The following is a 127744-nucleotide window of genomic DNA, read 5'->3' as shown; positions in this document are numbered from 1 at the left end:
ATTTCACACTCCCAGTGTACTTCAATACCATCCGGGTTGGACTTCCAGTAACTGCATACTAGAGAGCTGCACGGGAACGGGGTTCGCAGGAATCCCGCGGAACCTGCGGGATTCCCGCAGGGACGGAGGCAGTACCTGCGGGGTTCCTGCAGGGATGGAAGCAGGTCAGCGGGATTCCCGTGAAAGTATAAGCTGCACCAGCCTTTCAGCTACCGAATACCAAGTTCTTTGAGTGCTGTCTCCTCCTCTTCCTTGCTTTAACAGCACAAATGTGGAAAGTCTTCCATTAAGGAGGTGGTAGTCACAAACGATGACTGAATTCAAAAAGGCATGGGATGAACACAAAGGATCTCTAATTAGAAAATGGAAGTTATATAAAACCTAACCTTAAATGGCTACATGTGTGTGGATGTGTCAAGTGACGCTTAGATGGCGACTCTGGCTGTGATGAACTAGGGCTGATACCTGGCAGACTTGTATGATCTGTGTCTCATATATGGCAATCTGGTTTAGGATGGGCTGGAAAGGGCTTAGACAGCAACTTCAGTGGCTGGAATATGAGGACAGTGCTGGACAGACTTTTACGGTCTGTGTCCCACAAATGACAAGACGAATAGACTGGAGTGGGCTTCAACGGCAATTCCAGTAGTTGTAACATAAGGATAGGGCCAGATAGACTTCTGTGGTCTTTGTTCCAGAAACACGAAAGAAAGATCATAATCAAGTACATAATATCACACTCATTGATTTAATGATGAATTGATAATGAGTGTGACTATTGATTGGGCAGAGTGGATGGACTGACCGTTCAGGTCTATTTGCTGTCACTTACTATGTTACTATTAATCCTCTTTGCTCCCAGGCTGGTGCACAGACCTCAGCTCTGACACAGGCACGAGAATCAGATGTCACCTGACCTACTGGCGCGTGCATGTGGCGACCTCTCAGCACATAATGCCAGTGAATCAGAGACAAGGCTTACATGTGCGCACCAGTGTTCCAACTTCCGGTCCTTCCTTGCCTACAGTGCTGTGGCTCAAATCCAGAGACAGACTGAGGGAGCTGACTGGAATTTTCTTTTATGTACCATTAAATTTTACAGGGATGGATGGGTTAAATTCTTGCGGGGATGGGTTAACTTTTTGCAGGGATGGGTAAAATTCCAGTGGGGACGGGTAAGATTCCAGCAGGGACGGGCGGGGATGGGTAAGATTTCTGTCCCCGTGCAACTCTCTACTGCATACTCCCTTTGGGCTGACACCCTGAAGGTCTCGCTATTGGCCAGGGGTAATCTGCAATTTCATTCCCTTTGGGCTGTCACCCTGAAGGTCTCGCTATTGGCCAGGGGTAGACTGCAATTTCACCTGAGCCCCGGTTATGGCTAGACTCCCCAATCCGACAAGCTTCTGGCTCCTCTGATGGCTGATGCAATATAACAGCTTATTGTCCAGATAATCAAGCCACTGGTTACAATGCTATAGGACTTCCCCAATGGGTCATCTGGAAGGGGAACTAACAGTAACACATAACTCCCACACCCAGAGCTGATTACTTTATCAAGAAGCAGAACCAGAGACAAAGCCCCATGGGCTTTCCCTTTTATATAATCTGAGCTCCTGTGTCTTCCAGTCACTCCCCTAATGACCTGCTACCTGGGGGCCCACTCTTTTGTTCTTAAACCACGGGTTACACCTGCACCAGTAGCTTCTAGGCAGCCAGCTTATTTCCTCTTAATATAACAGCTGTTCTGAGGGTAAAGTGTTTCAGCTCCACCCTCCTTTCTACAGCTGGGGAAGGCTACTACTCAAGTACCTTGTTTTCTTCCATATGGGAAAACTTTCAACTTTACCCCTTCTGCAGTATGGAGGGGTTGCTAATGGGTTGCACTATCTTCCTGCACAGAAAGTGTCTGCCTACTAGAGAATGGGATGGGGACAAACTTTGTCTGTGTCATTTTCTACTTTGAAGCCTGTTAATGAACTGGACTGTTATGTTTGAGTGATGCAGACAACATCTTCTAAGACATCTATTGCAGGAAGACTGGAGAGCTAGACTAAATCCTAAGTGTTGATGTCTTCTTATTCATCTACAGATTAAAAAAAATCATAACAGTGCTACATTGGTCATATTTCTCCCCTCTAGGGCATACAGAATGGGTTGTATTTTCTCCGAGGACAAGCAGGCTGCTTGTTCTCACGACTGGGTTGACATCCACGGCAGCCCCCACCAACCGGAACAAAACTTTGCGGGCGGTCCCGCACGCAGGGCACGCCCACCGCGCATGCGCGGCCGTCCTCCCGTCCGTGCGCGACCGTTCCTGCTCAGTCTTTTCTTTTCCGCGCTGGAGAGAGCTGCGTTCGTCTCTCTCTCTCTCTCTCTCTCTCTGTCAGCCCCGGAAACCGGATCGCGCGTTCGCCGCGAGATTTTTCTTCGGTCTGTTGTATTCACTTTTCTGTTTTATTTTGTTAATTTTACCGCCACCAGCGACGACTTTGACTTTGCCGACGCGATTTTTCCGTCGATGTCCTCGAAGGTCCCGAGTGGATTTAAGAAGTGTGGTCGGTGTGGCCGGCATATCTCGCAGACCGACACGCTTGGTGCCTCCAGTGCCTCGGGCCGGAGCACGATACCAAGACGTGCACCTTGTGTCTCGGTTTACGGAAACGGACACAGGTGGCGAGGCAAGTTCTACGGGACCGTCTTTTTGGAACTTGCGCCGGCCCCTCGACGTCGACTTCGACGGCATCGGTGTCGACGGCCGCATCTTCGGTACCGGTACCGATGTCCACGAAATCGGCACCGACTGCACCGACCCCAGGAGCACAGGTCCTGTCGGCCCGCCGGTCTTCCGGAGACGGCAGGGGTGAGCGGCCGCGTGGGCAATCGGCTCCGGGCACTCCCTCTACCCAGGGCCCTCGGGACCGAACCCTGTCGGACCCGATCCCTCGAGGCCGAGGGGAATCTACTTCCTCCTCTTCAATACCACCGAGCGCTGATGACGGGCACCGGAAAAAGACAAAAAAGCACCGTCATCGGTCGCCCACGGCGCATATGGCTCCCGGCGCCAGAGATGATTCGACGCCGAGGAAGCGGCAGCGCCGAGAGGAGTGGTCCCCCTCTGTAGTAGAGGTATCGTCACGCCAGGGTGCCAGCACTTCGGTGCCGTCTCCTGGACCCGAACAGCTTCCTGCACCGACACCTCTACCGGCCCCCTCGCCTTTCCCGACAGCGGGCCTAGACGAGTGCCTCCGAGCCATCCTTCCGGGGATCCTGGAAGGGCTGATGCGCCAGACTGTGCCGGCACCGGGGGTGCTTGCGCCCTTGGCGCCGTTGATGGAGGCGCCGGCATGCTCTAGCCCGGTGCCGAGGCCTTCAACGCCGACGCCCCGACCGCCACGCAGGTGGAGTCCCTGTCGGTGGAGGGAGCTTCATCCCCGCCGGCGCGGGAGTCCACCGCTCGACGACGCCACCGAGGCCTCGGTGCCTCGAAGTCGAGCGGGGCCCGGTTGAGGACTGAGCTACAGAAGCTCATGTCCGACACCGAGGAAGAGGCCTCATGGGGGGAGGAGGAGGACCCCAGATATTTCTCCTCAGAGGAGTCTGTGGGCCTTCCCTCCGACCCCTCTCCTTCACCAGAGATATGTCGAGTTGCATTCCCTTCCCCGTGGTCTCTGTGGATGAGCCGAGGGCTGAGATACTCGAGGTCCTCGACTATCCATCACCACCTAGAGAGTCCTCCACGGTGCCGTTGCACAATGTCCTCAGAGACACTGCTTCGGAACTGGTTGAGACCATTATCTAATCCCACCATCCCCAAGAAAGCGGAGTCCCAATACAGGATCCACTCGGACCCAGAGTTAATGCGGCCTCAATTGCCTCATGACTCGGCGGTCGTGGACTCTGCTCTCAAGAGGGCACGGAGTTCGAGGGATACCGCCTCGGCGCCCCCGGGGCGGGAGTCTCGCACTCTGGACTTGTTTGGGAGGAAGGCCTACCAATCTTCAATGCTCGTGACCCGCATCCAGTCCTACCAGCTCTACACGAGCATACACATGCGGAATAATGTGAAGCAACTGGCGGACCTGGTTGACAAGCTCCCCCCCCCCCCCCCCCCCCGGAGCAGTCCAGGCCTTTGCAGGAGGTGGTCAGGCAGCTGAAGGCGTGCAGAAAGTTCCTGTCCAGGGGTATATATGACACCTGTGATGTGGCATCTCGTGCTGCGGCCCAAGGTATAGTGATGCGCAGGCTCTCATGGCTGCGTGCCTCTGACCTGGACAACCGCACCCAGCAGAGGCTGGCTGATGTCCCTTGCCGGGGGGATAATATTTTTGGTGAGAAACTCGAGCAGTTGGTGGACCAACTACATCGACAAACTCTCCCACCGGGCGCCTTCAGCATCCACCTCAGCAGGTGGACGTTTTTCCCGGGCCAGGCAGGCTGCGCCCTACGCCTACAACAAGCGTAGGTACACCCAGCCGGCCCGAAGGCCTCATCAGGCCCAGGGACAACCCCAGCGCGCTCGTTCCTGTCAACAGCGTGCGCCTAAGCAGCCCCCTGCGCCTCCACAGCAAAAGCCGGGGACGGGCTTTTGACTGGATCCATGGGAACATAGCCGCCATCAAAGTGTCCGTACCGGACGATCTGCCAGTCGGGGGGAGGTTAAAATTTTTTCACCAAAGGTGGCCTCTTATAACCTCCGACCAGTGGGTTCTCCAAATAGTGCGGTGCGGATACGCCCTAAATTTGGCCTCCCCTCCACCAAATTGTCCTCAAGGAGCCCAATCCTTCAGCTCCCATCACAAGCAGGTACTTGCAGAGGAACTCTCTGCCCTTCTCAGCGCCAATGCGGTCGAGCTCGTGCCACCTGGGCAGCAAGGGCAGGGATTCTATTCCAGGTACTTCCTTGTGGAAAAGAAAACAGGGGGGATGCGCCCCATCCTAGACCTGAGAGGCCTGAACAAATACCTGATCAAAGAGAAGTTCAGGATGCTTTCCTTGGGTACCCTTCTGCCAATGATTCAGAAAAACGATTGGCTATGTTCCCTGGATTTAAAGGACGCATACACTCACATCCCCATACTGCCAGCTCACAGACAGTATCTCAGATTCCGCCTGGGCACACGGCACTTTCAGTATTGTGTGCTGCCCTTTGGGCTCGCCTCTGCCCCACGGGTGTTCACGAAGTGCCTCGTGGTGGTCGCGGCGTATCTACGCAAGCTGGGAGTGCACGTGTTCCCATATCTCGACGATTGGCTGGTCAAGAACACCTCGGAGGCAGGAGCTCTCCGGTCCATGCAGTGCACTATTCACCTCCTGGAGCTGCTGGGGTTTGTGATAAATTACCCAAAGTCCCATCTCCAGCCAGTCCAATCTCTGGAATTCATAGGAGCTCTGCTGAATACTCAGATGGCTCAGGCCTTCCTTCCCGAAGCGAGGGCCAACAACCTCCTGTCCCTCGCTTCCCAGACCAGAGCGTCTCAGCAGGTCACAGCTCGGCAGATGTTGAGACTCCTAGGTCATATGGCCTCTACAGTTCATGTGACTCCCATGGCTCGTCTTCACATGAGATCTGCTCAATGGACCCTAGCTTCCCAGTGGTACCAAGCCACCGGGAATCTAGAAGATGTCATCCGCCTCTCCACCAGTTGCCGCACTTCACTGCACTGGTGGACCATTCGGACCAATTTGACCCTGGGACGCCCATTCCAAATTCCACAGCCCACGAAAGTGCTAACGACGGATGCATCTCGCCTGGGGTGGGGAGCTCATGTCGATGGGCTTCACACCCAGGGACTGTGGTCCCTCCAGGAACAAGATCTTCAGATCAACCTCCTGGAGCTCCGAGCGGTCTGGAACGCACTGAAGGCCTTCAGAGATCGGCTGTCCTGTCAAATTATCCAAATTCGGACAGACAATCATGCAATGTATTACATCAACAAGCAGGGAGGGCACCGGATCTCGCCCCCTGTGTCAGGAAGCCGTCGGGATGTGGCGTTGGGCTTGCCAGTTCGGCATGCTTCTCCAAGCCACATACCTGGCAGGTGTAAACAACAGTCTGGCCGACAGACTGAGCAGAGTCATGCAACCGCACGAGTGGTCGCTCCATTCCAGAGTGGTACGCAAGATCTTCTGAGAGTGGGGCACCCCCTCGATGGACCTTTTCGCCTCTCAGACCAACCACAAGCTGCCTCTGTTCTGTTCCAGACTGCAGGCGCACGGCAGCCTGGCGTCGGATGCCTTTCTCCTCCATTGGGGGAACGGCCTCCTGTATGCTTATCCTCCCATAACTTTGGTGGGGAAGACCTTGCTGAAGCTCAAGCAAGACCATGGCACCATGATTCTGATAGTGCCTTTTTGGCCCCGTCAGATCTGGTTCCCTCTACTTCTGGAGTTGTCCTTCGAAGAACTATGGAGATTGGAGTGTTTTCCGACTCTCATTTCGCAGAACGATGGAGCGCTTCTGCACCCCAACCTTCAGTCTCTGGCTCTCATGGCCTGGATGTTGAGGGCGTAGACTTTGCTTTGTTGGGTCTGTCTGAGGGTGTCTCCCGTGTCTTGCTTGCCTCTAGAAAGGATTCCACTAAAAAGAGTTACTTTTTCAAGTGGAGGAGGTTTGTCGTTTGGTGTGAGAGCAAGGCCCTAGAACCTCGTTCTTGTCCTGCACAGAACCTGCTTGAATATCCTCTGCACTTATCAGAGTCTGGTCTCAAGACCAACTCAGTAAGGAATCACCTTAGTGCGATCAGTGCTTACCATTATCGTGTAGAGGGAAAAGCCATCTCTGGAGAGCCTTTAGTCGTTCGATTTATGAGAGGCTTGCTTTTGTCAAGGCCCCCTGTCAAGCCTCCTGCAGTGTCATGGGATCTCAACGTCGTCCTCACCCAGCTGATGAAACCTCCTTTTGAGCCACTGAATTCATGCCATCTGAAGTACTTGACCTGGAAGGTCATTTTCTTGGTGGCAGTTACTTCAGCTCATAGAGTCAGTGAGCTGCAGGCCCTAGTAGCTCATGCTCCTTATACCAAATTTCATCACAACAGAGTAGTACTCCGCACTCACCCTAAGTTCCTGCCAAAGGTGGTGTCGGAGTTCCATCTTAACCAGTCAATTATCTTGCCAACATTCGTTCCCAGACCGCATACCCGCCCTGCTGAACGTCAGTTGCACACATTGGACTGTGAGCGTTGGCCTTCTATCTGGAGCGGACACAGCCCCACAGACAGTCCGCCCAATTGTTTATTTCTTTCGACCCCAATAGAAAGGGGGTCGCTGTCGGGAAATGCACCATCTCCAATTGACTAGCAGATTGCATTTCCTTCACTTATGCCCAGGCTGGGCTGGCTCTTGAGGGTCATGTCACGGCTCATAGTGTTAGAGCCATGGCAGCGTCAGTGGCCCACTTGAAGTCCGCCACTATTGAAGAGATTTGCAAGGCTGCGACGTGGTCATCTGTCCACACATTCACATCACATTACTGCCTCCAGCAGGATACCTGACGCGACAGTCGGTGCTGCAGAATCTGTTTGGGGTTTGAATCCAACTCCACCCTCCAGGACCCGATTTTATTCTGTTCAGGCTGCACTCTCAGTTAGTTGTTCTTCGTAGGTGAATTTCTGTTATGCCCTCGCCGTTGCGAGGTTCAATTGACCTGGGTTCTTGTTTTGAGTGAGCCTGAGAGCTAGGGATACCCCAGTCATGAGAACAAGCAGCCTGCTTGTCCTCGGAGAAAGCGAATGATACATACCTGTAGCAGGTGTTCTCCGAGGACAGCAGGCTGATTGTTCTCACCTACCCTCCCTCCTCCCCTTTGGAGTTGCGTTTTACTCATTCTTCTGCTTGTCATTCAACTGAGCGGGAATGGTCGCGCACACGGGCGGGAAGACGGCCGCGCATGCGTGGTGGGCGTGCCCTGCTTGCGGGACCGCCCGCAAAGTTTTTTTCCGGTTGGTGGGGGCTGCTGTGGACGTCAACCCAGTCGTGAGAACAATCAGCCTGCTGTCCTCGGAGAACACCTGCTACAGGTATGTTTCATTTGCTATACCTGGAGGAAAGCAGAGATAAAGGTGTACTTAGGTGTAACTTATAAAATGGATCTCCAAAATTCAATTGATTCAACGTTCAGCTGCCAGATTGATTTTCTGTAAGCCTCAAAGTGATCATGTGACTCCTTTGTTGAAGGAGTTAAATTGGCTACCAATATGGGCCCAGATCTATTTTAAGATGTTATGTCTAGTTTTTAAGGATCTTATAAGGTATTTGCCTGGAAGGTTTGTCTCAATTGGTGAAAATGCTAAATTTCAACACAACTTCTAGGAGTGGTAATCATTTATTTAGATTTGCTCACACCTTTTTCAGCAGTAGCGCAAGGTGAGTTACATTCAGGTACACTGGATATTTCCCTGTCTCTGGAGGGCTCACAATCTAATTTTGTACGTGAGGCAATGGAGGGTTAAGTGACTTGCCCAAGGTCACAAGGAGCAGCAGTGGGATTTGAACTGGCCACCTCTGGATGCCACTTCCCTTGCAATTATGTCAGATTTATGGCTTTTTCTCGTTCTTTTTTTATTCTCAGCTATTCAACTATGGAATAACCTTCCTGTGACATTATGTTTAATTAGGTGATGTCATTATTTGCATAAAGCTTTGAAAACATATTTAAGTTTGGTAAGCAATGATGTTACTGTTTAATTATTTTCCTTCATATTTTTGTTGTAATTCCTGATGGTTGTATTGCTATTCTTTTGTTTTATTGTATCTTGCCTTGAATCAATTTGAGGGAGTTGGCGAGTAACAAGTCTTCTCTAACATAAGATAAACCTTTTCCAAATATTTGAATGTCTGTTTATTAATAGTCACTTAGCCCTCCATTGCCCCAGGTACAATTTATAACTTACTTTCTCCGAGGACAAGCAGGCTGCTTGTTCTCACTGATGGGGTGACGTCCACGGCAGCCCCTCCAATCGGAAACTTCACTAGCAAAGTCCTTTGCTAGCCCTCGCGCGCCCGCGCGCACCGCGCATGCGCGGCCGTCTTCCCGCCCGAAACCGGCTCGAGCCGGCCAGTCTTCTTTTGTCCGCACTCGGTACGGTCGTGTTTTCGCCGTGTCGAGCCCCGGAAAGTCGACCTCGCGCGTCCAATTTGTTTGAACGTGTTTTTTTCCTTCGGGAAAGCTTTGTCCTAGTCGGGAAGTGCTCCGGAAACCCCCGCCGGGTTTCGTGTAAATCCTCCCCGTACTTCCAGCTTTTTTGCCCCGGTAAGTTTTCTTTCGTCGTCGGGGTAGGCCTTTTTTCGGCCTCGGTCGAGATTTTTTCTCCCTCTAAATTTGGTGCTTCAAATTTCGCCATTTCGGCTTTTGATTTCGCCGGCGTGATTTTTCCGCCCATGACATCGAAGCCTTCCAGCGGCTTCAAGAAGTGCACCCAGTGCGCCCGGGTTATCTCGCTCACTGATCGACACTCGTCGTGTCTTCAGTGTCTGGGGGCCGAGCACCGCCCTCAGAACTGCAGTCTGTGTTCCCTGCTTCAAAGGCGGACTCAGGTAGCGAGACTAGCCCAGTGGAACGTGTTGTTCTCGGGCTCTTCGTCGGCATCGGCACCGGGATCTTCGAGTGCATCGACGTCGTCAGCGTCCAGACCATCTTCCTCGGCCGCCCCTGCATCGAGTGCATCGAGGCATCGGGCCTCTGCATCGGCGCCGAGACATCGGATAGCTGCATCGACGTCGGTGGTACCAGGACCTCGTCTGCTGATGTCGTCGGACGGTGGTGCATCGGGTGGAGTGCAGGTGAGGGCTGTCCATTCCCCTGCTGGTGGCGGTGAGCCCTCGGGTGGGTCTCCGCCTACCCTGAGGGCTCCTGCGGTACAGCCCCCCCGAGATCGACCTTCTTCAGTCTCGGCCCCGAGGAAGCGACGGGTGGATTCGACGTCCTCCTCGTCGGTGCCGGGGAGCTCCGGTGACATGCTTCGGAAGAAATCGAAGAAGCATCGACACCGGTCTCCTCCCCGTGTCGGCACCGAGAGCTCTGGGTCGCCGAGGGATTCGGCACCCAGCAGGCATCGGCACCGAGAGGACCGCTCACCCTCTGTTCAGGAGGTGTCGATGCGCTCCGCTCTGGACAGCCCGGAACAGCCTCCACGCCCGGAACAGGTACTGACGTCGACGCCTGCATCGACCTCTCAGCCTTTCTCTGCAGCCGCTCTAAACGAGAGCCTCCGGGCCGTTCTCCCAGAGATTCTGGGAGAGCTGTTGCGCCCTACCCCTCCGGTACCGGCGGTGCTTGCGCCACCGGTACCGTCGAGCGTGGCGCCGGCTGGCCCATCGCCCAGGTTGAGGTCCCCGACGTCGGTACCGCGTGCGGTACCGACCGCGGCCACCTCCCAGGAAGGCTCCCCGACTACGTCGGCGGAGGGAGCTTCGCCGATGCGGGCGAGGGAGTCTACCTCTCGACGCCCCCATCGTGGACGGGGTTCCACGGAGTCGAGCAGGGCGAGGTTGCAGACACAGGTCCGTGAACTTGTGTCTGACACCGAGGGTGAGGCCTCGTGGGAGGAAGAGGAAGATCCCAGATATTTCTCTGACGAGGAGTCTGGGGGTCTTCCGTCTGATCCCACTCCCTCTCCTGAGAGACAGCTTTCTCCTCCCGAGAGTCTGTCTTTTGCCTCCTTTGTCCGGGAGATGTCTACGGCCATCCCCTTCCCGGTGGTTGTGGAGGACGAGCCCAGGGCTGAAATGTTTGAGCTCCTGGACTATCCTTCTCCACCTAAGGAAGCGTCCACTGTTCCCTTGCACCATGTCCTGAAGAAGACATTGCTTGCGAACTGGACCAAACCATTAACTAATCCCCACATTCCCAAGAAGATCGAGTCCCAGTACCGGATCCATGGGGACCCAGAGCGGATGCGCACTCAGTTGCCTCATGACTCTGGAGTTGTGGATTTGGCCCTAAAGAAGGCTAAGAGTTCTAGGGAACATGCTTCGGCGCCCCCGGGCAAGGACGCTAGAACCTTAGACTCCTTTGGGAGGAAGGCCTACCATTCCTCTATGCTCGTGTCCAAGATCCAGTCTTACCAGCTCTACACGAGCATACACATGCGGAATAATGTGCGGCAGTTGGCGGGCTTGGTTGATGCTCTTCCCCCTGAGCAAGCCAAGCCTTTTCAGGAGGTGGTCAGGCAGCTGAAGGCGTGCAGAAAATTCCTGGCCAGAGGAGTTTATGACACTTTTGATGTTGCGTCCAGGGCCGCTGCTCAAGGTGTGGTGATGCGCAGGCTCTCATGGCTGCGTGCCGCCGACCTGGAGAATAGAGTCCAGCAGCGGATTACGGACTTGCCTTGCCGTGCGGATAACATTTTTGGCGAAAAAGTCGAGCAGGTGGTAGAGTCTCTCCACCAGCGGGACACCGCATTCGACAAGTTCGCCCGCCGGCAGCCTTCAGCTTCTACCTCTACAGGTAGACGATTTTTCGGGGGAAGGAAGACTGTTCCCTATACTTCTGGCAAGCGTAGGTACAATCCTCCTTCCCGACAGCCTGCGGCCCAGGCTAAGCGCCAGCGCGCTCGCTCTCGTCAGCAGCGTGCGAATCAGCAAGGCCCCGCGGCTCCCCAGCAAAAGCAAGGGGCGAGCTTTTGACTGGCTCCAGCAGAGCATAGCCGACATCCAAGTGTCAGTGCCGGGCGACCTGCCTGTCGGAGGGAGGTTGAAAGCTTTTCACCAAAGGTGGCCTCTTATAACCTCCGATCAGTGGGTTCTCCAAATAGTCCGGCAAGGATACACCCTCAATTTGGCCTCTCAACCTCCAAATTGTCCACCGGGAGCTCAGTCCTACAGCTTCCAGCACAAGCAGGTACTTGCAGAGGAACTCTCCGCCCTTCTCAGCGCCAATGCGGTCGAGCCGTGCCATCCGGGCAAGAAGGGCTGGGGTTCTATTCCAGGTACTTCCTTGTGGAAAAGAAAACAGGGGGGATGCGTCCCATCCTAGACCTAAGGGCCCTGAACAAATATCTCGTAAAAGAAAAGTTCAGGATGCTTTCCCTGGGCACCCTTCTCCCCATGATTCAGCAAAACGATTGGCTATGCTCTCTGGACTTGAAGGATGCCTACACACACATCCCGATACTGCCAGCTCACAGACAGTATCTGCGATTTCAGCTGGGCGCACGCCACTTCCAGTACTGTGTGCTACCCTTTGGGCTCGCCTCTGCGCCCAGGGTGTTCACAAAGTGCCTAGCTGTGGTAGCAGCGGCGCTTCGCAGGCTGGGGGTGCACGTGTTCCCATATCTCGACGATTGGCTGGTGAAGAACACATCCGAGGCAGGAGCCCTGCAGTCCATGCAGATGACTATTCGCCTCCTGGAGCTACTGGGGTTTGTGATAAATTACCCAAAGTCCCATCTTCTCCCAGTGCAGAAACTCGAATTCATCGGAGCCCTGCTGGATTCTCGGACGGCTCGCGCCTATCTCCCAGAGGCGAGGGCCAACAACTTGTTGTCCCTCGTCTCGCGGGTGCGAGCGTCCCAGCAGATCACAGCTCGGCAGATGTTGAGATTGCTGGGCCACATGGCTTCCACAGTTCATGTGACTCCCATGGCCCGCCTTCACATGAGATCTGCTCAATGGACCCTAGCCTCCCAGTGGTATCAGGCCGCCGGGGGTCTAGAGGACGTGATCCACCTGTCCACGAGTTTTCTCGAATCCCTGTATTGGTGGACGATTTGCTCCAATTTGACTCTGGGACGTCCCTTCCAAATTCCTCAGCCTTAAAAAGTGCTGACCACGGATGCGTCTCTCCTGGGATGGGGAGCTCATGTCGATGGGCTTCACACCCAAGGAAGGTGGTCCCTCCAAGAAAGCGATCTACAGATCAATCTTCTGGAGTTGCGAGCGATCTGGAACGCTCTGAAGGCTTTCAGAGATCGGCTGTCCCACCAAATTATCCAAATTCAGACAGACAATCAGGTTGCCATGTACTATGTCAACAAGCAGGGGGGCACCGGATCTCGCCCCCTGTGTCAGGAAGCCGTCAGCATGTGGCTCTGGGCTCGCCGTCAAGGCATGGTGCTCCAAGCCACATATCTGGCAGGCGTAAACAACAGTCTGGCCGACAGGTTGAGCAGGATTATGCAACCTCACGAGTGGTCGCTCAATTCCCGTGTGGTGCGACAGATCTTCCGGGCGTGGGGCACCCCCCTGGTGGATCTCTTCGCATCTCAAGTGAACCACAAGGTCCCTCAGTTCTGTTCCAGACTTCAGGCCCACGGCAGACTGGCGTCGGATGCCTTCCTCCTGGATTGGGGGGAAGGTCTGCTGTATGCTTATCCTCCCATTCCTCTGGTGGGGAAGACTTTGTTGAAACTCAAGCAAGACCGAGGCACCATGATTCTGATTGCTCCCTTTTGGCCGCGTCAGATCTGGTTCCCTCTTCTTCTGGAGTTATCCTCCGAAGAACCGTGGAGATTGGAGTGTTTTCCGACCCTCATCACGCAGGACGAAGGGGCTCTGCTGCATCCCAACCTCCAGTCCCTGGCTCTCACGGCCTGGATGTTGAGGGCGTAGACTTTGCCTCTTTGGGTCTGCCAGAGGGTGTCTCCCGCATCTTGCTTGCTTCCAGGAAAGACTCCACTAAGAGAAGTTACTTCTTTCATTGGAGGAGGTTTGCCGTCTGGTGTGACAGCAAGGCCCTAGATCCTCGCTCTTGTCCTACACAGACCCTGCTTGAATACCTTCTCCACTTGTCGGAGTCTGGTCTGAAGACCAACTCCGTAAGGGTTCACCTTAGTGCAATCAGTGCATACCATTACCAAGTGGAAGGTAAGCCGATCTCAGGACAGCCTTTAGTTGTTCGCTTCATGAGAGGTTTGCTTTTGTCAAAGCCCCCTGTCAAGCCTCCTACAGTGTCATGGGATCTCAATGTCGTTCTCACCCAGCTGATGAAACCTCCTTTCGAGCCACTGAATTCCTGCCATCCGAAGTACTTGACCTGGAAGGTCATTTTCTTGGTGGCAGTTACCTCGGCTCGTAGAGTCAGTGAGCTTCAGGCCCTGGTAGCCCAGGCCCCTTACACCAAATTTCATCACAACAGAGTAGTCCTCCGCACTCACCCTAAGTTTCTGCCAAAGGTTGTGTCGGAGTTCCATCTGAACCAGTCAATTGTCTTGCCAACATTCTTTCCCCGTCCTCATTCCTGCCCTGCTGAACGTCAGCTGCACACATTGGACTGCAAGAGAGCATTGGCCTTCTATCTGGAGCGGACACAGCCCCACAGACAGTCCGCCCAATTGTTTGTTTCTTTTGATCCCAACAAGAGGGGAGTGGCTGTAGGGAAACGCACCATATCCAATTGGCTAGCAGATTGCATTTCCTTCACTTACGCCCAGGCTGGGCTGGCTCTTGAGGGTCATGTCACGGCTCATAATGTTAGAGCCATGGCAGCGTCGGTAGCCCACTTGAAGTCAGCCACCATGGAGGAAATTTGCAAAGCTGCGACGTGGTCATCTGTCCACACATTCACATCTCATTACTGCCTGCAGCAGGATACCCGACGCGACAGTCGGTTCGGGCAGTCAGTTCTTCAGAACCTGTTTGGGCTTTAGGATCCAACTCCACCCCCCGAGGGCCCTGTTTGTTCTGTTCCAGGCTACACTCTCAGTTAGTTGGTAAATTTTTTAGGTCAATCTCAGTTATGTCCTCGCCGTTGCGAGGCCCAATTGACCATGGTTGTTGTTTTGAGTGAGCCTGGGGGCTAGGGATACCCCATCAGTGAGAACAAGCAGCCTGCTTGTCCTCGGAGAAAGCGAATGCTACATACCTGTAGAAGGTATTCTCCGAGGACAGCAGGCTGATTGTTCTCACAAACCCGCCCGCCTCCCCTTTGGAGTTGTGTCTTCCCTTGAAGTGTATTGTCTTGCTACATACTGGACTGGCCGGCTCGAGCCGGTTTCGGGCGGGAAGACGGCCGCGCATGCGCGGTGCGCGCGGGCGCGCGAGGGCTAGCAAAGGACTTTGCTAGTGAAGTTTCCGATTGGAGGGGCTGCCGTGGACGTCACCCCATCAGTGAGAACAATCAGCCTGCTGTCCTCGGAGAATACCTTCTACAGGTATGTAGCATTCGCTTTGTGAGCCCATTAGGGACAGTACGAAGTATGTGTTATAGAAATTGAAGACCGCAGTCGCCTCAGGGATCATTTGCAGTTTATCAAGTGCTGAAAATAAATACATACCTTTCAGAGACAGGAAGGTGATAGAACTAGAAGACATGGTTTGAGGTTGTGAGGAGCTGACTGGGGCATAATGGCAGGAAAGACCTATATGGTCCATGTAGGAGCAAAGCTACTGCAGCACTACTCTAGCACTATGCACAGCCACCCATGTGACTATATGGACCTATATGATATACATGGTCCTATGTACATGGCACTATCCAACATTCAGAACCTAATTACAATGTGTGACTTCAGACATTTCCTCCATAAAGATTCTTAAGACATTGTGAAGACATAAAGGCTGACAGAAGAATAACAACCTTTGTTTACTGTACTGGGCAACTGCTGATAAGGTCACAATGTTCCAGAATAAGCAAGCTGTTATCGGCATTGATGCAGGTTGTTACCAGAATGGACATCACTGTAGCAAATTGTTATCAGAAGTGACGTCAATGCAGGACACTTGGAGCTACTTGACTATATTCTTCAAAGACAACATACATCAGCAAAGAAGATGAGGCTCCTGATTTCTCCATAAAAGAAAGTTCTTGCCAGGGTTAGCTGCCTTGTGCCAACATCACATCCGAGGGGCAAGATCTGCATTGGACCAGGCTGACATCTGAAGGACTACAGTATGTGTGGCAAGTGTCCTTGCATAGTGCCCTGGGAATAGAGTGAAGGGAAAGCAGTTGCTAATTTAGCTGAACCCAGAAAATTAGAGGCTGTAACAGACCTTACAGCAGCAAGTTAGCTGGCACAGGCACCGAAATAGATTCAGAGAAAGCGCATTTTGTTGATACACTGTATGTTTTGATAAACACTAATTGCTCTCCCTCTGTGTTAATTCTATTTCTGGGAGAAATTCTTGCACGGTCCCTTCAGGTAGGGAGGAAACCTTGTCTGTTATATATAACCATGGTTTTCTAAGATGGAAAGCACTGCATAATTCTGTATCTCTTCTAAGATAAAAGTACAACATTCAGAATAAAACCCCTAGTTACACAGATCAGGGCAGGAAATGCAGCCAAAGACAAAAAAAATAAATAAATAAACCCCCACATACTAAAGGTACTGGTGAAAGGGTACAAATATGCAAAAGTCCAGAACCCATTCATAACATCAAGGACGACAGGCTATATGCTATAGATAGGAAACATAGTAACATAACATAGTAGGTGACTGCAGAAAAAGACCTGTACGGTCTATCCAGTCTGCCCAACAAGATAAACTCTCGTCTGCTACTTTATATGTATACTTGACCTTGATTTGTATCTGCCATTTTCAGGGCACAAACTGAAGAAGTCTGCCCAGCACTAGCCCCGCCTCCTAACCACCAGTGCTGCCACCCAATCTCTTAAGCTTCTGAGGATCCATTTCCTCTGAACAGGATTCCTTTATGTTTATCCAACACATTTTTTTATTCTGTTACCGTTTTCATCTCCACCACCTCCCTCAGGAGGGCATTCCAAGTATCCACCACTCTCTCCTTGAAAAAATACTTCCTGACATTTTTCTTTAGTCTGCCCCCTTCAACCTCATTTCATGTCCTCTACTTGTACCGCCTTCCTGTCTCCGGAAAAGGTTCATTTGTAGATTAATAGCTTTCAAATATTTGAACGTCTGTATCATATCACCCCCGTTTCTTCTTTCCTCCAGGGTATACGTGTTCAGGTCAGCAAGTCTCTCCTCATATGTCTTGTAATGCAAATCCCATATCATTTTTGTAGCTTTTCTTTGCACCGCTTCAATTCTTTTTCCATCCTTAGCAAAATATGGCCTCCAAAACTGAACACAATACTCCAGGTGGGGCCTCACCAATGACTTGTACAGGGGCATCAACACCTCCTTTCTTCTTCTGGTCACACCTCTCTCTATACAGCCTAGCAACCTGGCTACTGCAACCACTTTGTCACACTGTTTCGTCGCCCATAGATCCCTCTCCCTGCCTGTACATAACAGACTCTCACTGCCTAACACATACGTCTCCCGTGGATTTCTACTACCTAAGTGCATCATTTTGCATTTCTTCACATTGAATTTTAATTGCCAAACATTAGACCATTCTTCTAGCTTCTGCAGATCCTTTTTCATGTTTTCCACTCCCTTCGGGGTGTCCAACCTGTTAAAAATCTTGGTATCATCCGCAAAAAGGCAAACTTTACCTTCTAACCCTTCGGCAATGTCACTCACAAATATATTGAACAGAATCGGCCCCAGCACCAATCCCTGAGGCACTCCACTACTCACCTTTCCCTCAGCCGAATGAATTCCATTAACCACCACCCTCTGGTATCTGTCCGTCAACCAGTTCCTAATCCAGTTCACCATGTTGGGTCCTATCTTCAGCCTGTCAAGTTTATTCAAGAGCCTCCTTTGGGGATCCATGTCAAAAGCTTTGCTGAAGTCCAAGTAGATTACATCTATAGCACGTCCTTGATTCAATTCTCTGGTCACCCAGTCAAAGAATTCAATGAAATTCGTTTGGCATGATTTACCTTTGGTAAAACCATGTTGTCTCGGATCTTGCAACTTATTGGCTTCCATGAAATTCACTATCCTTTTCTTCAGCATCACTTCCATTACTTCTACAATAACCGAAGTGAGGCTTACTGGCCTGTAGTTTCCAGCTTCTTCCCTATCACCACTTTTGTGAAGAGGGTCCAGATCCACTCTTCACAAATCCCTGTCTCCAAGGATTTATTAAATCTTTAAGAGGACCTGCCAGAACCTCTCTGAGCTCTCTCAATATCCTAGGGTGGATCTGGTCTGGTCCCATGGCTTTGTCCACCTTTAGATTTTCAAGTTGTTCATATACACTCTCTTCTATGAATGGTGCTATATCCACTCCACGTACTTTTGCCAGTCAATCGTGGTCCTTCTCCAGGATTTTCTTCAGTGAAAACAGAACAAAAGTATTTGTTTAGCAAATTTGCTTTTTCTTCATCATTATCCACATAGCAGTTCACAGCATCTTTCAGTCTTCCTCCTTTCACTATTATACCTAAAGAAAATTTTGTTGCCCCTCTTTAAATTTCTAGCCATTTGTTCTTCCGCTTTCGCCAGACGTCTCTCTCTCTTGGCTTCTTTCAGTTTCATCCGGTATTCCTCTCCGTGTTCCTCTTCTTGAGTTTTTCTGTATTTCATGAATGCCAACTCTAGCCTTTATTTTCTCAGCCACTTGCTTGGAGAACCATAGGACGTAGGATTATAAGATGTAGGATTATGAGACCTGCAACCCAGAGACAAACAGGTATATAGGAAAGCTAAAAGCTGTATTTATCATACTATTGCTGTCATATGTGTACCTAAAGTAATAAAGCCTGAGCTAGTGAGATCAGATCCTAAGTCAGATGTGGTAATGCAGGAGACCCCATGATTTATGAGTGCACAGTCCCTTACAGTTACATAAAATATGTACAAGGCATTAGATCCCCAGCATGTGATTAGAAACATTTTCCTGTCATTGACAGACTGTCCTCTAACATGCATGCTCATAATACTCTCAGCCAGCTGAAACAGGTCTTAATGCAGCTTGTTTTTCATTTGAAAATGGCAAGCACCTCACACATTAATGCAGAACGATTGGAATTTGTGTTTGTGTTCAAGTTGCCTATTGTTCTACCTGATAAGGTTGATCAACTGAAGCAGATGTTTGGGATATTGGGATAATATTTATACTAAGGTTAACAAACCTGAGTGTGTTGCAGTCCACCACAATGACACACAGCAACATCTGGTACCTTGTTCAAAGGATGCCACAAACTTTTTGTGGTAAATCTTGAATTGAGACCATTGAGAAATGCAAGGCTATTGCAATAGAATGTGCAGGTGCCATAAGCAGGCATGACCGTGGTAATCAGGTATTATTACTAAATAACAGGTGTTATGTCTCTCAGCCAAAACATTCGGTTACCAATACAGGGCAGTGTTAATGTCCTACTGGGACTCTAAGTCAGTCCATGCTGAAGTGGAAGTGCAGGAAGCATCCTGTAGCTACTCCTTGAACCCTATTATTAAAGAGCTAGCTGATCTCTTGAATCATAAAGGTGACTATATTTCAGGAGTGCCTGTTAATCCAGAGAAGGCACAAGTGGTAGATTATCACTGCAATGTGTAATCATGTTTTCTTAAGTGACAACATGCTAATAACTGCTGTGTTTCCTTTCTGTACCAGCCGCAGGAACTTGTTGTTCATGATTGGGGCTTATCAGAGACATCAGATTTGTCACGTCTGTGGCCGTGACCACCCTCATTCTTACCCTGTTTCTGGGAGTCAGTGGCTGTGCTGGCTTCTGCTTGTCTCTGTGTCTGTCTTAGTTTCTCTCTGGCTCTGTGTGCTGATTGCCTTACTGGATCTCACCTGGGTGGGCTATGCCTCTTCCAAGATGGCTGCCGACTCCTCTATGCCAGTATCCAAGATGGCTCCCGCTGTTCCTTCCTGTGGGCTGACTTCTCTGTGTGTCAAGCCTCTGTTTGGAGGCAAGGAGATTGCTGCAGCTGTGCCTCTGGTGTTGAAAGGCTTTATTAATCACTTAAGAGCCTGCAGCCCTTGCCTTTCGTCTAAGGGCCCTTGTATGTAGAGTGCTCTGTACACTGCTACATTGTTTGCTCTGTGTGAGTTTCTATGTTTGACTTGTTAGCTTGGGCACAGCTTTGCTTGTTAGCCTGTGTACAGCTTACTAGTTCTCCTGAGATTGCTCTGTGTATGTTTCTAGTGTACGACTTGTTAGCTTGGGCACAGCTTTGCTTGTTAGCCTGTGTACAGCTTTACTAGTTCTTCTGAGATTGCTCTGTGTATGTTTCTAGTGTATGACTTGTTAGCTTGGGCACAGCTTTGCTTGATCTCCTGTGTTTGCTGAGTGTATGTTCCTAGTGTATGACTTGTTAGCTTGGGCACAGCTTTGCTTGTTAGCCTGTGTACAGCTTTACCAGATCTCCTGGGTTTGCTTAGTGTATGTTTCTAGTGTATGACTGGTTAGCTTGGGCATAGCTTTCTTGTTAGCTTGTGTTCAGTTTCCTAGTCTTCTTGTGTTTAGCCTGCTGGTTTTCCCGTGTGTGTTTTCTTTTGCTTCTAGAGCTCCAGCCCTTGTTCAGTCTGTTGCCAACACTCCTTGATACTGAAGCTCCAGCCTCAGCCTTGTTCCTTGACTTGACCATTGCTTTAAACCTGCCTACTGCCAGAACCCGGACATTCCCTGCCTGTCTGCCTTGCTTTAGTCTAGGTACCTGGGAGCACTGCTGGATCCTGACTCCGGTTGTTCCTGTTGCTGGTTTCAGTTCTGGTTTTCCTGTAAGCCCTACCGGCTGCTCGAACCTGAGGGCTCAACCCTCGGGGAAAGGCAGCTAAGCGTAGGTGAAGCCTACTCTAGTGTGTTCCGGTCCAGTGCGTTCCAGTCCCGAGTGTTCCAGTGCAGGACTCCAGTCCGGGGTTCCAGTCTAGCCTGGTCTCTTCTCTGCTCCGAAGGTGATCTTGCCTGCCACTGCCGCTCCTTGGCAGTGGTCCAAGGCCTCACGTACCCAGGGTTCCCGGGGAAGAAGCCTGACAGAATGCCAAGGTCCTCGAGAACACGACAAGATTTCTAGGTTGTCTCAGACCTTACAGACAGTGGGTGGAATCCCACTGACCCAGCAAGCATCAACAGTATAATCGTGGGATCAGGCTGCTAATTTGCTGCCTGTCCACATTCACATAAATACCTTAAGTAAGGTACTTAGTGGTAAAGTCTCATATGTTAACCAGGTAGTAATGGTCTACATGCGTACAATGCCAATTACTGCCCGATTAGCGCCACGTGCCGTAAATTTTCCAATGCAAGTAAAAAATGAAATTACCGCCCAGGCCTTGCGGTAGCCGGGTGGTGTAGTTCAAAATTGATGCGGCTTAGTAAAAGGGCCCCTTGGTTTGATATCTGCCTGATTAAAAAGTAGCCAAAGTCCCAGTCTCGGTTCTCTCACAAGAACAGCTAAACTTGCAATTAACATTAAAATTAAACGGTTATGGAGAATTGACTACTTTAGATAACTTCTGAATGCATGCTTTTTGTGAGAAATAAGAGGATATTGAAAATATAAAAACTTGGTCTGTGTTTTCTTTTTTAATCCAGTAGTTTTCTCCTGGTTTCCTGCGCAGTCACAACCAAGCACAGGCTCTGGCACCAAGAGCAATTGTAAGCAGTTTTTTTTTTTATTGCTTTATATCCTTTCCCAGTCCCTTTAGGTCTAATCATTACAGCAAATTGTTGCCTAGGTAGCACAAACTGGGACTCCTTCCTGAACCTTGCAATGTCAGATGATAAAAATCCACTGTACACTGCCTCTATTGTACCTGTATGTGAAGTTGCCCCCTTTGAGATTACCTTGAATATGCATATGTTAGGTAGCTGTGTAAAAAAAAGTAAAACAATTTTTTGATTTTAAAATGATGTTAATTTATAAATTGTTTAGTTACCTAGAATACATACATAAATCAGAAAGTCAAAATTTTTCAGTTCTTCAATTCTTGGTTCTCATTTGCAAGAACAATGGTTATCAAAATATGTATTATGAGACAGTTAAGGAGAACACACTGTTTTAGATTACTCTGATTGAAAACATGCTCCATAAGAGAGGATACCAAGAAAATATTACAATGTTAAACCTTCAGCTTGTGCTTATATGGTATCAAGGTGGTGGTATCTCTTCAGTGTTGTTCTGAAAGAGAGATGGTTAGTTGTAGCCCTCAAGAATTGTATGGAACATTTTGGCACTTGGGCTGCTAAACACAGACCATTTCTGTTAAACAACAAAATAAATTCTCAATGTAAGTCTTAAAACTGCATGTGACTGAGACAATAAGCACAGAACAAGAGCTCACATTTGAATATAAATGCACATGAATATGCCTTAAGAAGATACTTATTGGAGCATATGGGAAAGACCCCATTCTGGCTCTATTTTCAGAAGCTGTTACTCAGTAGCATACCGTGGCACACTTATTTGGATTTTTCTATAAATTAGGCTCAATACAGCAGAATACTGTGTCCACAGAAGAATGTGCAAGAACTTCATGAGTTTTTCCACCAAGGTATTAGGAATGATGCGAGACCAACATTTTAACAGCTCACTACTGGAAGATGACAACCTGCCCATGCCTGGTTTTTAGGTGTTTTTTTTTTCTGGTCTGACAACTTCTCACTCTACTTTTGGGTTTCCAGTGAGCCTGTATAAGCAATTACCTGGGAGTTTCCCCTATTTTAAATCCCTCTCCCCCTCTAGTCAGTCCAGCCATTACTAAAATTCTTGGCTAGGGACACAAACTGCAGCTCCTCTCAGAACACAGCATATGTCTACAACCGTGTCATTGTTTTGAGAGTACCCTAAGTTTTTTTGTACACCATCAAACAATGTGGGATATTTAAATACTGCCTGCTGGTTTGATTTTGGAAAGACTTTTCATGAAGAATTGTTATGGAATAGCCCAAACTCCTCTGGATGAGTTTTTATCACTGGCTTCTGGAGTTTCCCCAATTGGTTTGGGAATTTGGGCTTGGGAAATACACCTGCTCTCCTGCATGGCAATGAACAGTACCAGCAATTCATGTTTACATTAGTCTTGGCAATTAATACTGAATATTATTAATTCACAAGGCAATAGTAAGATTGATGTTTCCATTACAGAACTTTCCACTGAGGACAGACTGGAATTGCACCAAAAGATACTAGGCACAATATACTCAACTACCCAGCAACATTAGAAACTTATATACAATCCATTAAAATGTAAAAAGGGCTTCTCAATTCAGTTAGTCCATAAAACGTTAGGCTCAGTTAGAACACTGACAATCCTTTCCTTTACCATAGCTTCTCAATAACTTCAGTGAAATGAAGCAGTCATTTAATAGCTTCTGAAAAAATAGTCCAAAATCCTTCAGTGTAAATGTCTCTTTCCCTCTCTCTCTCTCACTTGCTAGATATAAACTAATTACAAACTCTAGAGCAGATGTTGACAATCCCCAGCACACATGAACAAGTGGTATGCTGCAAAATAAAAGCACTACAATCATGTTCAAATCTTTGGGGCTGGCTCTGCTGATATCAGCATGGATGAGGATCACTACTCTCCCACAGCAACTACTGGCATTTGTTTTGGCAGTAGGTCGCAGAAAGATTACTGATTCCTGCTCTACAGACCAAATTGGAATTCTTTAGCATCCCAGTGGGAACACAGATGGTCAACTCTGTTTGCCTCCAAGGCTCCTTATAGCCACCTTTAACAATCTTTTTACAAAATTCCAGCTGGTATCAAGTCTTCATGATGGATGATCTGAAGTTCGCCCAGGCTTTGAGGATTATTCTTCAGCATAGCAAGCACTAGTGCTGTATTCCATTTAATGAATCAATATAGTGAAAAGTAGCTCCTAATGCCCAGCTTGTTTCAACGTTGTTAATTTTTCGAGCAAGCTACAACAAATAAATAAAATAAATTACAATATATAATATCTCAGTACAAAAGGGCTCACTGTTTGCAACTAACAACCAGTTATATTTATTACCTTCAAAACTTTGCTTTTTGGAAAACCCAGCTCTTGCAGCAATGTACTGATATACGTGAGATCCATGCAGAGAAAGGGATTCTCGCTTGGGACATTTTCCATAGTTTTACATGCTATAGAGGAAAGAGAAATCTTAGGCATACCTATAAAACATCAAACATTAATGACTCACACTTATCTAAATCAGCAATGATATCTACTCAGGCTAAAATTTATGGGACCCTTTTACAAAGGCACGCTGAAAAAATGGCCTGCAGTAGTGTAGATGCGTGTTCTGAATGCGCAAAGAATCATTTTTCAGTGCACCTGTAAAAAAACGCCTTTTTAAAAATTTTTCCTGAAAATGGACATGTGGCAAAATGAAAATTGAAGCGTCTATTTTGGGTCTGAGAGCTTACTGCCAGCCATTGACCCAGCGGTAAGGTCTCGGGCAGTAATGGTCTACACACGTAAAATGCCGATTATCACTCGCGTGCCAGAAAATAAAAATATTTTTCAGCGTGTGTAGTGGACGACAATCAACAATGAAATTACCGCAAGGGCCATGCGGTAGCCGGGTGGTAACTGAAAACTGACACGCATTGGGTGCACGTATGCACATACGTGGCTTAGTAAAAGGGCCTCTCTATTTGTCAGAGAAAATGATGGCAGATAAAGATCATATAGCCTATCCAGTCTGCTCATCCATACCAACTACTAAACTCAACAATCCCATCCTGTCCTTTAGAGATCCTCTGTGCTTGTCAAATGGGATACAATAAGAAGCATTATTTAAGGAAGAGAGAATACATGTTCCATTATTCTGCTTTAAAAACATATAAAAATTACTTAACTGTAACAGGAGCTCTTTGTAGACAGCAGTAGACACACAAATTTGTGACATATGAGAGTAGCAACATTTAAAGCTCTTAGAGCTCTTAAAATTTAAAATAGTTTTTCTGAGCATGCACAAATGTTCTTACACAATTCTCATGAGTAGTCCTCCATTTAAAGCAAAGCTTAGGAGTCAATATCCTGTTACAGCAGATAGGTATGTGTGTGTCTGATCTACACTGCTTACTACAGAGATCCTACATTACAGGTAAGCAATTTTGCTTTTTCAAGTAACAATTTGCCCTATTTTAATTTAGCTTTGATTTCTAAAAGCAATCTGGATACAAATATAGTTGGGGAAAGATGACTATGAACTGAAAAAGACTGTCTAAAACTGCTTTACCAAGGAGAAAGACCACATGATGAAAGGTGGAAAAGACTGATGCAGGCTCTATAGAGAGCAGGGAAGATGGTGAACAGGTCAAGCTTTCTTTTAACATGCCACATAGAGAACCTTTTCACTTGAAATGGTAAAACGTCTGAGTGGATCGCTTTCTAGAAGCTACTAAGGTTATCTTCTAGTTCCTGAGAAAATGCACGGGAGGCTACTAATGTACATTCAATATACATACTCTGTTAGTGCTAAGGAACTCATCAGCTGGAGATCTTTCTGTGATCCTGCGCTATTAAAAGGAGTCTGTTCTAAATGAATCGGTGTTTTGTGGACACATATATATTGAAGGTAGTGTCCTGGTCCTGTAAAATGTTGACCAACAGGTGTGGGAACCCTACTGGCACCAGCATTGTTCATGTGATGTCTATGTAAATTGAATCTTGTCTTAAGCATCTGGCCTGTTTCTCCAATATAGCATCCTTCGTTACATTTTTTACACTGAATGATATATACAGGACCAGGACACTGTACCAGTGACTTCACAGTGAGAATCCTGAAAGGTAACTTTAAAAACATACAAGAACGTAAGGCCTTTGAAGTCAGAATGATTGAATATTTTAACACCCAACAGAAAGGACTTAACAAGGATCTGGGGTTCTTAGCCCATTATAAACCATAAAGCTGTATGTCTCTGTTGATCACCCCACCCCTCACCTATCCACACCCATCCTGTTAGAATATCAATGATATGCTTTGATGTCCCCATGCATACCTCCTACCCACCCCCATCCTCCCACCCTGTCAGACTGTTATAGTAATGCTTGAATGTTTTCACTTATATACACTGTCAGCTAGCACATTTGCTTATTTCCGATCTGAGGAAGAAGGGCAACCTTCGAAAGCTAATCAAGAAATGTATTAAGTTATGTCCAATAAAAAAGGTATCATCTTATTTTCTTTTCCATGTTTTATTTTGTTTGATTTCTATTGATAACCTTAAGAGTGGACTAACACGGCTACCACACTCCAAAGACTAGAACCAAACTAAATTTATGATAATAAAATAAACAAAATTTATTAATATTTCCTTAAAAGTAACTCTTAAAAGTGACTCAACACAACGTTGTGTTTCGGCCTGTGGCCTACATCAGGAGTCTTATGTCCTTAATAAAAACTGATGATATAGGATAAACTTATGCTCTGAATTGGAAAAAGAGGTCTTGAAACAATCACATAAGGATGGTCTTGACAAAGACCGTTGTATTGAACTGTGATTCACTCAGATCTACGCAAATACGGAAACAATGCAAAAGCTAGTGAGCAATCAGGAGCTTATAAAGGGCAAAGGGCGCAAAATTTTGAAAGATAAGCAACCGTCAAATCCAACGATAAAAAACAAAAGGAAAAGTTTTAAATAACGAAATGCCAGTTGATAAACGGTCAGCGGTACAAAATATTATAAGTTGAAACTTGTTTCAAGACCTCTGTTTTCCAATTCTGAACATTAGTTTATCCCATAGGCATAGTTTGACTGTTTCATTTGGGGGGTGGGAGGATGGGGTGGAGCATATTAGCATATTCATTTGCATATATACATATGCAAATTAATATGCTAATATGGAGGAAGGAATTGAAATTTACAGGCAAAATCTCACAGATGCACATTTCAAAAAGCTTACATATTTCAATTAATAAATTCTGAATAAAATACTTTTTCTACCTTTGTTGTCTGATCATTTAGTTTTTCTATTCGCTTTGGTCCCAGTGTCTTCTATTTTATGCAGTGTCTTCTTTCCAGTAGGCTTCCCTCTGCTCCCCACCCTCCCAGTCCCATCCATCTCCTGCTCCTTCCCTCTGCTCCCCACCCCTCCCAGTCCCATCCATCTCTTGCTCCTTCCCTCTGCTCCCCACCCCTCCAATCCCATCCATCTTCCCTCTGCTGGCCCCCTCCCCGCGAGGTCCAGGATCTTGACTCCGTTTACCCCCTCTCTTCCTCCCTCCGGCGCAGGCAGCAGTCTTCTTCAACCTTTCTGTGCTCCTGGCAGCGGTAGCGATGTATACACGCTGCCTTCGGTCTGCCCCGGAAGCCTTCTCTTCAAGTTCCTGTTCCCACCTATGCGGGAACAGGAACTTGAAGAGAAGGCTTCAGGGCAGAGCCAAAGGCAGCGTGTACATCGCTACCGCTGCCAGGAACACAGAAAAGCTGAAGACTGCTGCCTGCGCCGGAGGGAGGAAGAGAGGGGGTAGACAGACACGTTCGTCTCCGCGGGTTCGCTTCCCTGCCCTCTCTGTCTGCGTCCCGCCTTCCTCTGATGTCATTTCCTTTCAGGCGGGACGCAGACAGAGAGGGCAGGGAACCGAAGCGGACGGAGATGAGTGCGTGCCTGTTTTTTTTTTTTACTACTAGCGCCAGTCGTCACGTCGTCGTCGTTTGGGGGGGCATTGCCCCCACTCGCCCCCCCCCCCAGTCTATGCCCATGGTTTATCCTATATCATCAGTTTTTATCAAGGACATAGGACTCCTGATGTAGGCTACAGGCCGAAACACAACGGTGTGTCGAGTCACTTTTAAGAGTTATTTTTAAGGAAATAATAAACAAAATTTATTATCATCATAAATTTTGTTTGGTTCTAGTCTTTGGAAAGGCCTGGTTCATATTCTCACCAAGTATGGCTATCATATAACATACAAGATCACCATTCAAGTCAATCCATTTGACAGGCATAATGTAAAGTGAAAAAAGTAGTCCACAAAGCACACCAAAAGTTTAGAACAATTCTTTATTCAAAGGAACATGATGTGGCCATGTTTTGCTGTATTGGCTGCATCAGGGGTTAATAGAACACTAAATAAGCACACATGGTATTAAAATCAATGACATACACAAAAATATCTTTAAAACATATACCCAAAGAAATTTATTAAAAAAAAAAAAAAAAAGAAAAAACATAATATTGAACCAAAGTAAAAGTCTTAATGCTTCCAGACTATCCAGTGTATATAAAAGGCAGTCTGTGTATTCAAAATGGCAGATTCAACTGTGGAAGGAGTCAGACTGCTACCTTATTGCTTTCAGAATTGCAGCTTGTGAGTATAATTTTAACTTTTCAATCCCATAGTATTTTTATAAGGGAGTTTTTAAAAATAGTTTTTAGGCTATTTTGGACCAGCTTTTGCTGACTAGGGGAAGCACTGCTTGTTAGCTCTGGTTTGGTATGTATCCTTTTAGATGATCCCTTAGCATGATTTTATATAGTTACCTTTTTTCAAACTGAAACTATCTGAGCTTATAAAATGGTCACATTTATTTACATTATTGAGTTGATTTTATGTTTTGATGTTGTTTTTACAATGTGTTTTAACATTAGTGAGAACCTACAAATTTTATGCTTGTGAGTTTAAATGTACATCATTAGCACACTGCATGATTATATGTATGCAGTTATTTTTGGTTCAATATTATGTTTTTTTCTTAAATTGTGTATATGTTTTTGATATTTTTGTATATGTCATTTATTTTAATACTGTGTGTGCTTATTTATTAGTGTTCTATTAACCCCTGATACAGCTAATACGGCGAAAAGTGGCCATGTCGGGTTCCTTTGAATAAAGAATTGTTCTGGACTTTTGGTCTGCTTTGTGGACTACTTTTTGCTGCTTTCTGCAGACATGTGATGCCTTTTCTTTCTGGCAATGAATGTAAACTGAAGCATTTTATTACTTGTTCCTCTGATGTTGTGGTCTATGTTTTCCTTTGTCTGTGTGATAACAGTTAGGTTGGAAAAATCAGACAGTTTAGACTGAGCATATACTGAGCAGAGGAGAAGAATGGAAGACCCACTGGTTTGGCACTGGATTGAATATGCATATGAATGTGATAATTTAAGATGTTTTGGTCTTGATTTCATTCCAAGAAACAGTCATGGAGATTATGGAAAGCAATTTCAGTTTCAGCAAAAAAATGGATATCATTTAAATTTAATTTAACTGATTTGAATAACTATATAGATTGGAAATCATTTATCTGAAATTTTTTTTATTCATTCTTTGCTACAAATGAAAGAATGTTTTCACCAACAAGAATATGCAGAATGCTAAAGTAACTTTTGAAAGAACCTGTTTAATTTTGAACTCGGCTTTATATAAGTAAAAATGCCATGTTAGTACTTTGATATTTGGAGTAGCACTCTTCTACTGTCAGAAAGCATATTGTTCAGAATCTACAAACAATGACAGAGAAAAGTCATTAATATATCTAAGTGGCTCTTATGTATTTTTCAATTGCTCCTGAAGCAACAATTAATGTTAATCATGGGCCTTCGTCAGGTAGTCACCTGAGCGGCTCCAAAACATCAAGTTAAGTTCTTTAAGTAACTTACAATTTGGAAAGCTTAAAACAATTTCTCTTGAATTCTGAATTATTTGGACATTAAAACTTTTTTTTTTAATGTATGGACTGTAGCACTCATTTAAAATTTTTAATACACCTGTAATGGAGATTTGACTAGTCCTGAAACACTTTCACATGTAAGCTTCTGAGGTCATTTTCTTCCCCTTTTAACAAAGGTGGCATTTATTTACTTAAAAACACGTGGAGGGGCAAAATCGAACAAAAACGCCTATCTCCATGGGCGTCTATGACCGAAAACGGGTAAGTGAAGAGGCGGGACAGACCGTATTTTCGAAAAAATGGACGTTTTTCAGCTGGGCATTTGTTTTTCTTAGCGATAATGGAAACTAAAAACGCCCAGCTCAAAAACGTCCTAATCCGAGCCATTTGGTCGTGGGAGGGGTCACGATTCGTAGTACAGTCGCCCCCCCCTGACATGCCAGGACACCAACTGGGCACCCTAGAGGTCAGTGCGGTGGACTTCAGACAACGCTCCCACATGCACAGCTCCCTTACCACGGGTGCTGAGCACCCAACCCCCCTCCCCCAAAACCCACTACCCACAAATGTACAACACTACCATAGCTCTTAGGGGTGAAGGGGGCACCTACATGTGGGTACAGTGGATTTCGGAGGCCTCCCATTTACCAGCACAAGTGTTACAGGTAGGGAGGATGGGCCTGGGTCCACCTGGCTGAAGTGCACTGCGGTACCCACTAAAAGTGCTCCAGGGACCTGCATACACACAGGCCTCTAGGACTTGTTGCTGCTATATAACATTGGCACACCAGTTGACACCTGAAGACTAATCTCTCCGAAAACGTCCTTTATTGGAATAAGCACCTTTACTCACAACTGTCAGAGCTGATAGTTTGTATCCAGCATATTCTGTTTGGTGCTACGTGATCAGTGAGTTGACAACACATATACAAGTAGGACTCTTCGTTTTGCATTCATTACTTGGTGTATTTATTGACCCCTGATGCAGACGCTTTTTAGCGTCGAAACACGGCCTGTGTCGGGTCGTTATCTCTGATATAATAAAGACTGTTGGACTCACGTCTCCAGTGGTGAATCGTCTATTAGTCTCTACGTTTGCCTTCTATGGAGGTGGGTACGGCATTTGAGGCTGGCATACAGGCTGGAAAAAAAGTTTTTAAAGTGGGGGTTTTTTGGTGGGAGGGGGTTAGTGACCACTAGGGGAGTCCGGGGAGGTCATCCCCGATTCCCTCCAGTGGTCATCTGGTCAGTTGGGGCACTTTTTTGGGACCTGTTCGTGAAAAAAAAAAAGGGTCCAAAAAAAGTGACCCAAAATCGCGGTAAAAACGCCTTTTTTTTCGATTATCAGCTAAAGATGCCCATCTCTCCTCGGCCGATAACCACGCCCCAGTTCCGCCTTCACCATGCCTCCGACACCCCCCCGTCAACTTTACCCGTTTCCGCAACGGATTGCAGTTGGAAACGCCCAAAATCGGCTTTCGATTATACCGATTGGGTTTACATTTGAAGTTTACCTCATTTACTGTATTTGTGTTTGATCATTTTACTATTGTTATACTGTTAAAATTGTAAATTTTATGTTAAACTATACCTGTTGTACACCACCATAGATGAACCCCTTCATAAAGGCAGTTAATAAAGCCCGATAAAAAAAACCCCCCACACACATCATTTTAAATACAGCAATTCAGTGTTTATTGCAGTTTTCTTGATTTTCAGTATTTGCGTCAATAATGAATAACAAGCCCTAGACCAGTTCTCACTTGTTTCTTTGCCTGGGGAATGGGTATTCATATAATGGTTTCTATCTTGCACATTTGTAGGTGGACTTGCCCTCTTCTCTAAAGAATACCCCAGGTATTGTACCTCTTGTCCTCAGAGCAACCATTTGTTTGGGTTCGCCATCAAGATGGCCTTCCATAGGTTTGTTGCTTTAATTAGGTCTTTCAGGACTTCAAGAGGGGGGGGGGGCTGTGTTATAGCCCTTTAATTTGTGTTAAGGGGCTTATAATGCAACTTAAAGCCCTAACATGGCTTGATAACTTCCCTTCTAATTGTGTCTGAAACTTGGAGTATATGATATTCCCTCTCAGTTCACCCAGCATGGAATTTCATAAGAGAAGCCCTTGGTAACTAAAAACTAACCTAGAAGAAAATATCAAACAAATCCTGACTGAGGAATGCACTGATAGAAAGTTAACCACTAGAAATCATATCATCAAGGCATATACAGGATCAAAATACCAGCAAAATACACAGGGGCGCTGAGTCATCAGCAATTTAAATACTTTAGCCAGCAGGTTGAACCAAATCCTGTATTTTACAGTTAGCCAAAAATGACTCATCAAAAGCAGTGTTACATGATCAAACCTATCAGCACAAGAATGCATAGTGATATTTTACCCCAATAAGCTGTCAATGTCCATTAAAAAAAAAAAAAAAAAAGATATTTCTGGAATATATGCATCAACTGCAGGAGATCCTTCTGTAAAAAAGTGCAATTATCCAACCACCCAAAATAGGATGGCCTTTTTAGAGAGGAAATATGATTATGAAAAGAAGCTAATAGAAATAAATAAAAAATAGAAAAGAAAATATACCTTTTTTATTGGACTAACAATACATTTTTGATTAGCTTTCAAAGGTAACCCTTCTTCAAAAGTGAATCAAAAGATGTATTAAGTTAGTCCAGTAAGAAAGGTATCATCTTATTTTCTTTTCTCTGTTTTGATTTATTTCTATTTATTACCTTTAAAAGTGAACTAACACGGCTACCACACCACTTTACTCAAGATGAAAAGAAGCAGGAAATCAAAAATTATACCTAATGTATACTACTACTACTACTTAAATTGACTCCTTCACAGAAATCCAGAGTAGAGAACTATGGCAACATGGCAGGGCGGGGACACCTTCCCCCTACCCCCCCACGCATTATCCACAGTAAGGGTAAGGGTCATTCATGTATAGCGGTTTACATTTTATATTAGTGCCTCTGATTTTACAGGATTCACTTTCAATCCATGTTTTATCAACCATCCTGATACAGCATTTCAAAAAAGAGTTAAACTCCATAAGGTCTACAGCAATGAGATCATTGAAATACACCAACTGATGTCATCTGTATGTGCTGACCCCATAGCTCTGACAGTAGATTATTGAACTAATAAGATGCTAGCTAATTTTGGAGTCAGTACTGAACACAGAGGGACACCAAAGGATAACATAAATAGAATTTAGATGCTGCAGAATGCCAATGCACTGAAGATTAGCCATCTTGTAGAAAAGCAGTAAAGAGCTGAATCACAAATGACCAAATCATATAGACATGACAGAAACAGACAATTAACAAGATCAAATGAAATGCTAATATCTAGTGTTACTAAAATAGCAATTTTGCCAGCATCTAGATTCACCACAATTTCATTCAATAGTGCTAATAGAGCAGACTTGTGGAACTTCCTACAGCCATACTGTCTTGGGATAAACTATGTTCAGTTTCTTTAGAAAGTTAGTAAATTGTCCCAAAACTGCCTTTTCTGCAATTTTAGACAGAAGATGGAGACTGGAGATGGGCTGATAATTTGAAAGATCAGCTTGATCCAAATGTGGCTTTTTCAATGAAGATTTACTCCTAGCTTCTTTCCAGAACTTGGGAAGAACACCCTCTCAAAAATTAAATCATTGTACAAATATAATATCCCAAATCTGATTCAGTATTATTTATAAGGATTGCAAAGATTGGGTTGTGGGAAGCAGCGGACATATTTATATCTAAAAGTAGATTCTCTAAGACTACTTTACTTACTGTACTTGGCTGCATTTTCAAAGTCTTCAAGCTTTAGGCTCCCTCCTTCTTCTAAATCTGGGAGAAAAATCGCACTGTTCAAAATTACAAGTACACTTAATTTTCTTTCATGAAATAAAATATAGAAGTGGTATTCATTTCCGGTCCTTGAGGGTCACAAAGAGTCTGGGGTTTCAGGCTATTCAAAACGGAGATAAATTTGCAAGTCTACTACCACCAAATCTATCTCATGCATATTCAGCAGCGTATCCTGAAAACTTGACCTGTTTGAAGGCTTCAAAGATCTTCGTTGTACACCATAGAAATATGGCATACTCTACATCAGACGTGAAAATTAGGCAAATGGATAGCAATGTCATTTGGAAATCACCTTGCAAGATGAGGATACCATTCTTCAGATCTACAGAACCCTCTCAAACAGAAAAATAAGTCTAGAGGCTCAAGTGAAACTCTGGCAGCCAAGTCATGTGATGACCCATCTGACAAGGCTAGCTGAGGTCAAACTCAGGTTTGATAACAGTATTATTCCATGAATAAAATCTTTAAATGACTTGCTGGGATAAAAGTAGACACAGAGGCCCCATTCAAAATCTGGTAGCCATCATGTTCCTTCTAGTCATCGGGAAGATGCATACTAGCAGAATTTGGGGAGGAAAATTTTCAAAGCATTTTATTTGCATTAACTAGCCATCTGAAACCTACCCCTAGCAATATAACTAAAGTGTATTTTTCAACAAAATGTGACCTTTTGACCTATTTGAAAGGAGGTAATCCTTCCTGGGCAACACATTTGAGTTGGGGAGGGGGGAGAGGAATAGACTCAAAGAAAAGATATCAATTTAAAAACTCTGCAAGTATTTTTCCAGCAAAAGATCTACCTTCAGAAAATGTGCATGTGAATTACTCTTTGCCCATGACAAGTTTCAAAGCAAAAGTGCACGTGTACTTTCACTCAGATAATTGGTAAAAGCCTGCAGGTAAAAAAGGTACACATGCTGATTTTTGTCCCAATGCAGACAAGTCTGAACACTACTCCTTTAAAAATTTGTTTATGTGCACTACTGGAGCCCCTTCATAAATGAAATTTCTGTCACATAATTTTTCAATTGTAAAATATTTTCAAGTCCTGAAAAACACGAAGAGTCCAGTGGCAGTACTATGCACTGATAAGCTAAGGACTGGGATTGATTTTTGGGTTAGATCCTGAATCCTGGATCAGCAGGGTGTTCAGAGTCCTGGGGGAAGGGAGGCGCCAGCCATGACTCAGTGATACACAATGAAAAAAACCATAGCATTTATATGGCTGCATTTTAGAGAAAACTGCTGTCTGACCACTAGTAGATAACCGTCACTACAATGACTGGGTAAGTATAGAGCAGATATAAAAGTGTGGAATAAACCCCAGGCCAACTGTGAATGAAGGTTCGTGGCACCATAGGCTAAAAGGAGACCAGATTCAATGGAGCTGGAAGCCACTGCTAGTGGTAAATAAAGCTGTAAAACACAATTTTTTAAAAAGCTGATCCCCCCCTAGGTCCCACAAAATTAAGAGCAGCATCAATATTTGTGAAATGAAAAAATGTTTAAAAGGACTAACCAACTTTCCAAAACAAAACAAAAACAGAACACATGATTTGAACTATGCAAATGCTGGTACTGGTAATGAATCTCGGAAAATGAGTACTGCCTCAATATTTTTTTCCAGCCTTAAATCTAAACAAATGGCAACATAAGAAACATTTACAGTACACAAGCTTAACATACAATAATTGAAAAGCACTTTTCCAAAACTGATTCCAAATTGTTTTTGTTAGTTTTTGATCTATGCGATTAATTTTGTGGGGAAATATATTGCGTTTTCCATATAACATTGTAAATGTATAGTTCAGGCTATAACTAGCTCTTTTGTAACAGAAAGAAGTACATTATAGCTGTTTGAATTATTAGACAAAGGACTTGTGTTTTTCTGTAAGAAGCAGGAACAGGAGAAGTGGGAGGAAGGGGGCTTGTAAAAATACTGAAACACAGGAAAAACTTCAGTCAGGCCCCAGAGCTGAGATAAACTGTTGCATGAGGCCATGAAGGGAGAGGTTGTGACAGCCCAAGGCCAGAAGGCGGGAAATGGACATCTGTGAAATAGCAGGGAACTATTAACAAAGAAAGCAAAAGGGAGGGAGAAGTTAGGGGGGAAGAGAGTGAGAAGTCCCAGCTGCTAGCTGTTAAGCAGAACACTAGCAGACAGGCAGGTGACCATCAGCCAATGAGAAAAACTTAGGGGCAGACACTTAAATGTAACTCTATAAGATTCCACAGGTTTTATAAAGTGTGTGTGTTTGTGTGTGACTCGCAGTTTAGAGACACAGAGACACACACCCATTCTTGCAAGGATGATTTTTGAACAATAAATTACTTAATTAAGCCTTGGTTCATCAATCTGATTTTGTGAGTCTTATTTTTGTATAGGTTCTCAGGTTATCTGGGGGCTATTTATAACAATGTTGTTCATCAAGGCAAGGTTCATTTACTGTAGCTTATTCCTATGCCAACATTCTTGATGAACAAAATGAATTGTATAGAACAAAACTGACAAAAAATGGACTGAATGAGTTTTGGGAAAGTGCTTTTCAACTGTGGATTCATCCATTTCTAAGTCAAATATGTCTTGAAATGACCAAATCTATTTTTAAATATCCTAGAGGCTGACCGAAACCAGTGGTACCATGCAGTCTTGTGAGGCTGCTACAGAAAGTCTCGGTAGTCATCTAGATTCAGTGGCAGCAGTGGGCTGAACGAGTGAGCTCCATTCCTGCCTCTGAAGAGGAAGGCACAAGACAACCAGGGTTTGTTAAGGTAGGGCCTACAGGGTGGTTGGGCAGTCCAGGGAGGGGAGGGGGCAGGCAGCATGACATGTTTTCTACAGGGTGGGTGGGGGGAGTTTTTTGTACCTTTGACCATTTACTTTTTCTAACTGTGTTGGTCCTAGTCCCTTGATTCTGCTTTCTTTTGTCATCTCTTAAACTCTCTTGCCAGGGTTTCCTGTCCATTTGTCATTTTTCTCTTTGTTTTCTTCTATTTATTTTTCTGCCTCTCTGTCCAGATTTAATTCATTCTTACTATCCATTCTTTAATTTCCTTCTTTTTACTTCATCTGCCTATGGCTTTTCATCTTTTCCTCACTTTTGTTTTCCACATGCCCCTTCCTCTTATTCACCACTTTCACTAACTCTATCCTTTCTCCCTTCCCATCCAGAATCTTCCCTCTTTCTCTCCCCATCCTTTCAGTGTCTCCCCCTCTTTCTCTCTGCATCCTTCCATCCAGAAAGAGACTGATTTGCTGGAACACCTGTGAACTGTATCTCTGTGCTGAGAACAGCATAAGGTCAAGTTCAGAAGCGGCTCTGTGGCTTTCTATGAACTGAGTAACCAGTAATTTTGCTGTACAGAGACCTTGGACTAACCTGACCAAAGGGGCTCGCAGGAGGAATTTCTGCTGTAGCCTGAATAGGGAGGAGCCAATTCACCACCCATCTGGAATCCGAAGCTACGGACGGCAAGGGCGAGATACAGGACTCTTCCTTTTGTGCTCAGGTTTAGTTTTGAATTTTGGCTATGAAGGACTGGTTGCCTCAGAGCCTGTGGTGAGTAGCCTAACCTTGATGCTAAGATGGTAATCTCTGCTCAGGATATATTATAGTTGTGTAGTTATATATACATATATATTTTTTCATATATCTATTGATAATCCTTAGTGTATATTGTGTGCACATTATCTTATTTTTGTATTTTGTTTTGCATATTGAACTATTTTTCTATAATAAAATATTTCCATTTTCATCTTAGTCCTTTCATTGGTGGACAGCCTAACAAGAATCTAAGAGCCAATTTAAGTACTGGTCATCTCCTTAGCCAAACGAGTTCAGAGTAATTGCTGTCTGAGTGATTTTATGTTATTAACAGTGCCTACAGTCCTGACCTGGAAATACATAGGAGATACCTCTTAAGTAAAATGGTGATTAAAGTCTCACACAACATCGTCTCGCATAGAAATGAGAAATAGTTTCCCATACCAATTAAATTAACTTCTGCAGCCCGGTCATAATAATAAGAGAATGCGTAGAAATCCACATCCACTATTTCTTCAGCTTTATGCACTTTTTTATAGAGCATTTTTGCTACTTTGTTGAAACAGGATTCATACATGGGTTCTCCTAAGAGAAATAAAAATCAACAATTTTATAAATTTAAAAACTTTGATGACAGTTACACAGTGTAATTTATTTATAAAAACTTAATATGTTGCATACAGTGACCAAAATGTTATTCAAAGGTGTTCAGAAAACAATAAAACAAAATGCAATAAAATAAAACTGAGCTAACGACCAGCCCATAAATGAACTGAGGAAAAAATTATGTCTTACCTGATCATTTTCTTTCCTTTAGTCCTACCAGAGAATTGGGCTACTGCCCATATACCAGAAGATAGAGATAGAAAAAATAGTTCTTATGATTTGCCCCTTAAGGGTATCGTGCAGCTTGGAATGTTCAGTATTTCGATTTGCCAAGCAGTGATGATTCTAACCTTAATACCAGCCATTGTCAAAACTTCGAGACCATCTGTCCCATTCCACCAACAAGTCCAGGAAGAAAGGAGGCATATATATTACTGGCATACAGGCAGTGCAATGACACAAGAAATGTGCAAAACTGAGCACTTAGAAAACATCTGAAAACAGAATGTAAAAGTTCAAACAAAGACAGCAAGAACACCACCACATGATAGAAAGAAACCCAATGAATGAATGAATGAATCAAGTGGAAATCAGGACTGGTCTGGTAGGATAAAGGAAAGAAAATTATCAGGCAAGACCGTTTTTCCTTTCTTGTCATACCAGACCAGTCCACACTTATGGGATGTAGCAAAGCAGTGCCCATAAAGGTTGAAACTATGGATAGAAATATAAAGAGGCCAGCCTCAAAATCCAAAGCATAGAGAAAGGCTGATAACCCTTGCAAAAGGAACTTAGCAGCCACCTGGAGAATCCAAAGTGGAAAACTACAGATACAAAAACAGGGATTGCTCCCATGCTTTGGCTTATAACTGACTCCTAAAGAAGGAGAACAGGTTTCAACCCATAAGGCAAAAACAACCTTGGGAGATTGTAGAAGAACAGATGGGCAAGAAGTCTGCAAAGTCATTAGATGCGGAAAGTGGACGTACCCACCCACAAATAAATAGATGCCAGTGAGCTCTAACTACTCTGTTCAGAATAGGTGATGACTGTTGCAGCTTGGACAGACTGCAAACTTAAAGTAGGCCCAGAAAAGATGAGCTTGCTTGAGCGCACCATAAAGGAGAAGAAGGAAGAGACAAGATCTTCCTACTAATATTAACACTCTCAATAGAAAGAGGGGAAGCTGAGAGACAGAGCAGAGGCAACTCGAGCAGAACCCTGTAAAGGAAAATAAGGAAGAAATAAGGAAAAACTCTGCAAGGAACAGGAATCATGGAAACAGGAGCTTCTTCTGCTCGAATATAGAACCAAAAAGAGTGGAGCCCGAACTCCACCGTAATGCCCTGCAGGACTGTAGCACCTCATATTGCCCGAAACAAAACTGTTACAAACATCCTGTACTGAAAACAGGAGTAAGTAATGTAAAGGGTTGAAAATCACAACAGAGGGTGGAACAAGCCCAAGCCTCTATCATGAGGAATAGAAATATGACAGGCCTAAGTAGAAAGAATGGAGACAAGTCATTCTGGAGCAGCAGAAAGTAGGGATGTGAAGGTCCATTGGCTGTACACTTAGGCCCAGAGAGACTCTGTAGAAACAATACCAATAGACTTGAAACTATGGCAGTAAGCAGAACTTACAATGGAGCTACTGCCACTCCATTACTGAAAGATCTAGAAACAGGTATCACCAATGCAGGTATGTACCACTGCAGCAAGGTACAAGGCACCCAGATGATGCACCTAGTGCCTAACCAGTATAGGCTCTGGAAATGTGGCTCACGCATAGAGACGGATGAGGAGAGACATATATCAAAGCACAACAGCATAGAACCATGCTCGAGAGAGAGATAGGACCAGAGGTAGTAGCCTTGTCCGCAGTTGGAATTCAGCTGAATACTGAAATGAGAGTCATGTTCTGTCATCCAAAGGAAGTGGTATTCTGCAGCCAAAGGGAGAGCTGCACGCCTCAGGAAAGGCGTCTCGCTGCAAAAGCAGAGATAGGGCCCTATTCCACAATTATGGGGCCATGTTCCCACGCCGACTGAAATGAATTCCTACCCTGCAGGTAGAGATGAGCTGTGAATTTAAACCAGAGAATAAAATATATCATACATCGAGATACAGAGCTGCGCCCAACGTCTCGAGAAGGGGTTGTGCAGAATACTCAGAGATGAAGGTGTGCACTATTTTCAGAGAGAATGTGCATATCTACCAAGATGGAACTATGCTCCACAGGCAAGAGCAAGAGAGCAAATTCTACCTGCTGAGATAGAGCTGTGACCCACATTTACAGATAGAACAGTGCCCTGCATTCAAGATGTAGAGACAAAGCTGTGCCTCACACACAAAAATACAGTTTGTTTATATACAGCTAACACCAAATGTTCGAACAGTTTATGATAAGATTAAAAAATCAAGACAACCTCTGGATGAAGAAATTAAAAACAAGTATCCAAAAACTCAACCTGAATTAACAAGAACATTCTTTAAAAGAAACGATTTTAACATCTTCCTAAAATAAATGTATTCAAAATGAATTGTAAAACAAGGAGCATATACACGCCAACTTTTAGGGGATTAGTAACCAAGAAGCCCATCACATACCTTAAATCACTTAATACCCTTAACTGAAGGAAGGGCAAATGGAGAACATTTATAGTTGTCCTACTACTAGAGGGAACACACAAATTCAAAGTGGGACATTATATACTCAGGGCAATCATCATTCAAAACATGATGCAGTATACAAGAGAATTTAAATAGAATCCACATAAAATTTAGAAATTCTGTCCTGTTTGGAGAGGAGAGACACCTTCAGAGACTGAGCTGCATTTCATATTCAGTGAAGAAGACATGGAACAGCCTCTGAAACAGAAGAGTGCTCCAGACTTAGGGACTTTGCATAATGCCCACATCCCTCTTAAATTACTGGGGCAGCTAAGTCTTTGCATGTAGAGCATAGATCTACAGCAGGGTTCTATATTGACTTATGTCAGACAGAGTCCTTGTCTACTGACAGAGGCAGGGCTGTGCTCTACTGACCGACATGGCGCCTCGCGCCACCTCTGGGGAGGGTGCCGCACTCCACATTCCAAGAAGGAGCCAAGCTCTACGTTCAGAGATGGGGCCACACTGCCCCTTCAGAGACAGATCCATGGACTATAGTTGGATATGGAGCCGCCATCGACATGCAGAAAAGGAACTGTGTTCTACATTCAGAGATACAGCAGTGCTCTCCAGTCAGAGACGGAGCTGAGCTCCATGTTGAAGGAAGGAGGGAAGCCCAACAATCAAGATGGAGCATTACTTGCCAATCATAAATGGATCAGTGTTCTGCAGCTCAAGATGGAAAACTGCTGACCAACGTAGCCCACTCTCTAGGGAAACAAAGAGCCCAGCTGTCAAAATGGAAGAGAGAAGCATAAGATAGAGTTCAGGAGGAATGGCAAATGTAAGTTCCTAGGAAAAAGGAATAACAAAGGACAGCGCAGACTGGCAATGCAGCTATAAAACAAGAAAGATGCAGGAAAAAAAACCTTTCAAAACTGCTTATTAAGAGACAGAAACATACGTGATAGAAATGCAGATTAAAAGGAGTTCTCAAACAATGCCCTTAAGGCTGTTGCTTCATACAGAGATAGCCTAGTTCACAGGCAGATCCTCCAAGAAGGGAAAAAACAAGGACGACACAGCAAATAAAGCACAGGTGCATAGCTGATATCAAGGCAGTCATCACTGATAGCCTCAAGCTGCAGACAACCTCACAGACAGGCATTTAGCCAACACAAACTGAAATAAATATATACTGGGAAAAGCAGCAGGCAATTCCTGCCATTTAAAATCATAGTGAAGGTCCACAGAATCCGTGCTTAATGCTATACAAACCCATGTCAAGTCACAGGAGAAAGAAATAAGGCCAGTTGCAAGGAAGCCTACAGGCAATGGGAACAATCAGATAGACCATAAAAACACAATATACGAAAAAGTGAGAGAGACTCATCCCGGTGTCACCGACAGACAGGCCAGAGCTCTTCTTTTTTTTTTTTTTAAAGTACCAGGAGTGCGATGGCAGCATCCCAAATTATCACCAAAGGACGCCCCGAAGAACTTAGGTGTGTAAGGAGGACTCAGACAGATATAATAAAGGCAGCAATCCCACCGGTTAGGGAGAGAGAACAATAACCTGACAGGCAGATGATCAAAAGCCCCGCGCTGTTCCAAACAGCACTCTAAACTAGCGCTGGAACAGCACGGGGCTTTACCGCACCGATGATCAGAGATAATGCATGCAAATTTAAGCAGCGCAATTATCTCTGATCATGGGGTAGAAGTGCGGGCGAATTGTGCCGAGCATGCGCTCAGCACAATCCTCCCGCACTTATTTGACAGGTCTGGGCTGTCAAAATCCCAAACCTGTCAAAACACAGGGACTGGAGGTCCATGGGAACACCAGGCCCTGACTACCCCTGCCCCGACCAACGGGGGCTGGAGGTCTGGCAGACCTCCGGTCCCCCCCCCCCCCCCCCCAGGTTCAGGGAGGGCTGGAGATCCGGTTGGTCTCCAGCCCCTCCCAAACCCCCAGAAAAAGACTCCCTGGTGGTCCAGTGACCGCCGGTCAACCCCCTCCCTCCCTCCCAGCGAGCGACAGGGGTGGGCGGACCTCCAGCCCACCCCAACTCCCCGAGTTGTCTGCCGCCGAATCCCTGCTAAAAATAACCCCAAACCCAGTTCCCAAGATTTTCAGCCCGCTATTCTAACCACTGGGCTACGTCTAAGAAAAAGACCTCCTATAATGCAATAAGTATCTGGTCCACATCAGAGTCCTACCTAGAGTTAAAGAAAGCTTTTTTCTTTTGTTCTCTTCAAGCGTAGAAGAGAAACTAGCAAATGTTCTTTGGTGTTAGCTTATTATTGTTTAACAGGAAAATTGGAAGGTACAACAATGACAGGGAAACAAATGGCTTTTAACATCAAATGAGTTTCTGAAAATAGCAAAGAAGCATTTTGCTGGATGACTGTACCTGCCTTCTGCCCTTTTATTCTGTAGGTTATTTCAGCATGCTCCCATTTATATCTGAAGTCTGGGGTAAAGCAGGGGGTGATAAACTCTTCACCTTCATTTACTATAATAATAATTTTAAAAAACAGCAGAAAAAGAAAAAAACACGTAAGAAAAATAAATCATGCTGTATAAGGATGACTTTTTAATCCTACATGTCTGGTCATTACAGGTTTAGATACTTCTTGTATCACTGGTTCTAGTCAGAAAACTGTATCAAACCCTGAAGTAGGGCTGGCAGTAACAAATGCTGATTTCACAACAATCATAGACAGAACTCATTTTAGCTTGTGATTCCTACCTACAAAGCTACAAATAAAAGCAAACTCAGATACTATCTCTGAAAAGTACATTGCTGTTTACAGCTTTGGCCTGATGAATATGCAGAACTCCTTTATCTATTATTAAAACAAGTCAGCTAATGAGTTTGCCGGACTTATTTTATAGATTTTATAGGCTTAGTTCCGATTAAAAGGATAATGTGGTATTTAATATCAACACGTGCTTACAGAGTCAATTTTAGCAATTTTGATTCTTTCCAATCCAAAAGGTAGTTGGAAAGAATTATGAAGAAGGATCAAGAATGTCTGTCCATCTGGGGGCAAAGTTACTCTAAAATACGTAAGCAATACCAAGTAATCAAGTAGAGATTTCAGTAGACAACGGTGCTTATTTTCAAAACACAAAGATTTACAAAGTTACATGGTAACCTATGTAACTTTGTAAGTTTTTGCTTTGAAAATGAGCCTCCATATGAATACCTTCAGCAAAATAAAGATCTAAAGTTCCAAAAGGAGAGTGAAAATTCCATTGAAATCTGTTGGGAGACATGTCCCAAAGTCCAGAAATATTGGGGAATGGTGCCCCAATTCCTACATCATTTGTTGGGAATGACATGTGTGCCCTCTGCTCTTGTTTTTCTGCTTAACGGCATGTCTTCATCGGAAGACATGGGAGCTACCAGATTGACCAACATGGTGGTAACTGCCACTTGGCTATGCCTGGCAGCGGCTTGGAAAAAAACAGAAGTGCCCAGTAAGGACCAGTTGACTGCAAAATTGGACTATCTTTATTTAATGTCAAAGCTCACTGCCATTAAGCATGGACGGATGGGTTCCTTTTTCGCAGTGTGGACTCCATACAGGAAAATGTTAGGCCTTTGTTCAAGTGGTGTGGGGTTTTTTTTAGGGGGTGGAGGGAAGGGGTGGGAATAATGGGAACTGATAATTGTGTGAAAGGATCATTTGTCGGAATTCAGCCTGTGTAAACACTGTTATTAATAAAAATTTATAATTTAAAAAAATTCCATTGAAATCTGGAGGAAAAGACCTCAACAACTGGAACAGCAGGCTCATTAAATCAGTCTGTTTTCATCATGGTTCCACTTATTATCACTGATCTAAAAAACCTCTGCAATTTTATCATATATCCAAAATCCCTGCTCGACAGAGCTTACAATCTAATTAGGACAGACAAACAGCACAAATAGGGGATAATGAATTATTTAAGGTGGGAATGATAAAACATGGGTACTGAACTAGTGAGTAAGGGTTAGGAGTTAAGAGCAGCATCAAAAAGGTGGGCTTTTAGCTTAGATTTGAAGACGGCCAGAGATGAAGCTTGACATACCGGCTCAGGAATCTATTCCAGGTCTACGGTGCAGTAAGATAAAAGGAACGGAGTCTGCAGTTAGCAGTGGAGGAGAAGGATGCAGATAAGAGAGATTTACCCAGTGAACAGCGTTCCCGGGGAGGAGTGTAGGGAGATATAAAAGTGGAGAAGTATTGAGGTGTTGCAGAGTAAATGCACTTGTAAGTCAATAAGAGGAGTTTGAACTGTATGCGGAAACGGATAGGGAGCCAATGAAGTGACTTGAGGAGAGAGCTAATATGAGCATAGCAACATTGGCAGAATATAAGTCATGCAGCAGAATTTTGAACAGATTGAAGGGGAGAGAGATGGCTTAACGGGAGACCTGTGAGAAGTAAGTTGCAATAGTCTAAGTAAGAGGTGATAAGAGTTTTGATAAGGGTTCTGGTAGTGTGCTCAGAAAGGAAAGGACAAATGTTGGTGATATAATAGAGAAAGAAACGACAGGTTTTAGCAGTCTGTTGAATATGTGCAGAGGAGGAGTCGAAGATGATCCCAAGGTTATGAGCTGATGAGATAGGGAGGATGAGAGCTTTATCCACAGAGATAGAGAATGGGGGAAGAGGAGAGGTTGGTTTAGGGGGAAAGATAAGAAGTTCAGTCTTGGTCATGTTTAGTTTCAGATGGCAGTGAGACATCCAGGAAGCAATGTCAGACAGGTAGGCTGATACAGCAGCAGACAGATCAAGGATAAGGATAAGGATAGAACAGAGACCTTTGTATCTGGTCAGGAACAGGTCACTGGAGACTTTAGCAAACAATGTTTCAGCTGAATGAAGAGGGTGAAAGCCAGATTGAAGTGGATCAAGAATAGCTTGAGATGAAAGAAAGTCAAGAGAACAGCAGTGAACAGCACGTTCAAGTATCTTGAATAGGAAAGGGAGGAGGGAGATGGGGAAATAGTTCTCTCTTCAGTGATTTCAGAAAAGGAGGCAGGGGTTGAAGAAGGGTTGAGAGAATGGACTAAGGGAAGGAGAGGTGGAGGTGACTTGGTTGAGAATTCAAGTTTAATCATGAAAGTACTCACCCAGAGTCTGGGTAGAAAGTAAAGGGGGAATTGGAAGTGAAAGCACTTTGAGGAGAGAGTTCAGTGTGGCAAAGAGACGTCGATGGTTTGAGCCAAGGTAATTTGTTAACTGGATGTAGTAGTTCTGTTTGGTAAGTGAAAAAGCAGACAGGAAGGAGGTCAGCAAGAATTTTAAATGTATGAAGTCAGTATGGGCACGAGATTTCAGCCAAAGGCGTTCGGAAGAGCGGGCACAGGAACGTAGGTAGCGGATTCTAGTCAGCCAAGGCTGGGGTTTGGTACGCCTCACAGAACTGGGATTGGGAGGAGCGAGAGTATCCAGAGCAGAGGAGAGAGTGGTATTATAGTGCGTAGTAGTAGTAGTAGTAGTAGTAGCAGAAGAGACAGCCTCATTGATAGACTTGGATAACAGTGGTTGAGAAGAGATTTGAAACACTGGAGGACAGAGTAGAAGGGTCGATAGCCTGAAGATTAAATATATTGGTTGAGACTGGATGGGACTGGGGGGGGGGGGGGGGGGGGAGGGTGTTTAAGTGTGAAAGTTATCAGATGATGGTCAGAGAGGGGAAGAGCTGAGGCTCAGAAACTGGAGAGTGAGCAGCTGGAGAAGAAGATAAGATCAAGACCGTGGCCATTCTGGTCAGTGAGGGTAGTGGAGCACAGTTGAAGATTGAAAGAGGATGTTAAAGTGAGAAACATAAAAAAACAGAGGAATCATTAGCATGAATGCTAAAATCCTCAAGAATGAGGGAAAGAGATGAAGGTTCAAGAAATAAAGAAAGACAATAAGATTGTCAACTTGTTTTCATATACAGGTCAAATAAAACAGTTAATAACTAAATGGCAAGCTGTCTGCAATAGCCCTGTGGAATATATAAATGTTGGTGTGTATATACATATATTAACTGGTATAGGACTGTTTTTTTTAATTATTCTAACACTTAATTTGTGTATTATGTTTTAAATTTAATTTTCAAATGTGACTGAAGACTGACATATAACAATGCTGAATATTGGATGAGATGAACATATAAGGTTCTATATGCAAATACAGCACTGCTGAATACAGTCTAGACTAGATTCCACCACCACAGCTGGAGAGACTTAAATTAAAATTTTACACCCGATATTCAAAACAATTTAACTGGGTAGGAGAGGCTCCTGATTAGTTAAATTTGCAAGGAAGCGCTGCTGAATATCCCTTCCTAAAAGATACTGCACTGGGTGTGGAGGTACCACACAGAGTGTGGAGGTGCACTTAATCTCCACGAGACAAAGTAAAAGAAAAACAGAGGGGTGGGGGGGTGGGGTGAGGTGGGGAAGATAGGCTCTTTCCAAACAATGGCGAAGACGTATGATTTTGAATAAAAAGTAATGTTTATTACAACAAGTTGACTCAACACAGCCGGTCAGGTCAGGAGGGGCCGGGGCAGGCCGGGAGAAGGATCTGGCCAGAGCTGGGAGTTATATAGGTACTGGAGATAACTCAATGCCAGTGTTCACACAGCTAACTGGGCAAATAGGACAGCTTAAATGGCAGTCCTATCTTTGCTTGGTTGGCTATGTGGATACAGTACTGAATATCGACTATACCCATATAACTTCAAGGTACTGCCGCTGATCCAGATTTTCAGTGCTGGTGCCCAGATGTGGCTCAATAAACAATTACATTTCATGTAATTCAAACTACAATTACCTAGTTACCTGGACTGCTTTGAGATCCGTTTGAAAAAGTAATGTAAGCATATGTTTTTTATATAATGTACGGTATATGGCTTGCATTTCCAAATTCTTTGCACACATTTAATCCAAGTACTTCACCCTCTGATCTATGGCTCCTTGCCTGCCACATTTTACACCACTTTTTTCTGACTTCAACTTTAGAAGAACATAAATAAAAGTAGCTACTCACAATGCTGGCCTTCAGTGCCTCCTAAAATGCTAAGCCTTGCCGACATTAAACCAAGTCCCAAGTAACTGTTAAGAAAAAAAAAAAAAACATTTAGCAAAAATATACAAAAAATAACACATTATTATGTGGCTTATAAATGTGTAATACTTTGTATTAAAGCATTCTGATAAATATGGAACCTGGGCAGTTGCCAAAACTTAATTTTTGTAAATGAATTAATCTCGCCAAAGAAACAGAAATACTGCCCATAAATATTTATATCATTATTAAGGACAAGAAAACAGTGTGGGCTTGGATCCATGGAAAGACAACATTACTAGTAGAAAAATTGCTAGCAACATCAGTGAAGGAGAAAGGCCTAGAAGAAGACCTAAAATAAAGATGTAGATCGTTTATTGTTTATTCATTTACTAGACCGTCACTTATTACAAAGGTAAATCAGAACAGTTTACAATATAAAATAACATTAAAATAATATTAAAACAGTAAATAAACATACTGAAATCCATTTGTGATAGGAAAGCACTACAAAAAGACAACACACATACAGATTTCACAGACTGTAATTATAAAAACATTAGAAAGAACACAAAACTAAAAAGTTTTTTTTTTTAGTTTATCCTTTATTTCTGTTTTAAATGCTTGTTTCAACTGACTCTCGAAAAAGATATGTTTTTAAAACTTTATGAAAATGAGTATAAGAATCCTCAAGCCTAAGTTCTTTAGGAAGACAATTCCAAAGAGACAGAGCTATAAAGAAGAATGCCGATGTTCGTGTTGATTCCCATCTAGCTTTGGATGGAGAAGGAATTACAAGTCTATAATCTGTCAACGACCGAAGTGTCCGAGTTGGAGTATAAGGGATAATAAGGTTAGACAGATATGATGGACTGAGTGAATAAAAAGCTTTGTGTGTTAATGTCAAAATTTTAAATTTTAACCTTGCTTCCATTGGAAGCCAGTGCAATTGATATAGTAATCCTGTCATATTTTGACGCTCTACAGATGATACGAGCTGCTGTGTTTTGTATCATCTGTAGGCGTTTTAATGCTGCAGGTGCAATTTGGAACAGAAGAAAAAATAAGCCTGGTAAGGGGGGAGGTGGGTTAGATTCTAAACACCAAACAAATTTTGCAAGACTATCTGACCAAACCAACTGTTACATCGAGTATTTTCTTCAAAGCAGTAATGAAATATGAATGTGTGGACCGAAGACTCAAGAGAGTCGTGCTAAACTGGGTAACATAGTGGAGGGTGGTTAGGACTAACATCGTCAGGACAGACAACTGCAGTTTCCCATCATTTATTTATTTAGTCATTCATTCATTCTTGTAGCCCACTATTATCCAAAAGCAGGTTTCGATTCAAAGTGGCTTACAATTTACATTTGGGGGTATACATTCATTTTTTTTTACAGATGGGGTATGGAAGAGTCTGCTGTAGTTTTATCAGTTAGTTGTTGACTTTTGTAAAGAGGTAGGTTTTCTGTTCTTTTCTGAATTGCACATAGTTAGTGATGTTTCTTGTGGTTTTTGGTACTGAGTTCCACCATTTGGAAGCCAGGTAGCTAAATCCTGCTGTGAAGATGGTTTTGCAGGTTAGTTTCTGCAATTGGGTAGATGAAGAAGTAGTTTGACTTTTTTGCCAAGTGGTGCCATTATTACATTGAACAGTATTGGTGATAGTGGAGATCCCTGTGGTACCCCACGTTCTAGGATCCAGGCGGCTGATGTCTGGTTAGCCATTTTTACGATGTAGGATCTGGACTTTACCATTGAACCATGCTGCCACTACACCGCTGATTCCCATGTTGTCAAGCAGGGCCATTAGTGTTGTGTGACCTACTAGGTCAAATGCACTTGACATGTCAAACTGTAGTAGTAGTAGATTGTGCCCTTGGCTTATTAAACTTCTGAACTTCATTATCAGGGTGGTTATGACCGTCTCAGTGCTATGGTGTGGTCTAAAACCTGATTGGGAGATATGAAGGAGTGAGAATTGTGTCAAGTATTCCATTAGTTGCTGTGCTGCAAGGCCCTCCATCGTGTTGGTCAGTACTGGAATTGAGGCTACTGGTCTGTAGTTTGTGATGTTGTTGATCTTACTTGTTGTGTTTTTGGTGATGGGAGTTAGTACTATGTCACCTTTGTCTCTATAATTAGCACTTTCTATCCAGCTGGGGCTGAGCTTTAAACTCAGTAAGAGCTGATCCAGGGAATAGTTTCCGAATCCCGAGACCAGCTACTCACTACCACCTCATATGAATGAGTTCCCTGAACCTCCAGAGTAACAGTCCACTAGTCCCTTAGTCACTGCAGGTAAGGGCCAACATTCATCAAAGAGGTTTTCCTCAAAATCCTTCCTATTAACAGTTACCAGGTTATAAACATAATGGCACAATTGTGCATATTGGTACCAGTAAGCAAGACTGATGTAAGTCTGTTTTAACTCTTCATCAGGTAACAAGGTAGGCTTATCATCTTCCATAATATCAGAAACTTTAGTTAATCCTTTAAGTGCTCACCGTTCATAGACTCTGTCAGTCATTCCGGGCTCAAAATCCCCATTACCCACCACAGTAAGGTATCGACAGCAATGGGGATGCAGGCCATAACGCATCCAAGAGGTGCTCCATACTCATCACATCGGATGGAGCAAAGAATTGCCAAGTTTTGAAGGAAGCTTTCGCACCCCCATATGGATCAGGTAAGTAAAGGCAAATCGACCTCCCAAGGAGCCCTCCAAAGATAGATCACAAAAAAGGGTGGATTCACACAACCAGTCACGAACATATCGTAATTGACTGGCTATGGAGTAGGCTCGCAAATCTGGGAGTCCCAGCTGCCTTCCCCAACTGTAAACTTTTAAAGCTATTCTTGGTCTTCGCCCATCCCATAAAAATTGACATGTCTGTTCCAGATACGAACATCTTTTTGTTTTACCAGTAATGGATGTTGAAGGGGGTATAGCCACTTAGGTGGAAGAATCATCTTTACGAACTAGATCCTACCCATACGGAGACAAACTCATCCACTTATGACAAATCCTATGTCATCTGTAATATTTATTTATTGCATTTGTATCCCACATTTTCCCACCTATTTGCAGGCTCAATGTGGCTTACAGAGTTTGGTTGTAACATAATCATTCCATGATATCAGATACAATTAGTAATGTACAAAGATTAGGTGAGGTAAGAGAGAATGAAGGTGTTAGGCAAGATATAAGGTGGACTGTAATAATTGGGTGAGTTGGTGAGGTAATTTTGTAAGGCTATGGGTTCTCTTTGTAGGCCTTGTTGAATAGATGTGTCTTCAGAGATTTAAGGAAGTTAGTTATGTCATCAATAGCTTTCAGGGTTGTAGGTAATGCATTCCACAATTGCGTGCTCATGTAAGAGAAGGTTGTGGCGCGTATCAGCTTGTATTTTAATCCTTTACAGCTGGGGAAATACAGATTGAGAAATTTGCGGGATGATCTTATGGCATTTCTGGGAGGCAGGTCCACAAGGTTTAGCATGTAGATTGGGGCATCTGCGTGAATGATTTTGTGTACAATCATGCAGATCTTGAATGCAACTCGTTCTTTGAGTGGGAGCCAGTGAAGTTTCTCTCTTAGGGGTTTTGCATTTTCATATTTGGTTTTTCCAAATATGAGTCTGGTGGCTGTATTCTGGGCTGTTTGGAGTTTTTTGATAGTTTGTTCTTTGCAGCCAGCATACAGTGCATTACAGTAGTCCAGATTACTTATTACCATTGACTGTACCAAGATTCAGAAGATACATCTTGGGAAGAAAGGTTTTACTCTTTTGAGTTTCCACATGGCTTGGAACATCTTTTTAATTGTGTTCTTCATGTGAGTATCGAGTGTGAGGTTTCAGTCGATGGTGACTCCAAGAATTTTTAGATTTTGTGCGACGGGGAGAGAACAGTATGGTGTGGTTATTGTGGAGTAGTTGTTTTTGTTGTGTTGTGAGGTGAGTACGAGACATTGTGTTTTCTCTGCATTGAGTTTCAGCTAAAATGCATTCGCCCAGGAGTGCATGATTTGGAGGCTTTGGTTGATCTTGTTGGTGATTTCGTTTAGATCATGTTTGAATGGGATGTAAATCGTGATGTCGTCTGCATATATGTAGGGATTAAGGTTTTGATTGGCTAGAATTTTGGCTAAAGGTGTCATCATTAGGTTGAAGAGGGTTGGTGATAGTGGGAATCCTTGGGGAACTCCACATTCAGGTATCCATGGGGGTGATATGTCCGCGTTCGTTGTTACTTGATACGATCTTGTGGTCAGGAATCCTTTGAACCATTTGAGAACTGTACCTCCTACTCCGAAGTATTCTAGTATATGTAGTAGTATTCCATGATTAACCATGTCAAAGGCGCTGGACATGTCGAATGGGGTCATGTTAAGTGCATAGAGCCGGGTTAGGTCTCTTGGAATCTGAAGCACCAAATAACGCAACTGGAGGCCTGCGCATCGTAATGGGAAGGTCCCCAGCCACCTCCCCTCCAATCCCTCTCTCAGACTCAATACTTCTGACTTTTCAGCATTGATCCAGAGCCCCGAAAAACACCCAAATTGGTCTAATAATGTAAGAGTATGTGGCAAGGATCTCTGGGGGTCCGTAATCAGCATCAATAAATCATCAGCAAAGAGCTAATTTAATGTCTTGGGTTTCCACTGGTATTACTCCTATACCTTCCTCTTCTAATATTTTTAATGCCAATGGGTCCATACAAAGAAGAAAGTCGGAGACAGGGGACACCCCATCTGGTACCACGCTACACTGGGAAAGAAGGGGATAGAATACCATTAACAAGAACCTGGGCCATTGGTTGCTGATAAAGCAATTGAATTCTACTATAAATATCACTCACAAAGTCAAAGCGTGTCAAATCCTCCCACAAATAACTCTATCACCAGCAACACTCTATGCACATTTGCAACCGCATCACGACCCTTAACAAAACCGACTTGATGATATCCCACCAATTTAGATATAATTGTAGACAAACAGTTTGCCAATACTTTAGCATATAATTTAACACCAGTATTCAGTCCCGTCCTATCCTATCTAATTTATCTAGGAATCTTCACGACATTGACCCTTCATCTCTATCCTCCCATGTTTCAAACCTCCTCTCTACTGTGGCACCATCCACGTCTGTCAACGAGGCTGTTTCTTCTTACAACAATACTCTATCCTCTGCCTTAGACACTCTTGCACCTTTGATGACCCGCCCTGTAAGGCGTACAAAACCCCAACCTTGGCTGACTTCTAATATCCGCTACCTACGTTCCTGTACCCGCTCCGCCGAACGCCTCTGGCGGAAATCTCGGGCCCTTGCTGATTTCTTACACTTTAAGTTCATGCTGACCTCCTTCCAATCTGCTCTTTTACGTGCCAAACAGGATTATTATATCCAACTGACCAACTCTCTTGGCTCTAATCCTCGACTTCTCTTCACCACATTGAACTCTCTCCTCAAGGTGCCCCCTCCCCCAACTCCCCCTTCATTATCTCCTCAGACCCTTGCTGAATTCTTTCACAACAAGGTTCAAAAGATAAACCTTGCTTTCTCTACCTCACCAGCTCTCCCTCCACTAGTCCGTTCCCCTCTCTCTCCTTCCCCTCATTCCCTTTCCTCCTTTCCTGAAGTTACTATTGAGGAAACTACACTTCTCCTTTCTTCCTCAAAATGTACCACCTGTTCCTCTGATCCCATTCCCACCCACCTTCTTAATGCCATCTCTCCTACTCTTATTCCTTTTATCTGTCACATTCTCAACCTCTCACTTTCCACTGCGACTGTCCCTGCTTCCTTTAAACATGCTGTGGTCACACCTCTCCTTAAGAAGCCTTCACTTGACCCTACTTGTCCCTCTAATTACCGACCCATCTCCCTCCTTCCTTTTCTCTCCAAATTACTTGAGCGTGCTGTTCACCGCCGCTGCCTTGATTTTCTCTCCTCACATGCTATTCTTGACCCATTACAATCTGGTTTTCGCCCTCTCCACTCAACTGAAACTGCGCTTACTAAAGTCTCCAATGACCTATTACTGGCTAAATCCAGAGGTCAATATTCCATCCTCATTCTTCTTGATCTTTCCGCTGCTTTTGACACTGTCGATCACAGCATACTTCTCGATATCCTGTCCTCACTTGGATTCCAGGGCTCTGTCCTTTCCTGGTTCTCTTCCTACCTCTCCCTCCGCACCTTTAGTGTTCACTCTGGTGGATCCTCTTCTACTTCTATCCCTCTGCCTGTCGGTGTACCTCAGGGTTCTGTTCTTGGTCCCCTCCTCTTTTCTATCTACACTTCTTCCCTTGGTTCATTAATCCCATCCCATGGCTTTTCCTACCACCTCTATGCTGATGACTCCCAAATCTACCTTTCTACCCCTGATATCTCACCTTGCATCCAAACCAAAGTTTCAGCGTGCTTGTCTGACATTGCTGCCTGGATGTCTCAACGCCACCTGAAATTAAATATGACCAAAACCGAGCTTCTCATTTTCCCCCCCAAACCCACCTCCCCGCTCCCCCCGTTTTCTATTTCTGTTGATGGCTCTCTCATTCTCCCTGTCTCCTCAGCTCGAAACCTTGGGGTCATCTTTGACTCTTCTCTCTCCTTCTCTGCTCATATCCAGCAGACCGCCAAGACCTGTCGTTTCTTTCTTTACAACATCCGTAAAATCCGCCCCTTTCTTTCCGAGCACTCTACCAAAACCCTCATCCACACCCTTGTCACCTCTCGTTTAGACTACTGCAATCTGCTTCTTGCTGGCCTCCCACTTAGTCACCTCTCCCCTCTCCAGTCGGTTCAAAACTCTGCTGCCCGTCTCATCTTCCGCCAGGGTCGCTTTACTCATACTACCCCTCTCCTCAAGACCCTTCACTGGCTCCCTATCCGTTTTCCGCATCCTGTTCAAACTTCTTCTACTAACCTATAAATGTATTCACTCTGCTGCTCCCCAGTATCTCTCCACACTCGTCCTTCCCTACACCCCTTCCCGTGCACTCCGCTCCATGGATAAATCCTTCTTATCTGTTCCCTTCTCCACTACTGCCAACTCCAGACTTCGCGCCTTCTATCTCGCTGCACCCTACGCCTGGAATAAACTTCCTGAGCCCCTACGTCTTGCCCCATCCTTGGCCACCTTTAAATCTAGACTGAAAACCCACCTCTTTAACATTGCTTTTGACTCGTAACCACTTGTAACCACTCGCCTCCACCTACCCTCCTCTCTTCCTTCCCGTTCACATTAATTGATTTGATTTGCTTACTTTATTTATTTTTTGTCTATTAGATTGTAAGCTCTTTGAGCAGGGACTGTCTTTCTTCTATGTTTGTACAGCGCTGCGTATGCCTTGTAGCGCTATAGAAATGCTAAATAGTAGTAGTAGTAGTAGTAAAGAAATTGGTCGGTAAGAGCTAGTATATAATGGGTACTGATTCGGTTTCAAGATTGGGACCGCTTTTGTCATTTGCATTGTAGGTGGAAATACTCTTCTCACAAAGGCTTCATCTTATACAGCTAATAAGGTAGGCACCACCAGGTGTCCCAAAATTTTGAGACCAAAGGGAGGTCATCAGGCCCTGAGGTCTTATGCTTAGCTAAGGTTTTTTTTTTAATCGCATACTGAATCTCTTCCGGATTCAAGGAGGTATTTAGGAAATCCAGGTCCTCCACCTGGAGGGCTGGTATATGTAAATTCTCAAAAAAGGCATCAAAAGAATGAGGCCCTGCTGTAGACACTGTATAGAGTTGAAGCATCTAATTAACTACTACATTGCCCTTAAGCAAATTCCCTTGGGCACCTTTTAAAACAGGGATAAAGCGGGGGCCACTCATGGTCCTCCATCTGCTTCTCCACATCATCAACTCATTGGTTTAAATCTTTTAGCCCATTTCAGAGCTCACCAATTAATTCTTTTAATTCAGTTGTTCTCACTGCTGCATCTGCCTGCAATGCTGCTTTCAGATGTAATAGCAGGAAACTCATCCTGTTTTGTCAAAGGGCCATGATCTTCCGAATCAGAGTAATTTATGCGGAGGCTCTTGTTCAGTTCATCCACATGGGCCGAGGCCACCATGTTGAGACCACTCGCTTCACACAGCTCACTTTGGAACTCTCGTTCTGTTGCTGTAAAATATTGGGAAATCACTATGGTTTTGAGCTGGGACATCAGTGTAAGACTCTGGATAGATTTCCCTGAAGTCATCAGCATACAGCAGGCTATCTTATTGCTGTGTATGCCTATTTCATCTAAAACATGCAGAGATCAACTGGAGCTTCAGGCTGAAGCGGCCATCTTACGGTGACATCACCGGAAGCTTCCAAGATGGAACTTTTAAACAACATCCATGCCCGCTGAAGTCCTAACCTTTGCAGTCAATCTTTTCAGCTTCTTTTTAACCATTTTCCTCATTTTATCATAGTCACCCTTTCAAAAATTAAATGCTGTTATAATAGATTTCCTTTGTTATCATGTTGTGATCACTGTTTTCCAGCAGCCCCAACACTATTACCTCTCATACTATGCCCTGCATTCCACTAAGAACTAGATCTAAAATGGCTCCCCCTCTTGTCGGTTCCTGGACCAGTTGCTCCAAGAAGCAGTCATTTATTACATCTAGAAATTTACCTCCTAACGCTCCCTGATGTAACATTTATCCAGTCATTATTGAGTAAATTAAATTACTCATTATTATACTGTTGCCCAATTTGCCAGCTTTCCTAATTTCTGTAAACATTTATTAATCTGTCCTTTCTTTCTGTCCCAGTGGACGGTAGTACAGCCCTATCAGAATATTCCTTCCCTTCACACATAGAATTTCTATCCACAAGGATTCCATGCTGCTGTTTCATGTAGAATGTTTTTTTTTCTTGGATTCAATTCCTTCTTTAACATATAGCACCCCCCCCCAATTTGATCCACTCTATAATTGCAATAAAATTTAAACCCTGTTAACACAGTGTCCCATTGATTTCCTCCTTCCACCAGGGGTCTCTGAGATGCCTATTATATCAACCTCTTCATTTAGTGCTATATACTCTAACTTTCCCATACTTATTTTTTAGGCTTCTAGCATTTATATACAGACACTTTAAATTGTGTTTTTTCCTTGCATCTACCAATTGCTTTGAAGATGATTGGGATAATGGGCATCCTTTACTCTGCTCTCCCCTTAAACACTCCTAGCTGTTTTTCACCGTTGTCAAAACCTCTCTATTGGGATTCCCTAAATGAACTGTTTCAATAGTATCCTTCAAGGATGCTCCACAGTGAACCATGCACCCCTAGGTGGCTTATTCCCCCCCCCCCCCAATTATCCTAATGCCATGCCATTTTGTCTTGTCAGTTTGTCTTTTGGGGAGACAAAACCCACTAGGGAATTAAGGGGTAACCTCCCCCCCCCCAATCCCTCTAGTGGAATGCTGCTCAATAGCAGCTATTAACCAACTTCTAAACATGCTCAGTAGCAGGTCTAACTCCACATGTTTAGGGCACAGACATTTAGTCCCCTTCTGAAATGGAGACTAAACATATATGAACTTGCCATGCTCCTGACCCACCCAAAGCATGCTCAAACTACACCCCCTTACCATTTGTATGCGCTTGGGTTTGATACATGCATTTCTCAGCTTTGTAAGATGAGGACTTAAAATGTTTATGCAAGATAAACATTTAAGTACCAGTTTATACACGTATCAAATGTGGGCTTTTATAAACATGTGTCTTAATTCACTATAATGTACTCTTAAACCAATGTATATGTTTGAAAAAAAAAATTGAATGACTGCAATGTACTTTCTCTTTTATAACTAACCTGAATGAATACAGTTTGTAGGTCATGTTAAACATTTGAAAGGATGTAATGTAACCAGGTAGAGATGTTTGAAGGGTTTTCTGTAAAAGATCAGAAAAATTAATGTCAGCATCCTACTAAACGATATCCAACATGTGATCTTATGAAAAACGTTGTTAAGTTTGGTAAAAAGTGTAATAGGTAGAGGCCATGACCTGACCTGAACAGACAACCAGAGGGAGTTATCCTGGTGGACGGCTGGTGTAATAGCCTGAAGTGGCCATTAGAGGGCACTCAGGCATTCAAGTGACTTGCTTGGTTGGGAAGTGACCACTAGAGGGCACTCTAATATTGGAGGGGTTTTGTTATCCTATGGAGACCACTCGAGGGTGCTCAGGAGTTGAAGTGACTTGCTTAGTTGGGAAGTGACCACTAGAGGGTACTCTAATATTGAGGGGCTTTGTTATCCTATGGAGGTCACTAGAGGGAGCTCTGCCTCAGAGAGAACCCAGACGCAGTTAATTGGGGGGGGAGGGGAAGAGATGGATATAGGTTACCCTTTCTAAATGGAGATGAGGAGGGCCCTGGCAGAAGGGAAGGAACCAGTTCTCCTCTATGGGATAGGCCTACTGGGGAAGCTTCTGGACTTTTCCAGAACCTATAGGAGTCGTCCAAAGAAGGGTGGGGTTGGTAATAGGCCACACTTTCCCCCAGGAGGAGGTCAGAAGGGGAAGGACCTCCAAGAAGAAAGGACATGAGAGAGATGAATAAAGTCAGGCTGCAAACCCCAGAGCCTGGTCCCCAGAAGGAAGGATCCATAAAGAACTGAAAGACAAGGTACTTACCCAGGTTCCAGGAGAACAGGGAAGGGTAAAGATGAGATGGATTCTCGTGTGAAGGGAACACGGGGGCAGCTGAACTTAGAATAAAATCTGGACTAACAGCCGGGGGTGGAGAACAGGACTGTAAAGTTGAGGTGGAGTAAAAAGTCTTGTCCAAGGGGTGAAGGCTGTTCTTAACTAAGACCCAGGCCTCTCGGAAAAGAGCTCAGTTGAAGTAAGTTAGATGAACTGCTTGTTGCAAGAAGAATAAACCCTACTGAGTGGGGAGTGCATTGTAGTTGAAATATGTTTGCATATTGAGTGGATAATTTGCATATCCTATGATGCCTTCTCATCGGCGCAAGGAGGGTAACAGAGATGTGACCTGTTACAGGGAGAAACTTCAGAAGGGGATGTTGGACGGAATGCCTGATGTTATGAAAAAGTCACCCTGAGGGTACGGAGGACCCCTATCCCTAAGGCTGAAGGAATGAGTGGCTATAATTGACAGCTGTCTCTAAGCCTAGAAGTGAAGCTTTCTGGAGGGTTCTGGGAATGTCCTGATAAAGGGCTGAAACTTTGACTAAGGGCCAGGATACCCCATATGGGGAGAGGTCTCCTCACGTTTAATGTACTTTCCTACTCACTGTGTGAGTGGACCTAGAACACCTCCTACTGGGAAGAGGGAACATGACAAATGTGTCTCCTACTAAAAAGGGAGAAAAATCACAAGTGTCTCTCTTACTATAAAGGGACAACATCACAAAAGATAAATACTAAACATAAACAAGTAGTAAAAAGGTATGGAAGATTAAATGCCTTGTAAGTGAGAGGATCTTAAGATGTAGCTTAGGGCTATGGGGTTGTGGCTGTTAAAATGAAGCATCAAGGACATGGTATCTTTGGGTTGATCTATCCCAGTGGTGTAGCCACGGGTGGGCAGGGGCCCCACCCACTTTGGGCTCAGGCCCATCCAGCAGCAGTGCACTCTTACTGCAGCTGGTAGGGATCCCCAAGCCCCACCAGCTGAAAACTTCCTTGAACAAAACCAGGACTCCAACAGAGCTCCACAGTCAGCAGCAGCTCTCCTTAGCTCCCAGATAATGGCACTTTGCACATGCTGCATGTGCAGGAAAACCAAGTGTGCACCAGGTGCCAGGTGCTTAAGAAGGGCTGCTGCTAACTGCAAAGCTGTATTGAAGAGAGTCCTGGTTGCATTCAAGGAGGTTTTCATCTGGCAGGAGCTTGGGGACCCCGCCTGCTCGGATATTTCGGAGAGGTGCAGAGACTATATGTGCCCACCCAAAATTTGAGGTCTGCCAATAGCTCTGATCTATCCTCAATCTTTTCCTTCCCCACCCCTACCCCTTTGCAACCCGTGTGCCAGCTCCATGCCTCTATCCTCCATGCTTCTTGGCTAGCACAAATGAACATTTCTAAACTCCTATATCAAGCTTCCATGCTGATTTCCTGAGGTCAATGCAGGGGCTGCTGATCTGAGATTTCTTAAACAGAAGCCAGTATAAGCCAAACAAAACAGAGCTTGGGATGGTGCTATTGGAAGCAAAAGGGATGAACTCCTTCTCTAATTTAGAGTGGCTGTGTAGAAAGAAGAGAGGGTGCGAAAGGCAGGTAAGGGCAGAGATGAGACAACATCAAGTTATGATGATACTAGTAAAAAAGGCCCGTTTCTGACCCAAATGAAATGGGCGCTAGCAAGGTTTTCCTCGGAGTGTGTATGTGAGAGTGACTGTGTGTGAGAGAGAGAGAGTGAATGTGCGAGTGTGTGAGAGAGAGAGAGTCTGGGTGCGAGTGTGTCTGTGAGAGAGTGTGTGTGTGTGTGTGTGTGTGAGAATGAGAGTGTGTGCAAGTGCATATGTGAGAGACAGTGTGAGAGAGAGAGAGTGTGTGTTTCACACAGATACAGTGTGTGCGAGAGAGACTGAGTGTATGAGACCAAGAGAGTGTGTGAGTGACTGTGTGACACATAGAGAGTGAATGTGATACAATGTGAGACAGTGTGTGAGAGTGAGAGAAAGACATTGTGAGAGAGAGAGAGTGTGTTTCACACAGATACAGTGTGTGCGAGAGAATGTGTGTGAGACACAGACTCTCTGTGAGACCGAGTGTATGAGACCAAGAGAGTGTGTGACAGAGAGTGAATGTGATACAGTGTGAGACATAGAGTGTGTGAGAGACCGTGTGTGAGATAGACAGAAAGACATTGACTGTGACAGAGAGAAAGAGTGTATGAGAGAGAGAGTGAGTGTGTGTGTGTGTGACAGAGATACCCCCCTCCCTCCCTCTCTCTGGTGTCAGCCCCCCCCCCCCCCCCCTCTGGTGTCTGAGCATTACTGTGCAGGACGCTGAGCTCTGGCTGTGCTTCAAGGAACTGACCAATCCTATTTAATAGAATGCACCTCCAACATTCTGAAGCCGAGAAACCTCGTGTGGTTGGTCAGTTCTGCTTGTGACGAACCCGGAAGTACGTGATGTCAATTCAGGAGATGGATACAGAGAGCAGGAATGCCTCAGCCATGCAGTCAGCTTCAGAATGTTGGAGGTGCGTTTTATTATATAGGACAAGGGCAGTGTGAATATGTGGAGACATATGGGTCAGCGCAGAAACAGCACCAGTGAGCATGGATGTAGGAGGTGGTGATGAGAAAATACAATGTGATATGCAAGTCTGGTGCGCATGTGAGAATCATGACACCATGACATTGGTCAGTGGACAGATGGAAGCATCAAGCAAGCTATAATGTTCGAGGCTTTGCCTTTGGAATTCTACAAATAAAACCTGTAAATAATTTTCTTAAGAAACTACTTATTTTTAATTTTGCTTAAAAATATTTACAGCCTGCATATTCTCAGTTCTAAGTAGGACACAATATAAAAAAACATACATAAAAATAATAAAACCTAAATTCAGTTATCTATGGAAGACATGCAACATTACAATATACAGATCAATATACCTGAAAAAAAATCATCATTTATACTGCAACAATAATCAAATACAAAATGCTTTGGTGCTAAGTTCCTTTTTACATCTGCACTTTTATTACCTCTTTAGCTTACCTCGCTGTTTGGATAAAATGAGATTTGTGTTGATCCACCTCCTAAATCCAGCATTCCTACCCGTTTCTTTCCTGAATTGTTCAAGCTGTCTGAAATGCAACAAATCAGAATGCAGTAAAAATGTCACAGTGTAAAACAAAAAAACGTGGAAAAACTTGTTTGCATTTCAAATAAAATATGCAAATCAAACAAATCCAGAAAACAGCTTTAAAATCTTGCACCTATCATTCTTAGTACCATGTAACCACATGCAAAAATGCTTCCATTCTGAGTTTGATAATGGGCTTCAAGGTCATTGTAGCAACTTATAGTAGAAAGATGGTTAATATCTATATCCATTTGTCCTTTTCATCTCACTCTGCTTTATGTTAAAGGATCATCAATTTCAAATCTGTGGTTTATAGCTTGTTAAATATCAACTGATATATACAACAGAGCAAGTTACTTGTTGAATTCATTTATTTTAATTTAAATGTAAATTTGAATTTAAAAATAAATTGAATTTAAAAATAAATTGAATTTACGTGGAGGAAAAGACTTCAGTTGTCAGTGCTTATATAGTAGAATATCTTTTTATAAGACCACTGATATTTTACCATCATTAGTCTAAAAAACCTCCACCTCCCTTAATTTATTTAAAGTCTACTCTTGACTATAAACTAGTATTGAAATGGCAGCATTTCTCAAAAGTCAAGAAGCAAAAAACTAATTTGTTGATAACGCATGGCACTTTCCTGATCGCTGTTCTCAATGTGGCTCTAATTATGGTTCTATGGAGCTTCCCTGTTTCACAAACAATGCTTCGTCAGGAACCAGTGAGCTATTCTCCACTGCATTAAATAAGGCATGAATGATATTAATTGCCGATATTACTCAGTCTTCTCCTTTAAATGACAGACTTTTGCTGCGCTCTGTAATTCCGATTGCTGATATGCTCTCACTTGCATCGCCATGCGTTATCAACAAATTAAGGAGGTCTTTTACTAAGGCGCGCTACGCATGCTAAAAATAAGTGTGCTTTACACGCTACAGAAACCCCATAGGAATACAATGGCATCTCTAGCGTTTATCATGCGCTAAAAACGCTAGCGTGCCTTAGTAAAAGACCCCCTAAGAAGTTAAGCTTTTTGCTCCTTGCCTTTTGAGAATTGCTTTGAAAGTCTCTTTCTCTGCCTTTTCAATAATAGTTTACAGTCAAGAAAAGACTTGTCTAAATTAAATAACATTTTTACTATATTATAAAAAAGAAAAAAATACAAAAGTGAAAAATTAAAAAAAATTAAGAGATGTGGAGGTTTTTTTTTTAGCTTAAATGATGGTAAAATATCAATGGTTTTATAAAAAGTTATTCTACAATATAAGCACTGACAACTGAAGTCTTTTCCTCCACATATTCAAATTTATATTTAAATTAAAAATCAGTGAATTCACAAGTAGCTTGCTCTATTGTATATATCAAAGGAATGTCAATGTCATTTTATTAAAAACTTGAGTATCTAATATCTTCAACCTACCATACATATACCTCATTATAACACAATATCACTTTGCATTCGTTCATACTATGTATTTGTTCAAACCGTAACTGGCTAACGCCGTTAACGGTTATATGTAAGCCACATTCAGCATGCAAAAGGTGGGAAAATGTGGGATAGAAATGTAACAAATAATAATAATAATAACAACTCAAAAACATTCCAAATTTCATTTCTTTTCTAAAGGAATGTTTTGTTTTAGAGCACTGAATCAGGAATTTCATGTCTGTCCACATACCAAGTCGGCTAGAAATGGAAAAGTTTAAGTTTTGAAGCTCAGGATCTTCTATATGCTCAAAGAATAAGGCATCAGGGAGCCTTCCTCTAGCCTCACTTTATGTGGTTCTATATAACATGTCTACTTAATAAGCCAATGAGTAAGAGCTTGACAAACTCAGCAAAAAATATTGCTTCAACTAAGACAAAGCACAAGAGTGTACATTCGCTAGCAGCTTTCAATGCTTGCTAATCTGACCAAGTTAAAATAAAGATGACAAACCAAACAGATCCGTTTTATGATCTTCCCCACTCCTTTTCTAAATTTGACCCCTATGATGTTAAATGTTATTAGTGAGTGGCCTAGTGGTTAGGGTGGTGGACTTTAGTCCTGGGGAACTGAAGAACTGAGTTTGATTCCCACTTCAGGCACAGGCAGCTCCTTGTGACTCTGGGCAAGTCACTTAACCCTCCATTGCCCCATGTAAGCCGCATCGAGCCTGCCATGAGTGGGAAAGCGCGGGGTACAAATGTAACAAAAATAAAAAATAAATGATAAAGAGATAAGTGACATTCTCCTTGGTATTACGTATTACAAAGGATCACAATAATCACATGATCTCGATGGAGGTCATTTCATAAACCTTTTTTGTGTGTAAAAGGCACCTTACAAAATTAAGACACACTTAGAAGTACATGTGGTGCAAGTGGGTGCATATTTGTAGAGTACACATGCTCATGGAGGAGTTTGGATAAAGCGTAGGCGGCACAGCAATTCGTGTATTTAATAAAACTCGTGCATACTTCACACACTAACTTTTAAACCTCTTTCCAAGTAGGTATAAATGTCTGCGTCTTCAATGTAGGTGTGATTGCTGCAGGATTTGTGCTAAAGACATATAGGGGCCTTTTCACTAAGCTGCGTAAGCATCTACACGCACCCAACGCATAGCAAAATAAGAGTTACCGCCCGGCTACTGTGTGGCTCTTGTGGTAATTTAATTTTTGGTGCGTGTATGATACACGCTTCCAAAAAATAATTTTTATTTTTGGATGCAAGTATCAGACGTGTCAAGTGGCATTTGACGCGTGTAGGTCATTACTGCCTGGTTACCATGTGAGACTTTACCGCTAGGTCAATGGCTGGTGGTAAGGTCTCAGACCTAAAATGGATGCACATCAATTTTCATTTTGCCGCACGTCCATTTTCGGCAAAAATTATAAAAAGGCATTTTTACTGGTGCGATGAAAAATGGACCTGCGCGCGCCCAAAACATGCGCCTACACTACCACAGGCCATTTTTCAGCGCACCTTAGTAAAAAGACCCCATAGGAACCTTTGTGTCTTTATAATATAGGCACCTCCTTGTCTTACGATGCCTTGTTATAAAATTACCCTCCACATGGCTAAAGAGATTATGGACTGTCATGGTGTTCATATTATGAAATGCACAGTAGAGTAAACTGATTTTGTTCAGTGCTTATTTCTGTAATCTTGCTCCCAATACACCGATTAAATTCTGTTTCAAAACCCATTCACAAATTCCCTGCTCTTGCCTGCATTTAAGCCAAGTACAGCAAACATACCTGTTAAAAAGTTTACAGTGATCCATGAGGAAATTCCTGTTAAACATAAAAGCACTAATAAATTCATGTAGACCTTTTTAATTGAATATAAATTTTGAGAAAACAAGTAATAGAGAGGCCAACCTTATTTAAAAATGCACATTTTGAGACTAACAATCCCCAGAACGAGACTTTGAAGTCTTCAAAGCTTGTATTTTTCAACTTTCATTAACCTTCTAAAGCTATTCTGCCTTGCAATGGCAGAAGGAAGTAAGTCCACTTATGCTCAAAAATAAGTTAAGTGCCTACCTGTATTCTAGGAAGTATGACCCACCCATCAATATATATTGGATTTCTGCATAGCCCCTTCAGGATCCCCAATATTTCAGAGGCAAAAAGCAGTAAGTTCATTGCAGAGAAACCAAGCAAAGCCTGTATCCTCCATTTCCCCACAAATCTTTCAGAATGGACTTACCTCCTTCTGCCATTGCAGGGCAGGTGTGTCCTGACCAAAATACTTTGCTGCTTCCACCAATTATACTGTTTGTCCATCATTTTCCCACTAGCAAGTAGAAAACCCTACAGGAATCCTAAAGCCAGGGTGTTTGCAATGAATCCAGGTACTGTACTTCACAGAACTACTACTACTACTTAGCATTTCTATAGCGCTGCCAGGGTTACGCAGCGCTGTACAAGTTTAAACATGGGGAAGGACGGTCCCTGCTCAAGAGAGCATACAATCTAAAGGTAACAAACTATGTAGTCAGTGTAGGTATCATGAATGGGGAAGGTGGTTAGGCGCCAAAAGCAAGGGAGAAGATGGGCTTTGAGTAAGGACTTGAAAATGGGCAGGGAGAGCGCATGGCGTATGGGCTCTGGAAGTCTGTTCCAGGCATAATGTGATGCGAGGCAGAAGGGGCGGAGTCTGGAGTTAGCGGTGGTGGAGAAGGGTACAGATAGGAGTGATTTGTTCTGAGAGCGGAGGTTACGGGTGGGAACATACGGGGAGAGGAGGGTAGAGAGGTAATGGGGGGCTGCAGATTGAGTGCACTTGAAGGTCAATAGGAGAAGCTTGAACTGTATATGGTAGCGGATCGGGAGCCAGTGAAGCAACTTGAGGAGAGGGGTGATATGAGAGTATCGGTTCACGCGGTAGATAAGACGTGCGGCGGAATTTTGAACAGATTGAAGGGGGGATAGGTGGCTAAGCGGGAGGCCAGCGAGGAGAAGGTTGCAATAGTCAAGACGAGAGGTAACGAGCGAGTGGACGAGGGTTCGGGTGGTCTGTTCAGAGAGGAATGGGCTAATATTAAAGAGGAAGAAGCGACAGGTCTTAGCTGTCTGCTGGATATGGGCAGAGGAGGAGAGGAAGGAGTCGAAAATGACTCCGAGATTGCGGGCTGAAGAGACGGGGAGGATGAGGGCGTTGTCAACAGAGACAGAAAGTGGGGGAAGAGGAGAAGAGGGTTTGGGTGGAAAGATAAGGAGCTCAGTCTTTGCCATGTTCAGTTTCAGATGCCGGTTGGACATCCAGGCAGTGATGTCTGAGAGGCAGGCTGAAACTTTGGCCTGGGTTTCGACTGTGATGTCAGGAGTGGAGAGGTAAAGCTGGGTGTCATCAGCATAGAGATGGTACTGGAAACCATGTGATGAGATCAGCGAGCCCAGGGAAGAGGTGTATATCGAGAAAAGAAGCGGTCCAAGGACAGATCCTTGAGGAACCCCAACAGACAGCGGGACGGGGGTGGAAGAAGAGCCATTAGAAAATACTCTGAAGGTGCGTTGGGAAAGATACGAAGAGAACCAGGAGAGGACGGAGCCCTGGAACCCGAATGAGGACAGTGTGTCAAGAAGTAAATTATGATTGACGGTGTCAAAGGTGGCAGATAGGTTGAGGAGGATGAGGATGGAGTAGTGACCTTTGGATTTGGCAAGGAACAGGTCATTGCAGACTTTAGAAGTGCTGTTTCTGTCGAATGTAGTGGGCGAAAGCCGGATTGAAGCGGATCGAGGACAGCCTGAGAGGAGAGGAAATCAAGGCAGCGGCTGTGGACAGCGCGTTCAAGTAATTTGGAGAGGAAGGGTAGGAGAGAGATGGGGCGGTAGTTGGAGGGACAGGTAGGGTCAAGTGATGGTTTTTTGAGAAGTGGTGTGACAACAGCGTGCTTGAAGGTGTCAGGGACAGTAGCAGTGGAGAGAGAGAGGTTGAGGATGTGACAGATTGAGGGGTTAACTGTAGGAGAGATGTTGATAAGCAGATTGGTGGAAATGGGATCAGAGGAACAGGTGGTGCACTTAGAGGAAGAAAGAAGGCGAGCAGTTTCCTCTTCGGTGATCTCAGGGAAGGAGAAGAAGGAGGCCAGGTTAGGTTGGTTGAGGAAGTGGGTTAAGAAGTCACAGGGAGGAGAAGGCCTGGAAGTGAATTCAAGGTTTATTTTCTGCACTTTATTGCGGAAGTAGTCAGCAAGTGTTTGAGGAGAGAGTGAGGGGGGGGGGGGTGGGAGCGGAGGGTACTTTAAGTAGGGAGTTGAGGGTGGCGAAGAGGCGACGAGGGTTGGAGCCAAGAGAATTGGTTAATTGAGAATAATATTCCTGTTTGGCAAGGAATATGGAGGACTGGAAGGAGGATAGCATGAATTTGTAATGGGTGAAGTCTGACAGGGTGCGAGATTTCCTCCAGAGTCGTTCAGCAGATCGGGTGCAGGAGCGAAGGTAACGGATGCAAGGGGTTAACCAGGGCTGAGGATTAATGCGCTTAGTGGGGCGAGAGACAGATGGTGCTAGGGTATCCAGAGCAGTGGAGAGAATTTCATTGTAGGTAGAGACAGCCGTGTCGACAGATTCAGAAGACGAGATGGAAGGGAAGATATTGGAGATGTGAGAGGATAGGGTAGGGGGGTCGACAACTTGGAGATTCCTGAAGGCAGTGGTTATAGTTGGGCGAGGTTGAGGGGGAGGGTGATGAAGTGTGAGGGTGATTAGGTGATGATCTGAGATAGGAAGGACTGAGGTGCAGAAATTGGAGGGTGAGCAGGAGGAGAAGAGAACGAGGTCGAGACAATGGCCATTATGGTGAGTAGGGGTGGTAGAGCACAGTTGGAGGTTAAAGGAGGATGTCAGAGTGAGGAATTTAGAAGCATAGGAGTTGGAAGGGTTGTCAACATGAATGTTAAAATCACCAAGAATGAGGGATGGAGATGAGGGATCAAGAAAGACGGTGAGCCAAGCGTCGAAGTCAGTAAGGAATGAAGAGAGGGGCTTCTCAGGGGGGCGGTAGATGACTGCAACTCTGAGTGGTGTCGGGTAGAATAGACGGATGGCATGAGTTTCAAACCAACCATATGTCTACAGCCAGTGCAAAATAAAACCTTAAATCATTTTAGAAGTAACAAATTGCTACCTATAACCAGTGGTGTGCTGGTAAATGTTTAACAAGCTATCTCTCCATTAAAAAAAAAAAAAAAAACCCCCACCCATAGATATGTACGTAACTGTATTATACATTCTACTGGAGCAAATGATATACGCAGGCAGCAACCAATTTACAAATATTAAAACATACAAAATTCTTTACTGTAAATACCAAATGGCCAATTGATTTTCACAGAATGCTTTGGCTGGTAGATGTTTGCCGCACTCTTCTACCTGAAGCCAACCTATGGTATCCTTTTACCATTTTCACCCGCGCCAGGGCCCTTTTTATCGCAGCGGGTAAAACCCCCCCCAGCACACATGGCCATGTGGTAAAACAACTCTTACTGCATGGCCATGCAGCAGGGACCCCATACCGCCACCCACTAAGGTGGCGATAAGGGCTCCCGTGCTAACCCGGCGGTAACCGGGCAACACAAACTGATGCCCGATTACCATTGGGTTACTGCCGTGCAAGCCATTTTCAGGGGTTCTTGTTCCCCAGAAATTACACACGCGCGCTCGGGGCAGGACTACTGCTGGCGGCAGTCCCGGAAGAGCGAGCGGTAATCACACGTTGGGTTTACCATCGCTCTGTAAAAGGGCCCCTATGTTTGCTATTCATCCCAATCTGCTAATTCTTTTCACAATAAAATTTACTGACATTAAATCTGACATATGATTTACTGTCAGACTATTTCTCACCCTATATACCAATACACCCACTACTGGGAAACTGGAACAAACTGGACTGTACTAAATGCCAGCAGAATCCTTCACCTCAGTCAAACGTGTAGAACATGGACAGATCCTCAACTGATACAAAATAGGGGGTCACAAAAAACATGCAGACAAAAACTGGAGACTCCACAAGAAAGCCAGATTCTATACGCAGTGAAAATACTGGTAAAAGTAACAGAAGTGCATTTTCTTCCATACTCCACTAAATACAAAATTATAAATTTCCAAAAAAAGCAAACAACCATGAGCAGCATATCCCCCTTTCCTTTCCCTCCCATCCATGAGCAGCATGTCCCCCTCTCCTCTCCATCCCCTTCTATATAAAAACATGTCTCCCTCTCCTCTCCCATCTCTCCTCTCATCTACATGCTTGTCCCCCTTCTTTCCCTCTCTTCCACACACAGTCGTCCCCTGTTTTTCCCTCGTCTCATCCACGCAGCTTGTCCCTTGTTTTTCCCTCGTCTCGTCCATGCAGCTTGTCCCGTCTCTCCCTCGTGATGTAGGGCAGCATGTTTATCAAAACCCCCTCCCCGGGCCTGCCTTATACAGCCCTGGTGGTTCAGTAGTCAGCTGGGGCAGGAGCGATCCTTCCGTGCTCTGCCCATGCAGTCTCCATACTGAAAACGGCTGCTGCAAATTCCTGCGGCAATCTCGTGAGACTGCCGCTGAAACTTATGATGGCCAATTTTCAGTACGGAGGGTAGAGACTGCATGGCGCAGGAGCATAGGAGAATTGCTCCTGCACCAGCTGATCCGGAACAACAACTGGCTCAAAAAAATTTATTAAAAAAAAAAAAAAAAAGGCAACCACCAGCTCTGGCGATCCGGCTCCAGCATGCCACTGCCTCTAACCATGTCAATTAAACAGTGAACAAAAGTGCTGAATAAAATATCCTGGCTAATAACATCAGTTATTTAAACATACCTTCATCAGTTCCATTCATAATTGTGGCACAGTCATCTCTTACAAAGAAAGGAGATGACTGAAAAGCTTCTTTTACCTAAAAAAAAACAAAATAGATGAAACGATACCTTTTTCAGAAACATTATTTACTCTGAAGTACTATGTTTTTCATTACAACCAATCACCTTCAATTAAAACAAAAAGGACCTCAAGCAGTAACAGCATTACTGAGAAACTATAGCAAATCTTTTTTGAGAAGCCTAAACTCATAGGGGGTCTTTTACTAAGGCGCGCTCACGTTTTTAGCACGTGCAAAACTTTAGAGACACCCATAGGAATGCATTGGCGTCTCTAACATTTAGTCAGTGCCCAATTTTAGCGCATGCTAAAAATGTGAGCGCGCCTTAGTAAAAGGGAGTCATAATTAGGTAAATGTTTGAGTAGGGGGCATGCGATGAAACTACAGTGTAGTAAATTTAAAACAAATCGGAGAAAAGTTTTCTTCACCCAACGCATAATTAAACTCAAATTCGTTGCTGGAGAACGTGGTGAAGGCAGTTAGCTTAGCAGAGTTTAAAAAGGGGTTAGACGGTTTCCTAAAGGACAAGTCCATAAACCACTACTAAATGGACTTGGGAAAAATCCACAATTCCAGGAATAACATGTATAGAATGTTTGTACGTTTGGGAAGCTTGTCAGGTGCCCTTGGCCTGGATTGGCCGCTGTCGTGGACAGGATGCTGGGCTCGATGGACCCTTGGTCTTTTCCCAGTGTGGCATTACTTATGTACTTGTAAGTACAAATGCAACAATGTACATGATATCCCAGGAAGGCAAGTAATCTGACAAACAGGGAAGACTATTAAAAGACAAAATTACATCACAAAATGCAGGATGTGCCAACCAATGTCTTGAAAAAGTGCATGCTGAAAGGTATAACAAAGACACTCTTCCCTTCCTCTGAGCAAGTTAACATCACAGACGTCAAAAGTTGTCAGTAATTCTAAGGTTGAACAGATTCAAATGAAGATCACAATTCCTCAACTTTTACTTTCTATCCCCTATGCTTAATTTCAAGCAGATCTGTATAGAAGTAGTCCAGATGCAACACTGATGTAAAGATGAAAATACCTTCAACAGGCACTCTTGTGCAAGCAAAATGCAATTAAAGAGTAAATCTATAAAAGAAGCACTAACATTTATGTGCATAAATATTTAGAATAATGGCACATATGCACATAAATGCCAAAATTCCGCCCAAGCACGAGTCTGTAAATGTGTGTGCATCTCACAGGTAGGTGTACACATGGGCAGAACTTGCACCTATATGCGTAACTTATAGAATATTCTAAGCTACAAGCATACCGCCTGCATTTAGGTGCGAGTACTTACACCAGTTCTATGGCTGGTGTAAGTGGTCACACCTAAATTATACATATGTATCTGACCTGTTAGGCTAGTATTTTACAAGGCACCTGCTTTCCGTTATAGAACAGACTTTTATCAGGCACCCTATTACAGAAGTGTCCTCTTAGTGAGGAAAATTCCAAATAACTAAGGCAAACAAGTAGTAAAACGAAGGGGGGAGGGGGGGAGGGGTCCTCACAACTTCCACAAGAAAAGCAAGCAAAAACAACAGACGTGAAAGTGAGGAAAGTTCCAAATAGCCAAGGCAAACAAGTAGTAAAAGCATCCAAAAGTTTATTTGCCAAAGTAAACTGACCTAGAAGACCCTACACACAGGCCATGTTTCGGCACAGTGCCTTCCTCAGGTGTCAAGATGGTCCAGATAAATCAGCTTCACAGAGAATATAAATGGTGATAACTATTAAAATACTGGAACAAAATACACTGCGTGTCATAACTAGTCCTCTCTGATTTATCTAGACCATCTTGACTCCTGAGGAAGGCACTGTGCCGAAACACGGCCTTTGTAGACTCTTTTGGGTCAGTTTACTTTGGCAAATAAACTTTTGGATGCTTTTACTACTTGTTTGCCTTGGTTATTTGGAACTTTCCTCAATTTCACATCTGTTTTTGCTTGCTTTTCTTGTGGAAGTTGTGAGGACCCCCCCCCCCCCCTTCCTTTTAACCTGTGTTCCATACAATAATATTACCCATCAGTAAGGGCCGATTATCCCGTTTGCCCCCAGAAAGTGCTTCTTTATGAATCAAAAATATCACCTTATCAAGCAGCTTTTGTGCCTTTTCTCCTGGTAACAAACGCAAACCTGCTGTAGCTTTGAGAACCAGTGGAGTAGCTTTCCATAGCTCTTCTGGAATTTCCTCTTTAGCAACTTCCAGCAGTTCTTGTATTCCCCGAGTGCACTGGAAGGATATTGAAATAACATAATTTAATATGCTGGCAAAATCATTTCCAAATACATTACCTATTTAAATCATAAAGAAGTCCTAAAGATTCAGCTAAAAATGCACAATGGGGTTTATGATGAATCATTTTTGTATGCTTTTCTTATTTTTATTTGTAAGGAAAGTAAATAAAAATAAGAGGAAAAAGGAGGCCACTTTGATTCTCACAAGTAGCAGCTGAAAAGGTAAGTAAAAAAAGAGGATAACCTTTATAAACGACAAAAGATCGAAGAAAGAGGAAAACAGGCAACAATATCTGAAAAATCTAAGAAGCTGGTAAAGAAAGCAAAGATGCAAATGGAAGAAAAATAGCCAATATGGTAAAACGGGGAGGACAAGACAGGCGGAATTCATAGGTGGTCGGTGGCTCAGCTGTTTGGGGAGGCTAAAGTGTATCACTCCATGGCGGTTTTGTTACTTTTACTTGTGCAGAAGTACAGAATAACATGTTATGTAATAATAATTTCACCAATTTTTTCTACATGTACTCAGTTACATATGATACCTGTAGGTGAAAGTAATAAGTAAAAGCGAAGTAAGATATAAATGACGATTCCTCAGTAAACTAAATGAAACAGCAAAACCGAGAATAGGATCTGCTATTGCAAACCTCGACACACAAACAGTGGATCATCTCATCTTAAATTTTGCAGTTTAGTGAATATAGCCTACAAGAACAGTGGAGTTGCCTGTGCTTGTTGAACTGGTTACTGGTCTCCAGCTAAACATAACAGTGATGAGTTGGGTTCTTGGTGAACAGACGTGCACTTGCCTTTTTTTATTACTACTATTTCACAGAGAGGTATTGAATAATAAGGGAAGGGCTTCCTTCATGTAGAAGTTCTTTCCAGTCTAAATGTGCCAACATTGTTCAGTTCAGCACACTATTAGCCGCCAGGTTCATACAAAGTGGAGGAGTGGCCTAGTGGTTGGAGCACTGGTCTTGCAATCCAGAGGTGGCTGGTTCAAATCCCACTGCTGCTCCTTGTGATCCTGGGCAGGTCACCTAACCCTCCATTGCCTCAGGTACAAACTTAGATTGTGAGCCCTCCTGGGACAGAGAAATATCCAGAGTACCTAATTGTAACTCACCTTGAGCTACTACTGAAAAAGGTGTGAGCAAAATCTAAATAAATATGTTCAGTGGAAAATAAATCTGTTGGTTCAGGCTGCTTGCTATGTGAATATTCTGTTACTGTTTCATTATTGCTTCCAAGTAGGACATTTACTTTAAACTTTGTTTTAATTTGTTTATCCAGTCCTTACATGCATATGGTTTTGACCCAAAGGTGAATCCTAAGGGTGGTATAAACTATGTTGTTTCTGACTTTTATTGTTTTGGAGTGCTTTGGGTCCTACTGAACTGTACATCTGTTGACTAGAATTTTGGAAGATGGAAATGAGAAAATTTAAATTAAGTTTTGGATGTACTCTGTAGAAGTCGTTTACTTTTTCAATGTGTGTATGGATGCCTGTTCAGGTGTGTGCATGGCTATACATATGGCTAGGATTTCTGAACATTGGAGTGACTGTCCACTGGATTGATAGAAGTTTTTTTTTTGTAGTTCAAGAAGTTTTATTGATTTTGTATATTAAAAACGCATCAAGCAATAAATAACAAGAACATAATATAATAGCATGAGTGATTCTCAAGATGTTTAGCAGAATTATGAATCAGGACCTGGTAGGCGGGAAAAAGAAAAAGAGGAAAAGGACCAGTTTAAAACATATGTATATAAGAGGTGTTGGGAAGGACAGTAGATACATACCATAAAAATTCAGTAACGTAATTTACTAAAGTCCAGCAACAGTTTCCAAATTTTTTGAAAGGTAAGAAAAGCATCTCACTTTTCAACAAACTCATATTTAGCTATTATACAAACTGTGTTCCACCGTGTATTGTAATCCAGATTTGTGGAGTTTTTCCAGTTCAGCAAAATGGACCTTATTGCAAATGGTTAGCAATATTCGCAATAGAATAGAGTAGAATAGATTGATAGAGTCTTTAGACAGAAGTCTGCTTGTCAAAGATATTTAAACAGAGTTTGACATCAGATGAAAAACTGTTAGAACAACAGTCAATGATTCCAACTTAGGGCCAGATGCACTAAACCTAACGAGCCCACAACTTGCGTTTTAAACTGGTTCCAGCCAGTTTAAAACGCAAGTAGTTTACCGGGGGCATGCACTAAGGGCATTTTCCCTGCTATGGTAGCAGGCAACGAAAACGGAATGCAAATTATTCAAAAGCTATTATAATGAGCTGCACTACCGTTGCAGCCCATTATAATGAGATGCACTACCGTTTTTCCGATTCCCTTACCGTAGGAACCCTAACGGGAGGTCTGCACCTCTCGTTAGGGCTCCTGTGAGGGAATCAGAAAGGAAAAGGGCCCCCCAAAAAAGGTAAAAAAGAAAAAAAAAAGCAGGGCGCACATGTGAGGGGCGTCCTTTATGGATGTACTCTCCCTGCGCTTGTGAGAGACGTCTTTTTTTTTTTTTGCCATTTTTCGCTCTGCCAGCGCACGTGTTTTTTCCCCCCTTTTATTTTGTCTTCGCCGCACCACTTACCCCTCCACAGCAAAATTTTTCTATTTTCCTGGTTGCCAGAGAATCAGGACGTCCCTTTCGATTATGCACCGCTTCCTGGTCTCTTCAGCCAATCAGAGCGTGTTTCGCTGACAACAGTCAGCTAAACCCGCTTTGATTGGCTGAAGAGACCAGGAAGAGGTGCATAATCGAAAGGGACGTCCCGATTCTCCGACTGGCAACCGAGGAAAATAGCGAATGCAAGTGAGTTACAACGAGTAGCTCATTTGCATTCCCTATCGTTGATGCATTCCCGTTCCCTACCGATTCGCTATGGAATCGGTAGGGGACGGGAATTACCGACGACTTTAGTGCATCTGGCTCTTAGTGAAAGCTTTTTTTTGTAATTGCATGATAATAACGAAGATAAAGATGAAGATGCAAATGATGAATTAGACAGCACTACTTCTAATTCAGATGATAAAGTACTCTTTGCTATATATAAGTCAAGCGTTTCAGACAGCATTGATCAGTACCTGCAGACCAAGTCTGAAGACATCAGTATCGTAATACTGAAGCCTGGCCTTATTTAAAGGAACTTTTTATCAGACTGAACCATGCACTTCCTGCTAGTGCAGTTCTTAAAACACCTTTTTAGTTGTGCTGGATTAATGACTCACAAGTGCACTCGCATGAGTGACAGTCATTTTCAAAATTTAGTTTTACTAAAAGCAAAGCGGATTGAATTGCATAGCAATAAAGTTGGATAGAATTGTTAACAATAATTGCATTCATTGTAGTTGTGGCACTTTATTTTTTTACTCAAAAAGTATTACATTAGGCAATAACTTTTTTACTTTCATTTAAGTACATTTTTTAATGGGTTCTTCACTGTACTTTTACTTAAGTATTAAATATATATTTTTACTTTTAATTAAGTACTTTGACCAACACTGCTCCATGGTGCAACCGCACCTCAAATACTATGTGCAATTCTGATCACCGCATCTCAAAAAAGATATAGCGGAATTAGAAAAGGTACAGAAAAGGGCAATGAAAACGATAAAGGGGACAGGATAACTTCTCTATGAGGAAAGGCTAAAGCGACTAGGGCTCTTTAGCTTGAAGAACAGACAGCTGAGGGAAGATATGATAGAGATCTATAAAATACTGAGTGGAATGGAATGGGTAGTCATGAATTGCTTGTTTACTCTTTCCAAAAATACTAGGACTAGGGGAGCATAGAATGAAGCTAATAAATCAGTGGTTTGAAAACCTGGAGGAACCTCAGCCAGTCAGGTTTTCAGGACATCCACAATGAATATGTATGAAAGAGATTTACATGCAGTGGAGGTAGTGCATGCAAATCTCTCTCATGCATATTCATTGTGACTATCCTGAAAATCACTGGCTGGGATGCCTCTAAGACCAGGTTTGGGAACCACTGTACTAAGTAGTAAATTTAAAACAAACCAGAGAAAATATTTCTTCACTCAACGTGTAATTAAACTCTGTAATTCATTACAAGAGAATGTGATAAAAGCAGTTAGCTTAGCAAGGTTTAAAAAAAGGTTTAGCTAACTTCCTAAAAGAAAAGTCCATAAGGCATTATTAATATGGACTTGGAAAAATCCATTGCTTATTTCTAGGATAAACAGCATAAAATCTGTTTTACTCTTTTGAGATCTTGCCAGGTGCTTGTGACCTGAATTGGCTACTGCTGGAGACAGGACACTGGGCTTGATGGACCTTTGGTCTGTCTCAGTATGGCAACACTTGTTCTTATGGGACTGGATACCAGGAGGTGTTGAATGACTGGGAAGGTAGTTGAGTGTTTTGGAGAGCCTGAGTATAACAGATGGAAACGGGGATACTAGGGAGTGGTAGCAGGGCACAGTGGGAGGGCAAGAATTAGAAAGTAAGAAAATGTGAGAATAAGAGATAAAATCTAAGCAGAAATGCAAAGAAGATAGAAATGGAAACCAGAGTCAGACAGATATAGAAGAAGAGAAGAAATGGAAAGGTTATGGTGGTAAAGAACTTAAAAGATCAACACAAGGAAAACGGAAGACAGCCTGGGACCAACCAGATTAGAAAAATTAAATGACATATCATCAAAAAGGTAGAAACAAACAAACAAACAAAAAAAAAATTCAGGGGACTGGAATGCACTACCTTTATGAATGAGAATCTTTTTCTATATCTATTTTTCACATTAGAAAAGAAAATTCATTACTAGTATTATACTAAGTTATGAGGCCAAGGAGGTGTCAATCCTGCTTATAATCGAAATAGAAAAACGACTATATTGTGACCCAAATCGGGAGACAGACGTTTATCTCACAAAAGCGAATAAAGACGAATTTGGACGTTTTCAACTGCACTCCGTCGCGGATGCGGACAAAGTTGATGGGGGCGTGTCGAAGGCGTGGTGAAGGCGGAACTAGGGCGTGGTTATCGGCCGATCAGAGATGAGCGCCTTTCGCCGATAATGGAAAAAAAATATGCGTTTTTAGCGAGAATTTAGGGCACTTTTCCTGGACCCTGTTTTTCCACAAGTAAGGCCCCAAAAAGTGCCCTAAATGACCAGATGACCACTGGAGGGAATCGGGGATGACCTCCCCTGACTCCCCCAGTGGTCACAAACCCCCTCCCACCACAAAATATGCCGTTTCACAACTGTTTATTTTCACCCTCAAATGTCATACCCACCTCCCTGGCAGCAGTATGCAGGTCACTGGAGCAGTTGTTAGGGGGTGCAGTGGACTTCAGGCAGGTGGACCCAGGCCCATCCCTCCCCTACCTGTTACAACTGTGCTGCTTAATGCTTATTAGTCGTCCAACCCCCCAAACCCACTGTACCCACATGTAGGTGCCCCGCTTCACCCCTTAGGGCTATAGTAATGGTGTAGACTTGTGGGCAGTGGGTTTTGAGGGGGATTTGGGGGGCTCAGCACACAAGGGAAGGGTGCTATGCACCTGGGAGCTCTTTTACCTTTTTTTTTGTTTTTGTAAAAGTGCCCCCTAGGGTGCCTGGTTGGTGTCCTGGCATGTGAGGGGGACAGTGCACTACGAATCCTGGCCCCTCCCACGAACAAATGCCTTGGATTTATTCGTTTTTGAGCTGGGCGCTTTCATTTTCCATTATCGCTGAAAAACAAAAACGCCCAGCTCACAAATTGTCGAATAAAACATGGACGTCTATTTTTTTCGAAAATACGGTTCGGTCCGCCCCTTCACGCACCCGTTCTCGGAGATAAACGCCCATGGAGATAGACGTTTTCGTTCAATTATGCCCCTCTATGTGTCTTTATAAATACAGTATAAAAGCAGCTGAAATTGCAGCTCAGCTTTTGGTCTGTCTGAAAGATTATCCGGCCTTGGCACAGCCTGAGGAGAGCCAACGCCACTATTCCATACAATGCCCGCCCTCATAGCTAAAGAAACCTCACATTTAAAAAAGTCAGAATTTTAAAAAGCAGGGGGTTTTTGTATCTGCCCCAAGGGTAGAAAAAAAGTTGGTACGTGCTTTGGCATCCAGAGCTAAAAAATCCCAACTCTGCAACTGAATTTCAACCAGCATACCTCCTTAAGTTACATCATTTGGGAAGCTTGCCAGGTGCCCTTGGCCTGGATTGGCCGCTGTCGTGGACAGGATGCTGGGCTTGATGGACCCTTGGTCTTTTCCAAGTGTGGCATTACTTATGTATTTTCACTGCTTCTGCTGCTGTGCTAAGCAGGGCTTTTTTTGTGCCAGTACGCACCAGTACAGCATACCGGCAACTTTTTTTTCCCAGCAACTCCTGCTCGCTCCCCTCTTCTTTAGCGACTTGGCAGCGATTAAGAGAGGCTGTTGGCGTCAGGGCCGTCCCTCTGCGAGTCCTGCCTATGTGGAAACAGGAAGTTGAAACAAAGTAGGCGGGACTCACAGAGGGAAGGCCCCGACACTGGCAGCATCTCTAAATTGCTGCACTGGCTGATGCTGGCTGGGGTCCAGACTCTAAAGCAGGCAGGCAGGGGAGGAGGAGGACGGGCGAGGGGAGGAAAAAAGAAATTGCTGGACATGGATAGCAGGGGAGGACGGGGGAAGGAGAATCACTGGATATGGATGAGAGGGGAGGGCAGGGGAGACAGAATGGCTGGACATGGATGGGAGGAGAGGTCAGGGGAGAGAGGAGAATCACTGGACATGGATGGGAGGAGAGGTCAGGGGAGAGAGGAGAATCACTGGACATGGATGGGAGGAGAGGGCAGGGAAAGAGAGAATCGCTGGGCATGGATGGGAGGGGATGGCAGGGAAGAGAGGAGAACTGCTGGAAATGGATGGAGAGGAGAGCAGGAGAGAGAGAGGGGAGAATTGTTGGACATGGATGGATGGAGGAGAGGGCAGGGGAGAGTGAAGAATTGCTGGACATGAATGGATGGAGGGATGGACAGGGGAGAGAGGAGAAATGCTGGACTTGGATGGAGGAGAAGGGAGAGAGAACTATTGCCGGATATGGATACAGGGAAGGGAAGAGAGAGGAGAAATGCTGCACATGGATGGAGGGGAGGAAAGAAAAAGATGAAGGATGTACATGGATGGAAATGAGGGAAAGGGAAGAGAGGAGAAAAACTGCACATGAATGGAGAAAATAGGCTGGATCCATGTTATACCTCGTCCAGTCAATTCCATGGAGGACCCAGCTTTTACTTATGATGTAGGGCAAGAAATGAAGAAGAAAGGAGGAAAGTAAATAAATAAATGTAAAAAAAGCCCTGGAAATGTTAATGAACGTATATAAATGATTGTACTTCCTACTTCAATGGGGAGAGACAGTCAAAGCCAGTACCTTTATGCAAGCAGGGCTGCACTCCCATGAGAAACCAATCAATTGGAATAAATCCTATCGCTTTCTCATAAGTAGCCTTGAGTCTTTTATATCTACTAATTGGCTTTGGCTGGTAAACAAAACATTAGAGACTCAGACCCAGAAGAACACCTATGTGTAGCTGTGGTACTGTATGTACTCCCATAAGCAATTGATTGTACATATATTTGGAGAATAACAAATAAAAGTATTTGATTGCATATATATTCTTTGGAGTCTCAGATATAGCAGTACTTTTGTATAGCAATGTTCTGTACTCCCAGTGAGATATCACTGATCTGCTAATTGTAGAAATACTTGGTAAGAAATAAGGTATCTAATCAAACTCCTAGAGAGATGCAGCCTTTGGTGATTTATCTCTTCCTAGGTATTGGTGGGTGGACCACCATATTGGGCGGGATAAATACACCCTAAAAAAATACACTTTATTGGATGTTCTTGGTGGGGTGGAGTGGGGGTAATGGGCTATATGGGTTTATGTGTGCATTATTTATAGTTACATTATTGTAGAATGAAAATGTAAAATCCTATCTAAATCCTCTTTTACCTCAGCTTATGATCAACTGTATTTAAATCATGTACTGACTTTATCATAACCCTACTCTGTAAGCCACATTGAGCCTGCAAAAAGGTGGGATAATGTGGGGTACAAATGCAATAAATAATAATAAATAAACAAACAAACAATACACCAAGGCTAACAACAGAAAATTACCTTGTCAGGATCATCAGCGTAAGCAGACAATCCTGGCTTCAGGGCTTTAAATGTTTCGTGGGCCAGTTTAGGAGTCTCTGTGCAAGTAAAGGGAATATTAAAAATCACCAATGGAAATAAAGAAACATACAGAAAAAATATAACATGGGGCCAATTATTATTATTTACACAGTTGTGTATCTTAATACTTGAAAAATCGCTCGTTCATTACTCATTTATATGTACAACTGATACAATATGAATTGGGTTCTTCATATGTTCAAGCACAATTTGGTCATTTAAAACTGGTACTGTTGATATACTGATCCAAAATTCTGTTAAGGTCTTTTCAAATGCAGCCCTCCTTAAGTGCTAGTGCACTTGAGGTAGCTTTTGAAAATAAACAGTCTCTTCTGAAGTGGTTCCAGTCATATATTACACAGCAGGTCCAGAGATAAGACCAGGTATCTGATTAGACTCCATTGCAATATGGAGTCCCTCAGAGATCTGCAATTTCTTCTCTAACATCACACTGCAAAGAACTGAAAGTTGACTACCAGATCTACACAGAGAGTTATCAGTTTATTTTTTCACAGGGGCTCTGAGCTCCCCTTAGATTTTGGGGTTTTCTGCCCATGGACTTGCACTTAATATGTTAAAAATAAAACATATCTTATTAGTGAGCTACTTTGAACACACTGAATAGCCTTCACAACCTGTTGTATATACTGTAAACATCTCCTCTGAAATCTGTTACTCAGATGACATAGAGGGGCATAATCGAACAGGGCCAGCCATCTATATGGGCGGCCATCTCTAAGGCCAGCCCCGTAAAGCGGCATACCCGACCATATTATCGAAACAAGATGGCCGGCCATCTTTCGTTTCAATAATACGGTCGGGGCCGACCAAATCTCAACATTTGGGCCATCGTAGAGATCACCGCCATTGGTTTCCCGCCGATAATGGAAACCATCTCAAACCCAGCCAAATCCAAGCCATTTGGTCGTGGGAGGAGCCAGCATTTATAGTGAAGTGGTCCCCCTCACATGCCAGAACACCAACCGAGCACCCTAGGGGGCACTGAAGTGGACTTCACAAATTGCTTCCAGGTGCTGAGCCCCCCCAAACTCACTCCCCACAATTGTACAACACTACCATAGCCCTTATGGGTGAAGGGGGGCACCTATATGTGGGTACAGTGGGTTTTGGGTGGGTTTTGGAGGGCTCACATTTGTCACAAGTGTAACAGGTGGGGGGGATGGGCCTGGGTCCGCCTGCCTGAAGTCCACTGCAGTACCCACTAAAAATTACTCCAGGGACCTGCATAGTGCTGTGATGCAGCTGGGTATGACATTTCAGGCTGGCATAGAGGCTGGCACAAAAATGTTTATAATTTTTTTTTTGGGGGGTGGGTGGGAAGGGGTTGGTGACCAATGGGGGAGTAAGGGGAGGTGATCCCCAATTCCCTCCGGTGGTCATCTGCTCAGTTGGGGCACTTTTTTGAGGCTTGGTCCTAAAAATAAATGGACCAAGTAAAGCCAGCCAACTGCTCGTCAGAGCCGGCCTTCTTTTTTCCATTATCGGCCGAAGCCAGCCATCTGTTAACCATGCCCCCATCCCGCCTTCGGTACACTGCCGACACGCCCCCTTGAACTTTCGCCGGCTCCACGAAGGAAAGCATTTGAAGTCGGCCAAAATCGGCTTTCGATTATACCGATTTGGCCGGGTTTATGAGATGGCCGGCCATCTCCCAATTTGTGTCGGAAGATGGCCGGCCTTCTCGTTCGAAAATAAGCAGGAGAGTGTAACACAGTAACATAGTAAATGACAGCAGATAAAGACCTGTACAGTCCATCCAGTCGGCCCAACAAGATAAACTCATTTTACATGGTATGTGTTACTTTATATGTATACTCAAGTTTAATTTCTCCTTGCCTTTCTCAGGGAACAGACAGTAGAAACCTGCCCAGTAGTGTTCTTGTACTAAGTTCTGAAGTTAACGTCGAAGCCCCTTAAAATTTACACTCCAGCCCATCCCTATCCAGTCACAATCAGGGCGTAGACCGTAGAAGTCTGCCCAGCTCCCGTTTTGTTTCCCCAATTGATTCTCACTGCTTAATGCTAATGCAAATTAAGAATGTGGTTAGGATTTTTTTTTTTAAACACCTGCCTGCTTTATCAGTTAAAAGGTGTATTTAGAGCAGAGTGATTTACAAGCTGTGTTATCAGCAGTTCTAGATTACTTTAATGTTTACACATAGGCCTTCTAGTGTCAGGTCTCTCGGGGAAATGTGAGCCCTTGGGCCGCTGTCACGGAGGTGGCAGCAGCAGGCAAAACCACCCAACAGGAGACAGGCAACCCTAAGACGGGCGGAAGTAGACAGGACTGGAGTGGCTGGGCTGGAGCTGAAGAGGAAAGCAACAAGGAATCCAGGAACAACGTCCTACAGCAGGGTTCAGGCTTGAGAAGCAGGATACAGGATACTCAATACAGGCTTCTCCCACAGGATTTAGGAAACTGGCACAGCTTGACTGGATCCGGGTTCACCCAAACACTAGGCAGGCAGGGTGTCCATGGAACCTTAGCTAGGCAGGAAAGAGGACACAGGAGCTACATACAAGCTAAGCTCAAGGGAATGGGAATGACAGATACGCTACCCAGAGGAAGGGTTAGACTGGAGCTACAGTAGCTAACAGATAGAAAGGAGCGAAATGGCTGCAGCAACAGCCGCAAACCAACCTCAGACAGGGAGCAGAGCCACTGAACAGGGTTAACAGAAAAGCTAGAAGCCCACAGAGAATAATATACACAGAAGAGCTGGAAGCCCACAGGGCAATAGACACAGAAGGGCTGGAAGCCCACAGGGCAATAGACACAGAAGGGCTGGAAGCCCACAGGGCAATAGACACAGAAGAGCTGGAAGCCCACAGGGCAATAGACACAGAAGGGCTGAAAGCCCACAGGGCAATAGACACAGAAGGGCTGAAAGCCCACAGGGCAATAGACACAGAAGAGCTGAAAGCCCACAGAGCAATAGACACAGAAGGGCTGAAAGCCCACAGAGCAATAATACTCTGAGAAGGAAAGCAAGGAGCCCACCGGTAAATAGTAGACTAGGCAGAAAGCCTACGAGCAAAAAATACCCTGAGAAGGAAAGCAAGGAGCCCACCAGTAAATAGTAGACTAGGCAGAAAGCCTACGAGCAAAAAATACCCTGAGCCAGAAGGCAAGGCCCACAGGTGATAGTATACTAGCTAAGCAGAAGGGATGGAAGCCCACAAGTAAAGACAAGGAAAGCTAACTGTGCAAACAGCACACTAACCTTGGGACCTAAGGCACTGCGGAGGCATTGGCAATGCAAAGGCCCTGAAGACTAGAACACCAGTTCCTTAAGAAGGCCCTGACAGATGAGGTCACCCCTTCAGGCCACAGGCAGGGAGCATACAGAAGCCCAGAGAGACCTAACCCACACAGGTGTAGTCTAGTGAGGTAATTAGTGTCAGGCTGGACGCAGCCAGCCCACCCAGCCTGAGACAGAGCTGCCTCAGGAACAGCCCACTGAAGTACAGAGAGGCCCAATACCCACAAGTGTAGAGTAGTGAAGCAATTAGAGCAGCCAGCCCACAGAGACAGAGATAGAGCTAACTCATGAACAGTATACTGAAGCACAGAGACGTTAAACCCACACAGGTGCAGTATACTGAGGCAATCAGCGCCATGCCCACAGACAGAAACCCACAGACAGAAACAGAGCCAACTCAGAAGCAGTCAGAAACCAGCACAGACACTGATTCCCAGAAATAGGGTAAGTCTGAGGGTGGTCACGACCACAGACGTGACATCTAGCAATGACTATCAAAGCCATGCAGCTGCCACAAAATTTGAAGTGTGCCTCATTGCAAGATGTAGGTGACAAAGAATATTTTACTCCCATTCTGTACTCACTTTACTGACTGTATACTGTGATCAGAGTAAGTGGTCAGATCTCTAGGTCAAGGGGAGGAGGAGATAAGAGGCCAGAAAACTCCCTGGGAAGTGAGATCGGGGCAACCATTTTGAAATTAGAACTAACATGGGTGGGAGCGACTAAGGATTACTCCTGCTTATAACAGTTCCAGTCTCAAAATAGCTGTTGTGGGAAGTCGTGGCAGCCATTCTGACTGAAGAGCCAGCAGAGACTTGGGATCGTTCCTGCCCCGAAGTGGCCACTAGACCATCAAGGCTTCGAAGGTAGGCCCTGAGAGGGTGACACAAGAGAGGTTGGGGGGACAGGGAGTTTCAGTATCAGCCAAAATTGCAGCTGAAACTGAATGATAGCTAAATCCAGATTTCAGGCCAGTTTGGTATCAGTCAAAACTGAAATTCAGTTGGCCTCTACATTACAGTCCCAGGGAAAAAATGTATTGGTGTAACTAGAATGCGTTCAGTAATGGACATTTTCCACTACAAAACCCATTCTCTGGAATTATTACAGAGTCTCCTTGGCTCAAATCCCAATTGCTGGGGCTTAGGAGGAAGTTGCACACCCATGGTTTTGCACTGGTCTTTAAGAGGGGGTTATAGTCCTTAAATTCATGTTAGCTTCTTAATTGGTTACACTTCAAGTCTTAGAAGTTTAGCGGTCCTTGTACTATGCTGTGTTAGGTATTAAAGGGACAACACTCAGGTGTCCTGTGGTAAGTGTCTAATGAACGCGCACTAACTGCGTGCTAAAAGTGTTTTTTTTTTTTAATTTTGAGTGAACACGTCTGGGCCAGAGAATGGGACCCTGCAAAAGATAAGTGACATGGAGGGGCATTTTCGATATGACACCTAAGTCAGACTTTGGACATTTTGTGCTAAATGTCTCAAATCCGAATAATAAATATGACCATTTTCGAAACAGCAAAATATCTATCTTTTTTTTTTTTAATGGCCACATATAACATGTTTTTGTTCTGTGTGCGTTTATCTTTTTGGCCCATTTTCGAAAAAGCAAAGACGCTTATCTGTAGCAGGTATTCTCCAAGGACAGCAGACCATATATTCTCACATATGGGTGACATATCCCGCATTGCCCAGTTTGGAGACTGAAAAAGGTTTGTATGGTTTTAAGAGCATGCGTGGTGCTCTCACTGAGCAGGCAGAAGTGCCTTCCCATCTGCCACGAGAGCGTGGGACCACCAGTGCAATGATATAGCAGACAGACAACTCCAAGGGGAGGAGGAAGGGTATGTGAGAATATATGGACTGCTGTCCTTGGAGAATACTTGCTACAGGTAAGTATCTTCGCTTTCTCTGAGGACAAGCAGGTCACTAATTCTCACATATGGGAATCCATAGCTACCAGGCTCACCAAAAACAACACTGTTCCATTGAACCTCACAACGGCAAGGTCAAAATACAGATTAACCTGAAACTTTAGACAAACTATATAAGAGTGCAGCCTGCAACAGAAAAAACTAGGCCTAGGGGCTGGAGTTGTATTCTAGACCCCCAAACATTTTTGTTGTACCAGCTGTTGTGTTAGGTATACTGCTCAAGGCAGTAGTGAAATCTGAATGCGTGGACTGAAGACCATGCTGTGGCCTTGCAAATTTCTTCGATGGAGGCTGATCTCAAGTGGGCTACCAACGCAGTCATGGCAGGTACCAGTGACAACAATGAAGATTCTGCTAGAGGGGTTCCCATCATCAACTACTTCCCACTGAAAAAGCTGGAGAATGCTCAAAAAGATGTGCATCTACAAGACCTGCTATTTCATGATACATCTGCAGGATAATGCAAAAACAAAAGACCCATCAAGCTGAAGCAACCCAGGTCTTAACCAAAAACTTCTTCCACCTGATTTTTAAAGAAAATATCCAACAGCCAGTCATGATGAAAATTCAATACCAGACATCACCAAAGTAACAGGGGGGGCAAAAGTTTAGAGTCAGACTTCTCAAATGCAGCAGTCAAATCCAATAAATAATTCAGTTCCTTCTTTTCACAAGACTGTAAAGAAAACAAGAAAGCAACTTTGATTCAGGCAGAACCAAATTAGAGGGACTTTAAGACACACAATTATATCACACAGAAAGGGAGTCCACTACAGAAACTACCAGATTTATCTATTGCTACCCCAGCAAAATCTATTCATTTCTGAGAAAGTGAAGGACATTATAACAAGGTCAGAGAGAATAAAAAGAATTCTTTTTTCAACCACACATGATCCCTTCTACAAACAAGATTTTGTTGTTGGACAGGTCCCACAGGAAGAGATTTTGCTTCTGTGCCATTTGCCATAGGCGTGAACTAGTTCTTAACGGACACTACAGAGAATTAAAAAGATGCAAGTGTGTGTTGAGTAAACAATCTGTGCCTTAGATGGAAATGGAAATATAAAATCTTTGCAGGTAAAGCACAGTGCAATTAAAGTGTTCAATAAGTTTTAAGTTTTACTGAGAAAGATTCTACTTTGGGTTTATATAGTAGGATTGAACATGATGGAAGGTAAGGACTAAAATGGCCTCTCTAATTTGCCCATCAAGGTGTTCAAGGTGCTAACTGCCACTCCATGCAGACTTCTGTGCTTCCAGAAATGCATGGGGAGTAGTAACATTCCCTCTAAGCCAGGGAAGCAGATGTGCAAGTCATGATGTGTTCTGAGCAGCAGTTGGTTTGGGCTGGGCATCCCTGGGCCGGGGCATGCGTTGGGGGTGGGGTGGGGGTATACTAGGACAGCAAGCAATTTTTGAAAACTTATGCCAAATTATATATATATATAAATTGAGAAGTCAAATTATTTCTATTGCACTGAAAAGAAAATATAAAATTGTACATAAACTATACACATCAAAACAATATTAAAATGTAACTTAAACAGGAATACAGTGATGTGAAAAAGTTTTAACCCCTCCCCTATTCTGATTTCCCCTATTATTGCAATATGTCACACTGCACTGAATGGTTTTTGACCTTTACCCAAAAAGTAATATTAGACAAAGGGAACACATAACGCGTTTCTTTAAGGACCAAAGATATCCAAACACCATATCACCCACGTAGAACAAAAAAATGCTTTCAAGTTCTGTAGCATACCTCAATAACAGCAACACAAAATCCCTTCACTACCAGTAACAAACTGCTATAAATAAACTTCTCAGATTCAGAACCTGAGTATCAAACCTTAACAGCACCAATTCTCAAGACACAAATACCAAGACCTGTACCTTTAAAAAAGGCAGCACTGCATATACAGACCACCAATACACTTCCTATTGGAAAAGTCAGATCCCTATAGATCCCCACACAAACTACAAGCAAGCAGAATCTCTTACCTCAGTTACACACAGAACACAGACCAACATTCACCAATTACAGAATAAATGACCAAAAATTACAAATGAAAATACTGAGAAACCACAGTCTCTAAGCAGCACAATACAGGAGAAAAAAAAAGTACTGGGCAAAATGCAACAATGAAAGAATTGCACACACACAACGGATAGTTTTGTAGTCAATATAGAAAATAAAATCCTTTTCCTACTACTGTAGGAAGACAAGCAAGAATGACTGTCCACTCAATCTAAGAAGATTAAAAAAATAGCATTAATAAAATTTATCTGATCGTATTTGATCATCTACTGAAGTAGATTTGCTGTCTAAAGGACTATCCATTGAAGAATCAAACGTGATATCCCTTGCTTTTTGGGGGGACTCAACCACAAGTACACCTATTGTCTTGCATAATCTTGCTCATCTCTCCAAAACGTCTGAATCTTATTTTTTGGAACTCTATTTTAAATTGTTCAATTTTCCTCAGTTCATTATGTTGCTTGTCTAAATCAGTATTCTAATTCACTCAATTTAAAGTCTAAGTGCACAATAATCAGTAATCCTCTAGGTATATATTCTTTTTTACAATGTTCAATCAACATCACTCCATGCAATCTAACTGTTTAACTGATTTAGATGAGTTGTTAAACGAAAAGTTGTAACCAAAAAGCCTCAGGTTATTAAAATTAAATGTACATTTTTCCCGATAAGGATAAAACAACTAATACCTGTCCTTTAGTAAGAAATAAGTCATGATGGCGTCCCCATGGTTCTCTGGATTCTACTATTGCTACCATTAAAGAGTTGATATTGAAAGAAATCAAAACTACAGAACAAAACCAGAAGTCTATACCAAAAAGAAGAATGATGCACTGAAAGATCTTCAAAAGAATACAAATATTGTTAACCAAAGGGCAGATAAAGGAAGAACCATCATATTACAGAGTCAACACAATTATGATAAGGTAGCCTTTAATAAGTTAATAAAAGTAGAAGGATATCAAGAACTTTAATATGATCTGATGGCATAGGTACAAGAACTGATAAGATGAATAACTCAAGAGGGCTTACGTACAACAAGATTACTTACTAAACAAGAATATAATTTCCTTAATGCACTTATCCAGTTGTACCGGTATTGTATATTCCATAGATTCACAAAACATTAAAACCACCAGCCCTCTAAGATCGATCCCAGCTCTAACAATGAACATTTACTAGCGATTTTCGATATATATAGCATTGGGGTTTTTTTGTGAACCTTAGTTAAGAGCTATTTTTCATATATTAGAGATTCAATAGATTTTATGAAGTTTGCAGCTCTGCAAGGAGATATACAAAATGTCTGGATGGTTACATTACATATAATCTTTGTATAAGTGATTTCTCAAGTTGAGGCACTGCAGGTTGCAGAACATTTTTTGAAAGAGCATCCCAAACTTAAAGAATGTTTCAGGAAGTACTATTATTTATCTAGCATCAATTGCAATGCTAATAATTTTTTACAATTTGATCGTTTGCTTAAACAAGTATCTGGAGTGACAATGGGAGCAACAATGGTACCATTTATTGCCAATTTTGTTTCTTTTTTGGCAACATTTGATTCCAAGTTCAGTATTTATGAAGAATATACAACTATGGCCAAGGTTAACTGACATATTTTTTATACAGGATAGAATTACGCAGATACAATTCTATGAAAGTCTGAATCTGTGTCATGATAAATTGAAGCTTACAATGGATTGTCATTTTACAGAGACACCTCTTCTTGATGTATGGGTGTTAAAGAAACAAAAGACTCGCCAAAAGTTATCAGAACCTGATGGACCAAAACACATTTTTGCATTACTCCAATTGTCACCCAGTCACCCTGAGGAACAGCTTGCTTTTCTCACAGTTCTTACATTATTTTAGGATTCGCTCCACTGATGCCGAGTATAAAGTACAAGCAAAAATACTTGCAGAGTGTTTATTGGCTAGAGCAGTAGTTCCCAAACCTGGTACTGGAGGAACCCCAGTCAGGTATTCAGAATATCCATAATAAATATTCATTAGAGAGATCTGCATGCAGTGGAGGCAGTACATACAAATCTCTCATGAATATTCATTGTGTATATACTGAAAATCTGACTGGCTGGGTAATCACTGGGCTAGAGGATATCCATTTGGGATAGTTAAACAAGCATATAAGCAAGCATTGTATAACAGAATTATTTCTTCAAGCAAAAAATATAGAAGACTGGAGAGAACAAGCTATAACCTGTGTGCTTTAAATATTTTTATATTTTTGTGTTTGTTAACGGAGGAAAAGAGCCTCAGTTATTGCTGGAGCTTCAACAGCATTGGTGAGAACGTCATTTACAATGCTTTCCATCCAGCTGCATTCTATCAGTGGCTCTAAAAAACCTTGGTATTGGTTTGTAATATAGTAACATAGTAAATGACAGCAGATAAAGACCTGTACGGTCCATCCAGTCTGCCCAACAAGATAAACTCATTTTACATGGTATGTGATACTTTATATGTATACTCGAGTTTGATTTGTCCTTGCCTTTCTCAGGGCACAGACCGTAGAAATCTGCCCAGTACTGTTCTTGTACTAAGTTCTCAAGCTAACATTGAAGCCCCTTAAAATTTACACTCCAGCCCATCCCTATCCAGTCACGATCAGGGAATAAACCGTAGAAGTCTGCCCAGCTCCCGTTTTGTTTCCAATTACTGGCGTCGCCACCCAATCTCCGCTAAGATTCCACTTCTAAACAGGATTCATTTGTGTTTATCCCATGCATGTTTGAATTCCATTACCGTTTTCATCTCCACCACCTCCCGCGGGAGGGCATTCCACATATCCAGCATCGACCCCTGAGGTACTCCACTGCTCACCTTCTTTTCCTCCGAGCGGATTCCATTTACCACCACCCTCTGCCACCTGTCGGCCAACCAGTTTCTTATCCAGTTCACCACTTTCGGTCCTAAGTTCAACCCTTTCAGGGCTGGTGGTTGGGAGGTGGGGATAGTGCTGGGCAGACTTATACGGTCTGTGCCAGAGCCGGTGGTGGGAGGCGGGGCGGGGATAGTGCTGGGCAGACTTATACGGTCTGTGCCCTGAAAAAGACAGGTACAAATCAAGGTAAGGGGTACACAAAAAATGGCACATGCGAGTTTATCTTGTTGGGCAGACTGGGTAGACCGTGCAGGTCTTTTTCTGCCGTCATCTACTATGTTACTATGTTATTCACGAGTCTTCTGTGGGGGACCGTATCAAAGGCTTTGCTGAAGTCCAAGTAGATTAACATCTAGCGCAGGTCCCTCATCCAGTTCTTTGGCCACCCAGTCAAAAAAGTCAAAAAGATTCGTTTGGCAGGATTTTCCTTTGGTAAAGCCATGTTGCCTCGGGTCCTGTAACCCGTCGGTTTCTAGAAAGTTAACTATCCTTTCTTTCAGCAGCAACTCCATTATTTTTCCTACCACCGACATGAGTTTCTGTCACTTCTGTGGCCGTGACCACCCTCATACTTACCCTGTTTCTGGGAGTCAGTGGCTGTGCTGGCTTCTGCTTGTCTCTGTGTCTGTCTTAGTTTCTCTCTGGCTCTGTATGCTGATTGCCTTACTGGACCTCATCTGTGTGGGCTATGCCTCTTCCAAGATGGCTGCCGCCTCCTCTATGCCAGTATCCAAGATGGCTCCTGCTTGTCCTTCCTGTGGGCTCACTTCCTCTGTGTGTCAAGCCTCTGTTTGGAGGCAAGGAACTTCCTGCTTCTGTCCTGCTGGTAGTGACTCATCAGTGAGTTCCTTTATAAGGAAGGCCTGTGCTTGCAGTCAGTGCCTTCGCATGGTGTCATTGTCTGGTGTCATGCCCAGAGGCCGACAGGTTAGTTAGCGTGTTGCTGCGCTGCTTCTAAGCCTGTCTTCTGTGTGGGCTTTGTGCCCTTCTGTGTGGGCTTGCCCTTCTGTTTAGTACCTGTGGGCTTCTTGCCCTTCTGTGTGGGCTTGCCCTTCTGTTTAGTACCTGTGAGCTGCTTGCCCTTCTGTTTAGTACCTGTGGGCTGCTTGCCCTTCTGTGTGGGCTAGTGCCCTTCGGTTCCCAGTACCTGTGGGCTGCTTGCCCTTCTGCGTGGGCTGCTAGCCTTCTGCCTTTAGTCTGTGTTTGCAGCCTGCCCTACTCCTTGCTTGTATATTCTGTGTGCACATCCTGAACCTTGTATATCCTGTGTGCACATCCTGGTTGCTATCCTTCTGCCTTTAGTCTGTGTTTAGAGCCTGCTGTTCAGCCCTGGTTTCCCCGTCTGTGTTTGCAGCCTGCCCTACTCCCTGCTTGTATATTCTGTGTGCACATCCTGAACCTTGTATATCCTGTGTTCACATCCTGGTCCCTGCTTGTTCGTCCTGAGTCCTGGTTTTGGCTAGCTAGTGTTATCCGGTTTCCCGCTCTGCCTAGCTACCTTCTGTCCCGTATGTCTACCTTGTGCCTTGCTTGTATATCCTGTGTGCTTATCCGGATCCCTGCTTATGTATCCTGATTCCTGTATCTGTCTAGCTAGCGTGTATCTTCTGGGGGATTTATCCTGTTACCTGCCTCAACCTAGCTAGTGGGTTTGCCCTGGGGGCATTCCCAGTCTCCCCTTCTTCCTTGCATGTCTGCCCTAGTCCCTGCTCCTGATAAGCTTCTGTCTGTCTAGTCTGACTGGTGTGCCTGGCTTAGCGGCTGCGTGCAGCGCTTAGTGCAGTCTAGTATTGTTCCCTTGTGTTTCCTAGACCCAATGTGGGTCCTCTGGATCTTCAGTTCCGGCCTTGCCCTACAAGTCCTGTCGGCCGCCCGCACGCTAGAGCTCAACTCTAGCGGAAAGGTGGCTAAGTACAGGTGAAGCGGTTCCTGTTCTGCCGGTTCAGTTGCCTACTTCCAGTCCAGAGTTCCGGTCCGGTCCTTCCGGACATCCAGTTGCAAGACGGTCTTGCCTGCCTCTGCCGCTCCGCGGCAGGGGCCCAAGGGCTCACAATTCCCAGTGCTGCCTTGAGGACCTGACAGCATGCCAAGGCCCTTGAGAACGCGATAGTTTCCTACCACCGACATGAGACTTACCGGTCTGTAGTTTTCCACTTCTTACCTATCTCCACTTTTGTGAAGAGGGACCACATCTGCTCATCTCCAATCTCATGGAACCTCTCCCGTCTCTAAAGATCTATTAAATAAATCTTTAAGAGGTCTCGCCAGGACCTCTGAGCTCCTTCGGTATCCTGGGATGTATCCCATCCAGCCCCATAGCTTTGTTCACCTTGAGATTCTCCAGCTATTTATAAACACTTTCTTCCGTAAACGGCGCAGTATCCACTCCATTCCCAGACGTTCCCTTGGCAGCCAACCGCAGTCCTTCTCCAGGATTTTCCTCCGTGAACACCAAAGAGAAATTATTGTTTAGCACGTTCGCTTTATCTTTATCACTCTCCACATAGCCATTCTCATTATCTTTGTCTTGCAATTCCATTCCTATCTCTTCTCCTTTCTCCAATATCTGAAAAAAGTCTTGTCACCTCTCTTTACATCTTTAGCCATTTTTTCTTCCGCTCATGCTTTCGCTAGCCGTATTTCCCTCTTCGCTTCTTTCAGTTTAATCTGATAATCTTTTCAGTTTGTAATTAAGTTTTATTTTTGCTTTTGCTTTTCTTCACTGAAAATTTTCTTATAAATCTCTAATTTCCTGAACAGCTCCAATTCAAAACCCATGTGTTTCAATTTCTGAGCGCAAGAGAGGGACACATCTTTTAACAAGACGATCCCAATGGGAACCCTTCACTACTGCTTCCTCAGGGGAAGTCCTCTTTTCGTCTCACTCTCAATGTATTGGCTATCTGCTCAGCCTGCTCTGCTAAGATCAGAAAATGGCGCTGGGTTTATCACCATTTGAAACTAATCACCATTTGTACACATCGAGTGGAAACTATTACAGTGATTACATTCTCCATTTGGAATACTGACATTGACATCCACTAATGTTGCCATTAGTGTGCAGCCATTAACAAAAATCAGCATGTGAGCACTTACCACCCCCCACCCATTTTGTAGGCAGTAAGGGCTCACATGCTAATCCTGTGCTGATCAGTTAGCACGTGGTAATGTAGATGCACTGATTAGCACAGAAACACACACTCTCTGCCCTTTGATATGTCCCCTCCATGGAAAATGTTTTTTTTTTAATTCTTTGTGCACTGTTTGCATGCTAATGCCAAATTTAGGGCAGGACACCTGAGCATGTCTCATGGTACACCCTTTTAAGCTGTGTTAGGTGCACATTAGTGCCTAACACAGCTTAATAAAAAAGGTCCCTTAGTGCTGTGTTATTGTTCTCCGATTTAAATAAAACTTTGGGCTGTTTGAAAATAATAATCTATTTGTGCAATTTTCAAACAGCCCATTTACCTTGGTAAATGACTTTTGGAAATGCCCTCATACAAGCACTGCAGGCGATACAAAATGCTTCTGTCTGATTGTTGGCGGGCGTGTCAAGGTTTGAGGATATATCTCCAATCCTACGCGCTCTGCACTGGTTGCTCGGGTACAGTTCAAGGTTGTACAATTGGTACACCGAGAACTATACTCTGACTGTGTTTCCTTGATACCTTAAAGATGTAATTCAGGAATATCTACTTGTTCGATCCTTACGGTCTGTAAATTTGAAGTTTTTGAAGTCTGATAAATTACAACTGGTGGGATATGCCAACACCATGAATACTGCATTCTCAATAGTGGGTCCACAATATTGGAACAAGTTACCAGGTTATTTGAGATTGTGTAGTGATAGGGCTCAATTCAGTAAGTTACTGAAGACACATTTGTTTGAACATGCATGGGATTGATTTGTCTCTCACTTTTGAATACTGTATATTTGTCACGTCTTTGGCCGTGACCACCCTAGACTTACCTTATTTCTGGGGGTCAGCATCTGTGCTGGCTTCTGTCTGTTTCTGTGTTAGTTTTGTCTCTGTGTGCTGATTACCTCAATAGACATCACCTGTGTGGGCTATGCCTCTCTGGGGAGCCAGCATCTAAGACAGCTTCCGCCTGCTCTGTTCTAGCTTCCAAGATGGCTCCTGTCTGTCCTTCCTATGTGTGTCAAGTCTCTCTCTGGTGTCAGTGTGTTTCCTGCTTCTGCCCTGCTGTAGGTGACATCATCAGTGAGAGCCTTTATAAGGACCCTGACAGATCGCTACTGGACAAATTTCACCCCCCCCCCCCCCCCCCAGCACCAAGGAAATCTCCTCAGCACTATCCAAACTCTCCAAGTCTCACTGCCACCTGGATCCATGCCCCAATTATTTGATGAAAAATGCCCCAGAACGATTCATATTAGAACTTACCACCCACCTAAACTTCCTATTTCAACAAGGCTCCTTCCCCTCTGACCATGACAATATTCTACTCACACCAATTCCGAAAAACCCCAAAAAACCAGCGAATGACATCACCAACTACCGACCTGTGGCCTCCATCCCTCTTCTAACCAAACTGATGGAAAATAGAGTGACCTTCCAACTTAATGAATTCACACAAAAATTCTCCATACTACATGAATCGCAATCGGATTTTCGACCTGCGCACAGCACAGAAACAGTACTACTCATCCTGGTATCCAAGTTCAAACACTAAATTTCAATCAGCAACAAAATACTTCTTCTGCAGTACGACTTGTCCAGTGCATTTGACATGGTAGACCATGACATCCTTACAAAATTACTGGACAAACTGGGGATCAGCAGAAACATCATCAAGTGGATAAAGAGCTTTATCACCACTAGATCTTATCAGGTCAAATCAACCATCAATATCGCCCGCATGGTCCTCAAAATGCAGAGTTCCCCAAGGCTCACCCCTATCCCCGATCCTCTTCAACCTCATGATGATTCCCCTGGCCAAATCCCTATACAAATATGGCCTAAATCCCTTCATCTACTCAGATGACGTCACAATATTTATCCCTTTCAAATCCACTCTTACAGAAATGTCAGAGAAAATAATCACTGCCATGGACACTCTCACATTCTGGGCCAATGCTTTCAAGATGAAACTGAATAAAGAAAAAACTCAGTGCCTAATCCTTTCATCACAACACGCCTCTCAGCTCCCAACCACACTGATCACCCCAGACGTTACAATCCCAATATCTGACAATCTAAAAATCCTAGGAGTAACATTAGACAAACACCTTACTTTAGAAACTCATGCAAAAGCCACGACAAAGATGATGTACAATATGATGTGGGTACTGAAAAGAATGAAACCATACCTTCCACAGAAAACTTTCCGCAATCTAGTACAATCCACAGTACTCACCCATGCCAACTACTGCAACAGCATCTTCATCGGATGCCAAGCCCAAATCATGAAAAACCCCCAAACTGCACAAAACACAGCAGCTAGACTCATTTTTGGCAAACCACGATTCGAAAGCGCAACAACCACTTTGCAAGAAACTTCACTGGCTCCCAATCAAGGAACGTATAAACTTCAAAGCCCACACAATGATCCACAAGATCCTCAATGGCGAATCTCCTAGCAACATGTCCAACCTGATCGATCTTCCAGCCAGGAACTGGACCAGAACTTCTAGAACATATCTCAATCTTCATCTTCCCAACTGCAAAGGCCTCAAATACAAAACATACTACGCATCCAACTTCTCTGTCATAGGCAGCCAACTCTGGAATGCCATACCTCGACACATCCGAAAAACCACTGAACACCTACCCTTCCGAAAACTGCTGTAGACTTATCTCTTCAAACAAGCCTACCCAAATGACCGATCCTAACTCTCAAACATATTTCCACAACACTAGTATTACCCACACTTCAACCCCCTTCCCCACATCTCTTACTATGGTCTTACTCTATGTAACTATGTCATCTCTACAACACTTTGTATCATCCCTGTGATACTTTGTAAGCTGCACTGAACCTACTCTATATAATTATGTCATCTCGTTGATACATTGTTCCCAAACCTGTATTATCTCTGTGATACGTTGTACCACACTTTGTAAGCCGCACTGAACCTGCTATTGAGCGGGAAAGAGCGGGGTATAAATGCCACAAATAAATAAATAATAAGCACTGTACTGGCATTCAGGGCCTTTGCATGGTGTATGTGTTATGCCAAAAGGTCGTCAGGTTAGTGAGTGCACTGCTGCGCTGCTACTTCGCCTTTCTCTGGGACTCTTGCCCATCTGCTATTTGTTTCTGTGGACTGCTAGTCCTTCTATGTGGGCTTTTGCCCTGTCTATTGCACCTGTGGACTGTTAGTCCTTCTTTTGCCTTGCTCTGTGTTTGGAGCCTGAAGCTTCAGCCCTGACTCCGTTAGTCCCTGGTTTATTTCTCTGCCTGCTGCCTGTCTCTGACTACTGCCTGAACCCGGATATTCTCTGCTTGCTGCCTGTCTCTGACTACTGCCTGAACCCGGATATTCTCTGCTTGCTGCCTGTCTCTGACTACTACCTGAACCCTGATATTCTCTGCTTGCTGCCTGTCTCTGACTACTGCCTGAACCCTGATATTCTCTGCTTGCTGCCTGTCTCTGACTACTGCCTGAACCCTGATATTCTCTGCTTGCTGCCTGTTTCTGACTATTGCCTGAACCCGGATATTCTCTGCTTGCTGCCCATCTCTGACTACAGCCTGAACCCGGATATTCTCTGCCTGCCTCTGACTATTGCCTGAACCCGGATATTCTCTGCTTGCTGCCCGTCTCTGACTACAGCCTGAACCCGGGTATTCTCTGACTGCCTCTGACTATAGTCTGAACCCTGATACTCTCTGTGTGCTTCTGCCCAGCTTATGTGTATACCCTGTTTCCTGCCTCTGCCTAGCTAGTGTATATCCTGTGTATATCCTGAATCCTGCTTCTGCCTAGCTAGTGTATATCCTGTGTCCTGCTTCTGCCTAGCTAGGGTATATCCTGTACCCCGTTTCTGCTAAGCTGGTATGTGTTTCCTGACCCCTGCCTCTGCCAGGCCTGTATGTGCCTCCTAGCCTCTGCTTTGCCAAGCTTGTACATATATCCTAGCCCCTGCTCCTGCCAAGTCTTTGTGCACATCCTGTCTGCTAAGTCTGTCTTGGGTTTCTTGCTTAGTGGCTGCGTAGCAGCTTTCAGTCCTAGTCTAGTTCTGCGCCAAGCCTCCCTCGTGTATCCCAGACCCAGGGTGGGTCCTCTGGATCTTCAGTTCCTGCTTTGTCCTGCAAGTCCTGCCAGCCACCCGCACTTGGGAGCTCAACTCCTGAGGAACGGTGGTCAAGTGCAGGTGAAGCTGTTCCTGTTCTGCCTGCTCTAGTTGCCTGCCTCAGTACTACTCCAGTCCAGAGTTCCAGTCCTGCTCTTCCTTGTATCCAGTTCCAGGGTGGTCTTGCCTGCCTCTGCCGCTCCTCGGCAGTGGTCCAAGGGCTCACGAATTCCAGTTCTGCCTCAAGGATCCGACAATATTTCAGAGTCACTTTTTTTTAACGTTTTATTATAAAAAATGGCTGCCGACTAAAAGATGTGTGAACACACAGCTCCAAAGTTCGTAAGTCGGTTGATAATAAACGGGTCTACTCGAAACTACCAACTTGTGACCCAAACCAGGACTGAACTATCAACGGGGATTACCTGAAGGTAGTCTTGAATAATACGAATACACCCAGATAACCCTACCTGGACTGCCCCATCCCGCTGATCAACCTCAGCCTCCAACCATACTAGGCCCGACGTGGCCTACCTCAGCCCTCAATAACCAGTTTCCTCCCTGGCATCGCCGACCAAGCAGCGGTGCCATCTACCCCACAGCACACAGGGGGTAATTCGATCGGCGTCTGCTTAGTACACCCTGCTCGGACATCCAACCTCACCTCACACCTTCACTGACGGTTAGGCGAGGCCTTTGTCGAACGACACGGTGATTGAAGCAGTTCACCTGGGCGGCTGGCTACCAGAGCCGCATGGAACGGGACGCCTGGGCGACACGTTGAGAGAGCGGGTCAATCGACGGATTGTCTGAGCTGAGGGGACAGTTCGGGCGTGGAGGTCCCGCCGTGTGCGTGTTCCAGTAGGGCGGAGAGCTGATTGTCAGGAGGTTGCTCTGTTCTGGTACCCGATACACGCTGCAAAAGATGGTGAGGACGGTCGTGCTGAAGTTCAGCCTGCCCAACCAGGACTCATCGGAGCGCGAACCTCGAACTCACAGGACCACGTGTGCCGACCATTGTCGCCACGACCTGTAGAAATCTAAGGCCTTAGAAGGCAAGCCCGGCACCAAATCATCCCCTGGATCGGAGGCTGCGTTCTCTGCTCAGCCTGCTTCATCTCCTCCAGCCTGCGTCCCTATCCCAGCCTGCATCATCTCTCCCCACCCCAGCCACATTCTCTCCTCAACCTACATCGTCTGTTCCAGCCTGCGTCATCTATTCAGCCTGCATCCCTGTTCCAGCCTGCGTCATCTGCTCAGCCTGCGTCATCTGCTCAGCCTGCATCATCTGTTCCAGCCTGCATCCTTTGCTCAGCCTACATCCCTGTTCCAGCCTGCGTCATCTGTCCCAGCCTGCGTCCCTGTTCCAGCCTGCGTCATCTGCTCAGCCTGCCTCCTTTGCTCAGCCTGCATCCCTATTCCAGCCTGCGTCATCTGCTCAGCCTGCACCATCTGGTCTAGCCTGCCTCCTTTGCTCAGCCTACTTCCCTGTTCCAGCCTGCCTCCTTTGCTCAGCCTGCATCCCTGTTCCAGCCTGCATCATCTGCTCAGCCTGCATCCCTGTTCCAGGATAAATTAATACCTATAGTTCTGTCATACCGATTACAAATTCTACTGCATTATACCATTGACTGCCGACTTCTGAAGTCTCACTGTCGTGCTGTACAATCCTATGAACTTCATTACCTCATCCATAACCTTATTGCACCCAAGCAAACATGTTCACTGCTAAACTGCTCCTCTTAATCTATTCCTTATCCCTAATATTCCATGTATTGACCTCTCCTCTTACAAACAACATACCCACTATACACAAAGCTTTTAGACTACCTAAACAGATTCCGCAACACCAAAAATACAATACCCAATTCAAAGGAAAATCAATTACTTATGGACATAACCAACATAAAACAAAAAATGGTCACAATAAACCTAAATACCAAGAGACTAGACAACTAATTAAAATCAACACATCCTCACACCTTACTGATACCTACCAAACTGTATCAATGAGATATATAAACGCCAGATCAATAGTTAATAAAACAATAATCATTACAGACTGGATCACAACAGAAAAACTTGATCTTCTTTTCATCAGCGAAACATGGATCCATGATATTAAAGACCCCATAATTTTGGATTTATGCCCCCCAGGATACATAATGACCCACTGGACTAGAAAGGAAAAACACGGAGGAGGCATAGCTATAATTTACAGATCTCACTTCATATTGACAACAACATCTGAATCCATAACCCCTCAGCTAGAAATCGCTTCAGTTAGAATTAATCATCCAAACTTACTCGACCACCTAAGTGTTATCCTGTTCTACAGACCACCACATAACTGGCTTGATCGCCAATTACATTTCATGGACTTCATATCGAACATATCTGTCTCCAGTTCAAACCTACTCTTAATTGGAGATATCTACCTTCATCTAGAGGACCCCAATTCAACCTATGCACGTGATTGTAAGGATTTCCTCCAACTTTGTGACCTCCATTGGCCAAATTTGCAAGCAACCCAAACCAATCCACTAGACATCATTGCTTATAAATTCTCAGCAGATCTTAATTTTGTATTAACAGATACAAAGTGAACTGACATACCATGGTCCGATCATTACAAATTGAATGTATCCCTGAAATGGCATAAAAAAGACCTATACCATACTCAAAAACGTGCAACCTACACTACAAGAGGTCGAACTGACCCGGTTATATTCTGGCAACATATTTACAAGAACGACTGGTCAGCACAATTGGACTCAAAAGACTTTCTCTAAGTATGGGATAGCAGATGCAAAAACATAATAGACACCATAGCACCATTACAAACCAAAACACCTCGTAGACAGAACTCAATACCATGGTTTAATGAAGAATTAAAAAAACTAAAAACACAAGTCAGAAGGTCAGAGCGAGCTTGGAGGAAAAGAAAAGATGAATCCACACGCAATGTTTGGAAACAACTACAAAGAAAGACAAATACACCATCAGACAAACCAAGATATCATATTACAAAACCAAAGTAGGACCATACTTCAATGACACACATAAACTCTTCAAACTAGTGAACAAATTATTAGATTCCACCCCGGTCATTTCAAATACCTCAAACACCCCATCAGCTGACAATCTGAAATTAAAAATGACCAAAACATTGCTTTTGACTCGTAACCACTTGTAACCATTCGCCTCCACCTACCCTCCTCTCTTCCTTCCCGTCCACATTAATTGATTTGATTTGCTTACTTTATTTATTTTTTTTGTCTATTAGATTGTAAGCTCTTTGAGCAGGGACTGTCTTTCTTCTATGTTTGTGCAGCGCTGCGTATGCCTTGTAGCGCTATAGAAATGCTAAATAGTAGTAGTAGTAATCTTGCGACTTACTTTAGCGAGAAAATTGTAAAGTTATGATCCACAATACAAACTACTTCCATTGATTACGTAAAATTCCTAGACTGTTTTGATCCAGTCCTCGATGAATGACCAGCAGACAGAACTTGGACAAATTTCGACATACTCCTAATATGATACCATCTCCCAAGTGATCAATAGGTTCGCCAAATCTCACTGCTATCTTGACATTTGTCCTAAAAACCTTATAAAACATGCCCCTCAACGATTCATAACTGACCTCACGATGCATTTAAATTACATGCTACAACACGGACTTTTCCTAATAGATAAAGGAAATATTCTACTCACCCCAATTCCTAAAGATCAAAAGAAAAAAAAAACAGATGATATAACTATCGCCGAATAGCATCTATCCCTCTGATAACCAAACTGATGGAGGGTATGGTAACCAAACACCTAACCGACTATTTAAATACATTTTCTATTCTTCACGACTCTGGTCAGGCTTTAGGTCAAACCATAGTACCGAAACAGTACTAACTACTCTCCTTAATAAATTCAAACAAACAGTTGCAACAGGCAATAATATACTTCTCCTGCAATTTGATATGTCCAGCGCATTCGATATGGTAAACCACAAAATTCTAATACATATCTTGGAGTACTTCGGAATTGGTGGCAATGTTCTTAATTGGTTCAGAGGCCTCTTAACCACAAGGACTTACCAAGTAAAATCTAATTCGATTACATCAACACCTTGGAAACCTGATTGCGGAGTTCCCCAAGGATCACCACTTTCGCCTACCCTTTTTAATCTAATGACACCCCTGGCCAAATTGTTAGCCAACCAAGGATTCAACCCTCATATATACGCAGATGATGTCACAATCTACATCCCATTCAAAAATGACCTAAATGAAATTACTAATGACATCATCCACAGTTTCCAAATCATGAACTCATGGGCGGACGCATTCCAATTAAAGCTTAATGCTGAAAAAACACAATCTCTCATCCTCTCATCACAATTCAACCCTAATAAATACACTTCCATAACCACACCAAACCTCACCCTTCCCGTATCGGAAACCTTGAAAATTCTTGGAGTCGCCATTGACCGAAATCTTATATTGGAAAGTCATGTGAAGAATACCACTAAGAAAATGTTTCATTCAATGTGGAAATTTAAGAGAGTAAAACCTTTATTCCCAAGAGATATATTTCGCAGCCTGGTGCAGTCAATGGTGTAAGTCACTTAGACTATTGCAATGCTCTATACGCTGGCTGTAAAGACCAAATCATCAAGAGACTTCAGAGAGCCCAGAATACTGCAGCTAGACTCATATTTGGTAAAGCAAAATACGAAAGTGCCACACCCCTTAGAGAGAAGCTGCACTGGCTCCCAATCAAGGAACGCATTATGTTCAAGATCTGTACCTTGATTCACAGAATCATTCATGGAGATGCTCCGGTCTCTATGTCAGACCTCATAGACCTACCACTCAGGAACTCCAAAATATCATCTCACACATTCCTAAATCTCCACTTCCCAAGCTGTAAAGGACTAAAATATAAACTGACACATGCTTCTAGTTTTTCTTATATAGGCACGCAGCTATGGAATGCACTACCAACTGCTATAAAAAAAATGCACGATCTAATCAACTTTCGGAAATCCTTGAAGACCCACCTCTTTAACAAAACATACCATAATGATCCATCATCTGAACTTTAGTACAGTACCGTTTTCATCTGTTATTCCATTAATGGTCTCTCTATACATGTTACTTTTATACACTATATTTCCCATGTTTCTTATATAATTACTAATTGTATATGTTTATTCAGTCATGGTGATACCATGACGGAGCAATGTAAGCCACACAGAGCCTGCAAATATGTGGGATACAAATGCAAAAAATAAAATAAAATAAATTATGTTGATTTGTGATCCGCCTAGTTGTAGGCGGAATAGAAATGTTTAAGTGTGTGTGTGTGTGTGTGATTTATGTTTAATATTTAAAAGCATGAGGTCTCAGGGGGAGGGGGGGCAGGGCAGATTAAGGGATTCTTTGCATTTATTCAAATAGCCAAAGCAACAACTGCAATCAAGGTCCAAAAGTCAAAAAAAGCTGTAACCTGTATGAATGAAAAGCTGTGATCAAGGTAAAAAACATTTAATTTATGCATTTATTGTTCACCAGTACAGATAATAACTGACCTTATTATCTAAGCAGAGTATATTAAAACAGGAATAAAATCTCAAAAATATAAAACCAAAAGAAGTGCATGCCAGAAAAACATGCATGTTCTATTACTAAACAGTTCTTTACTTTCTAAACTTAATCTTTTTTCCAAGTGCATAGGGCTGCTCAGAAACTCTAGCCACATTTTCTTAGGGACTAGTTTGTAAAACTATAGTCTCTATTTTGTAGGAGGAGATTAAATGTGCGCTACTGGCTTCGAGGGGCATAAAAAGGCAGACACGGCCCACTCAATGTTTTTTACTGCACTGCATGACTAGACTTAAATCCTACCTCCTTTAGGTTTGGGGGAGGGGAGAACAGTTACCTGCATGTGCACTAGGGTAAGGGGGAATTAGGTTTATAGAAGTCCAATGTTCCCTGAAGCGGACTAGTGAAATTCGCAAGAAGCTAGCTAAACTGAAGGTAGGCAAAGAAATGAGGCCAAATGGCATATATCCAAGGGTAATGAAGGAACTTAAGGACATTCTGGTGGCTCTGCTGTCTGATCTTTTCAATGCTTCTCTAGAGTAGGGAGTGGTCTCAGAAGACTGGAGAAGGGCAGATATGGTCTCTCTCCACAAAGGCAGGAGGAGGAGGTTGGGAACTACAAGCCGGTTAGTCTGACCTCTGTGATGAATAAATTAATGGAACTGCTTCTAAAATAGGAGGATAGCTGGATACTGCAAATCACTGGATTCCAAAAACCTGAGGCAGCATGGTTTTCCTAGACGTAGGTCTTTCCAGATGAATCTGATTAATATCTTTGACTGGTTGGCCAAACAGTTGGATGCAAGGAGAGAGCTGGTTGAGGTGTACATAGATTTTAGCAAAAGTCTTTTAACACAGTTTCTCCTAAGCAACTTGTAAAGGAAGTGCCATCAGTATGTTCCCTAAATTGACTAACTGGGGTGAGTGTAAGGCAACAAAGTGTAGTGATAAATGGAGCTTACTAAGAGGAAAGGGATGTTGCCAGTTAGGTGCCGCAGGGATCAGTTCTTGATCTGGCTCTTTATAGCCTTTTTGTTAGGGATATTGCAGAAGTGGAAATATTTGCCTCTAGAGATGTTACCAAAATCTGTAATAAGGTAGACACCCCTAACAGTATAGATAGCCTGACGAGGGATCTAGTGAAGGTAAAAGAGTGGTCTAGAATTTGGCAGCCAATATAAATGCTAAAAATAAATAAATAAAAGACAATGCATCTGGGCTGCAAAAACCCAAGGGAGTGATACAGTATAGGAGGTGAAGTACTTTTGTGCGTGAAAGAAGAGCAGAAATTGGAAATGATTGTATGGGATGATCTTAAGGTGGCCAAACACTTAGGAAAGGTGTCAGCGAAAGCAAGAAGGATGGTTGGGTGGATAGGGAGAGGAATGGCCAACAGTTAAAAAAAAAAAAAAAAAGTGATAGTGCCTTTCTATAAGACTCTGATGAGACCCCATTATAGAATACTGTGTACTGTCTGGAAATCACACTTTCAAAAAGATATAAACAGGATGAAGTTGGTCCAGAGGGCGGCTACTAAAATGGTCAGTGGTCTTCATCAAAGTGTACAGGGACAGACTTAAAGATCTCAATATGTATACTTTGAAAGAAAAGTGGCAGAGGGGAGATAAGCTAGAGATGTATATACGCACAGGACAGACGTCTCTTAACTGAAAGGAAACTTGGAATGAGGGGGCATGGGATAAAGGTAATCAAAGGAAATATTTGAAAAGGTGGTGGTTGCTGATTTCAAGAAAGCATGGGATAAACACACAGGATCTCTAAGGAAGAGCATTGACCATTGTTCTCTGGTTTCGTTCCTCTGACTGGAAGTCAATCCACAGTCCACTGTAGTAATCCAGCAAAAATTCAGTACACGATCTGACCACCAGCAGCAATCAACCATCTTTTAGTCCTTTCAGTCCTGGGGTAAACAGGTATCCCCTCTCCTGCCCCCACCCAGGGCCTAACAAGGCCCTTTTTAAACTCTTCCCACATTTTATCAACCCACACTGTCCACTGTTCACCTTCCTATGCAAATCATATGCTAATGTATCTCCAGTTCCAATGCTGGGTATTCTTATCTTGCTCCCAGTGCTCAGGGAATTGTATGAACAGAATCCAGAAGGGTTAGGTCCCCCCGCCACCTCCCACTCAGCCTTCCCTGACAGGTTACAACCTCCCGTACAGGGTACCAATGCCTTTTTTCTGTTTGAGTGGGTCACGGGACTAACCTCATACACAAATTGTCATTCTGTAAGGCCAAGTCCTGGTATATTATTATTATTAGCATTTGTATAGCGCTACCAGACGCACGCAGCGCTGAACACCTGACACAGAGAGACAGTCCCTGCTCAATAGAGCTTACAATCTAAAAATACAGACAGACAAGACAATTAAGGGCGAGGGAAGTACTGGGTGAGAAGGAACAAGGGGAGGGCAATTGAGTAGTGGCTAGGAGCCAAAAGCAGTGAAAAGGTGGGTTTTCAGCATAGATTTGAAAACAGGTAGAGATGGAGCTAGATGTACAGGCTCAGGAAATCTATTCCAGGCATAAGGTGCCGCGAGGGAAAAAGGAACGAAGTCTGGAGTTAGCAGTGGAGGAGAAGGGGGACAAGAGAGATTTGTCCAGTGAGCGAAGTTCACGGGGAGGAATGTAGGGAGAGATGAGAGTGGAGAGGTAGTGGGGGGCTGCAGAATGGATGCATTTAAAGGTAAGAGAAGTTTGAACTGAATGCGGAAGCGGACAGGGAGCCAGTGAAGTGACTTGAGGAGTGGGCTAGTGTGGGTATAACGATTTTGGCGAAAAATAAGTCGTGCTGCAGAATTTTGGACAAACTGGAGAGGAGAGAGATGGCTGAGTGGAAGACCAGTGAAAAGCAAATTGCAATAATCCAAGTAAGAGGTGACAAGGGTTTGGATAAGGGTTCTGGTAGCGTATTCAGAAAGGAAGGGGCGAATTTTGCTAATGTTGTAGATGAAGAAACGACAGGTTTTGCGATCTGTTGAATACGCGCAGAGAAAAAGAGAGAGGAATCAAAGATGACTCCAAGGTTACGAGCTGAGGAGACAGGGAGGATATGAGAGCCATTAACAGAGATAGAGAATGGGGGAAGAGGGGAAGTGGGTTTAGGGGGAAAAATGAGAAGTTCAGTTTTAGTCATGTTTAGCTTCAGATGGCGTTGCGATAGCCAAGCAGCAATGTCAGACAAGCAGGATGAAATTTTGTCCTGGATTATGGTTGAGATTTCAGGGGTGGAGATGTAGATCTGAGAGTCATCTGCATAAAGATGGTATTGAAAGCCATGGGATGAAATCAGGGTACCAAGAGAAGAGGTATAGATGGAGAAAAGGAGGGGTTCAAGGACAAAACCCTGGGGGACACCAACTGAAAGTGGGATGGAAGTTGAAGAGGAACCGCCAGAGTGAACACTGAAAGTGCGAAGTGAGAGGTAGGAGGAGAACCAGGAAAGAACATAGTATATCTCCTTAGCTGGAGGCCCTCACCTCTCTGTGATGGGACATACATCCTGTCAAAGAGGAAGAAATAGTGAATGGTATAGTACCTCCAAAGGAGAAAAAGATGTAGTGAATGCTGTGAATGGGCAGACTGGATATGCCATATGGTCTCTCTCTATCATCATTTCCTATGTTTGTATGAGACAGAAGAGCAAAAAAAGGAACAAAAAATAAAAAAACCCAGCTCCATAGCTGTCCTTGTCTGCATCATCTGCAATGATCACAAGTCTGCAACTTATGATGCACTGAGGCAATGTTGGGCTTTTGATGATGACATCAGCAAAATAACAGTAACAGTATTAGTTTATTCAAAGGTTTTACAATAAAGAAAGGGCCAGATAAAAAGGTCCCATGATCTATTCTTGGCCCACCAGCAATAGCTGGCAAAACCATGGAGTTGTGTATCTTACTGCAATATTTATGAACTGAACTGCTGCTAGAAGTCACCAGTAGGAGGTTTCTCAAACCTGTCCTAGTAATCTCACAATCAATTAGGTTTTCAGGATAGCCACATTGAATCTACATGAGAGGTTTGCATATATTGGAGACCCTGCTAAGTACACCCATCACCTAACTTCCCAAAGATACAGGAGAAGAATGTAGGTGTCCTACCTGAGTAAGATTGCACAGTACAGTCTCAATTATCTGATGTAAACAGGACCAAGCCATTGTTGGTTAAGTGAAAAGTCAGATAATACAGAAAACAATGGTAACCCCTTAATAAGTGCATGGAAAACATACTTTATAACATAACAGGCATAGGGTATCTGTATTTAAAATACAGTATTGTTTATTAAACACTAACCAGCCAACGTGTGAAGCCGGAAAACAGGAAATGTACCTGCACACTTCATAACGGGATGACATCACCGTGGTCTGTTGGATATGCCGAATGGTTGAGCTAGCGAAGGTTGGATAATTGAGACTGTACTGTATTGACAGCTTCTAAGCTGTCTCAGAATCCGTTCCTTCTCTTCTTTTGAAATGTAATTTAAGTATAGTCCTTTCTATTCTTTATATTGAAACTATTGTTCACCAAAGAACTTGCCTACTTCTTTAAATTCAAAAAGTGGTAGCCACTAAAACTCATGAAAAGGGGGGAAAAAAGCAATGCTGATTCAAAGCTATTGTTCCATGGTTTCCCTTATATCGATGGTCATGTGGTACCCATCTTCGGTTGCAGCAGAATTCTCTGATGGAAAACTGACTCCCACCTAACATGAGATTCCGAAGTTTCCCCAGTCCTAAGTTAAGTATGCCCTCATACAGATGTATTAGTAAAACTATACTTTAGCCCAGAAAACCTGAGAACTTACAATAATCTAATTGATTTTAAAATGTGGGCAATGCTCTCTGTTTTGAACAACCCCCAACATTCTACCCACAAACTATATTTTTCAAAAGAATGTAGATGAATTTCTCACAAGCCTAAGTAGATCTGACTGTATCTTCCCTGTTCTCAAAAAACTTTACTATAAAAATCAGATTCAAAATCATGGTTTTAATCCATTAAATAAATAAATAAAACTCTTCATACCAGTAACACACGTTATAAGAACATAAGAATAGCCATACAGAGTCAGACCAATGGTCCAGCTAGCCTGCTTCCAACAGTGGCCAATCCAAGTCACAAGTACCAGGCAAAAACCCAAATAGTAGCAACACTCAATGCTACCAATCCCAGGATAAGCAGTAGCTTCCCTCATGTCTATCTCAATAACAGACTATGGAGTTTTCCTCCATAAACTTGTTCAAACCTTTCTTAAACCCAGATACTCTAACTGTTGTTACCATATCCTCCGGCAACGAGTTCCACAGCTTAACTATTTTTTGAGTGAAAATAATATTTCCTCCTATTTGTTTTAAAAGTATTTCCATGTTATTTCATTGAGTATCCCATGATCTTCGTACTTTCTGAAAAAGAGTTAAAAATCGATTCACTTTTATTTGTACTACTCAAGATTTTGTAGACCTCAATCATATTCCCCTTCTGCCATCCCTTCTCCAAGCTGAAGAGCCCTAACCTCTTTAACCTTTCCTCGTATGAGGTGTTCCATCCCCTTTATCATTTTGGAGACCCTCCTTTGAACCTTTTCTAATTCGGCTATATCTTTTTTGAGATACGGCAAGCATAATTGAACTCAATACCCAAGGTGAGGTCGCACCATGGAGCAATACACAGGCATTATAATACTCTTGGTTATATTTACCATCCCTTTCCTAATAATTCCTAGTATCAGGTTTGCTTTTTGGCCACTGCCACACACTGGGCAGAAGATTCCAGCATATTGTCTACAATGACACCTAGATCTTTTTCTTGGGTGCTGACTCCTAAGGTGGACCCTAGCATTAGGTAACTAGGATTATTCTTCCCAATGTGCATCACTTTGTATTTGTCCACATGTCCAGTTTCCTAAGGTCTTCCTGCAAGTTTTCACAATCTGCATGTGTTTTGACAACTTTGAAAAGGTTTGTGTCATCTGCAAATTTAATCACCTGTTCCGATTTGCAGATCATTTATAAATACTTTAAATAGCAGCAGTCCCAGTACAGATCCCTGCAGCACTCCACTATTCACCCTCCTCCATTGAGAAGTGGCCATTTAATCCTACCCTCAGTTTTCTGTCCAATAACCAATTCCTAATCCACAAAAGGACATTGCCTCCTATCCTACAACTTTTTGATTTTCTCAGGAACCTCTCATAAGGAACTTTGTCAAAGGCTTTCTGAAAATCTAGATATGCTATATCAGCCAGCTCACCTTTATCCACACGTTTATTCATGCCTTCAAAGAAATTAAGCAAACTGGTGAGACAAGACTTACCTTGGCTAAACCCATGCTGACTCTGCCCACTAAACCATGGTATTTGAAGCTGACGAGTCGGAGAAACTTAATGAATTCTCTGTAAACCTGGTGGATGTAATGGGGCAGTTCTACAAACTGAAGAGTAGCAAATCTCCTGGACCGGATGGTATTCATCCCAGAGTACTGATAGAACTGAAAAATGAGCTTGCGGAGCTATTGTTAGAAATATGTAATTTATCCTTAAAATCGAGCGTGGTACCGAAAGATTGGAGGGTGGCCAATGTTACACCGATTTTTAAAAAAGGTTCCAGAGATCCGGGAAATTATAGACTGGTGAGTCTGACGTCTGTGACGAGCAAAATGGTAGAGACTATTATTAAGAACAAAATTACACAGCATATTCAAAAGCATGGATTAATGAGACTAAGTCAACATGGATTTAGTGAAGGGAAATCTTGCCTCACCAATCTATTACATTTCTTTGAAGGGATGAACAAACATGTGGATAAAGGGGAGCCGGTTGATATTGTGTATCTAGATTTTCAGAAGGCGTTTGACAAAGTACCTCATGAAAGACTCCAGAGGAAATTGGAGAGTCATGGGATAGGAGGTAGGGTTCTATTGTGGATTAAAAACTGGTTAAAAGATAGAAAACAGAGAGTAGGGTTAAATGGTCGGTATTTAGAGTAGTTAGTGGGGTTCCCCAAGGCTCTGTGCTGGGACCGCTGCTTTTTAACATATTTGTAAATGACCTAGAGATGGGAGTAACTAGTGAGGTAATTAAATTTGCTGATGACACAAAGTTATTCAAAGTCGTTAAATCGCGGGAGGATTGTGAAAAATTACAAGAGGACCTTACGAGACTGGGAGACTTGGTGTCTAAATGGCAGATTACGTTTAATGTAAGCAAGTGCAAAGTGATACATGTGGGAAAGAGGAACCCGAATTATAGCTACGTCATGCAAGGTTCCACGTTAGGAGTCACAGACCAAGAAAGGGATCTAGATGTCGTCGTTGATGATACGTTGAAACCTTCTGCTCAGTGTGCTGCTGCGGCTAAGAAAGCAAATAGAATGTTAGGCATTATTAGGAAAGGAATGGAAAACAAAAATGAGGATGTTATAATGCCTTTGTATCGCTCCATGGTGCGACCGCACTTCGAATATTGTGTTCAATTCTGGTCGCCGCATCTCAAAAAAAGATATAGTGGAATTACAAAAGGTGCAGAAAAGGGCGACAAAAATGATAAAGGGGATGGGACGACTTCCCTATGAGGAAAGGCTAAAGTGGCTATGTAACGGTATCAGTTTATTACTGAAATATGTAGCATGATGTAAGTTTAATTCTCAGAGTTATTGGTTTTGCTGGATCAGATCCAAATCATATAAAATATACAGCTGCAAAGACTTTACTTCCCCCCCTCTCCACTGGAAAACTACTAGCCTGGGTGGTTACCTAAGCCCATCAACACCTATCCAAAGAATCAATCACAGAGGCTACAGCAACAAAAGACAGTGAAACTCCACCTATTACTCAGACTCAGAAGCCCATCTATCAGACAAAAGAAGCTCAATCATCTATCAGACAAATGGACGCCAGGACATCTGCAGAAAGAAGGACTTATAATGTGGTCATGTGAACAGACTACATTAACCATAATGCCTTGCAAAATATCCAAGACATGCACACACCATGCTTCTCTGCTAACATTATAAAAGGCCTGGAAACAGCCCAGCTTGCCCTCTTGGAACCTCCTCCTCTTGGGACCTGCTGCTCTCTTGGGATCTGCTGATGCCTCCTGTCCTCAACATGTGCTCATCAGTCCTGCTGGACCACAGCATGCTTGTAACAAGGACTTGTAAGTTGATCTAGACCTGCTACTTTGTTCTATTTTAAGCACAGATTACCTGTAAAGATTCCTCTTAAAAACCTACCTCTCGTGTGAAATTGTATATTAAATCAATCTTTTTTGAATCTAAAAATACGGTCTCTTTGTGTTCTGAATATATATATACTTAATATATTTAATTTATTGCAATTATCACCTTTGGTGATTGGTGGAGAAATTAATATCCTAAAACTTATAAATACAGCGCTTGCTCTTAAATTATAAACAGTAGCGAGTTGCTCTCGAGCTATTTTCCCCAAAATAACTCATTTCTTCCAACATATTAATTGCTGGAGAAGTGGGTAGAATTTCTTGTAACATATTAATTCGTGGCGAATGTGGGCAGCAAGTCTAACATATTAATTGGTGGAGAATGTGGGTATGGTGCATCTCCTTTGCTCTCCATTGAGCAGGAGGCAACATAGTGCTGGATGAGGCTCACTACATCTGAGAAGGCCATGAGGCGAGGTTTAGAGAGGCAGTTGGAGTCTAAGCGGAACTTGCTGTCTGTATATTCAATGCGCACATTGGTGGGACCACGATTTGTCTTCACCGAGAGAGTGAAGAGGTAACTGGGATGGGTGCTGTCTCTCACTAGGAAGGTCCCCTCGGGCATCTTCTGGAGTTGCTGCTTAGCCTCACTGGCAGTGATAGATCCCCAGTACCAACCAGATTCTCGCAGGTAGGAAAATGTCTTTGCAATGCAGATCAGATCTTCCTCAGGGTCCCGTACTCGTGGTGGAGGAGGAAGGGGAGGATCAATTTCCAGCAGAGGGACCACATCAGTGCTTGGGGGCATCTCTTCTTGCAAGGCTGCTAAGGCCAGAGGCTGCATGATTTGCTCAGACAAGACACTGGCAACACTTCCAAGTGAAAGGCGGTGGATCTTCTGCTCTGCCAACAAAGGCTGAGGTCCCTGTACACAGAGGATCATATCCGTCCAGGACCAAGGCAAAAGCATCAAGTCTTCAAAGCGATTTTCGGCTTTATTTTAGGTCTACAAGTGGGAGTTCAAGTCGCTGCTAGAAGCTATTAGTGCCGCAGTGAATCTGCGGCCCTTACTATAAATAGGCACCGACACAATGAATGTATATATAATATACACTGCAGAAGATCTAATTAGTGCGCTGGAGAAAGACAAGCAATGTTTCAGCAACTTTGGTTACAAAGAATCCAAGTCCGTGTTACACCGATTACATAGAAAATGAACAAAATCGACTTCTCAGATAAAGCATCAAAAATCTATGCAATCTCTAAATAAAGAATACAAGCTGAAAAATAAATATAAATAATAATAATAAATATACGAAATCGAAGTTTAAAAGAGGAGAGAGGCACGTCTTACTCCGGCGCCGGCTCCAGAAGGGAACTGAGGTCTCGGGGAAAACACAAGTGTTTAATCTTTTGTTTGCTTAGGGTTTTTTTTTCTCTCTTAATCTATTCCAGGAAGTGGTAGATTCCGGGAACTGCACTGCGATCGCATCACAGCTCCGGTGGTGGTGCCTTTAGACATGCTGCCCACATTCGCCACGAATTAATATGTTACAAGAAATTCTACCCACTTCTCCAGCAATTAATATGTTGGAAGAAATGAGTTATTTTGGGGAAAATAGCTCGAGAGCAACTCGCTACTGTTTATAATTTAAGAGCAAGCGCTGTATTTATAAGTTTTAGGATATTAATTTCTCCACCAATCACCAAAGGTGATAATTGCAATAAATTAAATATATTAAGTATATATATATTCAGAACACAAAGAGACCGTATTTTTAGATTCAAAAAAGATTGATTTAATATACAATTTCACACGAGAGGTAGGTTTTTAAGAGGAATCTTTACAGGTAATCTGTGCTTAAAATAGAACAAAGTAGCAGGTCTAGATCAACTTACAAGTCCTTGTTACAAGCATGCTGTGGTCCAGCAGGACTGATGAGCACATGTTGAGGACAGGAGGCATCAGCAGATCCCAAGAGAGCAGCAGGTCCCAAGAGGAGGAGGTTCCAAGAGGGCAAGCTGGGCTGTTTCCAGGCCTTTTATAATGTTAGCAGAGAAGCATGGTGTGTGCATGTCTTGGATATTTTGCAAGGCATTATGGTTAATGTAGTCTGTTCACATAACCACATTATAAGTCCTTCTTTCTGCAGATGTCCTGGCGTCCATTTGTCTGATAGATGATTGAGCTTCTTTTGTCTGATAGATGGGCTTCTGAGTCTGAGTAATAGGTGGAGTTTCACTGTCTTTTGTTGCTGTAGCCTCTGTGATTGATTCTTTGGATAGGTGTTGATGGGCTTAGGTAACCACCCAGGCTAGTAGTTTTCCAGTGGAGAGGGGGGAAGTAAAGTCTTTGCAGCTGTATATTTTATATGATTTGGATCTGATCCAGCAAAACCAATAACTCTGAGAATTAAACTTACATCATGCTACATATTTCAGTAATAAACTGATACCGTTACATTCCCTCTCTTGGCTCCGAGTGAAAATAAATTTTTAATATATTGGAATGAGGAGCCATAAAATGAACTATAAAAGCTAAAATTAAAAAAAACAACTCTAACTTAGTACAGTAGCATAATTTCAAAAGAACAATAGCAAAGGTACTGAACTGTTTACATGGGCATGTGTATTGGGAGAGGTGAATCTTTTAATAATGGACATTGAACAGACTGGACCGTGCAGGTATTTTTCCTGCCGTCATCTACTATGTCACATCACTATGAATCTTGGAATATGTCCTTAGCTGGGATATGACTGTTATAAGCAAAAAGACTCATCATTATTACTTTGTTTGCTCATGACTTACATTTAGGTAGCTAGGGTTAAGTTTTCTGTGGTCAGTTTCATTAGACTTCCATTCAGTCAGGTGGCAGAGTATGGCTTTGCTCTGGTTTAAAATAGGATTGCAAGTACACTTTATATGACTTCAGCCACACAAGCATCATTTTGCTCTATTTCCAGAGACCACCTCTTTTTGTGTCACCTGCTCAGGGGCATAGGCTGCTCCCAAGTTTGTGCCACAGGATATCTTACCCAGTATGCTAGCCAAAATCAATAGCATGAGAGTGCGCAATTGACCAATTTACCACCGCAATGGGGTGGAACAATCTATTCAGTCATATTTTCAGCGTTTGACATTCCAAGGAAAAATATTCTATGAATGTTTCCTAACACTGTGAATGTTTCCCTATATTCTCTATTTCAGAGGCTAACTGAGGTATTCACAGCAGTGATACATAAGCAAGGGTGTAAATGTGGAGCTATTATACTACTGTTTCATTAGAAACAAGAAAGACATATGTAGGCAATTATAATAATTTCCTAGGTTACTATTACACACAAAATAATTATTCTATCAATCCTATGCAATAATATTTACTTAATCATTGACCAAATTAAAAAAAAAAAACAGAGTCATGGTATAGTGCCATGAACTACCTTTCAGAGAGAAACTTTTTATTTTTCAGAGAGAAACCTTTTATGGGTAATGAGTGTGGTAAAAGGTTACCATATTTATCTGCTTTAGCAGTGTTTAATGTTGCACTTTAATAGACAATACTCATGTGTTTAATGTTGTAAAGAATTTAGAAAAGATATGTTAATTTTGCTTTGCACACAGCCAATATTTCATTCCAGGGAGAGACATTGTGTGCGTCCTGGCTGTAATGTAGAATAAACTAAAAAGGTCAGAAACATTCCCTGTACTGATTGTACCTGATAGATCATGTAAAGAGAAACCTTTGCTCATATTTTCAAATATACACCTGTGAATATATAACCTTAGATAGCAATTGGTAGAACTTAATATATGTCTGTAGCTTGTATAATAATCTTTTCTGTAGCTTGCCTGCCAGTGAAAATGGTCTCTCTTTTTTTTTTCTTGGGCAAGGACATGGTACAATGTGAACTAATGGAAGGACTGTTAGTAGGGAGGGTCTATGAATGTCTGTTTATAGTTCTCTGTGTACCCCGTAACATAAAACAAACATATAAACATGGAGACCACATGACAAACAAACAAAGAGCTCTATTAGGCCCCAACCAGATTAAGTCTAACAGCTAGGGCTCTTCAGCTTGGAGAAAAGGCGGCTGAGGGGAGATATGATAGAGATATATAAAATAATGACTGGAGTTGAACGGGTAGATGTGAAGCATCTGTTCACACTTTCCAAAAATACTAGGACTAGGGGGCATGCGATAAAGCTAAAATGTAGTAAATTTAAAACGAATCGTAGAAAATTTTTCTTCACTCAACGTGTAATTAAACTCTGGAATTCGTTGCCAGAGAATGTGGTAAAGGCAGTTAGCTTAGCAGAGTTTAAAAAAGGTTTGGACGGCTTCCTAAAGGAAAAGTCCATCTTTTCACAGTAGCTTTTGAGAGACACAAGGCAGCGACAGAAGGAATTGAAAGAGCATTAGAACTATCTTTCTCAAGGAAGTTTGCATTTCCTTTCTTTCTTTATTGTTATTTTTTAAATTGCTTTTTTTTTTTAATCTCCTCTTGATAGTGAAAGACAGTATACAAGAAATCAAACTAAACTCCTGCTTGCTCTTCTTCCTGAGACAGCTACTGCTAGAATGAGCCTAAAAGCTCAAGTTAGATTGTTTCTATTCTGAGGCTCTGAGTTGCCAAGCATGAGGAGAATAAATCACTTCCCAGTATGTAGCCCCCTCACCCCACTGACTCCCCTCAGTGCTGAGAAGATCCAGTAATTTTGTCCTATGGATGTAAACGTTTGTTCACCCATACACAACTACTCTCCAGGAAACAATCATTCATCTTAGACCAGGGGTGGGCAACCTGCGGCCTGTCATTGAATTTTATGTGGTCCACAAGACCATGGGAAGTATACACAGAAAATGTCACTAACCAGAGTTCTGGTGATTTTGAATAATATGAGGCGTATTTTTAAAGCACTTAGACTTAACCTATGGAACTTTGTAAGTCTAAGTGCCTTGAAAATGAGCCTCATAGTAACTTATGGAACTTTCTAAGTCTAACAGCTCTAAAAATGAGCCCCTATATCTCATAAATACTTTCAGAACAGTCACTCTAGCAGTTTGTTTCCATTGTTTTTAGCTAATTTTTACTTATCACAAGTGGTCTACAGAGCTCTGTGCATTTCTGGTTCCGACATTATGTAATGTTGCAGACTACTAGAGATAGTACTAACATTCATGCAACCCTCTGTGTATAAAGGTTGCCCAGCCCTGTCTTAAACAACATTCTTGATGCCTCTGCATAGGGGTTTTAAGATTCAAACTGGTATGGTTTTGGGACTACTGCATCTGTAATATTTGTCACATATTTGCATACATTTGATCTAAGAAGGCCATGATGAGGCTCATTTTCAAAGCACTTAGCCTCCCAAAGTTCCATAGAAACCTATGGAACTTAGCCTCCCAAAGTGCTTTGAAAATATGCCTCTAAGACTCTTAAGTACTATATTTCCTCACACTAGCCTCAGTAAAACATTATATGGCTATTATAGACTTAACATATGATCTAGTTCTTCCCCTCAAAATTATCTATGGTTAATCCTATGGTCTATAGCAGTAGTATTCACTGCTTGTCTTCACTACATGGTCCCCAAAACTTTGGAAGCTGTGCCTTCTCTCTTTAAAAATGGAAATGAAAAAAAAAAAAACAGATCTACTCGCACACATCACACAAAACAACAAAAGGTCAACTATTCAACATACCTTTTGACATCTGTGTAAATCTGAAGATATGTATTCGAGTTCCAGTGCTTCCAGCATCAAACATGATGCCATAAAATACCCCATGATCAAGTTTTCTTAATGCTGGATAGTACAATTTGCTTTCTCCATTTTCAACAATGTTTACATGTGCATCTGGTTTGAAGTCCTGATGCCATTTTGTGTAGGCTAGGTAAGTAATTAAACATACGAAAGGAACAAAAGCTATAGCTAATTTTGACATCTTCATGGTTTCATATTATCAAATTTATCACTCCTTCACAACAGGTATGATCATGTTGACTGCATGCCAATACAGCTACAAAAAAATAAAAATAAAAATTTAGTACTTTGTGAATTATGTCAAAAGAAAATATATACAAATAGTAAGGCTGGTAAAATAAAACTATCATAAGCCCAAGGTAAGTGACCCACACCTATCACAATTGGCGAGCTTATGCACAAAGTATATTTTCTGAAATATTTTTAAAGATGTTTATTAAGACTTCAGTGGAGAAGTTAGATGGAAATGTTCACTTTTTATCCATCAAAATAGTTCTCCCAAATCGTCACTGGTCCTCGTTTTTTACTTTTTTCTTTTTATTAAATTTCACCATATCTACTAAAGCATACAGTTTCTTCAATTTATAATTAGAATCAAAAACTTATCTTAATGGTGTCTGCACCAGGGATTCTTATGGTCCGAAACAAATCATATTTCACCTGCTGGCTGTATCAAGGATCCACCCCCTGTGTTTTTTTCCAGACTATCCATGCTGATGTTCTGGGGAAAACACAGAGGGTGGATCCTTCATACAGCCAGCAGGTGAAACATGATTCACGTCAGACCATAAGAACCCCCGAAATCGACACCATTAAGATAAGTTTTTGATTCTAATTATAAATTGAAGAAACTGTGTATGATTTAGTACATTTGGTGAAATTAAAAAAAAAAAAAGAAAAAAGTAAAAAATGAGGACCAGTGATGATTTGGAAGAACTATTTTGATGGATAAAAAGTGAACATTTCCATCTAACTTCTCCACCGAGGTCTTCAAAACATCTTTAAAAATATTTCAAAAAACATACTTTGTATATAAGACATTGTGCATTAGCTCATCAATTATGAAAAGAAAAATATATTGCATGCACACTAAATAACTACAATAATTATCATGGGCCAGTTTTTTCAGATCTTCCTGTGATATTACAAAAAGATGAACCATAAGCAATTTGGCCAAAACTACATCAAATAGAGAGTAATACCTTTTGATATAACATATAAAATATTACAACCTGGTACTTTTGTAAGGTCTTCATGGATGGCCAATTCTTAAATGGAAACAGTTCTCCAATAAACATGAATACAAGATTTCAGAAATAAGTTTTAGGAGTATGACATCCCTTCCAACTTCATTATGGTTAAATGAAGGTTGCAAATGAAGGACACAGAACAACAGAGCTCTTAATAAGCCACAGTAAATTTTGCAGCATGCATGGTTAACACTGAAATTACCAAGTGATAAGTGCAAAGGCTGTGCGGTAAATGCAGGGGGCATGCTTACATTGCAGATAACATGTTGGAGGCCCCAATCCAAAATGTTAAAAAAAGCAAACATATTTACCTATAGATGGTATTCTCCAAGGATAGCAGGCCATCAATTCTCACATGTGGGCGACATCATCCATGTCACCCAGTGCAGAACACTTTGACAGCATACTATAACTTTAAGAACATGAGGCAGCGTCCCACTGACTGCACATACCCGAGTGCCTTCCCACCTGCCACGAGTGCAGGACCATCAGTACAGTAAAATACCAATACAAGACAATTCCAAGGGGAGGAGGGAGGGTGAGAATTGATGACCTGCTGTCTTTGAACAATACCTGCTACAGGTAAGTAGCTTTGCTTTCTTCAAGATCAATCTGGCCACACAATTCTCATATGTGGGAATCCCTAGCTACCAGGCTCACGGAAAACAACAGCAGGACAACTGGAACTCGCAACAGCGAGTTGAAATATTAATTAACCTGAAACTCTATACAAACTGTGTGAGAGTGCAGCCTGGAACAAAACTAAATGGGCCCAGCAGGTGGAGTTGGACTCAAACAAATTCTGCAGAACTGCCTGTCCAAACCGACTGTCATGTCGAGTATCTTGTTCAAGGCAATAGTGGGGTACCGACTGTCATGTCGGGTATCTTGTTCAAGGCAATAGTGGGGTGGACTCAAGACCACATTGCAGCCTTGTAAATTTCTTCTATAGAGGTTGATCTCAAGTGGGCTATCGACGCTGCCATGACTCTGACATTATGAGCCTTGACATGAACTTCAAGAGTCAGCCCAGCCTGGGTATAAGAGAAAAAAAATGCATCTGCCAGCCAACTGGAGGTCCCGATGGTGACCCCCATCCTGTTGGGATAAAAAAAAACCAAAAAGCTGGGTGAACAATGTGTAGGGCCTAGTCCACTCCAGGTAAAAGGCCAATGCTCACTTGTAGTCCAAAGTGTGCAGTGCTCTTTTGCCAGGATAGGCATGAGGCTTGAGAAAAAATGTTGAAAGAACGATTGATTCAGGTGGAACTCTGACACAACCTTAAGCAGGAACTTGAGGTACGTGCGAGAAAACTACTCTGTTATGATCATGTAAGGTGAATCTGCTACTAAGGCCTGAAGCTCACTGACCCTGTGAGCTGAAGTCTATCACCAAAAACAAGACCTTCCAGGTCAAGTACTTTAGATGATGGGAATCAAGTTGCTCACAAGGAAATTTCATCAGCTGAGTGAAAAAGATGTTGAGGTCCCATGACACAGGTGGAGGTCCGACAAGGGGCTTTGCCAATAGCAAGCCTTTCATTAAGCAAACTAGAGGCTGTGCAGAGATGGGCTTAACTTCCACATGATGATGGTAAGCACTAATTGCACTGAGGTGAACCCTTACAGAGTTAGTCTTAAGACCAGACTCAGAGGTGCAGAAGGTTTTCAAACAGGGTCTGTGTAGGCAAGAAAGAGGATCTAGGGGTCTTGCCCTCACACCAGATGGAAAGAATAACACCTCTTGGTGGACCTTTTCCTAGAAGTCAGCAAGACCCTGGAGACAGCCTCAGGAAGATGCAAAGAAGCAAATTCTAAGTTCTCAACATCTAGGCTGTGAGGACGAGGAACTGGAGGTTGGGATGTAGAAAAGATCCCTCATTCTGCGTTATGAGGGTCGGAAAACACTCCAATCTCTACAGTTCTTTGGAGGATAACTCCAGAAGAAGAGGGAACCAGATCTGTCTGGGCCATATTGGGGCGACTAGGATAATTGTTCCCCGGTTTTGCCCGAGTTTCAGCAAAGTCTTCCCCACGACAGGGATGGTGGGTACGCAGAGAGCAGTCCCCCAATGGAGGAAGAATGCATCAGACACTAGCCTGTCATGTGCTCTGAGCCTAGAACATTACTGAAGGACTTTGTGATTGAATGGCAAAGAAATCTACCGACAGGGTGCCCCACACTCAGAAAATCTCACGAGCAACACCCACATGGAGTTGCATGACCCTGCTCAGTCTGTTGGCCAAGCTGTTGGATTTGCCAGCCAGGTAAGTGGCTTTGAAAAACATCCTATTCTGGACAGCCCATTTCCAAACCCGGACGGCCTCCTGATACTTAGGTATGATTTGGGACCCCCCTGCTTGCTAATGTAATATATTGCAACCTGGTTGTCCATTTGATTGAGTACAATTTGGGTGATTGAACTGCCAATCTCTCAAAGAGCGTTCTAGATTGCCCATAGCATCAGAAGGTTGATGTGAAGGTCTTTTTCCTGAGCTGACCAGACACCTTGAGTGTGAAGCCCATTGAAGTGTGCTCCCCAACCCAGGAGAAATGCATCCATCATCAGCATCTTCTGGGGCTGAGGAATTTGAAATCGAGGTCCCACAGTCAAACTGGAACAAAATTTTCCACCACAGGAGGGACTGAACCAACTCCGATGTCACCCAGATGATATCTGCTAGGTTCCCAGAGGCCTGACACCACTGGGAAGCTAGGGTCTAATGAGCGGTTCTCATGTGAAGATGTGTCAAGGGAGTGACATGCATAGTGGAAGTCATGTGGCCTAGTAACCTCAACATCTGACGAGCTGTAACTAGAGTGTCCGCCCTTGGCACAAGGAGAAAGGCACATGTCTGCTGCGAGTCTAGCAGGGTGCCAATGAACTCCAATTGCTGAAACGGGAGCAGATGGGACTTGGGGCAGTTTAAAAACGAAAACTAGTAGCTCTAGAACCCAAATAGTTCTCCACATGGACTCCAGCACCATCCTTCAATGAGCTCTTCACCAGCCAATCACCAAGGTAGTGAAACACATGGACTCCTGGTCTGCATAGTGATGCTGCGACTACTAGACATTTGGTGAAAATCCTGGGAGTTGACGCTAGGCTAAATAGTAACACATGTACTGAAAGTGATACGTTCCCACACCTAAAATCTGAGACACTTCCTGTGCCCCAGAAATATCGGGGTATGAGTGTAGGCATCCTTTAAATCCAGAAAGCATAGCCAATCTTGAACCCAAATCACTGGGAGAAGGATGACCAGGGAAACCACCCAGAACTTTTCTTTGACCAGGAATTTGTTCATGGCCCTGTCATCCCCTGTCACCTTTGAGACAAGGAAGTATCTGGAATAGAATCCTTTCCCTTCTTTCCCTGGGGAATAGGCTTGACATCATGGGTCTTTAGAAGGGTGGAGAGATCCTCTGAAAGTACCACTTTGTGAAGAGAGCTAAAGCAAGATGCTCTCTTAGGGCAATTTGGTGGTCTTTCATGCCAATGCAAAGGCGTAACTGGGATGGACTATTCAGAGAACCCAGCAGTCTGAGGTTACAAGGGACCACCTTTCTTGGAAAAAAACTCAGCCTCTCTCCCACCAGTAGGTCGTCTGGAACGATCACCATTACAGTGGCTATGCTCTGCTGGAGCCAGTCAAAACTTGTTTCCTGATTGACTGGGAAGCTGGCTGGGCCTTGGGCACACACTGTTGATGAGAACAAGCATGCTGGGACTCAGCCTGCTGAGGAGGGCAAGAAGGACTGTACTTATGCCTCTGTGAGTAGTAGGGACCTTTCTTCAACTTGCCTGAAAACCTCCAGGATGAGGAGGGTGCAGAAGGCATCCGACAGAAGAAAATAATCAATTTGCTTTTTTATGAGGTCTGTGATCTCCTCCACCTTCTCTCCAAAAAGGTTATCCCCTCCGGCATGTGGCATCCACCAACCTCTGCTGGACCGCTGGGTCCAAGTCAGAGACATGCAGCCATGCGAGTCTACGCATCACTATGCTCTAGGCAGAAATCCTGGATGCCACATCATAAGTACAGTAAGCGCCCCTGGCCAGGAATTTACGACACGTGTTCTGCTGTTTGGCCAGCTTGCGAAGAGATCTGGCCTGCTCTGGTGAGAGAGAATCTGTCAAATCAGTCATACTGTGAACCAGGTTCCGCAAGTAAAGGCTATGTAGAGCTGGTATAACTGTATATGGGAGATGAGTATTGAAGCAGGATACATGTTCCGCCCAAAGGAGTCCAGACTTCTAGCTTCTCTACCTGGGGGCGCTGAAGCAAAGTCTACAGAACATTTGGCCCATTTGAATTCCACCAGCACAGAGTGATGAAGCAACTGCAGTCTATCAAACCCAGGGGAACTCTGGATCTGATACATGATGTCAATGTTCTTGGGGAGGACAGAGATCGAAAGAGGGGACTCGTTCTTCACTTGAACATCATGCAAGATCTTTTGAAGCACGACAATCATTGCCTCTCTAGGAGGAGAGTTGTAGTCCAGGACCTGGAACATCTCAGCCCTGGGCTAGTCCTCTTTCTCCAAATGAATGGGAATGGCAGCCACTTTTTCCTTTACAAAAGTTGGGAAAAAGAGGCTCTCAAGAGGAGACTTCCATTTCTCTCTGGTGGGGAGAGGTCTGATGGGATACCATAGGACTCTTCCTCTGAGAAGTACCTTAGATCTTTGTCAGATTTCCATTAGCGCTCTGTGTCAGTATCAGCAAATAATTCCTCATAGGAGTGCCAAGACTGAGCCTGTCTCAAGTAAGAGGAATTTGGTTCTTGCCTGGAATGGCGTCAAGATGCAGACTCCACTCTCAACTCCAGCGAAGCTTCTTCCATCAACGTTGAGGGGGTACCCGCATAGGCGGCTGTGGACACCGGTACAGCACGCGGCACCAGCGTCGGTGACTCACTACAGGCTGAGGGCCCTGTGAGGCAGCAGGTAGAGGCATGGCAGGCGCAAGCACCCGATGCCAATGCACTCTGCTGAGTATCCCCGCAAACTGCTCCTGGAACATGGCCCAGATGCGCTCATCAAGAGTTAACATAGAGAAAGGCTAGTGTGTCGGTTTAGAGACAGCTTGCTGAACTGTCTGTGTCAACTCAGGTACCTGGTCCCTGCTGCACGGAGACTCCCTTGTCGGCACCTCCTCAATGAATGTGGAATGCTCCTCGCAGTGCCGATGCTTTTCGGGTACTGGATCCCTCAGTGCCCCGGTGCTCCTGGCACCATGCGTCAAGTAGGATCGATGCTTGTGCTTCTTGGCCTTCACCTGATGCCGAGCATCAACATCCCTCAGTGCCAAAGAGGCCGTTGAATCCGATGCTGACCTCTGAGGCAGGTGGAGAACTGCTCAATACATCTCCACTCCCAGTGTTGGATATGGTTCTGTCGTGGGGACCAATGCACCCGAAGCCAGTGCATGTGCTGACGTCGACAAACTGGACCTGGCTCCAAAAATCTTTTCTTTCCAAGTCTCTCTACATAACTGTGTTCTTTTTTGTATACGCAAACACAGCACGTAAGTATTGCCATACAGTTAGTAGAATTGTGGTCTGGCCCCAAACACTGGAGACACCAGGAATGGGTTGTCAGTCCCAGAGATGGTCTGGTTGCACTGAGCACAGTGAAGCCACTGGGAACCTCCGATGACATGAAATAGAAAACAGCTGTGGCCAAATCAAACGACTCGATGGTGACCGAAAAAGGGGCAAATTGCTGAAAAAAATTAGGGAAAAAAACCCCGACCAAGGATCAGTCCTAAACGGGTCTCATGACCCAATAAAACGTAAGGAAACAAACTAAAACTGACAGCCCCAAAGAGGGAAAAAACAAAACAAAGGAAAAAGAACTACCCAAAGAAAAGGCATCAAAAAGCTCAAAAAGTATAGCAACCAGCACGCTCCTTCCTCACGGCAGATGGAGATTGATGGCCATATGCTCTCGTAATGGGCAAGAAGGCACTCGCGCATGCACAGTGGGATGCTGTCGTGTGCTCTTTAAAAGTTATAGTACGCTGTAAAAGTGTTCCACACCGGGAAATATGGATGACGTCGGCCACATGTGAGAATTGTCTGGTCTGCTTGTCCTCAGCGAATGCAAGGCACAAATCTGCTGCAGTGCACTTCACCACCTCTGAACACATTCCCTCCCCTCTCCAATCCTTTTTCAGTGTCCTCTCTCCCAATCCCCCTTCCTGGCAAGTCTCCGATCTTCACATTCCCACTCCAATCCCCCTGTACCCATCAACCCCCTCCTCTAATAGTCAAAGGCTGGCTCTTGTCAGACCAAGGCTATGCACTAAAGTCCTCCCTTCCCCCCATCCATAAACCCCTCCCCCGGGAATCTGGAGTGGCCTGATCAGCAGTTACCAGCGGCAGTGATCCTCCTTTGCTGCTGCCCAATCGGTGCCTGAATTCAAAATGGCCTCTCCGCTCCCTAGCGGTAGTCTTGTGGTAGGAGGAAAGGGAGGGACAGTCTTGGTCTGTCAAGAGCTAGTCTTTGGCTATTAAGGGAGGGGGGAATGTGAAGGTGATAGACCTACCAGGAAGGGGGGATTGGACACTGGGAAAGGGGTCAGGAGGCCAGGGGTTCACTGCTGCCGCTTTTCATCTGTTGGCAGCCACACCACCGAACTACAGGTAGCTCAGCTACTTTTACTGCCTCCTCGGCAGGTGTGGCAAGTTTGGCTGTGCTATTGACTGTGAGGACAGCAAGTACACTGTAAAGACACACAGGCTGTCACAGTCAATCACACCTCCAGACCTAGCCCACTCCCAAGTTCAGCAGCTAACATGGTGTTTTTAATGCAAAGGCTTGTTTTTTTTAGCACATTAGAGTAGGATAGGCCTGTGCTACTATCTGAGAAAACGACATAGATTCTGGGTCAATCTCCCACCTTACCCTCCTCTCTCTATCACCTGTCTCTACCTACCTACCCATCCATCCTTCTATTATGTTATACTTAATTTCCTGCTTTACATAACAAAATTCTGTGTTACCTATTACTATGTAAGCCGCATTGAGCCTGCTTTTAATGGGAAAGTACGGGATACAACTATAATAAATAAATAAATAAAGCTGCGTTAGCTACTTAATGCAGCTTTTTTTTTTTTTTTGTTACATTTGTACCCCGCGCTTTCCCACTCAATGCTCAATGCAGCTTATATGGGGCAATGGAGGGTTAAGTGACTTGCCCAGAGTCACAAGGAACCTGAAGTGGGAATCAAACTCAGTTCCCCAGCACCAAAGTCCACCACCCTAACCACTAGGCCACTCCTCCACTCCATTTAGTATGAGTCACTACGTTTATTACGAAGTATCAGGATGTGTGTTCAATAAGTCATATTACAATTTTGGAAATGTAAATGGAAAATTGCCTCGGGGAACATGGTCTCCTTTCATAGACCTCATTGCGCAATTCCTCAGGGAACCCGGGTAATTCCATAACAACGTCGCTTGGCTTCATAGTTGAAATGTTTGTTAGCATAGGGAGGGATGCAGGCAGCTGAACAACTCATGTCTTGTGCCAGTTGTCACGCCATACATAATAATACTAAATTAAAACTAATATGAATGTGTTTATTTGCACATTACATCCACTAAATTGTACACGACTTCACCAACATGAATGAATCGGAACTGCAAAACCAAACACAATGTATCAACATCTGAATAAACTTAACATGAGCATTTTCCGATTTAAAAAAAAAAACCCTGGCTTAATCGCATTAATAATGTGCATTAGAATTCTATTTCCATTTCAGAATTGCCATGTCCATCCATGAAGACCATCCTCACCAAGAACGCATCAGAATAGATTTCGTCAGGGATAAATCCTCAAAGAAAAAAACATAACTGTTTCCAAAATTAAGAGCTTCCCCCCACACCCATAAAAAGGCATCAATAGCAATACTCAATCCTAGGCTAACCTCCCTTCACCGACGATATCCTTAACCAACAGTTATTTTTAATTACAAAACATACTGTGACACTCGCATTCGACTGTACTCACACTCTCACACGCCGAACACCCTTCCTCGCACGCATTCGCGGATCGGGGGACCAGTCTCCCTTCCGCATGATCTGCCATCTCTCCCTCAATCTTCCACTCTCTTCCTTTTCCGCGATACGGCACCTCTCCCCCAAGCCCCCCCCCCCCCCCCCCCGGCTCAAACTCAGACCTGAGGTCGCCCACTAACAACCCCACAGCTTTCCTTCTCCGATGCCCCGTCCCCTATGATATACTGCTACTACACACATCACACAAATACTTCTCTCCCTCTACATTAAGGAGGTAGAAGAAAACAGGAGACTGATGACTGAATGAGTGTTCTCCTATCTAGTCTATTATACGGGCTGAAGCCAATAGGCGGAGCTTCCCGGCAGTAGGCGGAGCTTTATTTAGTTCACCCAAAACAATAGCAAACGCTGTTGAAAATCATGAGCAAAATACTATTAAAATTAAATGCGTGATTCATCTGTAAAAAGTCTAAAGCTGTTCCAGTTGGTTAGGCAGAGGCTTAAAAGGCGGAGGACAATATATATATGTTTTTTTTTTTACTTATTTGACAACTTTTTAATTTATTTGAAAGCTTCCCATATCTACACATAAATTATGAAATAAAAATTGAATATCACTAAAACAGCTTAAAAAATTATTACAGCTGGTAGAAACGCAATTATAACCTCTGCATTTTGTACTCATTTTTCTACACTGTTCTATACAATACAGATGGCAAGATTTCAGTGAGGATATCCTGTTTCCTGATAGGTTCATCTTAACTGTTGTCGTAATCTGCTTTGGAAAGCCTGGTGTTATAAAGATGGAATATACCGAAATTAAATGGAAGTAAAATTAAGCTCTCCTTTCATTGGGGCACATGGAATCACATCTGTTCTGTAGAAGTTTACAATTTAGATACACAAATGCATTATTCTGTTTTTACCAATCTATTTATTTATTGCATTTGTATCCCACATTTTCCCACCTTTTTGCGGGCTCAGTGTGGCTTACAATATATTGTGAATGGTGGAAGTACAATTTGTTGCATTGCGATTATAGGTTACATAGTGAAGAGTTATGGGCTTCTTCTCAGTGTGTACTTTCCGGAACCTCTATAATTTCTCTATATATCTCCCTTGGGTCCCAGATTCAAGAACTTGAAACACTACAGTGTCTTCATCTACTACAAAAGTATTTTGTCTACTTTGTAGTGACCTCAGCTGTGCTCATTGCTAGCAGTGGTTTTTTTTTTTTTTGCAATAGATCAAGCACACAGTTCTTCATCGGCTCACTTTTAACGCCACTTTTAATTATTTTATATTATAAATTACTTATTTTATATATATTATTTCAAATATTCATCTTTTATGAGTTGTATCAGGTCAGGGGATTGATGTTATCGCCCGACATGCATGTTTCGCCCTAATCCAGGGCTGTCTCAAGGACTGACCCCTCTTGCCGTCTTAGCATCAGCTCTGCTTTATAATTAAAGGGATGTATTCTGTTTTTAGGCATGTTTCAGGGACAAGTGGTTTTATAAGGGGAAATGGGGAAGGGAAATGGGACTTGATATACCGCCTTTCTGAGGTTTTTGCAACTACATTCAAAGTAAAAAAATAAATAAATATTTTGTTTCATTCAGATCTCTTTTGTTTAAACATACCTAAATGGGCTAAAAGCCCCTAATGCAGTCCATTGGGTTTCTTATATTTTGTTCTTATGATGACTTATACTGTGCCAAAACTGAATTCTCTTATCTCTTCTATCTGGTCGATAATAAAAGGAGCTCATTTTGGACACTATCCACCCTAAAAGGTTGTTTTG

General features: G+C 43.6%; 1 protein-coding gene across 3 annotated transcripts; it reads right to left on the bottom strand.

Moving 5' to 3' along the window:
* Window positions 1-21625: 21625 nt before the first annotated feature.
* On the bottom strand, window positions 21626-126222 carry ENTPD6 (ectonucleoside triphosphate diphosphohydrolase 6). 3 transcript variants are annotated; one of them, XM_030196274.1, is made up of 14 exons: window positions 126099-126222; window positions 116594-116909; window positions 79596-79672; window positions 71295-71438; window positions 69133-69208; window positions 64077-64112; window positions 60739-60827; window positions 56858-56937; window positions 47017-47081; window positions 42390-42491; window positions 37202-37342; window positions 33135-33191; window positions 23729-23841; window positions 21626-23636 (listed from the first exon to the last, which is right to left on the bottom strand). In XM_030196274.1, the coding sequence occupies exons 2-14, from the start codon at window positions 116838-116840 to the stop codon at window positions 23547-23549; spliced, it is 1317 nt and encodes a 438-aa protein (XP_030052134.1). In that variant the 5' UTR covers window positions 116841-116909; window positions 126099-126222; the 3' UTR covers window positions 21626-23546. The 3 variants fall into 3 exon arrangements, with proteins under 3 accessions (XP_030052134.1, XP_030052135.1, XP_030052133.1); XM_030196275.1 differs by having other exon boundaries at window positions 126176-126200; XM_030196273.1 differs by lacking the exon at window positions 126099-126222 and adding an exon at window positions 125930-126068.
* Window positions 126223-127744: the final 1522 nt, after the last annotated feature.

The sequence above is a fragment of the Microcaecilia unicolor genome, chromosome 3 (assembly GCF_901765095.1).
Source record: "Microcaecilia unicolor chromosome 3, aMicUni1.1, whole genome shotgun sequence".
NCBI classification, from domain to species: Eukaryota; Metazoa; Chordata; class Amphibia; order Gymnophiona; family Siphonopidae; genus Microcaecilia; species Microcaecilia unicolor.
Note: the sequence above shows the minus strand (reverse complement) of the source record. Positions and strands in the feature narration are given on the sequence as shown.

What these genes read in the sequence shown, in the direction of transcription:
- ENTPD6 (XM_030196274.1), bottom strand. Translation starts at nt 116,840, where the DNA reads ATGAAGATGTCAAAATTAGCTATAGCTTTTGTTCCTTTCGTATGTTTA. An exon ending in TACAAACTGTATTCATTCAG is followed by an intron (nt 47,082 to 56,857) that starts GTTAGTTATAAA and finishes TTTTCTTAACAG; the next exon opens with TTACTTGGGACTTGGTTTAA. An exon ending in TGAAAATGCAGCCAAGTACA is followed by an intron (nt 23,842 to 33,134) that starts GTAAGTAAAGTA and finishes TTTCCTCTATAG; the next exon opens with CATGTAAAACTATGGAAAAT.